This window comes from Lampetra fluviatilis, chromosome 31 (genome assembly GCF_964198595.1).
Source record: "Lampetra fluviatilis chromosome 31, kcLamFluv1.1, whole genome shotgun sequence".
NCBI classification, from domain to species: domain Eukaryota; kingdom Metazoa; phylum Chordata; class Hyperoartia; order Petromyzontiformes; family Petromyzontidae; genus Lampetra; species Lampetra fluviatilis.
Window position 1 is genome coordinate 5,584,878 of NC_136305.1, and position 137,317 is coordinate 5,722,194.

Here is a 137,317-nt window from a genome sequence, read left to right on the forward strand (position 1 = left end):
TGTACTGGCAGTCTATAATGTAGACTGTAGTCTGGTTATTAAGTTCGGTGAGTGTACTAGCAGTCTATAATGTAGACTTTAGAAATGGTTATTAAGCTTTTATAATATATTTTAAAGTTTATTTTTTTTATTCACTTTATTTTTTACATCTACGTGACTTTACCGAAAGAACCAAATAATATGAATTCCTGCAGTCACGAAAGTTTTAAGTACAAATTTTATCCGAATAATTTCAACCGCTGTGATAGCTACAGACTCAGCACAGCCTGGAAGCGTATTATTAAATAATACACAATACATATTGCAATTCCTTATAGAGGGGTCACATGCTAAGCAGCTGATTACTGATCTATTACATAATTGCCATACCCCCCACTTCCGCCTCTGATCTCGAAACTCGATGGGGTTCAACAATGATGACGTCATCCTGCACTATTTAAGACGGGAAGCAGGTGGATGGCTTCACTATTCTGGAAACTCGCCCGAAGATGCTGGATGTAATTACCAGCGAAACGTCGTACAACTCAAATTCTAAATGTTGTGGATTCACTCTTCAAACACACCGGTGGGCTGAAGAAGTAACTAATTTGCGTTTTGTTAACGTGACACATTTTTTACTGATTGGCCGTGTCGGGTGGTGGAGGCTTGCGACACATTTATAATAACGCGATCTAACCCAAAAACCTTTATTATGGATAAATATATGTTGCATTACAAATGATATATGTTCGTGGCGCAATAATTATAGCCCAACCTATAAGACCTGTGGACGTTTTTTTTTATTTGGTGATACTGCTGCCGCTGCAGTTGGCATTGGTGCATAGGCACAATTTCCAAAAACACTCAACACTTTCGACAATAACACTGCCTTGAAATTTTAAATATGTATTCACATCACATTAAAACGTATATAGGAAGGGCCGTTACCCAACACGTTGACTTCTATGTATTTTTGTTGTTATTTGAAAGCCATAAAGTGTTTTCGACCAATGCGTTTAGTTTTCTGTTGACGATTAATTCGACGATTTCCATTTTTTATTTAAAAAAAAATGTTATTACTATCAACGTTTAGGAAGCTATCGTGGTGTAATGGTTAGCGCACTGCACTTGCACATACTGTACACAATAGGTTACATTTGTATTTCCATTACAAATAAAATACAATACACTCTTACACACACACAGTCCTACCTGCAATATATAATTGATAATAATACATATGGGGGACTGCAGTGGTGAGAGCGTATCAAGTACTATGAATTACGATTCATGCAACCCCAGTTGGATTTCTAGCCACGTCTAACATCAGTGGCAAATACTATCAGAACTGATCATGCCCTCTGTCCTCCACAAAACCTGTACTGACCAGCATAGCAAAATATTGTCAAATAACTCACAACGACTGACTTGCGGTGAGGGGGCCTTCATCCATCGGTTAATTGGAAATGGCTGTAATTTATTTTAATTAAACATTGTAATTACATGCAAACGCCTAGATGTCTACAAATACTGTACACGACCTCTTCTGACATCTGGTGTACCCAATAACATGGTTCGAGTTACGTATACTGCATACAATCATTTAATATTACAATTTACTGTATGTACAGACATTTCAGGAACAAATATATTAAAGTGCCCCTTAAGCTTGCAATCCCAGATTTGACCAACCAAAACGGGCTTTGAGAACAATCAACAATGGCAATCATCAGCCCAGCTCCTTTCAGGCTCTCTGTGATACAATACCCTCTGCTCTCAAAATATATCGGTGAATCCCATCCCAGTGAACGCACGGTCTCTCCTTGAGCTTGTGATTGACCTTCACACGGACCAACAACATTCTCACCGTGGCCTGTACTATATTTGGAGCAGGGCATCAGTTTTATTCACCTTGTATGTATGTATGTTGAACTTCTTTCACACCGTACATAGCCAACCGTGCTAATTGGAGGTGCGGCAGAATGGCAAGAAACTAAATACAAAGAAGCAGTTCTAAAGAAATTCGTTTTCAATATTTATTTTAAAAGTGCATAGCTCCAGTGATTTCCTAATATCGGATGAAAGAGCATTCCAGACGGCCGCAGAAGCGCATCTGAAAGCGCATTGTGTGATTACCATCTTTGTTCGATAACTAGCCAAAAGTCGCTGCGAGGATGACTGGAGTTCGAGTGGTGGTTTATGCTCCTTGACAAGATCAGCAAGGTAACATTCCTGCGGAGGGAACTGGTAGGAACGTTGGGTTGCTCGGTCAATGGCCAGGGTCAACGGCGGCGTGGTGTATTCCGCAAATATGGCCGACTGTGAGGGTGGGCACAAGCCGGCGTGAGTAGGTTAAACGTTGAGTTGTATAAGGGCACCACGGGGTGACCAGCCCCTCCCCACCCAGCCCCACCCAGCACCCACCCTCCCCACCCAGCCCCTCCCCACCCAGCCCCTCCCCACCCTCCCCACCCAGCCCCTCCCCACCCTCCCCTCTCCACCCAGCCCGACCCCTCCAATTTTTGGATGCACGACGGACGGCCACAATCATCCCCTGTGGGCTGGTGGAACCAGATGGTTCCTACCAGTATTATGGTTCATTTGTGGCAATCACATTGTGCGTAATGAATGCGACCTTATAATGTAGTCGTTTGGCAACCAGAAGCCTATGCAGCTCGGCGATATTTTTGACGATTGTGGGTTCTCCCACCCATTTCAAGATGTATGGCCAACGTAGAGTAGATCATGTACCCTCTAGGGCAGGGGTCGGCAACCAAAATAACAAGAAGAGCCATTTCTTTCCAATTCGGTACAAAATTCAGTATTTCAAGAGCCGCAATGCATCTGAGTACATACTGTACATACGTACATATCGTCAAGGAGCAGCCCGTAAAGAGCCGCATGCGGCTCCGGAGCCGTAGGTTGCCGACCCCTGCTCTAGGGGGATCTCAATGGTTCTCTCTAGTAAAGACCTCTTCTGCCAGCAGTGGGATAAGCATGAAATTGCAGGGGCTGCACTTTTACTATTACCCTTTAATGAAGGCGGTTAGGAGTGGTGGTGCAGTGATTAACACAATGTACTATGAACCCGGTGAACCGAGTTCTATTCCCGGACACAGTTAATATCAGCTTTAAGTACTGTGCTAAGTAATATGGTTGTCGTCAATAATACTGCCATAACAATAACATTTTTGCACTTACAAGGCGCCTTTCACAATGTCTCAAGATGTCATGCATGAAAGGACAAACATAATAAAGAAAGAACTGGGAGGAAATATGAGCACCAGAGAGGAACAAAGCCGATTAGAAGAACGTTTTTTGTAAAAGAAAAAAAAGAAGACGTGTTGTAGTCAGGACGTGCAGATATCAACACTGTCAGAGAGCCGGATCTTCGTAGGCCCTCTGTGAAGAGGCCTGGGACATTGAACAGAAGTCATCTCTATTTCATTCATTGCACCAGGGCACATGCCGACCATGCATACATCACCCCCTTGCCCCCATTGGTCACAAAAAGTGAAATATGTACAAGTTAAAGTGATTTCCTGCCTAAGTCAGCACTGAGGCAATGCTCATTGTATGTTTGTAGCCCCGAGACAGTTCGTGGAAATTCCAGTCATTTGGTTGATGATGCTATCCATAGGGCAACTGACTTCCACATAACGGTATCAGTTTTACTAATCACAATCTTTTGATTGCGAGCTGCTCATGCTAACCTTGAGGCACCTTGCCGGATAGTAGCAAGAAGTGTATCCCTTACTTTACAAGGCATGTAAACATGCATTTATCAAGTAAAATAACCCCCTACGCTCATGATAATAGGGTCAACTTTTCTCATGCCACTATTGGTGGAAGAGCCTGCATTGAATTGTGCGTGTGAGAATATATTACTGTAAATGCAAATGATACGTTGTTACAATTAGGCTGATGGAGAAAACGATATAGTACAAACGAGATAAAAAAAACACCACAAATTAGATTGTAGAAACGAAGCGAAAAACTAATTGATGAATTAATGTATTTGCGCCTCGTCCAATCGCGACAATTCGTCACATCACAAGAGGAGTGAATCAACACATACTTGGCTTTAAGAAGTATGGCCTACACAAAGAGGCAGAACATTCCAGGACTGCAGATTTTTTCAATTCAAATCGGGCAACACTGTCAAGCAAGAATAACAGTCAATCCACAATTCAAAAGCAACATGCAAAGGGATTAAAGCAAGCAAACAAGCTTTGGTCAGTGCTAATCTTTGTTGGTGACCCTAAGCTGTTGGTGGAAATTCAACATTCCCATGGCAAGAATAATGGTTAACAAATTTAGAATGACCATGAAAAAATCCATTTAGACCCATTACCCTCGATCGCACATATATACAACGTTTGCGAAGATCTTTGGGAATGGAATCAATACAAAAGTAGATGCCAACCAACAATGCTAACAAGCAGTGTTTAGGTAGGATAGGATTTTGTACCATCAACCACATACATACTATCAGATTTTGACTTTTTTTTCTCTCATAGACATTTGAATAGAGACATATAAAAAAGGTAATTTGCAACTGGTGATTTCAAAATTAGAAAAATTCAAGCAAGAGGAGACTGATGCGTATGAGTCGGTAGCACCTAAGTGCTACACAGATAGATTCAATAATTCATTACTATACTGCCATCTCCCGGCCACCTTGCATCCCAGTACTCTGTTGTACAGACATTTGTCACAATGGGGGTCTCACCTGGGTATAAATGAAGAGTATATATGTATTATATAATTACGGTTAGCAATCGGCATGTATAGTGTGGTGAGTGAGCGTGCCATCTGTTCAGCGTGGTAAGGTAGGCCAAACATTCGCTAGAAAGGCTGTCTTGATGCTCCTCTGGTGGAGGCCCTTCTGCCAGCAGTTGTGTGAACAAGCAGTTGCATGGCTGCACATTTACAAATGTGAAATACTATAATTTAATTTTAAATAATGCATGCGACCATTTGTCAAAATATCAATGTTTTTATTTGCGTCAGTGCAGTACTGTATTTCGTAATGTAGGAGACATTTCAGCAAGTATAAAAACGCTACCATTTGCAGAACAATTCTTAAAAAAAAGAATTGCTAAAAATAAAACAACCAATGCAGTAACAGCAGTCTGTTCATTAAATGTTCACATTACACACTGCATTTCCAATTAGCTCTTTCGCTTGAATAAATGTTTTTTCAAGTAAAAAGGGTTTGTAAAAATCAATTGGATGGATAATATATTACACTGTGCTGCCTTTTAACAAATAACCTCACTGAAAAGCTGCGGTCGGTTGTATACAACGTGGTGTGTTTCTCTTGTACTGCAATAAGTAGAAATTTGAAGAAGAAAAATCCCGGAAGGCGTTTTATTCCATGCAACAAACGAATCGTATACTGACACCGAATCGGCCACGTGGGGGTTTCCACCCATACTTTACCACGCTGGTCAGCACGGACTAGTTGAGTAGGGCTCAGGACCGGTTCAGATATCATTCACCACTTGTGATGGCCGGAGCTGGGAATCAAACTCAGGTTATTGGCCATACATTGGCTATATACAGTACAATACTCACCACTGCACAATTGAACATGTAAATTACTGTTTAAAATGTCCTTGTTTTTTTCCAATTTTTAAAAATAAGATGTATTTAATGTATACACTTATATTGGCATTGTTTTATTCATTTAAGTGTCTTATACATTAAAACGGTAAATGCAGTTGCTTGTTCAGGTAACTATGGCTAGTAATAGGTTACGATTCATACACCTATTTAAAAAGTGATCATCAGTAAACATTTTAATGTTTAAAGACCAGCGCCCCAAAACGTTGCACATTATCTACTTTAACTTTCAAGGCCATGATGTTATTGACAAACGTATCCTTTTTTATTCTAGACACTATATCTTAAGTACTGTATAGATACCAAAAAAATAATTGTATATTATAATGAGCATTATTATCACTAATATTCAGCCAAGTATTTTATGAGTCTCAAAACCCATTTTCTGGAGGGTCCCTCCTGCCGATTGTGTTGGGATTTGTGTGTGCCAATCCCATTCATGCTAGTTTGGCGTATCCACTGCTGCACTGCCATCTCCTATCCACCACACAACTCAAGTCTACAACACCTTGCTAACGCCAGGCATTCTCCCATTCATGTCCACGTTACTCATCCAAGGCTCAATCCCTGCTCAGCTAGTCAAGATAAATGTTTGTATGTGTTTGCCATTGCTGTACTGCCATATCCTAGCCACCACACAACTCAAGTCTACAACACCTTGCTAACGCCAAGAATTCCCCCATTCGTGTCCACGTTGCTCGTCAAAGACTCAATCCCTGCTCAGCTGATCAAGATAAATGTTTGCATGTGTGTGCCACTGCTGTACTGCCATCTCCTAGCCACCACACAGCTCAAGTCTACAACACCTTGCTAACGCCAAGAATTCCCCCATTCGTGTCCACGTTGCTCGTCAAAGACTCAATCCCTGCTCAGCTGATCAAGATAAATGTTTGTAATTGTTTGTCACTGCTGTACTGCCATATCCTAGCCACCAGCAGCTCAAGTTTACAACACCTTGCTAACGCCAAGAATTCTCCCATTCATGTCCACGCTACTCATCCAAGACTCAATCCCCGTTTAGCGAATCAAGATGAAAAACATTGCATTTGTTTATTACTGAATTGCAATACTTTTGGCACTCATTCAAAATGCAAGAGACAGCTGTTTCCACCCAGTATCACTGAGTAACTTCGGCGGACAAAGACACCTTGGGGCAATTTGCTGTTAGCGAGCTCCTTACAAAGATCGGTACGGTGCAAGTGTGTGACCGTGGCGTGACCAGAGCCACACCCGGCCGCCTTTGTCTCCCCAGTGTTAGTTTTTTTTTTCCACCGCACCAAGTACTTATTTGAGGCTGAGGCGACCTTAGGGGATTCTCAGAACGAGTTGAGATGTACGTTGAACTTCTTTCGCACCGGACGTAGACCAACCATGCTAATCTTAGGTGTGGTTCACCCACTGTTCGATTGTTTTAGATATTACTGGGAGATCTAAACTCAGGTGAGTTGATTGGGTTGTTCTAACCCATATATAACCTTACACGTGCTTAAGTTGCTGTTTGCTGTTAGCGAGTCGCACCTAATGAAGGCCGGGACGGCAAACAAGAGGGGATAGGGTGGCCAGCACCACGCCCGACCGCCTTTGTCTCCCCAGTGGCGATGTTTACTGCACACCGTGCCAGGTACTCAATTGAGGCTGACCGGTTCAGATAATCGTCGCTGGGTTGTTGGCCGTGAGCGGTAAATCCATTTAGCTGTCAACCCATACGGTTTACCACGTATTCTTGTACAGGGAAAGTGAGTTTTCAGGCCGTTTAAATAGGGAAACAATAAAAACAATGTCTATTTGTTTGTGTTTCTCTCTTGTGATGGGATTTTGTAGAATGAACGTTCAGATTTTTAAAGGGCACGGGGGTGACCAATAAGGTCTGAATTGGTCTGTAATAAAGTAGGGCATTGATCAGGGATTTAAAGGTTTGTAGTGGTGAGTGTACTGGTGAGTGTAGTGGTGGTGAGTGTACTGGTGGTGAGTGTACTAGTGGTGAGTGTACTAGTGGTGAGTGTAGCAGTGGTGAGTGTAGCAGTGATGAGTGTACTAGTGGTGAGTGTACTAGTGGTGAGTGTAGCAGTGGTGAATGTACTAGTGGTGAGTGTATTAGTGGTGAGTGTACTAGTGGTGAGTGTACTAGTGGTGAGTGTAGCAGTGATGAGTGTACTAGTGGTGAGTGTACTAGTGGTGAGTGTAGCAGTGGTGAATGTACTAGTGGTGAGTGTACTAGTGGTGAGTGTACTAGTGGTGAGTGTACTAGTGGTGAGTGTACTAGTGGTGAGTGTTTGTGTTTATCTTGCCATGGGACTTTGTAGAATGAACGTTCAGATTTTTAAAGGGCACGGGGGTGACCAATAAAGTCTGAATTGGTCTGTAATAAAGTAGGGCATTGATCAGGGATTGAAAGGTTTGTAGTGGTGCGTGTACTGGTGAGTGTAGTGGTGGTGAGTGTTTGTGTTTCTCTCTTGTGATGGGACTTTGTAGAATGTACGTTCAGATTTATTACGGGCACGTGGGTGCCCAATAAGATCTGAATTGGTCTGTAATAAGGTAAGGGCACTGATAAGGGATTGATTGATAGGTATGCGGAATCGAACTCAGGATCACCGTGTTCGTAACGCAGCGCGCCCATCAACTACAACAACGACAGCTCCCCCACCACCGCCTCCAACCTCCTCCACACGAGACAAAATGATGATTGTGCCCCGGAAAGTTAACGCCATTGGGCGACCTCTGGCAGGCTGAGGCACCCAATGGTTCTGTCTCTAGCACAGGAAATCCCCTCCCCACCCCTCTCTCTCTCTCTCGCCAGCCACCACCACCACCAGGGGCGAATTGGGGAATGTGTGGCAGGCAGGCAGGAAGGAGGCAGGGCGGGCTGGAGTGGAGGGGGTAAGGGAGAAGGAGGAGTTGGTGGTGGTGGGAGGGGGTGGGAGGAGGAGTTGGTGGTAGTGGTGGGAGGGCTTGGTGGTGGTGGTAGGAGGAGTAGGAGGTCTTGGTGGTGGGAGGAGGAGGGCTTGATGATGGTGGGAGGAGCAGGGGGTGGTGGTGGGAGGAGGAGGAAGGTTTGGTGGTGGTGGGAGGAGGAGGAGGGGTTGGTGGTGGTGGGAGGAGGAGGAGGTCTTGGTGGTGGTGGTGGGAGGAGCAGGAGGTCTTGGTGGTGGTGGTGGGAGGAGCAGGGGGTGGTGGTGGTGGGAGGAGGAAGGTTTGGTGGTGGTGGGAGGGCTTGGTGGTGGTGGGAGGAGGAGGAGGGGTTGGTGGTGGTGGCGGTGGCGAGAGCAGACAGTGAGTGTGGTGGGCGAGCTGGGAGGGAGCGAGCGAGCGAGCAACACTTGTTGTAAGAGAAGCGGGGAGGATGAGGATGGCTTGCCGAGCTTGGTGATGTCGTTGTTGTTGGTAATTTTGTGGCTTTTTAAAGTCTCGGCGATAGTGAGATTTACAAATCTGGTGCGCCTCGGCGCCTGTTTGCGTGTCGCAGTGGGCGAGCTTTGTAACACAAACCGCGCAATCGTGGCAATGCGATCCATTGTAAAGTAGCGGGCAAAGCCACTCGGCACAGGGGTGGTTGTCATTAATTAGAGTAGATCAGGACGAAGAAGAAAACTGCTCGGGACGACGAGGACGATGGTGGTGGTGGTTTGTGACCGGGTCTGCGATGCTGCTGCTGCTGGTGGTGGCGGCGGTGATTTTGGTGAACGCTGTTGGGATTCGAGGAGGAGAATGAGACTGGAGGAGGGGGATGGAATGGCTAAGGGATGTTAAATCTGCTCCCCATCCCTTCCCATCCTTATCCCTCCGTTCTTCTGCTTTTGTTTGTGGAAGAAAAACAACAAGAGTTACAAGCGACACACGCCACGCACACATGATATTAGAGGAGGGCATCAGAAGAAGATTCGAATGTGGAGGTTTCTATGGAGTGAAAGAAGAGGCCGATTTGCAACGAGCGTGTTGTTTGAATTGTACATTGTACCAGCATTCAGCCGGTTTGTTTTAATTATTGGAAGAAAAAGAACCAGCAAATATAAATATTACAATTGTCAACCCTTGACCACTGCTAAACTGGATTGAACACACCACACACACATCACCACACACACCACCACATCACACATCACGAAGATGAACAGCAACATTCATCATCAGCAGATGCAGCAGCAGCAGCAGCTGACTAACTCGACTGCCATCCGAAGCGAAATCCGGAGATTCGAGAGCGTCCACCCCAACATCTACTCCATCTACGACCTCCTGGAGCACATCGAGGACCCTCTGTTGCAGAACCAGATACGTGAGCATGTCATCAGCATCGAGGGTGAGAGAGATCAACACCCACAGAGTGTGGCCATGGATCTGTGTTGAAACTTCTTTTGCACCGTACGTTAACGATGGGGTTGTTTGCATCGATCCGCAGTTACATTTTTACCACCCTCCCCCCCCCCTTGTTTGATATGTTTTAATCACCTCTCTCCAATGTCATTGGTGTAACAAGATCTCCATTGGAACCTCAAGATAAAGATCTTCACCACCATCATCATCATCCTCACCATCATCATCTTGGGGAATGGCAAATGTGGATTTAGAATCGTGTTTTATTTAGCAGCAGTTTTAAAACGTCTGACTCCTGGTCACCAATGGGCATTAGAACATGATTGTACCATTCTACCTGTGTGTGAAAACATTTTAAATTTGATATTCTCTTGTAGGCCGTTACGTTTGGGGGGGGGGGGGGGTGGAAATGTGGCTTTTTGAGTATATAATAACAATTTGTTTCGGCAAAAATCATTCCACACTTTGGGCACTGTACCTGTAAAGGCATTGTTCCATCGCCTGCTGGTGAAACACAAGGACATGATGTGCATATCAAGCCATGCTGTGGTTTTGTCAATGAGAAGAATGCGAATTAGTCATCCCCATGGATAGTGCTTTAACAATTGTGAATGTGGTTTCTGAGTACTGTACCCCACTGTACAACGTTTACAGACAAGTCTATCGATGTATTCTTTTAGTCATTCTGGTTTCGTGCCAACGATACGGTTTTGATTGCTATCATTGCCATCATATTGGGAAGTGTGGTTTCTAAGGACTGGAATTATACTCTTTAACTATTTCCTTAATCAACATCTATTGTGAATATCAGGTAATTTTGTTAATTATTTTCCACCAATCCAGAATAACGTTCATTGCAGGCTAGCATCTTGGGAATTCTGATTTCAAAGGACTGTAAAGTGTGCTACTGTACTGTATTTTATCTCCCACTTTGGACATAATATTATGTATTTCCAACCCATTCTGTGCACGTCAATGAATGGTGATGCTCTTATTTTGTCATTTAATTGCAAGTATAGGACAGAATTCATCTCGGGAAATGTGGTTTCTAAGGACTGAAACTATGTTCTCTTAACTATTTCCTTAAATCTTCTTGGTTCTTTCGGTAAAGTCACGTAGAAGGGAAGTAATAAAATAATACAAATTAAACATAATAAAATAATTCTCACGACATTTCGGCCACAACTCAAGCAGCCGTCCTCAGGTGAAGACCAGGTCTGTCGAGGCGACAGAACCAAGAAGATGAATCCCTGCAGTCACGAAAGCTTGAAATCGATATTTCCTTAAATCTCTGTGCAAATGAAATAATTTTGTTCCTATTTTCTACCAATCCACAATAACGTTTATTGCAGGCTATAACGTCGTGGGAAATCTGGTTTCAAAGGACTCTTATCAGTACTTTACTATTCCTTCCCACTACATTGGGACTGAAGTACATTATGTGCATTTCAAGCCATGCTGGTGTATATGCATCTGAATGATAAGGTTGTGATGATTTCTATAATTCCTGTGCAGATAAAATATTCAACTTGGGATATGATTTCTTAGGCCTGTACCTGTAGTTGACGGATTTTACCATCCTCTACGCGTGTAGATGTAGCGTGGAGTGTATTTAAAGTGATTTTGTTTTGGCGTCTATAAATGATAAGGATGTGAATGGCATTTCCTTGCAGGTTTGTGTGTAAGGAAATGTGGTCTCGAAGGACTGTACTGTACACTCCATTGTCGCCTTTGCACCTTTTGACATAACACGTGCATTTTAAGTTAGTTTTTGTTTATGCTAACGAATGATAACGCTGTGATGTATATCGTTCTCTTCACAGGTGTCGGCATTCATCATTCCAAATGTAGTTCATTGCGGACTGTACCGTACCATTTTTCTACCCACATCGTTGGACCAGAGCTCAATGATTCGTGCAGGGTTAACCAGTCTGCATTTATGTCTATGTTTGAATATATTTAGTAATTTTCTGGCAGGCCATCGTGTTGGCAAGTATTGTTTCTAACGCCTAATTGTACTGTACACTAGTGTTTTCTCCTATCCACCTTTGGGCATATGGTAAGAACATGGAGCTCATGAATTGTGGTTTCTAATTACTGTTGGGAAATGTTGTTTATAAGGATTCTCTCCCTACCTATTCAGTATTAATTCCTTCCCTGTATCCTTGGGCATAAAGATGTGATGTGCATTTTAAGTAATTCTTCCGTTGTTTCCATGAATGATACGGTTATAATTGTGTAATTTGTCTGCAGGTCATGAACATTGAAATGTGGTTTAAAAAAAATTGTTTTTCCACTTCCGCCAAACATCTTCCTCCACCTTTCAATGTCACATGATGTGCCGTTTAAATTATTTTCCATCTCGCTTGTAGGAATTACAAGGTTGTGATTTATTCCTACACTTGTAGGTCATAATTTTGGAAAATGTGGTTTCCAAATTACTATTTTAGTCGTTCCATGTGCGCTAAACATCTTTCTTCGCGTTAAGACGTAAGAATATGATGTTACTTTTACGTGGGCACTTGTCTCAGAGGTCAAGAGTGCGGAGCTTGGCATCACAGAGAGATCCTGGCTCCAATCCAGCCAGCCGGGATGTGATTTAACTGGGTTCTCAAGTGTAGTGAGTTGATGGTCTGAACAAATTATTGGACGAAAAAAAGGTATCGTATTTAATTTGGCTCTGCACTTAATTTGGCTCTGCACTTAATTTGGCGAATTCAAGCTCCTGAGAGTTAAAACTATATTTTTTTGATAATGCGAAAAAACCTTACTCTGTGGGAAAGTGGCTTTCCTCTAACATGTGGACCAGAGGTCCATTGAAGGGCTCTCAGTAGTAGTTCTGTGAAGTCTGTTTCTACGGGTCTGCTTCTACGGGTCAGTCCCTAAAAAAATGAGGGTTACACTTTCATGAGACTTCACAATGGATTCTTCATTATATGATGCAATGCCAGTCGGCAAAATCTCGATAAAATTGGGGACACTACAGGAAAATAGATAATGTTACACTTTTTTTTACAATGACAAGATTATGAGTACGATGTACAAGTCAAAACTATGGTTGGCAGTTACAGTGTCTAAAATTATGTGTTGAATCCACAGCTGAATGTAATTTTGCATTGCAAACAAAATGAAAATGACATGCAAAGGTGCGTCATCGGGTGAACAGTGCTGCGTCTCTGTTGGTTTCATTTAAATCCCAGAGTGCCGTAGTTTCAAATTTCACATCCTATCAGGCTGAAATTTAACAAGTGTGACTGCATGGTGTACACGTACAGTGTTTAAAAAAAATGACAATAGCTCGGCCAATCTGCATGTATATGATTATATCGGTAGAGCTGGTGCGTAGTTTGATAGTGTTGACCATTTACTGTATTCCCTGGATTTTAAGGCAGTTCTTTTTTCTCTGTAGTTTCTAGCAAAAGTTTGCGCTGCGTCTTATAACCCAGGAGGTGTTTGTGTGTGAGAGAGAGAGACCGACCCTATTTGTATACATCTACAGACACTGGGAGAGTTTGAGGTGCGTCTTACTTTCCGGAGAGTTATAATTTAGGAGATTACCGGTATCAGAAATCGTGATACGGTAATAGTTTTGTTGTCGTGAAACACAAGTTCTGGAAACAGCATTTCATAGTGCCAGTACCCCATGCATTTGTGTCATGTCCACAATTACACAGTTGATGAAGGTAGTCCAAAATGTCACGTCCTTATTTGATTAAAAAAACGAATTAAGATAATGTTTAAAGAGCAGTTAGGTAGAATGTTTTCTAAAGCCATTTTTGCGATACAGTAAAGTAGTTCATATTTCCGATCAATGGCTTACTGATGTAAATTTCCGTTTCTGACAAAAAACCCCGAGTACATTTCACCATATCAATGTAACACTTTTTTGAATTTCAACAGCAGGTTCCAGTCTTGAGTACAAATTATATGTTTCAAAAGATGGGGAACATCAGTAGATAGACCTGGGGAAATATGCACAGAACGGAGAGCAAGAGACTGAGAGACAGATGCATGGAGAGACACGGGGGGATACAAGCACATGGGAGGGGGGATACAGACCGCCACTCAGAGACAAGGAAACCGAGACAGAGGCGGACATACATGGACAGGAGAGGAGCAGAGAAACACACATGGCAGGAGTTTGAGTGACATGGAGAGAGACATATATGGGGAGAGACATATCTGCGGAGTAGAGAAATGCACAAGGGCTGTGGTTGAAGGAAGGACGTGGTGACACATAGGACAGAAAGAGACGGAGACGCACACACCATGCATCGGCATGGCAAGAGAGTTGGAGGAGAGAGACAAGAGTGACAGAGATGGACAAACGGGGAGGAGGGAGAGCTACAGTGTTGGGGAAATGTAGACGTGTGGAGAGAGACACATGGGGAAAAGAGAGATGCAGTGATATGGAAATAGAGAAATGTGGAGTCACGTAGAAATAGACTCATGAAGAAACACACTATGTATATGTATGTTGCACTTCTTTCGCACCGTACGTAGCCAACCGTGCTAATCGGAGTTACGGAGGAGAGATCCTGTATAGCCAAAGCCACAAGACTCGTGCGCTAAGAGGGCAGAGAGATACAGAGGCATGGAATGGAGACGCACGGTGATTGAGAGACACCGAGAGGCACACGCGCACAGGAGACAGACGGTGACGTGAAATGTGCAGACAGGAGGAGAGACACAGACGGTGACAATGAAAGAGGGGGGCATAGAAGCAGGACGTGCTGATGCAGACACTCGTTCTTTTACAGTTGCTTACTGTATACACAGGCAGAGATGCAATGGAGCTTGTTGAAAGTGCGCCTTCTTGTGGCTAGTTGCTGGGTCACTGGTCTGGTATGTGTCCCATGTGCTTCGGCGCGATCACTGTGTTTATATCTGACCACCTCAAACTGGTGACACAAATCTCATCACGTTCCTCGGTCAACCACATTGTGACACCAACAACAACGGCGGGTAAATTATATTAGCTTCACGACATCGCTCGCTTGGTGCCCTTTGTGAGTTGTCAAAATTTCGCTTGGCCAGTGAGGTCACGGTGATGGACCCAGGTGTTATGGGTTAACCGACTGAGACGACTCGCAGATGTGACACCAAAGGCACCCCACACCCCACACACACAAAATGTGGCACATTCATTGCAGTAGTAATTGTGTAATTTATTTATCCATGAAAGCCACAAGACTCGTATTTCAGGAGGGTGCTGCTTTGGGATGTTTGGTTAATTCCATTAGTGGCTTTGTGTGGGAGGAAACTAGAGTACACTACTGTAACTGGGAGAGAGAGAGAGAGAAAACAAACCCATGCATGTGAAGGTATAACCCAGAAAGGAGGGTCTGTACAGATTGGTTCACAAAACAGACCCGGGGTCAGTTACAATGAGTTCTACAGCAGTGTTGTTGGCTGAAATTACCATTACAATTACACAATGATTTGCAATTAAATTGCGAACGACACCATTACAATTATAGTTGGTCGCTGATCTGTCGCGAACATGCTTGCTGTACCGTCGTATTCTTTGCTACCTTGAATCGGAAGGGCTTTCAGTGTTTTACAAATCTGCGTGCGATCCACAAACCCTTGCCTTCGATGGCATATCGTGTGCATGTGTAATCAATCGCAGGTTTATACAACATGTCTGCTACTAATGTTGCCGCAATGTGGCGATGCTGCGATATATGATATGATGTAAGATCCGCAATAATTGTATTGTCCGTTCAGCAAATGCCTGTATACCATTATGTCATAAATTTACTTTTTCAAAATATTTTATTTACCCGCAAAGGACTTCTGAGAATATAGAAATTACAGTCATGAAAGTTTACAATAATAAGTAAAGTTCTAAAAAAAGAAAAAGCAATAGGCCATCAAGTGTGTGCCTTATCACTTTTTTTGGATAGATTGATTTTGATGTCCATAATATGTGAACAGATCGTAAAGTTGCCGTGATCAGAGAACCTGCGACAGACTTGTGTTAAGCAAACTGCAGTTGAATAACTTTTAGGCAATCTGTACTTGGAAGTACATAAAAGCACAAACCAAGGCGATAAAAATGTGCCATAGGATTGGAAAGTTGTAGGAAATTGACATCGCGATAATCATCGTGTCGTGACATTTAATATCGTTTTGCTTCATACCGTGAAAAATGATGTCGCAGCAAATCTACTGGCTACTGTATGGTTTCTCGAGTAAGGCCACGGAATCCGCCAGTTGTTGATTGTATCTGCTTAACATTTACTGTGCGAAATGCACAGCTTTTGTGGGTGGAATTTAATTTTTTTGGGGTGCTGTGTTTTCATGCAGATTCGTTTGTCAACAGTCAGGAGTGGACTCTGAGCCGGTCAGTGCAAGAGATTAAAGTGGTAAGCACCAACAACAAAAGGATTTCGCAAAAACATCCAGCTCCTACCCCCTCCTTATAATTCCTGCCATTGTTCGCCTTGTACTGTATCTACAACGATCCTTAATCTCTGTTCATAAATGCTTGCAACCGCTACATCCTATGCTGTGGGTTCTCAAACTGGACCCATGTGAAAGTGCAGAGATCACCATGAAAATATAGGTTACATTTTCGTTTTTTGGGATTTTTTTTGCCCATTTACCACTTTCATTCCAATTTGTGCTATCGGCGTTATGTCATGTGACAAAGTGTCTCTGGCACAGCAGTGCAACCCTCAATGTTAAAGAACGGCCCATGGGAGAGAGATTGATTCTTGAAGATGATATTGCCAAGCGGGAGTGCAGTTATCCACTTTTTTGCACTGGTTCGAGAAACGCGGCCGCCCCGGTAAATACTGTAGGTGTTTTAACCGCAATCTACACACCGTCTACAGTGGGCATTAAAGGTCTCATGAAGAGATGGTTTCTCCCTCGACTGGTATGCAAGAGGTCATAGGTTCGATTCCGACCCTGACAACTACTGTTGTATATTTTGAGTCCGCGTGTTCTCTCTCTCCCCCTGGTCACGTGGATTTTTCTCCGGGTCATCCGGTTTTTCCCCATTCCACATTTAGAAAAATGTGCGTTTAGATTATTTGGCTGCTGCTGTAAATTCCCACGCTGACGAGCTATCATTTGTGGCCAGGTCACCATTGAAAAAGAGCTAATGTATTTAATGGGCTTTACCTGGTATATAAAATGTAGATTTTTTTTGTTATTGATGTGTAGTTGTTACAAATATTACAAACAACTACGCATAAACATAGCCCCTTCTATGAAATTATTGTCATCAATAGTTATTTGTGAAGGATAGTTCCATCATGATAGCCTTGTGCTATGAGGATGTCAGAAATATCAAAAGTAAAAATTATCCTTATACTCAAGATGCATGCGTTAAATGCACTGAATACTGGGTCCGACGAATAATTTTCTATTTATATATCTCTCTGCTCTCATTGGTTTACATAAACCATCCAGCCACTTGAGGCGTTAAATTCACCGCCAAGGCAAAAAAGATTGCATTTTGAAATGAATTCTGACCCCAAAATCAGGAAAATTCATCAACTTCCGAGGGAGGTTAATTGTAGTCTTCTCCTTTTGGTGTTCTCTGGTCTAACACTGGTGAGACAAGGCCATAAAGAAGGCTGTCTCAGATGTAGGCGAATCAGTTTAAAAAACAATGCATATCTTATCACAGCATGTTTGTTTGCATGTTCACCACAAGTACATGTGGTTAATGCAGACTTGATGCCTTGCAAAAGGTATGCATTTGGTGTTCGACCATCCTAACACCTATATTTTGGCCAGAAAGGATGAAACTTATTATTATATTTCATCATTTCATGCCTAATCACTTCACATTTCTGCCAGGGATATGTCAAGTGAGAGTAGAAGTGGTTTTATACTCAGGCAAGCATTAGGCTGTGCTTATTTCCCACTTACTACACTGAGTCATCGGTGAAAGTTCCACATTCCTAAGTGGAGGCAAGTCTATTCATAGCGGTGGCATGTCTTGACTCCAGGATCATTTCGCCAGTGAGGTCCGTCGTAGGGTTTCTAATTGCAGATGACATGAGCAGGTGATGCATTAATTAGAGTATTCGGAAAGCAGAAGTCAATGTTTAATGCAGTGGTGAGTGCCGCTGGGCTGTGACCAGACCTGTTCTCCGAGGGCGCTGCTTGGGTTTTCGTGGTTTGAGAAACCTTAGGCGTGCGGACTGCGTAGGTTTTTCGCGGTTTTGTCCTCTGCAGCTGTCCGATGCGTTTTCGTGATGTACCGCGTGTTGTTCAGCATCCCGTCTGACATTTTTGTCTACATGCTAGGAGCTTCTTCAGTGGCATCAAACTAAACTAAATGATAAAAAAAAAATGATTTGACCAGTTAAGGCCCACTAAGCTGTATAGCTCTTTTTCAGAAGTAACCTGGCCACAAATGATAGCTCAACGAAGTGGCTGATCATGTGGACATTTATCGCAGCCAAATACTCTAAACGCATCTTGTTGATTCTAAATATGGAGGAAAAACCGGAGGAACCGGGGAAAAATTTACACGACCACGGGAAGAACACGCAAACTCCAAATATACAATAGGCATCAGGATCGAACCCATGCACTCCTGCATGCCAAGTGAGTGAGTTAACATTTCACCACCGCAGCATCAGGATTCAACTCCCAGAACGTGGAGCGAAACACCTCAGACATCATGCCGAAAAACGAATAATACAACCTGACGACACATCAGAGTTTACTCCCTATTAGTTCTGGAGCCACAGCATGCCCCTGATTCATGGGGCACAACAGGTGTTTGCTTGTCAAGAGGTAGCCAGGAGGCTTAGAGGATGGAGTGCTGAGCTGACGTTGCTGAGATCCTGAGTTAGTATCCATTGAACAATTCACAAGTTTTGTAAGTTGATAGTGTCTGCCTGTTCACTCTCAATGAATACACACACAAAAAGACCTATCACATTTAAATTGGTTACACACTTTATTTGTCTAAATTTCAGCTTTTAAAACTGAAAATATCGGTTTGTCATGCAACGATCGTTGATCTGGCTGACAGGATGGCAATTTAAATTGTGCCACCTCCTGTGTACCCCAGTGGTCACTTGAAGAGATCTCAGAGGTTGTTCTGTGGTATTCGATTCCAGTGAACATTCTCAAGAGAGGGCCGATGGGATACTTTGTCTCGTGATACACGACTGATAGCATAATCAGGATAACAATGGGTGTACGGTTAATAAACTTGTTGACAAGTCGAAAAATGCTTCCTATTTGACACCCTATAGGAGTGAACGAGGCTGACTTGCCCTTCATCAGGATTTGAACTCGTGACCTCATTATGAACTGTGCTCTAAACGCCAGAGCTGTAGAGATGGGGTGGGTGTTGGAGGAGCAGATGGACCTGATCCCGACCATGGCGATGCCTGTATATTTGGAGTTTGCATGTCCCTCTCCCCGTGGTCGAGTGGATTTTACTCTGTGTCCTCCGGATTTGCCTCTCCCCATTTAAAAACAACACGCATTTGGAGAATTTGACTGCTATACATTTGCACATGTGATGACGATTGCTTGTGTTGCGATCGAAACTTAGTTTTTGTTATTTTTGTTATTTTCTTTGAAACTATCTACGTGACTTTACCCAAATATCCAAGAATATTAAAATAAAATGTGTTTTGTTTTTAGTGTAGATGGGAACAATTTTTGATCCAGGCCTCAGATCCAAGGGGGGGGGGGCCCCCTCAGATCTGAGGGACTTCGGAAAAGGGTTCGGGGGGGGGGGGGGGGTCGAGTCTCAAATGCCGAGGTGACTTCATCTGAAAATTGTCCCCGGGTCCTCCGTAAATCCTTGGGGGTGGCTCTGCCAACTAACCACTGCGCCGCCCAGCGGAGTATGCGCCAAACGTGTAATAACGCGAGGCTCGCCGTGAGCCTTCTGCCCGTCTCCTTTGCTTTCAGGGGATTCTAGGCAACCTGTCGAGTGGGAAGTCTGCGCTGGTGCATCGCTATCTCACGGGCACGTACATACAGGAGGAGTCTCCCGAAGGTAAAATACACATCCAAGCTTGCAGCAGGGGCTGTGGTGTCTGTCTGTGCATATTCTGTCGTTGGATAGTCAAAGGTAAATTGGTAATGGGTGCATCCCTCCTGTTGCTTGTTCACGCCACTGCTGGCAGAAGGACCTCCAGTAGAGGGAGCTCCATTAGGGGACCACTCTCGATGGTGTTTTCTTCTTTCATGCTGGAAAATTGTCTTGTAAGAGGCGGGAGTTTGTATGTATGCTGAACTTTTTATGCACCGTATGTAGCCAACCGTGCTAATCGGAGGTGCAGGGGAAGGACAACAAACTAAACACAAAAAGCAGTTCTAAAGAAATTAGTTTTCAATGTAGATTTAAAAGTACGTAGCTCCAGTGGCTTCCTTAATATCGGAAGGAAGAGCGTTCCAGACGGCCACAAAAGCGCATCTGAAATCACACGATGCGGTAATCGTCTTGGTTCGATGGCTAGCCAAAAGCCGTTGCTTCGAGGATGACCAGAAGTTCGCGTGATGATGGTATTGGTGGTTCATTTGCGGAAAGCACTTTGTGTGTTATGAGTGCGCACTTTTAATCTACACTGCACCACACGCGACCTGCCAATGTACTAACTGCGGAGCATCATATCCTGCCACGTGCAGAAGTGGGGGGGTTTAATAGACTTGCTTCATGTTTTGATTGGCGAGCCGGGAGAACGAACTGGCCACCTTTGGATTGTAAGTCCAGTTGTCCTAACACCGTGGCGATATCTCAGCGGGATGGTTGACAGATTAGCCTAGAAATTAGACATCACAGCAATACACTCCACTCCTCCTGACACGGTTGTCTGGCTTGACCACCTGAATGTAAAATTGTCGTTGTAGCTCTGCAACTACATCATCAGCCATATGAAAGAAGATGCCTAGAAATAGCTTCAGCTGATGTGTGGTGGATTTGTTTGACGCCTCCGTAGAATACTTCGGATTTCACAGCGGTTCACTGGTTAGTGGTCGGTGGCCCGGTAGCCGTTTCCACAATGGCACGTGCCGATGCAACACGAACGCCTTTTGAGGGTTGTCTTTGAGAAAAAAACCTCATCCACAAAGTCTCATTGTCCGTAATGCTTTTTGGGTTAGATCGCTTAAAAAACAAAATTTATTATGGATTATAATGGTTGCGAACGCCTACGTGTTTAAACTGTCAGTGAAGTATTTGGCTTTTGTTGAGAGTAAGGTGGATTTAAGTGGACGATTTATGAAGTTAATCAAACATGCGTTGTAAAATCTGTGACGTGAACCTGGGTTATGTTTAAAACAAATGTGCATGTGGGTTATCATTGCAATTTGCAGGACACCACTCAAATATGCAGTTGTTGTGGTGGGTAAATGGTGGTGGCAGTGAGGTTGGAGGTGGTGGTTAGCAGGCATGTAACAATTAGTGTATTGATCAATGAAGATCTGGTCTCATGTTCCCAATAGGTGTTGTTAAATGTGTTTGTGTAAGAACCCATTACTGTGGTGACCATGCAAATTACGAGCATATCTATAGGCGATTGGAGTAAATGAGACAATATACTTTACAATGAAGCATTCTTAAAATATATATTCGCACACACAGTTTGTGAGTTATTAGGTTTTTATTTTGAAGGAAAACCCTCAATTGTATATTTATGCATTTGTTTGTATGCAGCAAGTGTGCTGGCTGAGATCCGTGGGTTCGTGTTGTTGTCGTCTGTACATCTCGTGTGTGTGTGTGTGTGTTGAGTATTGGTCTCTGTTGGTATGTCTTGTTCTGTGATCATCTCGTGTGTGTGAGCATTGGTCACCGTGTTTCCGTGTTGTGTGTACATCTCGTGTGTGCGTATTGAGTATTGGCCTCCGGGTTTGTGTTCTGTGTACATGTGGTGTGTGTGTGTTGAGCATTGGCCTCCGTGTTTTCATGTTGTTCTGTGTACATCTCGTGTGCGTGTTGAGCATTGGCCTCTGTCCTTTCAGGGGGCCGCTTTAAGAAAGAGATCGCCGTTGAAGGTCTCAGCTACCTCCTCCTAATCAGAGATGAAGGGGGACCTCCAGAGGCACAGGTTAGTAATGTACGGGCGCACGAGTGTTCAAAACGTGCACACACGTTTCACGCGGCTGACCAGCAAGAGCGTTGGCGTCACAGGAAACAAAAACGGTTCTGATTATGAGGATGGTGGTAAACGATATAAAAACTCATTCAATCAATATTTATTTTACGCGCCAATATCGCCCTCAATAAAGTGGGCATCAGTGCACATCAAAACAGAACGGGAATTATACATGGGGCACGAAGCAACAGGGATGAACGATTAAACCGTCACAACCTCAGCGGCTAAAACCGGCTGAGCAGAGTAATGATAAGAAAGACAAAGATAATTTTGTTAACAAAGACAAAGATCCCTCATTTAAAGACTTTTAACAGACTGTTGGGGCAAGTGTTGTAACCGAGCACCGGCGTGGTGGTACATGAGATGGGGTGGGTGGCCAGCACCACCCTCTGCTGCCTTTGCTTGCCCCCCCCCCACACAATGCTGATGTTTACACACCGCACAACGTACTTATTTAAGGCTGAGTTAACTTAGGAGAGGGGCTCCAGGACTGGTTCAGATATTCTCCACCGATATTGGTCCTAAGCGGGAATCGAATGCGGGTTGCCGGGTTCGTAGTGCAGTGTGCTAACCACTGTGCCACCGCTCCCCAACGGAGCTGTAACTATTAGTCTCCCTGTGCCGTCAAACACGCAAGGCGAAAGTCCAGGCGTTTCCACTTTGATCTGTCACGAACAAGTTGTTCCAGGTCTCGTATGTCGTTAAGTGCTTTGGTGTCTGATGTTATTGTACGATGAAGTGTCCCTCTAGGCCAGGGGTCGGCAACCAAAATAACAAGAAGAGCCATTTCTTTCCAATTCGGTACAAAATTCAGTATTTCAAGAGCCGCAATGCATCTGAGTACATACTGTACATACGTACATATCGTCAAGAAGCAGCCCGTAAAGAGCCGCATGCGGCTCCGGAGCCGTAGGTTGCCGACCCCTGCTCTAGGCCAAACCTCCCTTGTGTGTGAACCGCTTGGGTTTCTGGTAGAACTCCTCCTTTGAAATTCCTCTCATCTGCCTTGCAGAGTACTTGAGTCAAGTAGATCCCTCTCTTTGCATGTGTGCTAGAGTAGCTGCTGGTATTCCCTCTGCTGTGAATAACAATAGAAAGTTGCCAACCTGTCACCACCCACCACCCCCCTCGCCCCTGTCGCTCACCAAAGCAAGGTGCAAAACAAGTAAAAGTCAAAGTTATTTCCTGCTCAATTGAGCTTTAAGGCAGTGCTCATCTCCCAACGTCATGGGCCTATTGTGGAAATTCACGTTCCTATGGCGGGGACAAGTCTATCCACAGCTCTCCCACTGTTTACTCTCCACAACGTGGTACTAATTTTATCCACCCCCAGTAGTATGATGGACCGAGTCAACACCCAACCAGGATTTTTAACTCGCAACCTTCTGATTGCGAGCCGCTCGCTCTGCCCCTGAGCAACCTGGCAGGTTCACGGTCTCAACAACACAGCGGGATCCATTTATGGGCCGCACCTTCACCAACCCGTGCTGGCCAGCGTGGTAAAGTATAGTGAAGTAACTCCTATAACTGACATGACATTGTGAGGCCCTTATCCAGCAGTGGATTGACAAAGGGCTGTGCATTATTCACGTTAACGACGAAGATGGCAAGTGTTTTGTTTGCGACTTGTACATCACTGCTAATACGGTCCGTTCATATTTTTGTGCTCGTTAAAAATTGTTTCCCCGTGGCACACCACAGGAAGGGGCGTAGAGCCGAGAATACAATGTGTGGAAAAAGGGAAAGGAATAGAAGAAGGAAGGGATGGCTGGGATGGAAGTCCCCAAAGTAGACAAAGAAGAGGCCACTGCTCAAGATGAGCAGCAGGAAGAAAGGAGGAGCGCCGGGGCAGTGAGGAGAGGAGGGGGAGAGGGAATGACCGGGTCTGAGATGTCGGGGATGGGAGGTTGATCATGAGTGGGGAGGGAAGAGAGGAAGAGGGAACGGAGGAGCAAGGGGATGTGAGCTGCACGGAGCAGAGTGTTTTCACAGGGGGCGGGGAGAGGGGAGGGATTCAGAGTTGGGGGTTGCCACACGCATAAGTCACGTGGTTTACGGGAGGCATTAGCCGATTCAGATTTCTAGATAGACATTGATTATGAGTTGTATGCACCTGTTTACAATAACATTAATAGTAGGTTGTACCACACTTGAACACTGTACACTACATACTTCACGAATCCCAAACTGTTATTTGTTTTTCCCTCGGTCAATGTTCTCGAGTGAGAGGTCACTCATTCACCTTTGCTGCCCCTGTAGTCTGGAACTCCCTTCCCTCAGCCATCAGTGCTATCGACTCCCTGCCCCTGTTCAAGTCCAGGCTCAAGACTTGCCTTTATTCCTCTGCCAATAACTGACCACCTTTTTCTATCAATAAATATGCCAACGGTTTCTGTACAGCGTCTTTGAGATGACGTAGCATTTAGATCAGGGGTCCCCGGGCTACGGACCGGTTCCGGTTCGTGGCCTTTTAGGAACCAGGCCGCACAGCAGGAGGTGAGCGGTGAGTCCGCGCGTGGCCCGCCCCCATTATTTTATTATTTACCACTTCCGTCCGCGCCTCTTTCCCGCACCGCGCACATGTCTCAGTCACAGTTTTGGTAAGCCCACAAGCTCTAACTCCTAGCCAGAATGAGTAAAAAACAAACGTCGCTGGAGAGCTTCTTTGAAAAGGGAGAAAGACGCAATGATGAACCCCCCCCCCCCCGGTCCGTGGAAAAATTGTCTTCCACGAAACCGGTCCCTGGTGCCAAAAAGGTTGGGAACCGCTGATTTAGATGAAGTAGCATTTAGACTATATATAAATGAGCAGTGTATTGTAAAGTTTTAACCAACAGAGGGCATTACAGTCCAATGCACAGACATTTCCCAAACACATTGCATGTATATACTGTGCAGTATTATAGAGCATGGGTATATTTATTAATTTCATAATCAACAAATATTTTTTTGTTGGCCCCAATGTTATCCCAGCTGTGCTTATCGGTGTGGTGTGGTGGAGATAGAATGGACAAATATTGAGAACTCTCACAGAGCAGTACATCACCCCAGGGGTTGAAGAACGGTCCACAGAAGGAGCTGTCACAGAACTACTTCTGATATGTCTAGTAACCTCTTATCCACACTAGGGGGCATCACTCTCCCACCTGCCCTGCTAAAAAGAAAAATGTGTGTCGCATGACAATAAAGTTTTTATTTTTACTTGTATTCGCTCAAATTTTGTTCTATTAAGTGCAAAACTAAATTTAATGATTGGGGTTTTTGTGTGTGGTCAATAGTAAATTGGCTGAGACTGTCCGCTCACTGCACTTGAGAATCTGGTTTGCTCATGGATTTGAACTCAGGTCACTCCTTTTGAGAAAGGATAAATGATTAAACAATACAAATCAGATGTTAAAGATACATTTTTTTTTATTTTTAAAAAATTGAACCGTAGTCCAACTCTTGACAATGAATTTAATTGCCGGTTGAGGGAGGGGTGGGATGAATCATTACCCTCCACGGTGAAGATAGGAAGCCCCCTTAATTATAGCAACATGTTACAATATAGCAATTAAATTAAGAAATTTATTTTCGTGTATGAAGAAAAACGACAATTATTTTACCACCGTTTATGTGTGTGTGTGTGTGCTGAGGTGAAGCAGTGGTACCATGGTTAGTGAAGCTATGCTATGAAGCCGAGTTGGATTCCCAGCCACAGCCAACACCAGTGGAGAGTAATATCTGGACCGGTCATTGCTGTACTGTATTTCTACGCTCCCGCATCTATGTTGCTTGTCTTCACCTCCGATTAGCACCTCCGATGAGCACGGTTGGCTACGTCCGGTGCGAAAGAAGTTAAACATACATAATACATTCACCAACCAGCACTGACCTGCGTGGTGAAGTTTGATGAGCAACCAATTTGCAACCAATCTAATAATACAATTAAAGAATAATAACGTTCAGCCATTTGTCAATCAAATTAATCGATATGTAGCAATCATCGCCCCCCTATTGGCAGACCAGTGCCCCAGGTCACTCTAGCCAATGAGACTATCCTAGTCTTCTTTCAATTCTCACATGGTCAAACAAAAAATGCTGAATTGCAACTAGGGCTTTCGCGACCAATATCCAAAATAGAGGTTTTTTTCCGGTTAGATCGCGTAAATATAAATGTGTCGTTAAACTCGCCACCACCCGACATAGCCACTTAGTAAAGTTTGTCACGTAAACAAAACGTGCCAATTCGCTCCTAGTTCAGCATACCGGCGTGTTCGGAGAGTAAACCCACAATATTTACAATCCAGTACCGTGACGTTTCGCCGGGAATTACAACCAGCCTCATTGGGCGACAGCCAGAGTTGTGGAGAAATCCTCCTGTTTAGGTTTTAAACAGAGGGATAAATGTGGCGTCACTTGTGAGCCAATCATAATTTAAATTGATGAAGCACCCTTAAACAGTCGTTATCAGGGCGCTAATCAGGTGTGGTGCGAGGGGGGTAATGTGTTCATATAAATTACAATGCATATCCATTGAATGCACTCCTGGATGAACGCCTCCCAATGTTGTGTTTGTAACGCGTGCTTGATTTGACGTTATTACGTCACTGTGCTGGTGTCACTGCGGTTTGATGAAGTGGAGGCAGGAAGGTTGGTGGTACTGGTTCAGATATCGCTCGCCACTAATGTTAGCCATGGCTGGGAATCAAACTCGCGTCGCTGGGTTTCCGGTGCAGCGGAAAAAGCAAAATGCTGTCAGCAAGAGGTGTCGTGTTGTAAAAGTGCATTCAAATAGAACTGACTGAAAGCAGCCATGCTTACCATTGGCTTCTCTATAGCCTATAGTGCTGTCAGTCATCATTAGTGCTGGCTGATAACAAATTATGCCAAATTGTTAAATGCATAATAAATTTAGAAATTCACCAATTTCATTATTTAACACTGCCTCAAAAGATAGCTTTGTATTGTTTTTTTAAACGGGTGATTGTGTGCGATTGCCCATGCAGTCCCTTAATAGATTGTTTACGAATTACATTGTTTACGAATTACATTATAATTGAATTTTGCATAAATCAACAAGTCGGGGTCTCACTTCTGCCAGCTAATCACCAATGTAAAATATTACTGAGCAAAAATTCCAAGGGTGGCCTTACTTACGGTTTAATGATAATTATTGATAATTATTTTGGGTGGAGCTTGGGCTAAGCGGTGCGTGCACTCGGCTATGGACCTGACAAACCATTTAAAAATATATATATATTTTCTTAATTTTATTTTCGGCCACGGCTAGCATCAGTGGCGGCGAATGGAATCTGAACCAGTCATGGGCTAATTCCCAGCCGCCTTTTCACCAAACCACATTGACCAGCATCGTGAAGTATGCTCAATCCCCATAACTGACACAGTATGGAGAAGTCTACATCCAGCAGTGGATTGAAAAGTGGTTGCAAGTTATTCGTTATCGTATTGCCTTCGTATTGGCTCGCTAGTGGCACTGTTATTTATTTCTATTGTCAGTATTGTTTTACCATCTTATTTAATACATGTTTACGTTATTGCTATTAAACAACACTATTACAGTTGCTACTACTGATAAAAACAATTACTTCACACTCATTCAATGTTTCCACTCATGACTGTACCACAGACTAAGGTAGCGATAAATAAATAAATATATAGAGCTCGTGCGTAGGTGCCAGGTTGACTATTAACACCGCAGGACAACTTGGAGGCTTTCATCCAGTAGTGGATTAGGGATCTGAACTGAAACTATTAACAAATATTATTTTATTTTACCAGGTAAGGCCCACTGAACTTAATAGCTCTTTTTCAGAAGCGACGCGGCCACAAATTATAGCTCAACGAAGCGACTTGTAACGTGGAAATTTAAAGCAGCCAAGTACTTTAAATGCATGTTGATTCTAAATGTGGAGGGAAAAACCAGAGGACCCGGAGAAACATCCACGCCTCCACGGGGAGAACATGCAAACTCCAAATATACAGGCGTCAGGGTCGGGCTCGAACATACGACCTCCTGCATACCAGGCGAAGTAGTTAACATCTCTCCACCATGGCACCCTTGTCTGATGATGCTGATCATTGATGATGATTAACATAAACAGCACTCGATCCAATAGTTAGCATGTCTGATCTTTCTCTTTGTGCGTGCGTCATCATCATGATTCATAGGCAGAGAGCCTTGTAGGTGTCCACTGGACGTTTCGTCATTTGTTCCCACTTACATCTGTTTGGTGCCAATATGCTCAAGTAGTGCACATCTTTCTGCGTGCGTGCGCGTGTGTTCGTGTGTGTTTATACGTGCGTGTAGTTTGCAGCGTGGATGGACGCAGTGGTGTTTGTGTTCAGCCTCGAGGATGAGATCAGCTTCCAGACGGTCTACAACTACTACTCGCGGCTCTCTGCGTCGCGCAACATGGCCGATATGCCCATCGTGCTCGTTGGGACGCAGGGTGAGCTTGGACCGCTTGCGCAAAACGGAACGGTTAACTGATCGTAGCGCTTCGCTGCAAATGACGAGAAACTCGTGGGGACAGAAAATGTACCAAGTAGTAGGTAAAGGGGTAAATGCTGGCGGAAGGCCCTCCACTCGAGGGAAGATCTAGAGAGGCCCTCTTAAGTGGGTGTTTGATCCAAATACATGAGGTGGTGGTGCTCAGATCTGCTTATAGCCCTGGACGGGTGGCGGATATTCTACATTCCTATGCCTAAAGCTAGTCATTCTATGATTACGTGGTAAAAACGTAACGCGTATGCGCACATACCATTTCATAGGCATGCAAAGGTACGTTCATACAAATATTTTCTCATGCACACTGTAAATGCAATAGTTTGTGAAATAAATGACCGATTCTAAGTTGCACTTAAAAAAAAAAGTCAACTAGCAGCCCCGCACCTCCTCTGGACTTGACCTTCCGTCCGTGCCTCCAGGCAGCAATACTTTTAAAAATGGTCTAGTATGAAGTTGGGGGTGTGTATTTTAATCCAGTCGGTGTGTGCGTGTGGACAGATTCTTATAACTTTGTAATGCAATCTAAATCGTCATTTACGAAATTCCATATCGAATGCGTCTTGTCGTCTTGTCACAATGTGGACATTAAAATATATTTCATATCATCTTTTATATACATAAACTAATTTCGTTAAAAAAGCTTTTCATGTTTAGTTTGTTGTCCTTCCCCCGGTGGTGCGAAAGAAGCTCAACATGCATACATGGAGACTACGGTGCTTACATTGTTGTGCATGCTACATGCGTCGCGATGATACAGATGTTCAAGTTGTCTGTATTATCTCACCGTCGCGTCATCCCCGTCGTCTTGGCGACGACGACGACCTCCACCCCGTCGTCATTTTCGGCGGAGCAGATGCCATCAGCGCCGCGAATCCGCGCGTCATCGACGACGCGCGCGCACGCAAGCTCTCCGGCGACCTCAAGCGCTGCACCTACTACGAGACGTGCGCCACCTACGGACTCAACGTGGAGCGCGTCTTCCAGGACGGTACTTGCCGCGACGCGCCACCACTCGTCCGCAGAGCGGTTGGGCGGGGGGTGGGGCGAGGGGGGAGGGGATGCTCCTTAAACTCAAGTCCTACGGGGGTGTGCGTCGCATTTTGCCGCTCGAATTGCACGCGGTCAGGAAAAGGTCGCAACGTGGTGGGTCACGAGGACTGGAGAGTCCGGTCATCGCTGAATCAGAAGGTTTTTCGTTTGTTTAAGCGAAATTCTTATCCAGTATGGCTCATCCATTTTTTTTGAACAAATAACGATGAATGTATTCAATGTCCTCAAATGCTCTGCAATCACTGTGTTATTTCGACGCTAGTGGAGTATTTGAAATGAATCCTTGCAATACTTCCAAGTTATCAGCTGAATCTGGTAACGATGCCAACTTTTGTGCGACCAAAAAGTGACAACTTGGTGTTGTGAGATTCTCTATTTTGTTTCCTGTTGGAATAGTTGTGCCACTTGCCTGTCATGGTACGTGCATCGTTATGTTTTTTTTTATTTTGTCGAGCTTACAGGTAGTAAACATCACATCCATCACGGCCTTGTCGGACACGATCATGTCCCCAGAAAGCAGCAAATCTACATTTTCGTGTTATCTCCTCTCTGATAAAGCGCAATAACAGGAAGTCTCCGTGGGGGGAAAGTTATAGAAGCGATGAAGCTTAACAATTGCCTTGGCACTAAGTCATTCTACGATCAAGTTTCAAGTTTTTTTTATTTAGCCAGGTAACAACCAAAGAGACCAGGATAGTTTCTGTTACAAGAGGGGACCTGGATTACCAAAATGACAGAAGCGAAACTATTCAAATAAAGGACAACGATGAAGCAAGTAGGAATTAGATCAAAGACAATTGTGTCACGTGAGAAATCGTCACATGCCTACGAATGACTAAAGGAAGAAGTTGTCCGGCATGACAAAATTCCGCCTTTTTGTCTGTTAGATCGTGGGCGAAAGCAGTCGCTGGTGGTATGAGGAAGACGGGAGCCTTTTGTATTGCTTCCAGGCTCGTGCCTACGATGGATCACGGGGGGGCGCTATTAAAGAGAAAGAGGTCTTTCTCCAACCTGCTTTCTAGAATGGGACCCTTTTATACTTCTTTCCCCGGGTGGGAGGGGTGGTTGTCAAATGCGAGCACCCAGATCCGGTCATAATTTTAAAAAGGATCTTTATTTAACTTTAGTTTTGCCTGATGCGCTCGTGTGCAAAAGCGTGTGGATTATTTATTCTCGCTGTGGAATAGAAAAAATGTGGTCCTCCTCCGAGTGCGCTGAAAACATGGCAACACATACATACACTGTGCTGACGATTGTTTTTTTTAAAGGCATTCAGATTACAAGTTATGGTAGCGCAGCCTGCTAAATAATTGCCGCCTTGCAGAGCGGAATCAGTTGCGTAGCCACGACTTGAATTTTCACGGAATATATCCTGAATCGTTGACTGACCCGAAGGTGGCACGTGACTAGTGTTCACAGTGATAACAAGATGTATAAATGGATGTGGTGTGAAATTAAGTCTTGAGTGTGTGCAGGTGGTGCAACTGCACCGTGTTATACGGATTTGGGTGGGGGGGTGCAGGCATCAGGCTATGGAAGAGGTGGGGGGGGGGGCCGGTTTTCAGTTCATTCCTTGCACCATCCCCCACGCCAATTACACTAGGCTACTGGATAAAATATTTATTGATATTTTCAAAAACCTCCATCCATTGAAAACATTGCTGCCACTGTGCCTCTGTCTGACTTTCGTTTTTTTGTAAACGAATTTCTTTAGAACTGCTTTTTGTGTTTAGTTTGTTGCCCTTTCTGCGCACCTCTCGATTAGCATGGTTGGCTACGTACGGTGAGAAGTTCAACATACATAGAGCAGTGTAAATGGGTACACCGCAGTAAGTTCATCGTGTGCGGTGGGTCAAAGTGTGGGTACCATTTTCACTTGCAAAACATCTGACTGGTGTGGAAGAGCATGCTAAAAACACCCTCTAGAGGAGCTGTTCTCGACCCCTTTCTATTGGAGCCCTTCGAGCAGCAGCAGCATTGGCATTGAGCGATTAAATGCAGAGCTGTACCTTTACCTCTTTGCCCTCGCCTCCGTTTAACGGAAAAGGTAATTATGAGTTTTGATGGTGACTGCACACCGACGTGGGCTTCGTGCATCTGTGTGGTTTTGGTGCTGAGCCTCGAAAAAACGACAACGATATTCTACAGGATGACCCTCCACGGGGAGCCTGGTAATTAAGCCGAGCCTCGTTAGAGCGATTAAATCCTGTGCCTGTCACGTTCTGGCTTGTCACCGTTAGCTGGGGTGAGCTGCCAAGCGACCCTTGTGAACTGCGGATAACGCGGAGCGCCGCGGCGGGAAAAATGCCGGCCGAGAGTTTTTTTTCTTCTTCCCCCAATTAAAGCGCTATCCTCCCGACGTCAAGTTCGGTTTCGCAAAATATAAGTGGAAAGCTAATACCTTTATGCACTTTAGTTGTACTTGGCTATTTTTAGAATCTGTATTTTTGCGTAGGGGAAAAAGAAAGAGTTGTTATTATGCAACCCCAGCAATTATATCCATCGGTGGTTTTCCTCGCTTTATGCGGGTTCTGTTTGTGCGATTTTTGCATGTGGGGCTAACCTCCCTCTGATTAGCATGATTGGCTACATACGGTGTGAAAGAAGTTCAACATGTATACATTTCTATCTAAAAGTCATGATATTATGCGGTTTGAATTCACACATGCGGCCTTACCTTGTAAAGTATAGTATATGCAGTCGGTCATTGGGGATGTTGAACCATACTTCGCCATGCTAGTAAGTGCAGGTTGTTGAACGGTGGGATCATAAATAGTTCAGACATCACGAATCACCTCTCCGACATTTAAATACATTAAAATCCGGATTTAAATACACCTGGAGTACAAGTACATATATGTGTGTTTGTGTTTATATCAGAAAATTACAATTTCCTTCTCCGCACCAATGTAATATTAGGATGTGTTGCTAATATCAGAACTGTGCTTGTATAAGGCACACTTATATGCATGTTCTACTGCATCTCAAATATTTATTTACGCACGCATAACAATTTTATTTTGCAGGTGAGGTCGTGAAGCGGTGCCACCTGTAATGGGTTAAAGAGGTTTTAATTAACGTCACTCGATGGGGCTGCTACAGTTCGTGGCATCTGGGAACCTCGCCCTTGATAATTAATGCGTTTTTCATTTAAAATAAAAGTCGTACATTTTACACAAGCGGAATGAATAATTGCGTTGGAGGATTGTGTTCGTATGATTCGGCAGATGGAAGGAAGCAATGGCAAGGTGTGGTGGCGGTGCAGCAAAATCTATTGATGTACTCTGCTTCTTTGCTCCCTTGTCTATGCTCCTTCAATAACCCGACGGTGGCCAGCGTGGCATGTTGTGCTCAAATTTGCCCACACGACACACACAGGGTAGGGATGAGGCCCTCATCCAGCACTGGTTGTACAAAAGGGCTGTACAAACGCAATTATAATATTTTTTTAAAATCTCATCCACCTTCAACAGTTTTCTAACCGTGCAATCGATGCCCAGCTTCATGTTAGCTACGCTTCAGATCTTGTAACACGTCGGTAATCCCTCTGCCAATGTTTCGTCATCGTGTGTGTTACCCGCCGTGATTACGGACCTTTAGTCGGTTTGACAAGTTTGACAGCTTGTCAGGTTTGACAAGTTCTCGTGTGTATGTCTGTGTGTGTGTATGTGTGTGTGTGTAGCCTGACACAAGCGTCGTGGTGACGTCACCGCCACTTAGTGGCGAATGGCGGTTGTTGTTGTTGTGTAGCCAGGGTGTGGGGAGCGGTTAGCGCGCTGCGCTATGAACCCGGCGACCCGAGTTCGATTCCCGCTCATGGCCAACACCCAGTGATGATTATCTGAACTGGTCCTGGGCCTCCCCTAGGTCGACTCGGCCTCAAATTAGTACCTGGTGTAAACATGGGGAGACGAAGGCGGCCGAGCGTGGTGCTGGCCACCCACCCCCTCGTGTGCCGTACCAGCCTTCATCGGTGCTCGCTAACAGCACTTGCCCCTACAGTCTGTGAAGGCTATATGGGGGGGATCTTTGCTTTGTCTTTGCTGCCACAGTGGCGTGATGTTATCTTCCTCACTTGGTATGCAGGAGGTCAGGGGTTCGATCCTGACCCTGACGCCTGGATATTTGGATCTTGCATGTTGTCCCCATGGTCTCGAGGATTATTTTCTCTGGTTCCTTCCACATTTAGATGCATTCATTAAGGGTATTTGGCTGCTATAAATTTCCGAATGATAAGCCACTTCGTTAAGCTGTCATTTGTGGCCAGGTTGCTTCTGCAAAAATAAGCTAATAGCCTTTACCTGGTAAAATAAAATTGTTTAGTTTTATTTGTGTGTTTGTTTTAGTAATTTGCTTACCTTTCCTATACCTTCCATTCCCATCGTGTTTTTGTATCGTTTGTTGTAACGTCCTGACCCCGTGCCCCCACTGAACATCGCAAAAAAGAGCATCACAGCTCATCGGATTCCTCCAGCATTTTAAACATTTTGATTCTGCGTCTGTGTGTGTGTGCGTGCGTGCTCGCCACAGTTGCTCAGAAAGTGGTGGCAATGCGCAAGAAGTCCCAGCTCTCCGTCGGCCCGTGCCGCTCGCTGCCCAGCTCCCCCAGCCACATCCTGGTGCATTCCGCCTCCACCCCCTCCGCTGCCGTTGGCCAGGTGAGGAAACGCGGCCCCCCGCACGGCGATCCCAAGGAGGTCACGTGTCGCCGGAGACTGCTACGCGTTGTTTTCACTTTCGTGCTGTACAGCTCTGGAATTTATGTTCTGGTTATCCTGACTGTAAACATACGCAAACGGAAGGCAAACTGATGACGTGCATGTACATCATCGGAACGGGAAAGGGTTAATGTTGTGTGTGTGTGTGTGTAAATTCTAGGTGGTGGTGGAGGAGGCAGCGTTGCGAGCGAGACTTTGTGCGAAGGCTCCTCATCCATAGACGTGCACGTACATCATCAAAACGGGAAAGGGTTAATGTTGTGTGCGTGTGTGTAAACTCTAGGTGGTTGGTGGTGGTGGAGGTGGTGGAGGCAGCATTGCGAGCGAGACTCTGAGCGAAGGCTCCTCTTCTGTCCCGTCGACGCCCGGCGGAGGGCCTCGTGACGCCTCCAAGTCCCGAGAGGGCCCGGCCCCGCCATTGTCGGCCACTCCGACCCCCGTGCACAAACCCTCGCGCTGGCGGTCAAACATCTTCGCCGTAAGTCACGTGGACGAGCAGCAGCGCGTTTGAGGCTTGTCGTAGTAGACGTTTGTGGCTTGAGCCACTGGTTTTCCTGGTTATTTTTTTTACCTCTTTCTTAACTATGGCCTTTAATTGAGTTGTGTGAATGTATGTTGAACTTCTTTTGCACCGTACATAGCCAGTCGTGCTAGTCGGAGGTTCGGGAGAAGGAGAAAACTTGGTTTTGGTGTGCTATGCTGTTTGCGAGGGGGCACATTTAATTTTTTTTGTTTTTTTTTATAATTGCTATTGACTTGTACAGCATTGTGAGATGCAGTTTTGCATGCACGACGTTATATTCAAATTAATTGTTTTCATTATTATTACTGCAGATGTTTTAATGGTAGATACATGATGTTTGTAACACAGTATCCAGGTTCAAGCACACTTAGCTCCCGAGATGAGGGGATAATTAATTGGTCGTAGGAGGAAACCCACTCTTGCGAGTGGGAAAACTCAAAGCTCTGCACAGGTGGAATGGTAGAATCCATTGTTGTGTAAGGGATCTGCGAGCCACCCTCACGAGCACGCACCATGCAAGACACGACATCTCCGCTCTCACTACAACACTCACCAATCACATGCGCGGGAATGCGCTGGACGGGAGTCGGGGGTTCTAGATTTGAAGTTTTCGTGACTGCAAGGATTCATACTCTTTGGTTTTTTCGGTAAAGTCACGTAGGTAAAAAAAATGAAATAAATTAAATCACGACGTTTCGGGCGCAACACAAAGCGTCCTTCAGGTGGAGACACACTTTAGCGGTTGTGCTTCCGCTAAGTTGTCCCCACCTGAAGAAGGACGCTTGTGTTGCGCCCGAAACGTCGTGATTTAATTTCTTTTAATTTTTACCTACGTGACTTTACCGAAAAAAACTGAGTATGGGGGTCAGGGGTTAAAGGGCAGTGACGTCACCCGGACCAGGCGTGCCCGACGTGAATGTGTATTGGGAGCGAGGGCGGAGATGGAGGGGTTAAAAGGGGCTGTGGGACGTGTGTTCGGGGTCGGTTTTGGAACGAGTCTTGCTGTGCGTTGGAGAAATAAAGAAGTCCTTTAACCATTCTCCGACTCCTCTTCAGTTGTATGCCATTTCCTGCCCACGTCGTAGCACAAGTCTGCAACACCCAGCATTCCCAAGCATTCTCCCTTTCAAATTCTAACCAAGTTATTAACCCTGCTGAACTTTTGGAGATCTGGTGAAATATGGCCAATTCAACGACAGGTGGATGGACAGTTTCTCAAAGTGGCGGAGCATCGTATTGATGATAGAAACGTACGTGCGATATCATTCACCCCGATTTAAAGCTTTCGTGACTGCAGGGATTCATATTCTTGGTTCTTTCGGTAAAGTCACGTAGAAGGGAAATAATACAATAATAAAAATAAAACAATAAAATTCTCACGACGTTTCGATTGCACGGCTGCTTGTGTTGTGGCCGAAACGTCGTGATAATTGTATTTTATTATGTTTTATTTTTATTATTGTATTATTTCCCTTCTACGTGACTTTACCGAAAGAACCAAGAATGTAATTCACCCCATTTGTATGCGCCCTTGGTAAATTATGATGTCGAGTGAAACCCCGAACTCAAGATGTTGAGCTTTTTTGTCTCTTTTTCTCTCTTCTATGCGTTTGAAGTCGCGGAAAGGCAGCGACTCGGACAAGAAAAGTCTGGACGGGAAATCGGACAGCATCGGCAGTGGCCGAGAGATCCCCATTAAACAGGTAAAGGGGGGAGCAGGTAAGGGCACAATGAGGCACGGTTCATTCGATTAATCAAAAAGAGCATAAGAGGTTTTATTCGTCATGCAATATCAACCCCCCCCCCCCCTACTTAAGCTAGGTATAAAAACATTGTACGAACAAGTTTGAAGATAAAATGCACTTAAGGAGAAAGCAATGAGGAAGTAGCAAGTCCCGAATTCCGTTCTAAACACATGGAGATGCGGAGTGCATCGGACCGCAGATGAAAACTCAAGCCAGGCCCGAGGAGCAGATGTTTTAATGATAGATGCACAGCTAACAATTGTAATCGGCTGCTTTTTGCATGCTTGATGCTGATGAGAACTCTAGAATGAGGAACACATGGACTAGGGAACATGCACAAGCTCGATGTTTCATATTGACTTGTGTAAATGAAGTAACTAGCCATCAAACAAAGGTGGTCACTGCATCGCGCGTTTTCAGATGCGCTTCTTTCCGATATTAGGAAGCCACTGGAGCTATGCACGTTTAAATCTTAGATTGAAAACTCATCCCTTGAGAATCGCTTTTTGTGTTCAGTCGTCTTTCACGCACGCCTCCGATCAGCACAGTTGGCTACGTATGGTGCGAAAGAAGTTCAACATCCATAAAAGGGATGATGTCAGGTGGTCAACAAACAGTCGAGTGGCAGCAACATGAGGAAAACGCCCAAGAAAGGATGTGAGCCACGGAGATGGAACGATGAAATCTGCTCGTGTGCGACAGCCGGATGGATTACTGCATCGCAATACCGAGGGATGACAGCAGCTTGGGGAGCTCACGATGATGATGATGGTTAATGAAGGAAAAAGTTATTTTTAAATGAAGAAGAGAGGTCTAGAATGCTGCAGACCAGTGGCGACGTTATCCATGAAGAAACTTCACAGGAGAAATTTGGCAGCAGAGGCCGGCCGATCTAGAAACTTGCCAAGGGGGTACAGTCCTGAAATGTCAGGCTTTATACGTCGAACCCTTATAAAAATTATAATAAGAGAATGTATATTTTTGTTATCGTAAATATAATAAAATACCCACTAATATTTTTGGGGTCTTGAAAGGCGGGCGATCGCGCCTCTCCTCCCTCCCACATAGCATCTGATTAGTCGGGTTGCAGAAAGGAAGAGGAAACCTGTTTCAACTTTCATTGTCCCGTCAGCAGTGTCAGTGGTGGTTGTCAGTGTCGGGGGCCCGCGCTTTTGTCGTGCGGCGTGAATTGGATGTGGAATTGCAAAGACAAAGCCTCTACCACGCCTCTCCAAATCCCCACAGCCTCCTGCAATTTCCATCCTGCCTTACTTTGAAAGCTTTGCGTCGGGCACACGGAGCACTTGACTGATCTCCTGTTATTAATGCATTACAGTATCAGTATAATTACTACTACTATTTTTTGCTCTCGCTTTATATGTCTGACTGGCGCTCTCTCCGACGAGTGATGATCATTATTAATCACCTCGGCACTGCCTTGGGATGCTTTCCTTAGACTAATTGCCCACATTTTGTCAAGATAATGGCGGTCACCGATGGTACAAACTGAGAGGCGAAGAGATCGCGGGATTGGTCGGGGGGGGGGGCGTGTTGCAAGGACGCACGGATGGGTTGAGTGGCACTAGGGCGGGACATTTGATCGAGTCTGTCCGGCACGGAGGGTTCATTGACTTCGACGGGTCACACATTTTCCTTGTCGTTTTTCCTGCTTAAAAGTTTTCACGTGGTATCTTGCCGTGGAGTAACGGTGAAGCCCACCGGGCTTGCAATCCGGATGCCACCGGTTCTATTTGATCCCCTTGCACGGCAGTTGAAACAATGTCCACCCAGCGGTATCAATGGGTGTACACCCACAGTCGATCGGCAGGTTGCGCGTGGTGAGATCAAGTGTGGGTACTCGCGCACCTCTACCAATATGTCTGGGCGGTGTGGGTGAGTCGACCAAAATACCATTTATTGGGACCTATTTAGAGCTCCATCTCGTGGAGACACTTTTGCCAGCAGTGGATTGAGACGGTCATTTGCACGTTCGCACCTGTACCTCGTTTGCACTGTGCTTGGCTCAGTCAAGAGGTTGTAACTGGTAATCCTGCTACTGTGAGTCAAATGGCTTACTCACAGTGCCACTCGTTTAGATAGAATCACGCTGTCTTTTTTCAAGAATTTCTCTGTACGGTAAAATTTTCTTGTCAAGCGCAATACAGTCGGGAGGTATTGAACGCATAAATGCGATTGCATCCTCAACATAACTTGACTCACCCTGTCGCACCACAATGAAACAAACGGGAGGAATTATTTTTGAAAGTTTACTTTCGAACCGGACAAAGCTATTTTTAATTGCCGAATCTACGTATCCTCACATGCCTGTTGTTTTCACTGGGAGTAGCTGATCGGTGTGAGGAATGGAGGAGCTCCATAGATATTAGACAGTCCGTCCGTCATAGACAGTGGAGGAGTTTAAATGTCCTTGACCTGCACCTATACAGGTCTGCACACTTATGTTTTTGTTGCTTTCATTCATTCGCTCAACCTCTTTACCTTCCTGCCCTTGTAAAATATTTTCTCCACCACTGCCCCACCGCCCCCCCCCGTTATCCCTTGTTCCCATAGGGTGTTCTGCTCAAGAGGAGCGGCAAGTCGCTCAATAAGGAGTGGAAAAAGAAATACGTGACTCTGTGTGACAACGGAACGCTCACCTACCACCCAAGCCTGCACGTGAGTTGTCATCCGTTTCGAGATCTGTCGGTCATTGCGCGTGGCTACTTGCGTCCGGGTGGATAGTGGTCGAAGGGGCGGCTGCTATCGACAAAAAGGTTGTCTCCGATTAGGGATTAGCACGGTTGGATACGTACAGTGCGAAAAATTTCAACATACATGCTGCCCATAGACTAACACTACCCATAGACTCAGCACTGCCCATAGACTGAACACTGCCCATAGACTAACACTACCCAGACTCAACACTGCCCATAGACTCAACACTGCACCTCCTATAAGCACGGTTGGCTACATATGTAATATGAGGATATATCCGGCTCACTGACGTATCACAACTCATCATGGGGATTGGCTCTGCCGGTCCTGGTTTACAGCCAATGGGGGGAAGCCTGGGGGCGTGGCCCTGACGTGATGGAAAGATGACAGCTATGAGGATTGGTTCTGCTGGTCTTGGCCACAGCCAATGGGCAGATGAGTCAGGGGCATGGTCCCGGGAGCTGACGAGAGAGCCTGGAAGTTTCCACGGAGGCTAACGAGGATTGGCGGAAACGTACCACGTGACCCGGGTATTAAATAGGGGTGGAGACGAACGACACGTGGTCAGAACGGGAACGAACAGAGGGGGGAGGCCACGCGGGAGCGGGGCTCCGAGTTGCCACGTGGCAGTGTGTCTCTCTCTCTATATCTGTCCCTTCACGCTGCCTAGCAGTAGCGTGGAGTAACTGTAAGATAAGTTGAATAAAAGACGAATTCCAGAAGTCGCCTCAACGAGCTTTATTACACATACATTGCGAAAGAGGTTCAACTTACATACTGCCCATAGACTAACACTACCCCATAGACTCAACACTGCCCATAGACTCAACACTGCCCATAGACTCAACACTGCCCATAGACTCAACACTGCCCATAGACTCAACACTGCCCATAGACTCAACACTGCCCATAGACTCAACACTGCCCATAGACTCAACACTACCCATAGACTGAACACTACCCCATAGACTCAACACTGCCCAGAGACTCAACACTGCACCTCCGATTACCACGGCTGACTACGTATGTTGCGAAAAAGTTCAACATACATACGTACGTCATAGGCGGCTGCGAGGCTGTGCGGCAGGCGGCGGAGGGGAATGCGGCAGATCCTTAGTGGCGCTGAGCTTCTATGCCGCCACGTCTATATGCTTCCCCGCCTTCACCAACCCACACTGCCCAGGGCGGTGAAATACAGCCAGATAATCCCCATGTCTTCTACAGCATGGGGAGGGGAGGGGGGGAGGCCTTATTTGGCATCAATGTGGTGAGGTAGGGTCATGTTATATCCCCCACCACCTGGATGACGTGTGGAGACCCTCATCCAGCAGCAGTGGATTGACAAGAAGGGCTGTACATGTGCTCGGAGATATTGGCTCTGTCCGTTATTCTCAAATTATGATTTATTTACCCAGGAGACCCACGCTGAGTCTGAAGGCCCCTTTTTAGGAGGGTCCTGCATTGGGACGTTTGGCCAGCATTCTAAGCGGCTGGTTCGTGTACTTGTTCTCTCGCGAATCGATTACTGCAATGCCTCGCTGGTTCGTGTTTCAAATAAGGTCCTTGGTTGATGAAAAATTGTTGAGAATGTGGCAGTTGGGGTGCTCACCCGAGAACCCCATTGCGTGACCACATTTCTCCTGTTCTCTTATCATTTACACTGGCTTCCGGTCGTGAAACGAGTAGAGTTTAAGAGCCTTCTACCAGTTTTTAAAGCCTTGCATGGGCTGGCACCACCATATATTCACGAGTTAATTCATCCGTATACCCCCCTCAAGGTCGTTAAGACCTGCAGACTCCGCCCTTTTGTGCGTACCTCGATCCGGGCTGCGTTCTTGGGAAGAAGGGGGCGTTTGCTGTGTCTGCGCCACGGTTGTGGAATTCCCTACCGTTGGAAATTCTTTATTCCGACAATGTGGATACTTTTAAGTCTCGTCTTAAAAACACATCTTCTCGAGTCAGTTCATACTATTCACCTGCTCCGTCTCTCTTGGCCTTTCCTTGTCCTTATTCTAACAAGCGCCTTGCGACATTAGTGGAAGGCGCCATACAAATACATGTAAATTATTATTATTATTAATGTCTGTGTATTTAGCTATGGGAGGAAACCAGAGAATCCAGAGGAAACCCATGCAGATCAGAGGGAGAGCATACAAATACCCCACGCAGAAAAAAGGCACCCGAGATGGGAATCGAACCCAGGTCCTTCTGGCTGCGAGACACAAGTGCCACCACTGTGCCACCCTGCTGCCCCTACTGAATCCAACTGTCCTGTCTGTCTCCCTCTGATATGGTCTCCAAAGTATATCCCCTCCCTGGTGACCTGGAATGTATAAATACCCACGTGTTTCCTCCATTCTTTCTCTATGCCTCCACTAGAAGGTCACACTCTAAAGGATTCGTGGAACTTTTTTTCAGCAACATTTTAATTATCGAGCGTGAAATTGAACGGTTGCAATTGCGTGTGTGTGTGTGTGTCTGTACTCGTGTATGCGTGTGTGTGTCTCTGTACTCGTCTGTGTGTGTGTGCTTGATAGCAGCACTTGCCCCAACAGTCTGGTAAGGCTATGCGGGGGATTTTTGTCTTTGTGTGTCTGTGTACTTGCGTGTGTGTTTCTGTGATGTATGTGTGCTTGTGTTTCTTTGTGTGGCGAGTGAGACAGTGGTTAGTGCACTGCGCTGTCAATTGTTTTAGTGTAGTTTTGTGTTCCCACGTCTGCCCTCGCCACCGACACAACACGCACCGACCAGCGTGGGTTGAGACTGGAGAACACTGGAATGGGCGACCACCATACATCACATGTGTTATAGGTACAGGGCTACATTGCCAGCAGAGAGGGCAGTGTAGCAAAAAGCCATTAAACTGATGTACGCTCCGACGTCTTTGCTCTATGCCTTGACTAAATCCATTCTAATCAGCATGGTGAAGTATGGGCAAACAATCCCTACCATCCACACAGCATTGCGTGTTGATCCACCAGTGGATTGACAGGGCAGGCTCGATGTGAATTAATGAAAAAACACAGTTGTGGTGTTTTCGCTATCACGATGTTCCGTGCACTGCTGGATGCGCGAATCCTTGTGCGTTCGAGTGATCCCCACGCCACATCAAATGCGTTTGAAAGCGTGCCAAATCATTATTCCATCCAGAAACATATTCTGCTGCTGCTGCTGCATTTGGCCATAACTAGAGCTGTCGTGTGAAACTTGTAATTCAGTGCCTTGTACTTGTCTGTCTGTGTTAGAAGTTGGCATAAACCAGCCCAGTTGACCTGATGATAACCACTCGCTAACTGCCTCGCTCGCTAACTAACCCACTGCAGCAATTCCTCTCGTCCCAAATATATCGCCTCTTCATCCCAGAATCAGAATATTTATTTTATACTGGAGGAATCTGATGAGCTGTAAAGCTCTTTTTCACAGATCTCTAGTTGGGGCACAGAGCTACAACAACAAACAATACAAACACAAGGAAGGAGTGCAAAGTGTAGGAATGGTAAACAAATATTTTCAAATAAAATAAACAATGTGATTTAAAGCTTTCGTGACTGCAGGGATTCATATTCTTGGTTCTTTCCGTAAAGTAACGTAAAAGGGAAATAATAAAATAATAAAAATAAACATTTAAATGTTTATTGTGCCAGGTAAAGTCCACTGAGCTTGTTAGCTTATTTTCCAGAAGTAACCTTGCAACAAATGATAGCTCAGCAAAGTGGCTTGTCATGTGGGCATTTGCAGCAGCCAAAAACTGGAGGATCTGTAGAAAATTCCATGCGACTCCGGGGAGAACATGCAGACACCATATATACGGGCGTCAGGGTCTGGATCGAATCCACAACCTCCTGTATACCAGACGAGGTAGTTAACATCTCTCCACCATGGCACCACCGTTGGCGCCTGGGCGGACAGATGGGAGGTGGGTGGGGGGTTTAAGTAACTTGACCATTGTTTTAATTACTGCACAGGGAGATTTAAATTGTAACATCTGGATTACAAGTCCAGTGTGATAACCATTACATCATGGCACCCATCCGCCTGTTTACATATATTGCTGTATACCGTAGCAATACAATTTGGAACTGTATAGCACTGTACGTATGCCACCGCATCTCAGGACCATGTCCAGATAGAGTGGGCCTATTTATTTCGTCCCGCTCTGGTGGACCGCTATTATTTGTTGGCATTTCATTCCCAGTTCATTTGGCTCAAAAGCCTTTGGTGAAGTCGGAATTCCTCTCCATCCATAGATGCGTCGCCTATGCCGTTTGATAGCCTAGCAGTGGAAAATATGACTACTTCGGCATAAATACTAGGTTGAGCAGCACTTGGCATTCGAGATGGCGCCATTTCCACGGAAGCTCGCTGTTCACGAATAACAGTAATTTATATTTTTGTATTATTACGTATATCGTCTCGTGTAAATTCTCTTCAAAACGGTGCCGAATTTGTGACGGGCGCAGTTTTCTCCCCGCAGGTTGGTACAGCAAACCATAGGCGAGCAGGAAGGGCGGTCAGAACAGGCGTTAACAATTTCCCAATGCTCTGTGGTCCTATATTGGGATGTTTGGCCAAACTCTTAAGAACAGACTTTGGTGAACATTCCATTGAAAAAAAACATTGTCAAACATATATGTGGGTTGCCTCTACAATCACAAGTGGTTAAAGTTGACCTTTGGCCACATTTATGACTCATGGCGAGGTTGAATGTGAAAAGTGTCTCCGCTCTAATCGTGCATCAGATGGTTCTCATCGTTTTGTTGTTTAAGTTTTGGTTAAAGAGATAAAGAGGCAAAGGGAGGAAAGCGTTAATGTCACTTGTGTCTTTATTTGTGTTCATTGACCGAGCTGTCTTGTGATTGCCTCTTTTCTGCCGCCCTTAATCAAGGGATTCTGCTCCTGATTACAGCGGTGGCTTGAGCTACATTCAATTAGCCTTTGTAAACATGCTAATTACGGCGTAACGAGTGCTAATTACACCCGGGACAAAGCTAAAGTAGAGCACCCATCCAAACAGATGTGCATTTTTAACCAAATTGTTATTAATTAATTTATGTACTTGCCCTGCCTTTTTTTCCCTGCTAGAATAGTAATTCCGTAGACGGCGTGGGCGAGTGAGTACGTGAGTGTGTGTTATGCGCAGTGGCAGAGCAGCGAGCAACCTGCACTATGAGCACAAATCGCCAAAATTGGTGGCGAGTGATATCTGAATCGGTCCTGGGTATCGATCCTGTGTGTCCCCCCCATCAACCCCCCCATCCTCCCCCCCATCCTCCCCCCCCCCTTCACCAAACCTGCGCTGACAGGCATGGTGAAGTATAAATATAAGGGCGGTGACGTGGCCATATAGCTGTCGCGCGTTCTCCGCTTGTTGGCGGAGGTTCATGCTTCGAAGCCAGCGGCCGCGCTGGTTATTTTTGTTGTATTTAGTCGGTTGTCTTTCCCCTGCACCTCCGGTTAGCACAGTTGGCTCATAATGCAGTCTGTCACCATGGACGATGACCTCTCTTGCATCGGGAGTCAGTAATCCTTCGTCATCTTACGTGGTTGTAGAGTTTGATTACTGTGAGTTCGGTTGCGACTAGCAAGACCAGCGTTTGAACGTACTGCGTGAAAGAAGTTCAACATGCATACGTACGTATTACTCTAGGTGTGCATTAACTGTTAAACTACACGCTGTCTGCTTCGCTCACGGTAGACGTGAATAGAGCCCATGACGTGATTTGCAAGAGTATGATACCGTGTGTAGGTGTCGTCGTCCAAATTTGCAACAACAACAAAAATGTAAACAATTACGTCATCCCTTTACTGTGAAAACTTGACAGGACCCCCCTGGGACAGAGTCATGAGATTCTGGAAGGTTTTCCTGGGTAAATAAGAATATGTTTTCATATATATAATGGTCATAAATGCCCAAAGTTAAAAGTTCTTCGACTGCAGTTCGCTCATCTTGAGCCTGGCATAAGTGTTTCTAATCATTACAATTTATAATGCGTATAACGTGCTGTCAGTTTCACAAGACCAATTAAATGAGTCAATGAACTATGAAAATGATGGTGTCGTATAATTTCCATGCTGTCAACCACTGAAAAAAAAAACATTAAGTAAGTTGTAATTTTGTGGATTTTTTTTGCTATTTGTTTGCGACTTTCATTGTCGAGTTTGAGTTTTTTTTTATTTTAATAAATATTTTGTCAGGAAAGAAAACGCTTTTCTTAAAAAACATAAAACGAGCAGCAATAATCACCAAATATAACAATATTTTGCAATATGCACGATATTATTGCAGGTTCTTATATCGGGTGGGGATGATGCTGCCACAGTGGTGTAATGCTTAGCAGGCTGGACTTGCAATCTAGAGGCCACCGGTTCGATTTGATTTCCAGGTGCGGTGGTGGAAGCAACGTTTGGCACGTTCATTAATCCCCACTTGTCTGTGCAACAAGCAGTATTAAATGGGTGATTGGCAGGTCTTGTGCGGTGGGGTAAAGTGAGGGTATTCCTCCATCGTCAAAAGACGTCTGGCCAGCGTGGAAGGGTAGGCCAAAAATACCTTCTAGAGAGCACTTTTTCTTGAGCTGCCTCTAGTGGGGGGGAGGCCCTTCTGCCAACAGTGGTGTGAGCACAGCAATTGCAGAGCTGCGCATCTACCTTTAAATGATAAGCCACTTCGTTCACGTGACGAGCCACTTCGTTGAGCTATCATTTGTGGCCGGGTCGCTTCTGAAAAAGAAGCAAATAGGCGGTAAGGTAAAAAAATAGTGTAGTTGTATTTCTATATTTTTAAATCCTTTATATTAAGTTCACTTGCTTGCTTGCGCGCTTACGACCGTGCAAATCTTTCGGTCGTTTTTTACCCACTTCCCGTGATCCAGTCGAGCTGACATTTTGCACACAGACTCGTTGTGCGTGACAATTTATTTTCGTGAAAATTTTTTTCCAAAATTTTCCACTTTTTAGGAAAAAAAAAAATTTCATATTTAATTTAAAATACCAATGTGATAAAAATTTAACTCTTACTCAAGAAAAACAGAAATGAATAAAAAATAAAACCAGTTCCACGCATATAAAGGATTTATAGTGAATAACTTTGTTTTTACGGGTTAATTTTTTGTAAGTGATATCTTTACTTTTCCAATACTTTGCACTCCTATGAAGTTTTTGTATTGTTTATTGTAGCCTTCTGACCTGCCTCTAATGGACATCTGTGAAAAAAGAGCTTTATAGCTCATCAGATTCCTCCTACAGTCTAAATAAAGATTATGATTCTGAAATTGTTATTTCGAATAATATATTTGTGGTATCACCCTGTCGCTGCAGTAGCAGCAGCAAACTTATTATTATAACCGTGTTTGTGTTGGCGGACAGGATTACATGCAGAACGTCCACGGCAAAGTGGTGGACCTGCTGGGCACGACGGTGAAGGTGCCGGGAAAGCGCCCGCCGAGGGCCACCGCCCCCGGCATGTCGGCCTCCGCGTCCGTGACGTCGGGCAGCGCGCTGATCGGCGCCGCGGTCGGCTCACCGCTGGTTCCCGGAGCGAGTCCGAAGACCAACGGGCTGAGCAAGGAGCTGAGCGGACTCAACCTCACAGGTGAGTCTGCGTGGCAGTCCTAGTTGTAGTCTTGCTGTAGCCTTGTTCTGCGCCCAGCGGTTGCGATGTCTTCATAAATCCTATATTTAAACCCGGTGGTAAGGCAGCGGTGGTACAGTGGATTGTGCACACTATACTACAAATCCAAAGACCTCGGTGGGCATGGCTAGCAGTATATAGATGTATTGATGACATGGCCAGCCGTGGAAGTGACATGGCTGGTGTATTTGGCTGGTGGTGAGAGCAGTTAACAAGGCTAGCAGTGGGAGTGACATGGCTAGCGGTGAGAGTGTAGGTGACATGCCTAGCAGTGGGAGTGACGTGGCTAGCCGTGAGAGTGTAGGTGACATGCCTAGCAGTGGGAGTGACGTGGCTAGAGTGACATGACTGTTCGCCTTTTGCCGTTCTCTGGTCTGACACTGGTGAGACTAGGCCCTAAAGAAGGCTGTCTCTGGTGTAGACCTATCAGTTTCATGTATTATCAGAGCATGTTTTTGTTTACTTGTTCACCACAAGTACGTGTAGTTAATGCAGATATGATTCCTTGCAAAAGGTTTCTATTTGGTGTTTGAACATCTTAACACCGGTTTTATTGCCAGAAAGGGTAAAACCTTTTATTTTTGTTCATGGCTAGGGTATTTGGCTGGCGGTGAGAGCAGTTGAAAAGGGCTAGCGATGACATGGCTAACGGTGGGAGCGACGTAGCTAACGGTGGGAACGACGAGGCCGGCGGATGCAGCCGATGGAGGGGGGAGCGTGGGTGGCGTGACTTCGCGACGTCAGTGTGACCACAACCCCCGGGGGTCGCTGGCCCCTGCGCGCGCAACCACGGCGCTCCAGAGGTCTCGAGACGGAGCGGCTCTACCGCCGTCGTTGTTGTCGTCTCTGCAGGCCGCGCGCCGCCGCCCCACACGCCGCCGCACGCCCACACTCCCGAGCCGCGGCACCAGCGCTCCTGCTCCGTCTCCGGCGGAGACTCCTGGAACGACGCCGTCATTTTCATCAACTCCAGCCTCGGATCGGGTACGCGATTTCGTTTTTGAGTGGATGTGTGTGTGTGTGTTTTTTTTGTTCATCTTCGTTTGTTTAGATGTTAGCTTTTTGCCACCAATGCTATTTGTAATAAGGGTTGTTGTTTTTTTGGTTAGGTCACGTCAACGTAAATGTGTCGTTAAACCCGCCAACACCAGACACAGCCAATTAGTAAGGTTTGTCACGTAAACAGAACGTGCAAAATGTTGTGGGTTTACTCTCCAACACACCAGTGTGCTGAAGTAGCAACTAATCAGCAACCATGATCAAAAGAAATATCATGAGTGGCATGCTCCTGTAATTGTAAATAATTATCGTTGTGTTAGAATTAAACATCTAATGATTAACTAATTCCCCCCCCCCCACCCTAGTTAACAATTTGATAAATTGCCACAATTCAGGGTTGTGATTTGATTTTAATAATCCGTCTCTCTCTCTCTCATTTTATGTAATTTAGATTTTTTTTTCCATGGAGGTATGTTGAACTTTTTTGCACCGTACATAGCCAACCGTGCTAATTCGGAGGTGTAGTGTTGAGTCTATGGGTAGTCTTAGTCTATGGGAAGTATGTATTTTTAACTTATTTCGCACCGTACGTAGCCAACCTTGCTAATCGTAGGTGCGGGAAATCATTTTTGATTGCATGTGTTGTGAAAATGTCACTTAATTAGCCTACACGTAACATTACCATATATTTTGCATGCAGTTTGCATGAATTCGTACACGATTCACGACACGTTTATCGCAAGTGTAAGGCTCTGTTTTAATTTACAGATGAATGTATCGCTGCGTGCCGAGTGAACGCTGTAATGCGATTAAATATATACGCTGTAATGTTGTAAATTCTCCACGCCATCGTTCGCAGCTTTCATTTCGCAAACCAGCCTAGCAAAGCAACTATGGTTGCCACAATTATTTGCAGAATAGAATAAAAACCCGATAAAACCTATTACACAAGATTAAATAATACTAAGTATGTATGTCGAACTTATTTCGTACCGTACGTAGCCATCCGTATGTAGCCAACCGTGCTGATCAGAGGTGCGGGGAAGCACAACAAACTAAACACAAAAATCAGTTCTAAAGAAGTAACGAACAAGATAACCATGCAAGTAAACAGATGCGCAGACAGAACGTGTTGTCCGCGTATTTGTTTTCTCCTTGCGTTAAACCAACTGTACACTCGTTATTTACGACTCTCCCCTGAATATTTCAGCATAGACATTGAAATCAAATGTCGAAAGGTTTGGTTTTGCTGCGAGTTACTTGCGGTTTCAGACATCGGTAGCTTGTTTTAGGGTTCGGCAAAAAAAAAATCGAGCCAAATTAAAATGGCTGCCGTCTCTACCATCGGCGTTGCCAAGGGACGTGTTATAGTTCCTATTTTTATTACGTTTGAGATTCGTAGTAAATTACACATATTACAGTAATCAGTGGTTTACAGGTACCAGCCTAAACATGACAAAAGCATTAAGCTTTATTCATCATTAATTGCTTTCGATGTCACGGAATCATTTAAACTTTGCACTAATGGGAGCCTCATTAAAACAATTTAACACCAAGAACAATGCCGTGCGCATGGTTTAATGTTATATCGGGGGAATTTTTTTTTTGTTCTGTTACAGATTCCCTCCTACTCGAAGGGAATATCTGTATGTCTTCAGAATCGTTTCATTTATTCTCCCTTTTAAAGTTCATCTTCTGCTGCAGGGCCTAACTAAAAGATTAAAAAACCTATTTTTTTTACTCTGCTCGTTGGATCGTTTTCTGAACATTTTAACCTTGCCGTATTTTTTTTCACGCAGCCCAGAACCGTCGCGAGTGAGCGTTCACAATTACAGCAATTTTTAAAGTGCGCGCAAATTAGCGACTTGGAATTCAGGCGCCTCCGCTGAAGAGTAAAAAATTCGCAAATGTAAAACGAGTCGCCAGAGCCCGGCCCTCTTGATCATCCATGATTGTTACTCGGCGCTACAACGTGAGACGAGAGTTCCCATTACTCGAAGATGAAAGCAGCTCATCCACTGGCCCTCGAGCCTCCTTCCTGTATTATTCATTTGCAAGATAGCGCTTATACAAATTCTTCAGCTGCGGCCGCCGATTTTTTATCGAGTGCAGCGAGTTCGATCTTGATGATTTTTCTACTCTTACGGGTTATTTTTCACAGGCGAAGATGCCTTGTGTGTTGTTTCCTCTGATAAGCCCCCCCCCCCCCCAGACACTGCGACTGCATATCGTCAACAGATATCAACTTAAATACAGCTTGAGACGTGTGTAAAGAATTTTTTATGATAATGTGGACATTGTTCATTTGGTAATGTTTCAACAGCTTTCCACTCGCAAGCCTGTAGGTTGTATTTCAACACCTCCCATCATTTGTCCGTGGTGGTTAAAATGGGTACAGTAAGTCCTCGCTTAATGCGTGGTGTTTACACGATAACCCGCTTGCACTGTAACGCGGTTCTATCGTTGGGGAACACTTTTCGCACAACGCGGAACGGCACCGTTATAACGCGGTTTCTGAGCGGACGATCACGAACTACTTTCTTGAGCTGCGCGGCTGAGCGTGCAGTAATACACTCCGGGGAATGATACAGTGAAGCGGCCTCCGTACCCTCACTTATTTGTCCCGCCGTCTCACTGTGTTAAATGAGGACTTATTGGACAATATTTGGGTGCAAGTAGATAATTAATGCAATGATTAAAGTAGATTCTTAAGCCTGTGGTTCACGCATCTAAATGTGTGCATAAGAAGGGATTGTATCTTTTTCTTTACTTTGTAGTTGAATCTCACACAGCCTGGAGCACAGTAGATAAAAATCATCAATTAATGATTCGAATCACCACCCCAAATCACCACAATTCATTATACAGGATGCTTAAAAATAAATGTTAACACTTATATGGGACTATAGTTTTTAATGGAAAAAGAACAGATGGAACACTGTAACATGATAACAAATATACGTTCTATTCTTGGTTCTTTTGGTAAAGTCACATAGAAGGGAAATAATAAAATAAAAAATATTAAACAATATTTATTGGGAAATAATAAAATAAAATATATAAAACAATAAATATTGTTTTATATTTTTGATTTTATTTTATTATTTCCCTTCTACGTGACTTTACTGAAAGAACCAATAATATGAATCCCTGCAGTTACGAAAGCTTTAAATAAAAATATATGTTAATAGCTTCAAAAAGTCAGTCTCCACTTGTTCGCCATCGTTGTCAACACGTGCCTGGAATCTTCTCCAGGTGGTCTCCAGAGCTCGGAGGCAGCACATTTCTTGTGTGGTGTTGTTGCAAATTCTTAGAAGTGTTAACGTTTTTTTGAAGCACCCTGTATAATGACAGGACAAATCATTCCATGCCTTGTTGAACCTCGACGCTGGTTGTCGTGTCCATAGACTCGCACCTACCATAGGAATGTGGAATTCCCATCACTGGTACAGGTTTTGCAAGCAGAAGACGAGCAACGCCACTTCACAGGCGTTCGTTTTTTAGCGGGATCCACTCCGACCGTTTGTTTTACCTTCGGTTTCCTTTCTCGCTCAGTGAATGGCGTTGGGGAGTCGCTGTGCGCGAGCCCGAGCTTCCCGAGTGTTTTGGGGGGCACCAGGGGTGCCGAGCCCCCCTCTTCTCCGCACGCCGGGCGCAAGAAGCATCGCCGAAAGAAGAGCACCAGCAACATTCGTGCCGACAGCATTTTCACTTCGGCAGACGGTGGGTTCATCCATCCATCAGCAGTGCTCTGTCGTCGTTCCTCATCACTCTGGCTTACCCAGTAAGGACTGCCAGAAATGACTCCTCTTAGGGTAAAGGTAAAGGTGCAGGCCTGCTCTCACCCTAGTAGTGGCGGAATGAGAGGGAGCTCTAGAGGGGCCCCTCTGAGAGGGTATTTTGGCCTACTCTTTCTCGCTGGTCATAAATCTTGGAAGAGGTGGGAGTTACCCACACATTATTTCCCAACCACAGAGTAGTCGATAGACGTAACTGCGGTGAAGCCAATTCTACAACGATGGGGGGGGGATTCAAGAAACTTGGTCCGTTGTTTCGAACCAGCGACCTCTGGATTTCATTTCCAGTGTACAGCATCCCGACTGCTTATTCAAACCACAGCTTATTTGTATCCATCCATGTGAATCGCATAATTTGAACGGTTTTGCCAATGCCGAATTTAGTTTCTCTGTGGCAGTCATTACCCTGCGCCGTGTTCCTCAATCAATCAATCAACCTTTATTTACGTGCCAATATCGCTCTCAATAAAGTAGGCATCGGTGCACATGACAAACGCATCGGGAACGGTAACGCGGGGGGGGGGGCGTACAGCAACCGGAATGAAAGATGAAACCCGTCACGACCTCGGCGGCTAGCACCGACTGAGCAACACAACGTAAATTGCAACAGTGAAAAGTAAAGAGCAACCGACGTAACGAGCTGCTGATAGGGCGGCGGCCCTGATGGTTACTGTGATTGGATGGAACCCATCACGTGCGGCTTATTCTGCTGACTTAAAGCTCATTCGGCGTTTCGTAAATGCAGTTTTTTTCTTTGAAAAACTATTAAGGGGGTGGGGGGGAGGGGTGACCCCTCGCTGGCCAGTGTGCTTTTGAAGTATGGCTACACAACCCCCACGACCAGCTTGGTGTGGGGAGAGAGCGAGGAGGCCCTTGTCCAGCAGCAAAATGACAAATGGGCTGTACAGGTTTCTCCGGCTTTACACGGCGGTAGTGGTAGTAGTAGATGCGTTCCAAAAAAAACAAATGGGCGCAGCAAAGCGAAACTGCACGAGGAGGACAGCTGCCTGCCGAGTAGCGCACACAGCACACAATGTTGTCCCTCGACCGAGCGCATTTAGCCGCATATGCGTGAATTAAAACCGAATATATATTATATATATATAAAAAGCTAATTTTGGGTAGAAATAGGTTTACCGCATGAACGCTAAATCGCACAAACCGAACCCGCACCGAGTGAGGGAAACCTGTACTTGGAAAGCAAGTCCTCGTTTAACGCGGTGGTAGACGCGTCCCTGAAAAGTGCCTCGTGAAGCGAAAACGATTTCCCCATAAATAATGTAACGACAAAGTTCGGCCGAGATACGACGTACGCACGCGTGGTGAGATGGCGGGACAAATAACGAAGGGTCCACCGCTGCTTTACTTTATTACTGTACTGCTCAGTTGCCCAGCTCGGGAAAGTAGTACGTCATCGACCGCTCGGCAACCGCGTGCGTTCCGCGTTGTGTGAAAAGGGTTTCCTTAATCGACGAATCGCGTTGTAGCGAAAATGCGTTACAGTGTGAACACCGCGCGTTAAGCGAGAACTTGTACTGTGTGGCACGCGTTGTCAAACCATCTTTGAGTCTTATCTAATTTCTTTGCTTACCTTACTGTACCTCTTTCTCCCTCTTGTCCGTGTTCGTAATATACGTTTGCGTGGAGGAGAACTTCATCTATTCGCACTGATGCCAGGCGGCTTAATGCTCTTGTGATAGTTGTTAGGCTCATCGTGTGACGTTGCTTACTTACATGCACTTGCACTCGGTGCTGACGCCGTCCATCAATGGTGGAACTGGAAATAGCTCCACAGCGAGCAAGGAAAGTGTGTGCCTCGCCATCTTTACCAGTCCTCTCCATTCTAACACGAATAACAACAAAAACTGAACGCAGCACTTAAAAGGATAAATATATAATCGGTGACGTTTTAGGACCCCTAACCCTAACCCCTAGCCCTAATCCTAACCCTAAATCCTAACCCATAACCCTAATCCTAAAATTAAACCCTAACCCTTAACTCTAACCCTTAACCCCTAACTACACAACTTAACCCAACCCTAAACCCGAACCCCTAACCCTAACCCGAATCCCTAACACCTAACCCTAACCCTAAATTCCTAACCCCTAACTCTAACCCTAACCCCTAACCCTAAACCCTAACCCCGAAACCCCTACCCCTAACTCTAACCCATAACCCCAAAAACCCTAAACCCTTAAACCCTAACCCTAACCCCTAACCCTAAAACTAACCCCAACCCTAACCTGAACCCCTAACGCCCCTTCACAGCACCAAGGAAGGCCATTGCCCAAAACGTTGCCTATTATTGTTTGCTGTGCTTGTGCACCACTGCCAAAGCAGCATCGCCAAGTGATTTGTTTCATATCTATGAAGTCATTACAGCCTGCACGTGCATGATGATTGCTGAGGACATGTCGCGGTCCTAGGCCAGGGTGTCGGCAAGTGGCGGCTCCGAAGCCGCATGCGGCTCTGTAAGGCGTTATTTATTCAGGACCACCATCTCGTATTCGCATTGCATTGCGGCTCTTGAAATATAGAGCTTTTTTTAAATCGAATTTGAAAAAAGTGGCTCCTCTTGTTATATTGGTAGCTAACCCCTGACCATGGGAGTCCAGTTTACCATGGGAGTCCAGTTTACCATGGACGTCCAGTTTACCATGGGAGTCCAGTTTACCATGGGAGTCAAGTTTACCATGGGAGTCAAGTTTACCATGGGAGTCTAATTTACCATGGGAGTCTAATTTACCATGGGAGTCAAGTTTACCATGGGAGTCAAGTTTACCATGGGAGTCAAGTTTACCATTGGAGTCAAGTTTACCATGGGAGTCAAGTTTACCATGGGCAGGGGTCAGCAAACCTATGGCTCCGGAGCCGCATGCAGGTCTTTAAGGACCGCTTCGTTGGACGTTATTTTTTCAAGACCACCATCGTCTCGTATTCACATTGCATTGCGGCTCTTGAAATATAGAGTTTTTTAAACCGAAATCGAAAAAAATGCCTCGTTATTTTGGTTGGCGACCCCTGTCCTAAGCAATCACCATTCAGAGTGCTGATCCAAGTTTAGAGCGATGCGTCGTACGTCCTGTGTGACAAGTGTACACACGAGACCTCGATGCTAATTTGAGTCTGCGCTCTTTAAACATCATGTGTGACACAAAAGACAAAGATCCCCCGCATAGTCTTATAACAGACTGATGGGGCAAGAGCTGCGATGTGTGTCGCAAACGTGCAACACGCGCACTCGCGTACACACACAAGACCTCTATCTCAATTCGAATCGGCACACTGCACCACACGGGGGAACATATATTTACCAACTATCAGGTGCGTGCAACGTGTAACGACCTAATTTGTATTTGAACGGGAAAAAAAATCTGAACTTACAAGAGCATGCCATGGTTGGTTGAGAGAGGACTGGCATTTTGGAAACCGTGTCTTAAACACAAGGGTAACCACGACTACATTTTGTAATATTTACCGAGCATAACATTACATAATAAGCAAATGCTAGTGGACAAAGCAGGACTTGTTCTTTCGTAAGTTCAATGTTTTAATGTATTTAAAGTTTCCAACGTTGTTTTGTTACGTAACAAAACTGAAGTGAAGATAACAGTCATCTCTGTCACGAATTGACGTGCGAATAGATGAGACTTCCCCCCCCCCCCCCGTATATGTTGAAGCTCAACGTAAAGGAACGCCTGCGACACTTTAACGCTTGTTTCTCATTCTCGTCTTCCCTCTTTTTTCTGCTCTCACGGACACAGCCAAACGTAGGGCATGGAAACTGAGCCGCGTGGGTAGTTTGAGAAATTTATACAGCAGCAGCAGCGTGAACTCGGAAGGTAAAGTCCAAGCTGTTGTGTGCTCAGCCCCCGGGGGGGGGGGGTGGTGTAGAGAGACCGAGGAATCTCTGGGGGACATCAGGGGAAGTTGCTAGCGGTGTACGCCCCCCGGCCCCTACCCCCCCCCGCCCCACAAGTCCCTCCCCCTCCCTGCGCCCCCCCCCCCCGTCCCCCACCCCGAGCCTCCGGCACTTAGGTCCCAGATTTCTTTGTTAAATGTAATCCTAGCCCAAATGTTCGTCCAATCGTAACAGACCTTTCGTGGGGTTTTAGATTCATTTTTTAAAAGGAACGCTGCTTATTTAGTTTTGGTGCATGGTTTACGTTAAAAGCTTCCCGTTGGGGTTTAGTTTTAGGGTTGAAGATAGGGTTTTGGGATAGGCGTGTTAGAGGTTATGGTTTTGGATTAAAGTGTGGGTTTAGGGTTAAATTCTAGAGTTATGGTCAGGTTACAGTTCAGGGTTTAGATTAGGTTTTCGGGTTTGTAGTTAAAGTTTGTGTTAATGAGTTGGATCGAGTTTAGGGATGGGGTTTAGTGTTATGGAGTTTTTAATTAAGGCTTGTGTTTAGGGGTTAAGGTTCAGATGTTAGGGTAAGGGTTTAGGGTTAGGTATAAGTGTTGGGTTAATGGTCACAGTTATGGGTTAGGATTAGGCTTCAGAGTTAGGTGTTAGGATGAGTGTTTTATGGATAAGGATTTAGGGTTCGAGTTTAGGCATAGGGTTTCGGGATAGGTGCTATGGTTAGGTATAGGGTTTATGGTTGGGAATTTATGATTAAGGGTTACAGTTAGGGTTTAGAGTCAGGATCAGTGACTATAGTCGCTAAGATAACGTGGCCACGCATCTGCAGGGTCTGCAGTCTCGGCCCTCTGTGGTAGCCATGGCGACCCCTCTGTGCTGATACGAGAGCTGTCGTGTTTATTTTGCTGAAGGCTCTGCATTGTCAATTAGGTGTGTCACAATTCATCCATGAAAATCAGTTCTAGCGATCAAGGCTACGTGTGTTAAATCGTGCGTGTAAGATTTGGTTATTTATATATAGGTCAGCGGTGGGGAACCTACAGCTCGCTGGCCATCTTAAACCTTTCCCGTGCTGCGATGACTGCAAGGGGCAGGGTGGGTGTCCCCTCCGCCAGTTCACCGCTGAATCTTGGAACACGTGAGCAGTCAGCGTTAATTTGACTCAGAGTCGTAGCGCCGTTTTCCACCGCAGAGCACTGTAGTGACACGACCGCACTCCACGATAGCTAGCACCAAACGGTGCCACACGCCCTCCCGCATGGCCTTGTGGAAGCCGTGGTTCCGATAAAGTTATTTTATTTTTCTTCCGGTTCCGTTCCTCAATAAAGTAGGTATACATACGTACGCGAGGTGGAGGGTGGGTTGGTGGGAGGGTGGGCGTAACGTCATCACGCAGATGTCCACGCACTTGCCCGCGCACCAGCCAGCAAAACTTTTTTTGTACAATAGAGTACGATTAACTCTCTTTAAATATAAATACGTAACATTGCAAGCCGACCAACGTCCGGCATGTGCCCTCTCCGTTTGTATTGGCTGCGACCGTCGTCAGACCAAGAGGATTCCTACGAGTTCACGATCGTCTCTCTGCGCGGCGAGACCTGGCACTTTGCCGCGGCCAGCGCCGAGGAGCGCGAGTCGTGGGTGGCGGCGGTCGAGGGGCAGATCCTCGCCTCCCTTCAAGGTTGTGAGAGCTCCAAGTACAAGGTGTGTACGTGTGGGCACGTGTGGGCGCGCAAGTGTACGTGTTGTGTACGTGTGCTGGGGAGCGGTAGCGCAACGGGTTAGCGCGCTGCGCTAATAATACATCGACCCGAGTTGGATTCCCGCCCAACACCAGTGACGATTATCTCAACTGGTCCTGGGCCTCCCCTAGGTCGACTCGGCCTCAAGTGAGTACCTGGTCCGGTGTGTAAACATCGCCACTAAGGAGACAAAGGCGATCGGGCGTGGTGTTGGCCACCTGCCCCCTCGTGTAACGTTACAGCCTTCATAGGTGCTCGCTAACGGCGCTTGCCCCAACAGTTCTTTGAAGGCTATGTGGGGGATATTTGTACGTGTGTGTGCGTGTGTTTCCAGTATATTACCCCAGAGATATGAAGGGGGATACTGAGGTGGTAGCCTCATATATGGAAAAAAAATCCTGGAATATGCCCGATCTCCGTAGATGTTGGAGGCTAAGGGTTGAGCGTGGATTGTGTGCGAAAAAGGGCGGCCTCCATGCATGCCAGGATGTTATAGGCATCTGTGGGGCTGTGGTGGGCAGAAATTCGACAATTTTAATGGTGCAGACCAAGTGATGTTCATTTGTCTCAATGTGGTATTTGAAAGTGCTGTACGCAGATTATACCACGAATTATTAATGTGATTTTGTGTGTGTATCATTGATTTTGTCCACATCACCATGGATAAGGAGCAATGAGATTAGGCCTTGTCCAGGAGTCGGATGGATTGTCGTGTCACAGGATTGCGAGGGATGGTGATTGCGTCGGGTGGTCACGATCCAGCAGTGGATAGAAAATGTTTTATGATTTTGATGATGGTGCCATGTTATGGGCCTAGGTTATTGTAACATATTCTGAAATGTATCATTGAGAGTTCACTGTTTCCATGGGGTCTATTGATGCGAGTGCACAATTTTTATCTTAAAAGAGTAGTCGGGGAAAACATCGCAAGCCATGCTACGTGGCTGGGCCTTGTTTACACTTGAAAAAAACCGTCGAATGATTCTTGTGAAACTTTACAGATGCGGCTCGGGAGCCAGAGTGACGCTACAGCCATCCAGTCCATCCGGAATACGAAGGGGAATGCATTCTGTGCCGACTGCGGCGCACCAAGTACGTGCAGTCCTCTCCCTCTGGTCCTGTTCTCTTGACTCGTGAACAAATCTCGGGCTTAGGGGGGCGGTCATGAGGTCGCACTCATTGCACAACAATGTGCTCGCCACAAATCAACCACACGCAACGCCTCGCTGGTCTCGTCAAGGAGCGTGAACGAGCACGTGAACTTCCGGTCATCCTTACAGCAGCGGCTTTTGGCTGACCGTCGAACGAAGACGGTCACAGCATCGCGCGCTTTCAGATGCGCTTCTGCGGCTGTCTGGACGCTCTTCCTTCCGATATTAGGAAGCCACTGGAGCTATGCACTTTTAAATCTAGATTTAATACTTATTTGTTTAGAACTGATTTGTATAGTTTTGTTGTCCTTCCCACCCCCAGCACCTCCGATTAGCATGTTTTGATGAGTACGGTGCGAAAGAAAGTTTAACATACATTTACATACAGAAAGGCCTCGGTGTCGGCTTCTGATAGGTATCCCCACTGTCGCTTTCCACACTCACACCGTCGCAATTTCCGTCACCGTGGAACTGACCGCCGGCCCGCGCTTGTTTGCGGAACGTTTCGACAGACCCCGACTGGGCGAGCTTGAACCTGGGCGCGCTGATCTGCATCGAGTGCTCGGGGATCCATCGCAACCTGGGCACGCACCTGTCGCGCGTGCGCTCCCTCGACCTGGATGACTGGCCGCTAGAGCTGGTGACGCTGATGAGCGCCATGGGGAACGCGCTCGCCAACCGCGTGTGGGAGGGACTCCTGCCTCCGGGGGCGTGCAAACCCACGGCCGACTCGCCACGGTGAGCATTAGCCTTGGTCCGCTGGTTCGTCGGTTGTCCTCGGGTCGGTCAACTGCCACGGTACGCGGGTGGGTCTGTCGCACTTACCCGGGTTGGTGTGCCGCCGTGTCGCGAGATGTTAACCACCTCGCCTGGTATGCAGGAGGTCGTGGTGTTTGATCCTGACCCTGACGCCTGTATATTTGGAGTTTGCATGTCTCTCCCCGTAGGTCGTGTGGATTTTTCTCCAGGTCCTCCAGTTTTTCCCTCCACATTTAGAATCAATGTACGCTTAGATAATTTTGTGGTCAGGTCTCGTCTACAAAAGAGCTAGATAGCTCGGTGGGCCTTACCTGGTAAAATAAAAAATAGTTAATTAGATAGTTCTCTGACCTCCTGCCCAGTGAGCCTTAGACACTTCACGCGGCTTCAAAGTTAAACATATTAACCGCGCAAATCAGAGGTGCAGGTAGCGAGTGATATGTGAATCTGGTCCTAGTCCGAATAAAATATTACAGCTGAACCAACAGGGCAGATCTTTGAGGTTGCGTGTTTACTGTGCAGCAGCAGCAGCAACAGGAATTGTCAGAGAATAGAAAGCGTTGGCCTGGTGGAATTAACGGCGTTGGATGTGATGACGTCAATGATCTTGAAAATTGCATAATTACCGAATTGCATGTGTACTTGAGACCGACAGCATTTTGACCGCATATTAAAAATGATCGTGTCCTTAAGCTGCACTCGCTCTTATCCAGTGTCTATGGACAAACTTATCCTTGCCATCGGAATGTGGACGTTTTATACTCCCGAATCAGGATCTTTAACATTCGAGATGAGCATGGAGTGCCTCAACACACTTATTTGAGCATCATTGGCCCTAAAAAAAAAATATCTTGTCAAGTGTACACTTTCATTAGTGTAGCCCGTCGGAAAGATCATTACAATAACTGCCAATCACAGTCGTCTAAGATCACAATCAACCGTACATGATATACTCATGCAAATGACACATGCACATCACCTATACATAGTTCATGTACAGTCCTTTGTCAGTCCACTGCTGGATTGGGTTGTGGGGGGGGGGCCTCCCCCACACACCGTGCTGGTTATAGGGATTGCTTGACCATACTTCACCTTGCTGGTCACTGTGGCTCCTTGAAGGAGCAGAGCCAGGACGTTGGGCTATATTACAGTACAAGCATTGGCTTTTGTTTAGCTGCCCCCTTCTGCAGCCTACAAGACCTGCTGTGCATGTTGGTCACTGTGCAGGCTCGGCCCCGCTTGCCTTCTAAGGTCTGACGAGATCGGGAGCATTTGAGCTCATTTTGTGTTCGGCGCTTACTTGTATGTCGTGTGCATAATTATACAGCGGGAGTGGTGGCTCAGTGGTAGGTTCCCGCTGCGCTATGAACCAGACAGCCTTTTTGATCCCCAGGTGGTGGTAAACGTGTGATTTTCAGTGATATTTATGACATGATTACGTCCTTGTTTTTGCGCGCGCGTGCATATGTAAGGGTTCACACATGTATTTGTTGTGTACATATTTTCGCGTCGTCTTGTGTCGTAAAGAATTTTCTATCTTTTATAGTGGCAGATTCTTGCCGAAACGGCGCAAGGTGCTTAAGAGCACAAATAACTTTTACTTGACTATTACAGCTGGGCCAAGTATGATAAACTTCACGGTGTCGGGGGCAGTAGTGCAGTGAGGTCGGCATGGGCTCTGATGCAAGGTATGAATTATCTAGATTATTTGGCTGCTATAAGTTTTCACATGATAAGCCACTCCATTGAGCTATACAGTAAAACCTTGGATTGTGAGCATAATTCGTTCCGGAAACGTGTTTGTAATCCAAAGCACTCGTATATCAGTTGTGATCACGTGACGCTCGGCAGACAAAGCGTATACACACGTACTACTCGTATTGCAAGACCTCGCTCGTTTATCAAATTAATATTTATAAAAAAATGTTGCTCGTCTTGCAAAACACTCGCAGACCAAGTTACTCGCAATCCAAGGTTATACTGTAATTTGTGGCCAGGTCGCTTCTGAAAAATAATCTTCTATCTCAGTGGGCTTTACCTGGTGATAAAATAGATCTAGATATTAATATTTTTGTGATCTGCTTACCTTTTGACTGAAAGCTTTCGTGACTACAGGAATTCATATTCTTGGTTCTTTCGGTAAAGTCACGTAAATAGAAAATAAAATCTATTTACGTGACTTTACCAAAAGAACCAAGAATATTAGCTTACCTTTCTTACTTTCCACTCCTATTGTGTTTTTGTATTGTTGTAACTTTCTGACCCTCGCCCACCCCTACTGGACATCTGTGAAAAAAATCTTCATAGCTCATAGGATTCCTCTAGTATAAATACATATTCTGATTCTGAAATGGGGTTGGTTGGAGGCCGGGGGTGGAGTCGCTCTTTACCATTTCCCACTCTCTCTCTCTTCGTAGCGCGGTGCGCCTGGGGGCCTCTCTGACCCGCTGGGGCCCTGTCCCTGGTGCAATCGCACTGCCTGCGCACTCCACAGCTACTCCACCGATTACGCGTGTGCCAAGGCTAAAGAGCGAGAGAAAGGGAGAGAGGGGGGGGGCTAGAGAAAATTTGTTCGGAGGAATCGCCGAGACGGGGGTGGGAGATGCAGTGCCGGAGGGCAAATTTCGTGTAGCCGGCGTCGGGAGATGAGATTTAATTTTACAAGCGAGTGATTTAATGATGCACTGCCTAATTAATTAGCTGATTAACTTAATGTTAAGTATGTCCAGCAGCAAATCATGATGACTGCCCCCCCCTTCCTCCCCACAGAACAGCCCCTACCCCCCCACACACACCCTTCATCAACCGTGCCAGTGCTTGCCCATGTGCCATTCCATTACTTTACTCACTTTTCCGTATCCTCCAAAAGCTCCCATGGCACTGAATTAGACCACACGGACACACACACAAAAAAGACCAAACACTTTGGCTGCCGCTGTGTGTGTGTGTGTCGGCTAATGGCAGTGACATTTCTAAACGCTTTGCACTTTGCGGTGAGGTCGAGGGTCCGTGGTAAACATGCGCTCAGTAGCACGACGCTAAACCTCGAACATGCTCTGTGCCGAATGACTGTTTTGAGTAAAAGGAGTGTGATTTTCTTGTCCGCGTGCTGTTTTTATTGCAATAAGCACAGGACCGACTTGGTCTCGTGTGTCCCGTCCGTCCGTCCCCCCGTCCCCGTGAAGGGAAAATGGTCGTTAAGTCATCTTGCTGCTGTGCACTTTGAAATCTAGATTGAAAACTCATATCTTTAGAACTGCTTTTTGTGTTTAAAAATGTTTTTGTCCTCCCGTACCTCTGATTTGCACGCTTTGCTACGCTGCAAAAGAAGTTTAACATGCATATATTAACACTGAAAAAAATAAAAGTTTGTTAAACACGTTCCTTCAGAGTGGGCAGGTAGGAACTTGGTTGGACAGCGCATTCGTGCACGACAGAAAGCTCGCGGTCACGTGACGCACTTCAACCAATCCGGGAGTGTACATGTTTGGGAGGGGCTATGCACGACAGACAAATAATCCCTGGTGGGCAGTGTGGAACTCTTGTTCCTACCTGTATAATTGTTTTGATGAACATTAGTGTGCTGCTTATCTCCTGTTTACAGCCCTGAGCCGATAGTGGAAATTCGAAATTCGTTCAGCGGAGGGCGAGAGTCTATCCACAGGACAGCCATTGGTCACTTCCTCAGCAAGTGGTGTCACTTATTTTTATTCACCCCGGAAGGGTGATAGCCTCAATAAACCCCTGTAAACGCCGCAGCTCAAAGCAACTCTCTGTGGACCCTTAGCTGCTCCCCATCATGTGATAAACACTCTGTAATTGACTATAAACGTGTCAATGTATATAAAGGACTGCAGAGCTTGGGCAGTTGTTAGCACCGGCTCACTGCCTTGGCTGCTGCCTTCCCACTTGCCCGTGATTCCTCAGTGATTGTGCAATGCAATTTGCACGAATGACGCTGTATTAAAGTCAACGAGACGTTATTTTTTAACAGTCTCAAAAAGTGCCGGAGAATCTCGTAGTCGTAGATGAACAGTGTTTCACGATCTTCGTCAGAGCCTCGACCCAATAATTTGTAGCCCTTCTGCTACTGCCTCTTGTTTTGCCAGCCTTAATTTTTACTCTGTCTCAGTCATTTAAAAAAAGGTTTGGACAATGCGAAGGTGATATCAGCAGGAAAGGGGGACGCAAAGCAAACTCTCATTATTGGGATTGTCCAAACATCCCAAGCCAGGTAAAAAAAGGTGCCAGTAAAAGTGCAGCCCTGAAATATCTTGCTCCCACCTCTGCTGGCAGAAGGGGGGCCTTCCGCTATTGCGAGCCTTGGGGAGTGTTTGGTTTCATCCACGTTGCCAAACGTGTTGGACGAGGTGGTCGTACCCACACTTTTTAGCCGAGCGCACGCTATGGTGCCGATCGACTGACTGTGGAGCTGGGTGGACTGAGGTGGGCATGGGGATTTGAGAATTTTGCAACGTTGCATCAGCTGCCACGCCGGGAGATGAGAGTCGAGCCGGGAGATGAGAGTCGAGCCGACCCTCGGAATAAAAACCGAGCCATGGAACTGGGTGACACTTCCCCCGGAGCATGTGATCGCCATTGCAGTATTATTATAATTGGCGTCGTTAATCGCAATTAATTACCCCGCATGGTTCTGTCACGCAGGAACGTGAATGCGGTTAGTACGACCGTGCCGGGTTTAACTTTAAGCTGCTGAACGTTAGTTTTGACTTTAATCGGTGCGAAACAGTTGTCGGAAGATGAGCATTACCTGCATTTCGGTTGGGCCTTGCATTTAATTGGGGTGCTAAAGGAAGGAGAGGCAAATGAAGTGGGGTTTTTTTTTTCTCTTTGGGTTAAAAGCAACCATTCGTCGTTTGTTCCTGCGTAATTGTGATTTCGATCAATTGTGTCACTTTAGCAACGCTTATTAGGCAGAGAAATTATAATCGCAATTAAGAGCTACTTCTGCCTTTTTCACCCATCGTCTCTCGATCTGGAATGGCGCGGTGCGATGGTTTGCGGAAACGTTATCACTGGAGCCAGGAATACGACTTTTTAGTGCTTAAAAAATATTGATCGCATTTATACGTCAAGGCTGAAAACATCATAAAATATAAAAACACCGTTTCACGAGGCAGCGCCATTAAAGTGGTAATGCCGCTGTTTGATATTCAATGTCTGAAAATACCTGGCCCTTGCCATAGGAATGTGGAGTTTATACTCTCGGTTCCGCATCATCAACAAGAGATGAGCAAGCACTGCCCGACGCTTCTTTTGAGCGTCAATGCCCCGAACGCGTTTCACCTCTCGCCATTTTCACAGAAATCTGGAGATCTCGCGGTCGTCCACGATTAGAAAATTGCGGGGAACGAAAAGTATCATTTTCTTACGATTATGCATTCACGTTGCCTTACGAAAAACAAAATAACGTTCTAGAAAATACTTCAAAACAGCGCACGGGTCTCTTGCGTTTTTAGCTACGATTGCACAATGTTGTATAGAACAGCGTTTCGAATTTGTAGGACTGAAGGGAATTCGGAGTTTAAATACTCGGCATGAGCGGTGGTTAGACTGCAGTCTTTCTGCAGGCGGAGTGATACATGTCCTTTGTATTATATTACCCAGACGTGGTGGCGCAGTGGTGAGCACACAACACTAAAAACCTCGCGAGACGTACAAAACTCGACAAAGCAAACTTGCTTGTTCAATTGAGTCACAATTCTAAATGGTGACAATGGATCCAATTGTTCGCGAATAAACAAGCCACGTGCCAATAAAGAAATCTCCGCTCCTGCTTTGTCAATCTATAGCGTTAATACCTGGAGGTGGTGCACTAGCGCAGTGGTGAATGGTACCGCACTGTGAACCCAGAGTCGAGAGTTCGACTCCCAGCCACAGCTAACATTGGTGGCGAGTGACATCCGAACCGGGTTTGGCTGGCCTTTCACCATCCCACACTGGCAAACTTGGTGAAGTATGGTCGAACAACCCTCATGGACTGAAATAACATGGTGAGGCCTTAATCCAGCACCGGCTGATTAATTATTATTGATTTTTTTAAATTAGACATTTGATAAGGATTGTTTTTAACAGGGCGTGGTGGGGCAAGTCTGCAATGCTTTGCTCCCAGAGGCGAGGATTTAGTGAATCACATCGAGATTTGTAAAACTCTCAACTCTGCTGAGCTTGGAAGGTGGCTAGGTGGTTGATACAACAAGTAGGTTCATTAGCCTGTGTGTTCAGCCTTTGAGTATTAACCCCTTGCAAGTGTTGGGGGTGGGTCTTTTCCTGGGTACTCCGGTTTGCTCCCATGTGGAACCAAATGTTTATTGTATGTATGTATGTTGAACTTCTTTCTCACCGTACGTAGCCAACCGTGCTAATTGGAGGTGCAGTGTTGAGTCTATGGGTAGTGTTAGTTATGGCCAGTATGTATGCTGAACTTTTTTTGTACCGTACTTATCCAACCGTGCTAATCAAAGGTGTGGAATTGGCTAAATACGCACCTTAATTGCATTCCGTGTAATTTTGCCATTTTTCCTCAAGCCATGTGATTATTCTAGCATATTTTATTTCCTATGAATGCAATTTATTACGTCGAATTTGCATACGCGTCAACCCATACGGTTTACCCGTATTCTTGTGCAGGGAAATTCAGTTTTCAGGTCCATTTGGCGTACAGCTGTTTCAATATGGGCAACAAAAAAATTGTCTGTGTTTCTCCCTTGTGATGGGACATTTTTAGGATGAACGTTGAGATGTATAATGGCGCGGGGTGACCAATAAGGTCTGAATTGGTCTTTAATAAGGTAGGACACTGATACTGGGTTGACATGAATGAATTTGTACATTAATTTAATCTACTCTTAATTGATGTTGGGTCCAATATACTGTACACGGTGATACGTCCCTGTACCCCTCAGTTTTATGTTTTATCCCGATTGTAATCCAATTTTGCTATCGGTGTCATTTGGTAAAATGAATAAACATCTATTTAGAAATCTTGCCGCTAGCATTGCATAACCCCGCCTCAGAGCATGTCCCCTGAAGATGATGTCACAGAACTACATTTGATGTCACCTCGGGGGAGACCCACACCTTTGATATCCAAAGGGTGTTTGTCACGTGTCAATAAAACCATTTTGTGTTCATACTCAACTGGGGATTACGCTCAATGAACCCTTTCCTGTTCCGAGACGTCTGCAAGTTGCAGGGTGGGGGGTCCCGTTCACCGTTTTTTGGTTTGGCCATGTTTGTTTGTTGTAGTACGGAGTTAGAATGATGGCTTTAATCTAAGTTGTCTTGTGGTGGTTGTTGTTGTTTGACTTGCATCCCACTGGGATTTTTGCACAGCGTTGGTGTACGGTGCTTTTTTTCTGGAAGACTTTGCAGTTTTTTCCTGGATGTTTCTGTTTGCGTATAGTCACTTTAAGATGTTTTTTTGTTCATGTTTTTGTTTTTTGTTTGTTGCGGTTGCACCCGATTCAAGAGCCAAATGGCTCACAGGGCTAACCCAAACTAATGAAACTGAACTGCTCGATCTCGGAACACGCAAGCCGTTCAGCATTGGATTTTATTTAGAGAGGCATCACGCTGTTGTATTTAAAGACACTGTACTCACCGCAGAGAGCTGTAGAGACACCACCCCAACTCTACGAAAGCTGGGGCCAAACTGTGCCACGCGCTCTCTCCCGCGTGGCCTTGTGAGAGCCTCGGTACCAATACACTTATTTTATTTACACGTACGTCATCGGAATGGAATCGAAAGATAAACTAACAAAGTACACTCGCATCCTCGGAATGGGAAAGGGTTAATATGATTCGTTTAATTGTGCAGTTGTTGGTGACCAGGCTGAGATCACTAACTCGCTACACTTGAGAACCAAATTTAAACCTGAATTTGATACCCAGGTTATCAGAATTTTCAGTTCTGTGCTCTGACCCCAGAGCCATCTGGCCACCTCCCTTGATCTGTATGTCAGGATTGTATAAATGTATTGACGATTCCATGTTTGGGAGTTACATCTTACTTTGCAAAACGCCTTATAATAGGGAGAATACGATAACTAATCTACATTTCATCAGGCACCTTAAAATGCCGATTTAAAATTTAAAATGAGCTGACGATTTTGTGTACGGACGGTGAACGCTTAAGAGGCCCCGATGATGTTACGAGCGCGGCGTTAATTTGGCATTAATTATTGTCCGTGAAGGCAGCATGCAGTGTTTGTCCCAGGACCTCGTGTAATTAGCAGTTAATCAGCGACAGAACCGCACCTATTAATTTCTACCCCGGGCTAATTTAATTAATCATGGCAGCCCCATCCTCACTTAGCGAGGCACTCATGGGTCATTTGTTTAGCCGGGCTATTATTATTCAAGCATCCATAATACAGGGTTTTTTTAGGGTTAGATCGCGTAAATATATAAATGTGTGATTAAAGCTTTGCTTTGCTCTCCAACGCACCGGTGTGCTGTACTAGTAACGAATTGGCACGTTCTGTTTACGTGACAACCCTTACTAGTTGGCTGTGTCGGGTGGTGGCGGGTTTAACGACACATATTTACGCGATCTAACCCAAAAAAAAGCTGTATTATAGATGATATTGGTCGCGAAAGCCTAATACGTGTTTAACTGATTATTCAAGCGTACACGCACTTAAATCCTATGCACGCTCACACACACACACAGCCAAAGAAACGCACACTGATGCATGTGTCCAAAACAAAGCCACAGCACTTAACGCTGCGTAATTTGTTCGTATACGACCATTTAGCAATGAGTTGTGGCTGACCCTATAACGTCTCGGAAACTCAGCGGGTTTTGAGCCTGGTTATTTATTTTGGTTGGAGACACACCTTTCGACTAACCAGGTATTGTAGGCTTGAGCTGTGTGGTGGCAGCGGCCAGGAGATGGCAGTACAGCAATGGATTCTTAATTTCACCTGTGTGCAGTACAGTATTGTTAGTTTGTTGTCCTTCCCCCACACCTAGGATTAGCGCCGTGTGACTACGTACGTTGCGAAAGAAGTTCAATATACACACGCGCGCATATTAGCCACTTAAGTGCGCGGGTTTTCTCCAGGTATTACAGCTTCCTCGCACAAGCAACTTAGCCACATGGGTTGGGTACTAGAGGGGAATATTTTTTTACCTGGCAAAAACAGTGTTTTATAAATGTGGTTCTATCACTCATTTCTGTCACTGCAAAGGCTGTTTTCCAGTAACAGAAGCGACTGGGTGTGAGTGTTAATGTGCAGTTTGCCCGCCAAGAATTTTGGAGAGTCCTGTTAGTCCCTCAGTGTAATGAAAATGTACCTGGATAGTTGGTTTATCCGATAATCTAGGGAATCATTTACTCCACCGAAATAACCGGTATGATTGCCCGACTAAACAGGTAACACGAACGTAGTTAATAGAAAAAAAGTGTCTAGTCTCTGTCCCCACGCGTGTCGTTGGATGGGAGGTGATGGACGTGCCCTGGCATCATCGTCACCATCGGCTGCGTCACACCGAGTGTGGCTGGTAGGGGGTTCCCGCTTTCGATGTGTAAATGTAGGGGCGGACACTGGTTTTAAAATTGCCCGAGTAATCAACCGCCGAAAAAGGTTGACATTCAGTCGATCAGTTGTAAACACAATCGACAATCGTTACGACTCTACCTTTCCCCTCTCCCCGCCGCAAGTGAATGCAATGCTTCCATCACCAATCATTCTCCCCTTCCTCCTCTTATTCCTCCTCCTCTCCCCACCGCCAGCGAGGAGAAGGAGCAGTGGATACGCGCAAAGTACGAGCACCGCCTGTTCGTGGCGCCGTCCCCCGGTAGCGGCGGCCGTGGCGTCGGCGTCGGCGCGGGAGGAGAGGGCGGCGCGTCGCTGGGCCAGCAGCTGCTGCAGGCCTGCGCTGAAGACGACCTCGCGGCGCTCGTGCTGACGCTGGCCCACGCCGCGCAGGCCGACGTCAACGAGACGTACGGGGACGGCGACGGACGCTGCGCCCTGCACCTCTCCTGCGCCATGGCCAACCCCGTGCTCACTCAGCTGCTTCTCTGGGTACGTCTCTTCTCTATAGGCGCGGGGTGCGCCGCGGTGGCGAGATGTTAACTCCCTCGCCTGGTGTGCAGGAGGTCGTGGGTTTGATCCCCCGACCCCTTGACGCCTGTTGGATATTTTGAGTTTGCGTGTCTCTCTCTCCCCGTGGTCACGTGGGTTTTTCTCCGGTTCCTCCGGTTTTTTTCCTCCATTTTTAATCAATGTTCGTTTAGAGTATTTGGTTACTAAACATTTACACGTGATAAGCCACTTTGTTGAGACTATCATTTGTGGCCGGGCCACTTCATAAAAGCAGCTATATAGCTCAGTGGGCTTTACCTGATAAAATAAATACACATTTTGTTTAGAATGTCTAAATGTAGTATTTTTTTTCTTTTCAAAAATAACATTTATTTAAGGATAACAACAATGTTCCCTCCATTGCTCTTCCTTTCTTTCATATAATGAAAGAGAATCGTTGTGGGAAATTAATTTTTGCACATCCAATGTCGAGCAGTGCGTGTGCCGATACTGCATGGATTGTTGCATCATGGGATTGCAGTTGGAGGAGGCTTTCATCCAGCAGTGGATTGATAATGGCTGATGATTTTACTATGTAACACAGACAGGCAATGGAGGAGTGGTCTTTAAGAGTCCGACGACAATGGGGTAGAAATATTTAATTATACTGTCAGGGCTGATCTTGTAGGTCGCATGTCCACTGTGCAGCACCTGCTGGGCTTAGCAGATGATAGAACACAGGCTGCAAAGGCTCTGTGTGTGCGGTGTGCGATTTAACAGTGGCCGCGCAGCAGGTTGGCACGCCGCAGTGATTTAAAGCGCTGCCCTACGAAACCAGGGACCCGAGTTCGATTCCAGCTCACGGCCAACACCAGTGAAAATTACCTGTCCTGGGCCTTTCCTCGGTCTGTTCATCCTTAAATGAGTACCTGGTGCGGTGTGTGAAACATCGCCACTCGGGAGACAAAGGCGGGCCGGGCATGGTGTTGGCCATCCACCCCTTCGTCTCCTGTGCCAGCCTTCGTAAGTGCTGATCGCTCACAGCGCTTGCCCGAATAGTCTATTAAGGCTATACAGGGGATATTTGTCTTTGTACGTGTGTGTACGTGTGTTTCCAGAATGTTTACTCCGGAGATATGAAGGGGAGGGATTCTTCTGGGGTAGCCTCACATACGAACAAATTACCAAGAATTTGCCCGATCTCATTAGATGTCGGAGGCTAACGGTTGAGCGTGGATTGCGTGCGAACAGGGGCGGGGACCATGCAGCAATTTGACTGTCTTAATGGTGGAGACCACGTGATGTTAACTTGTCTCAATGTGGTATTGAAAATGCTGTACGTAGATTAGACCATGAATTGGAACAGTCTGAGAATCAGTTTTCCCCTTTTTTCTGGCAACAAAACAGGTGTTAAGATGTTAAAACACCAAACTGAAACCTTTTACAAGGAATCACGTCTGCATTACCCACAATGCTTGTGGTCAGAATGCAAAAAGAAACGTACTCTGATAATATATGTATTGTCTTGGAAACTGATTGGTCCACACCAGAGACAGCTTTCTTTTGAGCCTCGTCTCAAAACGGTGTTAGACCAGAGGACGCCAAAAGGCGTACAGCACTATCGGAGTAATGAGAGCTCGGGGTGAGCAGCTACACCATGATTTAGAACATATTCTTGGTTTTTTCGGTAAAGTCACGTAGAAGGGAAATAATAAAATAAAAATGAAAAAAGTGGCGGTTAAAAAAAAATATCTTGCTCTGGTTTTCACACCTGATGGTGATTGCTTGTGTTGCAATCAAAACGTCGTGAGAATTGTATTATTTAATGTTTATTATTTTATTATTTCCCTTCTACGTGACTTTACCGAAAGAACCAAGAATATGAATCCCTGCAGTCACGAAAGCTTTAAATCGAAATGATTTAGAACCGTCTGTTAAGGCTGTAATGCGGTGGGGATGTCCGTCTCTGATTTCACAGTACGGAGCGGACGTGCACGCCCGCGACGCGCACGGTCACTCCGTGCTCGCGTACGCGCGCCGGGGCGGCAGCCAGGAGTGCCTGGACATCCTCACGCAGCACGGCTGCGTCGACGAGCCGCACGTCTCCCCTCCGAGCCGCGAGGGCTCCCTCAACCCCACCCCCAACCTGGCCCGACGCAACAACAACTACAGCAACAACGCCGGCGGTGGCGGCAGCGGCAGCTTGACGTCACAAAACGCCGAGTCGGTCGTGGGCGTTGCGCAGCAGCAGCAGAGGTTCGAGGCTCCGGTGTCGAGCTGGAGTCCCTCGGAGCAGTGTGCAGGAGCCGGCTATGCACCGCACGCCTCCGCGATGCACTCTTCTTCCCAAGCGCACGGCAAGGGAAGGGCATTTGACTTTGTGGCTCTGAGCGGACATGCGAGCGGCAACAGCAGCAATGGGCGAGGCTTTGACCCGGGAAGTAATGGCAGTGGACGAACAAAACTGTGATACTCGGTGTGATAATGTTTTTTTTTTTTTACACTATGTATATTGTAATTGTATTATTATTTTGACCGTGCTTTATTTGCTATTACAAATGTAATTGGTGGGGTTGGGGGGGGTTGGTTTCTGTCTGTGTAAATCAAACTGCTTTGCAAGGTTTTATTGTGGTCTGTTACACAAACGAAGCGGGGCCTGAATGACATCTAAAACAAACGTGTGTTGTTGCTTAGTTTGTTTCCACGGTTGCACCGTCACAGCTCTCTGCGACGCATTTTCACGGCATGTACCGCGCGAGTTGTTCTGCACGGCGTCCGAACGTTTTCGCTGCACGTGGAGGGAAACTTTACCAGGTGAAGTGCCACTGAGCTGCACCGATCTCTTTCAGAAGCAACCTGGCCACAAATGATAGCTCAATGAAACGGCTTACCTTCATGTGGAAATTGATAGCAGCCAAATACTCGAAACGCACGTTGATTCCAAATGTGGAGGGAAAAACTGGAGGACCCAGAGAAGAATCCACATGACCACGGGGAGAACACGCAAACTGGATCTAACCCCCCACGACCTCCTGTAAACTAGGCGAAGCATTTAACATCTCGCCACCGTGCTGTGGAGACCACCTTCAGTTCCTGATGTTGTCCGACGTGTATGGCAGCATGTGTGCTAGCAGCATCTTTCAGAACTCGTTCCTTAAACGTTTCTGCCTGAAGAGGCCTCCAGCACGTGGAGTGAAACGTCGGACGTCATGCCAACCAAAACGGCGGTACAATCCCGAAACACTTTGGAGCACTAAACCAACATATAGTTTGGGAATTATAAAACAAACGAGTTGCGGGGGTGGGGGAAAACGCTAATGTTTTGTGAGGTTGGAAGGGAAGATTGTGAATCTAGAGTAATCTCAAGTGACATGTTTTCTCACACCTGGAAGCCAAATGGCAGTGAAAAATGTTACCTTGGAATATTATTAAACTGATTTTAAAAATATTTTTTCCCCCCAACCTCATCGTGTGAAACGACTTCTAAGTGGTGGGGACTTATATTACAAAATATGACTTTGAGCAAGCCTTTAAATATTGTCAGTATTTTACCATCATTTGAAATTGCACTGTTTAAAAAAAACAAGTTTTTTTATTATACTTTTTTTAGTATTTCCTATGAGCCCGTTGTTATCATTATCACTGTTTTTTGTTTGTATTATATTGTGCACGGTTGTTGCGTTATAACCAGGCTCGTCGTTTTTTTACATTCGGACCCAAAACTACGCTTGTGTACCATTTGTTACTGCTAGATATGTCTCAATTCATAATGAATTGTATCTTGCCATGTGTAAAAAGAATGATGCAATCTCCTCTTACTGTAGCTTACTTGGTCTTTAAAATTATCGCACGATGCAAGTTACTTGCATTCGATCCAGGACGGCAAAGATGGAGCGCACAACACCTGAGGATGTTGTTGTTCTTGGCTGGGCAGCCAAGCACATTCGGGACCAGTGAAACCCCAACATTGTTGTGTGTGTGAATTACCTTGGCTTTTCGCAGCTATCAAATACTACGTAGAACTAATCCACAGTGCTTTGTCAATTCACTGCTGGATGAACGCCTCTCCGCCGTGCCGTGTCGGTCGTTGCAGTTTGACCGGACTTCACGCTGGTCAATGTGGGGTCCGTGAAGACAGAGGCAAAACGACCTGTTCAGATATCGCTTACCAATGATGTTGGCTGTGGCTGAGAATCCAATTCAGCTCGGCAGGCTCGTCGCGCAAATACACCAACCACTGTATCACTGCTTGACCAAAAAATAATACATGCTGCGGTGTAAAAGCAGGCTGCAAGTCGGTGGGAGAAATATCCCCAATTGTCCACTGCTGGCTTGTGTTTGTGATAGAATGGAATGGCAGCCATATGAGGGAATAGCAGGCAAAGGAGGGATCGTACCTGAGAAGGATGACCATCGCAAACGATTATCCTCATGTTATACTCCACCAAGTCGCCATCAGTCGCCTGTGCCAAGTGCTTTGTTGGTTTTACGCAAGCATGGTGTGACTGGTATCTACGTTGTATATCAGCCATGGTCTAGCCACTGCTGGATGAGAGCCTGCCTGTGCCGTTGCCATGATCCATCTTGTGACCTCCCTGCACACGAGCTGATCTCAGAAATCCGTAGCTGCTGTTGTCGTTACCTCGGATGCATTCTTGATGAAGTTCTATCACACTCTGAAGTTCATTTCCATTGGTTGTTATGTTGTAAGAAAATCGGAGATGGTTGTTATGTTCTCCATTGGATGTTCATGCCTTAATCTATCCATTCCAAATATTGGACCGGGTAGAGCATTTCACAGCCGGGTCGGCAGGTCGTGCGTAGCGGCATAAAATGTGCGTACCATTACAGCTTCCCAAAAAATATCTGGCCAGTGTGGAGCAGTAGCCTTCTTCAGGGCTCAACCTCTCCCTGATATGGAGCATTCGCCATTTGTACATAAACTTACTGCGACAGGGAGAATGTCATGTCAGAAAAGACAAACAATTGATTTTGGTTTTCCACTTCATAATCGTCCGGCTCAATTTGCTATTCACGTTTCTTTTATGTAGAGGTGGCCAGGTGGATCGGGAGGTCAACGTCGAGCTGGCATCACTTAGATCCTGGGTCTCGATTCCTGCAGCCCGCCTGTGATTAACACAGGGTTCTCAAGTCTAGTGAGTTCATGGGCTTTGCCGGGCAACAAAGGCTATACACACACACACACACAATACCCCAGTCGTTCAATGGAACATCTATACATTTGCCAGTAATTTATTGTAAGAATTAATTCTCACCCACTTGTCGCTGCAGAAATTGAGTTTCAAACATTTCTCTAACGTCACGACGTATAGAATATTGGAGGTCGTGTGGTCACAGGCATTTGCTGTATATCTTGATTTGAAGCTTTCGTGACTGCAGAAATCCATACTCTTTAGTTTTTTCGGTAAAGTCAAGTAGGTATAAAATAGATTAAATCGCGACGTTTCGGGCGCAACACAAGCGTCCATCATCAGGTGGGAAAGCATGGTCTGCTGCTGAGGCAGACTGTTTTAAAATGTTTGAAATGAGTGTAACCCTTGAGCTACACCCATTTCAAACCTTTTTAAACAGTCTGCCTCGGCAGCAGCAGACCATGCTTTCCCACCTGATGATGGACGCTTGTGTTGCGCCCGAAACGTCGTGATTTATTTTATTTCATACCTACGTGACTTTACCGAAAAAAAATAAAGAGTATATATGCCGTATATATAAACAGGTTTTTTTTTAATTTACAGCGAATATGGTTTGTGTGTTTGGATTCCTTGCTGGGCCAATACTAAATTACATTGCTGTTCCCGGTTTTGGCGGTGGGATTGGGTTTTCTCACAGCGCTTATCTTTGGCCTATTTCTGGCCAAAGCTAGCTGACGGTGGTGGTGGCGGCGTGATATCTGAACCATGCTGGGCGTACTGCGCCATGACCAGCATGGTGAAGTATGGTCAAGCAAATATCATTAATGTAGGGAGGCCTTCATCCAGCTGTGTTGTTGACAAAGGGCTGTGTGATTAATTATTATTGGTGCTAGACAAACATGTTGACCGTGATACACATCCACAATTCCAGACTGATGCTGTGTAATGTGTCCTGCAAATGTATACTCAAGGGCGGAAATGTTGACTTCGTTATTTTTTTATTCCCTCGATAGAGGTTCTGGTAGTTGCTTAGGCGTTTCGTAACCAAAATACAAGACTTAAAATCTTAAATGATATGCAATGTGTAACGTGTAATGTAGTGTCTAAATGTGACTATCTTAAGGCTCCATATCATGTCAAGAACGACGTCTTAGAAAACCGTGATAACAATTGTATGTTATAGGAGAGCATTACAAACCTACCATTGTAACATTACAACTCTTACAGATGCAAAACATTTCACCACTGTCCGATGTCACCCTGCCCACTGTGCTCCCCATCTTGTGACACAACGCTGGGGGAGTGGTGGCGCAGTGGTTTGCACAAAATCAGAATCTTTTATTTATACTGGAGGAATCCGATGAGTTACAAAGCTCTTTTTCACAGCTGTCCAGTAGGGGCACGGGGTCAGGACGTGACAACAAACATTGCACTCTGAACCTGCATTACATTCCCGGCCATGGCTAACATTAGTGGTGAATTGATTTTGATTTCTCAAGTCAGTCTCGGACCCCCCCCCCCCATCCACACCACCCCCTTTGCCCAGGCCGCACGGACCATCGTGGTGAAGTATGGTCAAACTACGCCCATGAGTGACACAGCGTGTGGATGCCTTCATCTATGCAGGGGGGTTAACAAATGCCGATAAATTATCGTAAATTATTATAACACTACAACGTCATACCTGTCAACCCCTCATCAGTGCCCTACCTTATAACAGACCAATTCAGATCGTATTGGTCACCCCCGTGCCCCTAATAATTCTCAACGTTCATCCTACAGTCACATCGCAAGGGAGAAACACAAACACATTGACACAAAATGTTGCCCGTATCGAAACGGCTGTACGCCGTATGGACCTGGAAACTCAATTTCCCGGGACAAGAATACGGGCTAAAACCGTACGGGTTGACAGGTATGCAACATCGTCATGTGCGGGTCGATATCCATTCATATTGTCCAGGCTGATCCATTTATAGATACCCCACCAAAATAGACAAATTCTAGTAAAAAAAACTACGTTTTAATTCAAAGTCTCCACACATCTCCCACCTCACTCTACATGCTCGTTAAATATTTTAACAATCCCCCCGCCGCCCCATCCCGTATCATCCTCTATATAGCCCGTGTGATTTGCTTACATTGCAATCTTGCGTAAGCTGAAGGCATGGGGGGGGGGGGAGTGATTAATGGTGTAGATATCCATTGGGTATCTATAAATGCATCACCCTCTACTGAACGCTGGTTTATTTAAATGGCCTGTCCGTTCTAGAGATTCGGAAACGTAAATGCATTAACAAATAAAATAAAAACCCTCTTCATCTCCCGCTTTAACGGATGAAATAACGACGGTGGAGACAGTTTTATTTGGAGAAGTTGTAAAAATGAGACATTGTAAAATGAAGAACAGTCAAAGGGGTGGGTGGCTGGAGGTGGGGGGGGTGTTATTCCGTGTTCAGTTGTTAACACCAACTCAACGTCTTAAGCCGCTTGTTTCAATAAAAGTGCTTAATGCAATTCATCGGTCAAGTACTTCACAAGCAACGATTCTTGACGCCTCGCCGTGCCCCGGGGGTCGCTGTCGTGGTGCGCACGCATGGACTTGCCGCCTCGAAGGGCGTCCCGTTCGATTTGATCTCCTCGGCGTCCACCGACCATGCCCGCTGCTGTGCGCCCAGCACGGCTAAGTTGGGTAACACGACAGCCACTCGATCGGCAAGTCGCGTTTGTGCGGTGGGGTAAAGTGTGGGTTATGGGGAGCGGTGGAGCGCATTGCGCTTGGAACCCGACGACGCGAGTTCTATTCCATGCGCGCGGCCACGCACAACCAGCGACGATTAATATTCACCGGTTCTGGGCCTCCCCTAGGTCGACTCGGCCTCAAATGAGTACCTGGTGCGGTGTAGAAACATCGCCACTTATGGAGACAAAAGGCGGTCGGGCGTGGTGCTGGCCACCCCATCCCCTCGTGTGCCGTGCCGGCCTTCATAGGGGCTGCTCGCAAAACAGCACTTGCCCCCAAAAGTCTGGTAAGCCTTAGCCAGAGTGGAAGAGTAGGCCAAATTACCCTCTTTAAAAATAGGCGCTCTCGAGTTGTCTATTGAGAGGTCCATCCGCAAGCAAAGTGGCACCAGCAAAAAGCACTTTCACTGCGCCTTTCACCTCTCTGCCGCTCGGTCAAAAAAAATGTTTCGCTGCGAGAAGTTGTCGAGAGATCCTCACCACGTCGGAGGAAACTCGCCGTGTGAAATACTCAACGAAGATTCACGTGATGTAAGTACAGATATCAAATGCAGTGTACAGTACAAGTTATATGTTTTATATACATTTCAGAAACAAGTCGTCGGTATGCCCATGAATCGTGAGCATAACTTTTAAACCCTACCCAACTGCATACATGCCGCGCCGTATATTTCCAATCAACATGTACGTTTGATTATTTAAATATTAAACATTATTTAAATACACTTCTGCGGATTCTTGGTTTGAATACTGATGCTGCTTGTGACGAAATCACGTTTAACACCCTGCTGCTGCTGCTCTATATAAGAACGGGAGACACAGCAGAGCCTCACCATTCTGGCGAATTGCCCGATGATGCTGGATGCAATTACCAGCGAAACGTCGTACTCAAATTGTAAATTGTTGTGGTTTCACGCTTCAACACACCGGTGGGCTAAAGCAGTGAACTATTTGTCTTTTGTCAACGTGACACTTTTTTTTTACTGATTGGTCGTGTCGGGTGGTGGAGGGTTACGACACATTTATAAATAACGCGATCTAAACCCAAAAACGTTGATTATGACGAAATCACGTCTCTGCAATCGCCGTAGTATCGGCAAGTTGCTGGGAGCCCTGAATGTGCTGCTCAAGTTGCTCGTGATCGGAATGTCCTTGTGTTTGGTACTGCGTTAGCTGATGATGCTGCTTATGATCTTCATGCTCCGTTTGCTGCTGCTCCTGCTGCTGCTGTTCCTCTTGTTCCGTGTGCAGATCCAATTGCTGATGCTGCTGATGATGCTGCTGATGTTTTCCACGCTCATTTTGATGCTGCTGCTGCTGATGATGGTGACGCTGCCGATGAAGCTGCTGATGATTATGTTGCTGATGTTCTTCATGCTCCGTTTGCTGATTCGGCTGCTGCTGCCGATGAAGCTGTCGATAATCATGCTGCTGCTGATGTTCTTCATGCTCCGTTTGCTGATTCGGCTGCTGCTGCCGATGCTGCTGCTGATGCTGCTGCTTCTTCTGTCCGCTCTCAGCCTGCAGCTGCTGGTGCTTGTTCTGCTGATGCTGCCCTCGGAGAGCGAAGCGGTGCACGTGCACGGGAATGGGCACCACGATGCGCGGGTTTCTCGACGGCTCGCCGCTCCTCGCGGCGCCGTTGCCGGCCTTGACGCGCTTCCACTTGGCCCTCCTGTTCTGAAACCAGATCTTCACCTGCACCTCGCTCAGACGCAGCGCGTGCGCGATCTGCGAGCGCTCCGTCAGAGACAAGTACTTCTTCGAGTGAAAGTCCTTCTCGAGCTCCAGCAGCTGCTCGCTGGTGAAGGCCGTGCGGCGCCGTCGACACTTGGTGGTGCTGGTGGTGCTGTTGTTGTTGTTGGTGGTGGTGCTGTTGGTGGTGGTGCTGGTCACGGATAGCCCAGCAGCTACCGCCGCCGCCGCTGCTGCTGCTGCCTCCTGCGCGGCCACCAAACTTTGGCCCGTGTCTTGTGGTCTTGCGAGGGCTCCACCCTCCAACGTCGTCGTCGTCGTCTTCCGCTGCTGATGCTCTTTCTCGCTCTTCGCAAACGGCGAAGGGCGGGACGCAGAGACGAGTCCACCGCAGATGGACGTTGGCACGCAGCCGTGGGTCGAGGAGACGTTTCGGCTCAACATTCGAGTTGTGAATGATGATGGTGGTGGTGGCGGTGGTGATTTTAGAACGCACGGTGGAATTGTAGCAGAAGTGGTGTCCGCCCACGAGTCACCGTCGGCATCACGGTCGTCGAAGGCGCCCTTCTCGCGTTCGCCATCCAGACGCGTGCCACACAGCACTGCGAGGCAAGATCCTACGACAGCATCGCGGTTACAAGGAGACAAACACAGACACGTGCGCGGCGCCACGCGAAATGCGACGAGGTGGATGAGAGGGGAGGGTGGCGTCCCCAACCACCCCCCTGCCCCCGTGAGGTCGACGGGGTGGATGTCGAAGCCACGCACGCAAATTGTTGCGATTGTGCCGAGTTGATAGCCAACCGGTGTGTTTTTTTTGGGGGGAGGGGGGGGTTCTGTATCACATTGTGTTCGGTTGTGCGATGTACGACTTTTCGCTGCACCCGTTCTGGGAGCTTCTCACCGACTGAAACCAGATGTTCAGCCACCGGAAGATGCTTCCCCCCCCCAGCAACGTGTGGGGGGGGGGGGCGAAACGTCGGGACATTATGCCGAACGACACGCGGTACGGCCCCAAATCACATCGGAGAGCCATGCACGTGTTTAATGCACACTCGGAATCTTTATTTCGAGTGGAGGAATCCGATGAGCTATGAAGCTCTTTTTCACACATGTCCAGTTCCTCACAGAATGTTTCCTGCGTAGGCTGAAGTAGGTGGTAACGTGACCGGTTACCACAGCCACGGCGACAAGGGTTAGTATACTTGATGTGGTGTTCCGGATTCGTAATTCGTTTCTCAGTCACGGATCCGGAGGGACCCGGCTGGAATTTAAAACCCGAGAAGTGCCACAAAACTGAAGTTGCCCATAAATTAGTTTGTTTCCATTCACGTGCAAAGAATTCGCATTTAAAAGCAAAAAGAAAATGCATTTTTGGATGTGAACACTCATTTCAAAAGTTTGTGGAAAACATACTCGTTGGTACTTTCGGTAAAGTCACTTAGGTAGAAAAAATAATAGATCACGACGTTTCGATCGCAACAACAAGCGACCGTCTTCAGGTTCGACTTTACCGAAAGAACCCAAGAGTATGGATTCCTGCAGTCACGAAAGCTTCAAATCAAGATTTGTGGAAAACCTTTTCAGAGCTACACGAATAGCATAGTGTATAGTTGCATCCTGCCGTCTAGCGATTCCGTTTGCCCGAAGTCTGATTAGACATTGTATTCTCAATTCGAGGTAATGACTTTAAACCCCCCGCCAAACCTCATACGCATTTCACAAGTAGTACTAATCGCATATCTGCATTTCCCATAAATATGCTAAATTCCTCTTGATATGCAAATTATTTTGTCAAGGCGCCCTTCCCCCGTCCATCCCAGCTTAAATAGTCGCTCCAAGCCTGGAGTGTGTCATTCAGACTCTGTCTACTCAACAGACCTGCTCTCCACCTGAGGACGGCTACTTGCGTTGTGGCCGAAACGTCGTGAGAATGATTTTATTATGTTTAATTTTTATTATTTTATTATTTCCATTCTACGTGACTTTACCGAAAGAACCAAGAAGATCGAGATAAAATGATCGCGCACTTGGGATAACTCCGCACGGCACGTGGTCACCCTGTGACCAAGCGAGACGCGTGCAATGTGCCCAATCTCGCTAGCACATCGGGAGCAAGCCCAGCAGGCGTTGATCCTGGACAATGGCTTTGGGTGGGTGGCCACCGTGCGCAATCAGGTTGCCAAGAGAGGCTGCGTGGTGAGCAGTAGGGACTTCTGTGTGTCCCGGGTCTACGCTTCCCGCTTTCACCAACCCGCACTGACCAGCGTGGTGAAGTATTGTTCAATAACCCCTCTCCTCCCAATATGAAGCGCACAGCGTGGGGAGGCCTCCATCCAGCTGTTGATCGATTCAAATCGCTGCACGTTCAGACTTGGCTGGCTTTATATCCTTTCGATCCCAGTACAAAAAGTGCCGCCCCCTTTCCTGTGCCGACCCGATATCACTTGAAGGGTTCTCCGAGCTGGCTCCGCGACATCCGCTTCCGCGGGCCGCTCTCTGCCCTCTGAGAGTTCCAAATTGAATTCGTTCGTTTTTCGTCTCTGAAACGATGCCAATAGCTCAATCGAGGGAATTTTTTTTGTGTAGAAAACGATTAAAAAAAGAGGGAAATTAACAAACGTATCTAACCCCCCACCCCACCCCCCCCCCGTACAATATTTACGCACCTGCGCGTCGCGACGTGTGCCGTGATGCCGGCGGTGGTTGTTGTTGTTGTTGTTGTTGAAGAGGTGACGAGCTCTCTTGCCACTCTCTCGTCTTGGTCGCCCTCTCCTCTCGCCCTTCCCTCTTCTCGCTCGCCGCGGGTTCCTCGCCCGCACCGCCACCACCGCCTCCTCCTCCCTCCCTGCCGCGAGACGCCGCGGGCCGCGCGCCCAAGCCCCGCGCCTCCTGCACGTGGGCGCACCTCGGCGACCCGACCCCGAAGGGCAGAGCCAGACTCTGGTACGACCTGGTCACGCAGGTCACGGACAGGCAGCAGTGCGGTGCGGGCTGACCCAGAGGCAGCTTCAGGGGCATGGTGGGCAGCGGGAAGGGCAGCGGGCAGAGGGCTGGATGCAGCGCGCTGCCCGGGTACGGTTCGGGGACTCCCGAAATAGGAGGGCACGAAGCCAGGGAAGAGGTTCGGCCAAAAGGTGACAGCGGCGATGATGATGATGGTGATGGCGATGGCGATGATGACGACGACGGCATTCGCACGCACGTGGACGCCAACAGAGAGTCGATGCTGAACCTCGCAGTTGCAGTTGCGCGCCCTTGAGCCATCACGTCTTATACCCCCCCCCCCACCCACCCACACACACAGCCGGCGGATTCCTCTAAGTATTGGTCGGCTGCCACACCACCACCTCGTGGAGCGAAGAACTCGCCGCGTGGACCGTCCCCCCGTCCGTACGGCTGCGCGCCCCCCCCACCCCCCCCGATGTTAATGAACACGCGGCAAGCGAGAGAATTGAAATGCAGCGACGTGGTCCGAGGACTACTCCAAAGTGCCGTGAGATTGCAAGACGCGCACCGTTTGTGCTTCGCTGCTTCAGACTCCTCCTTCTCCCCCCCACCTCCTCCCACAACCCCCCGTGCACCCCCCCCCCAGTCCCTTCAGTACCACCACCCCCCCCCCCCCAAGGTTTGCTCATCGAAATGATCATCATCATAATGCAGACACCGCGTGGGGATGGATGCACACACGAGCACACACGCGGGGCGGGGGGAGGGCTTCATATCACCCGGCTGTGGTTTTGGTTGGCGACCCAGGCGGATTTTTGTTGTTTTATTTTTGAATCCGCAACTGGCACACCACGTCCAGTATACTACACCTCGCCTCATATTCTCGGGTCTTCCGGTAAAAGTCACGTAGCAAATAACACGCAAATATTCTCTACGCGACTTTACCAAAGACCCCAAAGAATACGAATTCCTGCTTCAAGTCAAGATTGACACCTCGCCTCCATCGCCGTCGACCAACTACCCGAGACGAAATATTCCAGCGACAGCTTTTAAGCCTTTGCCCACACGCGCAAATTGTCTACGTACAACATCGTGACATGTTGTCGTAGCGTACACGATTCCTCGTGGAGGTCAACGCGCAGCCAGCACCACGGAAAGCACGACCGTCGTCCTGCACTGCGGCAGCTTTTGCGGCAGCAGTTGGCACTCTGTGACATCCGTGGCACACCAGCGGGAAGCGGAGTCAGCGGCGTGAAAAAGGGGGGCAAGACGGGGCGAGGTTGAGCGGCGAAGGGAGATGCCGGGACGGAAGGCTCCCAAGGAAGGCAGACGATGACGGGGCACACGGCTCAGGATGAGCAGCAGCAGCAGCAGCAGGGAGGACTGACGGAGCGACGGGGCAGGAGTGGGGGCAGGAGGGAGGGAGGAGAGGGTAGGGAAGAGACCGGGCCGAGATGGGGGATGATGAAGACGATGATGAGAAAGGGAGGGGAGAGAGAGGAAGGAGCAACCAGAAGTGATGTGCACGGAGCGGAGTGTGTTTTCACAGGGGGTGGGTTTCAGACAACAAAGATCCTCCGTATAGCCTGAACAGACTGTTGGGGCAAGTGCTGTTAGCGAGCACCTGTGAAGGCCGGAACGGCACATGATGGGATGGGTGGCCAGCACCACGCCCGAACGCCTTTGTCTCCCCAGTGGCTATATTTACACACCGCACCAGGTACTCATTTGAGGCTGAGTCGACCTTAAACGAGGCCCAGAACCGGTTCAGATAATCGTCACCGTTGTTGGCCGTGCAGCGGGAATCGAACACGGGTCGCCGGGTTCGTAGCGCTAACCGTTGCGCCACCGCTCAGAGTGGGGGGTGGCCAAACGCACCAGGAGGCCTGGAGCTGATTCAGGGGGATGGAAACGCGTCCACAGGAGTTCGAGAAGTCGCGAGTTTGAGGAGTCGTTTTGAAATACAGGGTGCTTCAAAAAAATGTTAACACGTGTATGGGACTATCGTTTTTAATGGAAAAAGAACGGATGATACACTGTAACATGATAACAGGTGTATGTTAATAGCTTCAAAAAGTCAAAGAGTCTACACTTGTTCGCAGTCAACACGTGCCTGGAATCTTCTCCAGGTGGTCTCCAGAGCCCGGAAGCAGAACATGTATTGTGGTATTGTTGCAAATTCTCGGAAGTGTTCACATTCTTTTGAAGTACCCTGCACTGACGCGCGTCACCATGACAGACGTCTGTGGACCACGAGCTCGCTCCGGTTGCACTCGAGAGGGAAACTCAACACGAAGCAGGCTACACGTGCAGAGCCTTGGCTAATCCACTGCTGGATGAGGGCCTGCCGACTCCATTTAAACCACAGGCTGGGTCAGTTCAGGGGAAGGCAGGGAGCATAGAAGTAGAGCAACAACAGATGACTTTGCCGTGCTCACTTCTCTCGTTCACCACGTGGCAGCAGGCTGTGTGACTCCCTGTTTGTGTCTGGCGGTCACCCCATTCACGCACTCTCCTGCCTCGATCCTGCTCAGCTGCCCATGTTTCATGAGATTGGGTGCAATTTTACCAATTTCACTAGCTGGCCCAAACAAAATGCGATTTAATGTGTCGATGATTATAGCTTACCGTTCAAATGAGTAGTTGTACACGTGCCGTAATGTATCATTGCCAATGTGATATTTTGGTAAAGCCCCTATGATACTGTATCACAACATGGCAACGTCGCTCCCCCCACACTCAACACCGCACCTCCGATTCGCACGGTTGGCAACGTACGGTGCGCACGAAGTTCAACATTCATACACTCACTCACCTCACTCACCCACTCACCCACTCACTCACCCACTCACCCACTCACTCAGCCACTCACTCACCCACTCACTCACCCACTCACTCACCCACTCACGGTTGGCTACGTACGGTGCGAACGAAGTTCAACATCCATACACTCACACACTCACTCACCCACCTCACTCAGCCACTCACTCACCCACTCACTCACCCACTCACTCACTCAGCCACTCACCGTTAGCTACGTACGGTGCGAACGAAGTTCAACATCCATACACTCACCCACTCACTCACCCACTCACTCAGCCACTCACTCAGCCACTCACTCAGCCACTCACTCAGCCACTCACTCACTCACCCACTCACTCACCCACTCACCGTTAGCTACGTACGGTGCGAACGAAGTTCAACATCCACACACTCACCCACTCACTCAGCCACTCACTCACCCACTCACTCACCCACTCACTCAGCCACTCACCGTTAGCTACGTACGGTGCGAACGAAGTTCAACATCCATACACTCACCCACTCACCCACTCACTCAGCCACTCACTCACCCACTCACTCACCCACTCACCCACTCACTCACTCACCCACTCACTCACCCAGCCACTCACCGTTAGCTACGTACGGTGCGCGAACGAAGTTCAACATCCACACACTCACCCACTCACTCACCCACTCACTCACCCACTCACTCACCCACTCACTCACCCACTCACTCACCCACTCACTCAGCCACTCACTCAGCCACTCACTCAGCCACTCACTCAGCCACTCACTCACCCACTCACCGTTAGCTACGTACGGTGCGAACGAAGTTCAACATCCATACACTCACCCACTCACTCAGCCACTCACTCAGCCACTCACTCAGCCACTCACTCAGCCACTCACTCAGCCACTCACTCACCGTTAGCTACGTACGGTGCGAACGAAGTTCAACATCCATACACTCACCCACTCACTCAGCCACTCACTCAGCCACTCACTCACCCACTCACTCACTCAGCCACTCACCGTTAGCTACGTACGGTGCGAACGAAGTTCAACATCCATACACTCACCCACTAACTCAGCCACTCACTCAGCCACTCACCCACTCACGGTTGGCTACGTACGGTGCGAACGAAGTTAAACATACAAACAATGGACGAGTGGAATACCTGGTCTCTGGGCCCGCGAATCATAAGGGGACACGGTTCAGCGGCATGAAACAATTCCTCCGATTTAAAGCTTTCGTGACTGCAGGGATTCATCTTCTTGCTTCTTTCGGTAAAGTCACGTAGAAGGGAAATAATAAAATAATAAAAACATTTACATAATAAAACAATTCTCACGACGTTTCGGCCACAACGCAAACAGCCGTCCTCAGGTGAAAACCAGGTCTGTCGAGGCGACAGCGTCTGAGGACGGCTGCTTGCGTTGTGGCCGAAACGTCGTGAGAATTGTTTGATTAGGTTTTATTTTGTATTATTTTATTACTTCCCTTCTACGTGACTTTACCGAAAGAAGCAATAAGATGAATTCCCCCTTCGTTTCGTCTCTAAATCCAGGTAAAACGGGGACCGATTTTTCAACTCGAAGGATGTTTTCTCGTTTCGCAACGGGCCATCGCGTACGCGAACGGGCTGCTTGCTGCATTATTCTTAGCGCGTGAGCGCCGCGCAGTGGACTGTCAAGGGAATGCACATGCTCGTAAAACTATGACACCGTGCCTCATCGAAGATCCATTGCCCCAAAAAACGTCGCCTTGTGGTTCCTTTTCGGGCAGTGTTATATTAACGAATGTTTTACTTGAGTTTGTGCCTACGTCTTCTTGGTTCTTTCGGTAAAGTCACGTAGAAGGGAAATAATAAAATAATAAAAATACAACTTAATGAAATAATTATCACGTTTCGGCCACAACGCAAGCAGCCGTCCTCAGGTGAAGAACGGGTCTGTCGGAAAGACAGCATCTGAATGACTTCTGAATGACGCTGTCTTTCCGACAGACCTGTTTTTCACCTGAGGACGGCTGCTTGCGTTGTGGCCGAAACGTCGTGATAATTATTTCATTAAGTTTTATTTTTATTATTTTATTATTTCCCTTCTACGTGGCTTTACCGAAAGAACCAAGAAGATGAATCCCTGCAGTCACGAAAGCTTTAAATCGAAATTTGTGCCTACGCACTCATTGCCAAACGCGGTCTCAGAAAATAATGAGCTTAATCATATAAACACCTTGCAGCAACCCTACTGCTGGATGAATGCCTCCCCCCACCCCCCATGCCGCGTTTGGCCACGAGGTTGTTTGACCATACTTCACCATGCTCATCGGTACGGGATGGCAAGACCCCCCACCCCCACATAAAGTTATGAGACTCGGCGAAGCTTTCCTGGGTAAGGCAATCGTAATTATCAGCAAATTTAATTTTGACACGTATTAGGGTTCATCCTAGGCGTGTAAAAGTTTGACTGCAAGAGTAGGAATTGTATGTACTATACGTTGAACTTCTTTCGCACCGTACGTAGCCAACCCTGCTAATCGGAGGTGCAGTGTTGAGTCTATGGGTAGTTGTTGAGTCTATGGGCAGTGTTGAGTCTATGGGCAGTGTTGAGTCTATGGGCAGTGTTGAGTCTATGGGCAGTGTTGAGTCTATGGGCAGTGTTGAGTCTATGGGCAGTGTTGAGTCTATGGGCAGTGTTAGTCTCTGGGCAGTATTGAGTCTATGGGTAGTGTTGAGTCTATGGGAAGTGTTAGTCTCTGGGCAGTATTGAGTCTATGGGCAGTGTTGAGTCTATGGGCAGTGTTGAGTCTATGGGCAGTGTTAGTCTATGGGCAGTGTTGAGTCTATGGGTAGTGATAGTCTATGGGCAGTGTTGAGTCTATGGGCAGTGTTGAGTCTATGGGTAGTGTTAGTCTATGGGCAGTATGTGTGTTGAATTTCTTTCGCACCACCGTACCGAGCCAACAAAAAGCAGTTCTAAAGAAATTAGTTTTCAATCCGGATGATTTAAAAGTTCCATTGGCTTTCTAATATCGGGAGGAAGAGCGTTCTAGATGGCCGCAGGAGCGCATCCTTGCTCGATGGCTATCCAAAAGCCGCTGCTGCGAGGATGCCCGGAGTTCGCGTGATGCTTCTTGACGAGATGAGCATGGCAGTGGTTCATCTGTGGCAAGCTCTTTGTGTGTGGCGAGTGCGACCATGAGCCCTGTAAACTTATAAGAACATATGGGGGTAAAACATTAAAGCCAAAGAATGAACAATTTAAACAAAATTGGAACTTCCAGGTTCTTCCACACCCCATCCATGGACAAGGACGGCAAAATAAAGACCTTAAAACAAAGCTGAGCGCCACAGCAATTTTCTCTTAAATAATGTATTCTTTTAAATATTTTTATTCAAGTTTTCATGAGCGTGATAATGCAACTCCCGACGCCTCGGCAGGGAGGAGTGGCTGAAGGAAGAGAGGCATTATTGCTGCGGCATTACATAAACCCGCTTAAACCCAAATAATAACAGCCACTTGCGATTGGCCAGCGCGCGCACACGCACACACACAGGCGCACATTTGCATGCAAGCAAATCGGGCCCAGAAATGTGTTGTTCCTGCGTGTGCCCGCGCGTACGTGCGTGTTTAAGCCTCCAAATCTGAACTGGGGGAACCCTAATGATCTTCATCTCACGAGATCCACGACACTTCCGAAACGGCCTGCAAATGACATTCGCCTGTCACCGCGGGCGTTATTAGCCGCACTAATCGGGTCCTGGAGGGGCCAGGGTAGGATACTTTCGAGAAGGCAATGCAGTTCATAATTTTAGCGTGCTAGTCCAATTCTCCCACCGCAAAGGGCTTCTCTTTACCTTTGGTCGTCACTTTTTTATTTTTTTTGCCAAATCAGATTGCTTCTATTGGTTGTGTCAACGTATCGAACCACCAAAGGTAATTTGAAAGTCCTATCCAGGCCCTCGGTAAGGGAAAAAACCTTCCCCACCCCCTGCTTTAAATAAAAAAAACAACAACAAATGAACTAAACGCACGTTACAGCAGTTAGATTTTTGGCATTTTGGCAACTTTTGGCAAATGTCACTTTCAATGCGGTGGGCGGTTGGGTGGTGGGGTGGGGGGGGGTATTTGTGAGGGGGCAAAGACATCCCTGGGTGATGCACACAGAGGTTTTATTCAAGGCACGACTTCTATTGCACGGAATGTCTCGGTGCGGACGCCGCTCCGTCTCCAGCCGAGCCATCCTTCTCGTTCGGCTCGACCCACTCTTCCACCTCGGCACCGCCTGGCCGCGCGTCGCGAAGCAGAACTCGCTCGCTCGATCCCGAGCCCGCAGCGTCGTTGTCATCCCTGGACGGGCCGTCGTGCGAGAGGCCCCCGGCTCGGACGTTGGGAGGCGGCTTCAATCGTGGGACAGCTTCCGACGACGCCAGGATCCTCTTGGAGGACTCCACTTCCGGTTCCGCGAGAGCACCGCGGCCGTTGCTCTCTTGCGTGGCGCACCAAGTCAACTTTCTCTTCGGTGCCTTCTTTTTGTTGGCAGATGACGCGGTGCCGCCAACTTCAGCTGGGTGGACTTCTGATCCCATGCCTGGCCTCGCCGAAAGCGAGTGGTGCTGCTGAAGAGCATTGTAAGGTCCGCCATCGGCCGCCGCTTGAACCCCACGGATGTTCTGGATCTTTGTGAACTGCGTCTTTGAGTCTCGGTGAAGACGATAATGCGGTGGGCACTGTTGATGCATCTGGTCACTTGTCACGTATGGTGCGGGCAGCATCTGTAGGCAACTAAAGGAAGCCTGGCTATTGTTTGACGCTTCCGTGGCCCAACTAATGACTTCGTTTTTACCAACACCATCGCCGGCGTCACTCCTGGCGAGGTGACAGCGTTGCATTTCATCGCCTCTCTCCGATCGCGTCTCGTTTCGAACTTCCCTCACTTCTCCGTTTCTTCTGCTCTTGTCCGAGCGCGTCGCGACGTCCGCCGCGTCGGCCACGCCGCTCTGCGCTCCGCGGCCGCCCTGCCGTTCGTCGCGAATCATCGGCGGCGCCGTGCGGTAGCTGGGAGCCGTCGTGTCGCTCGTCGCGTTTGGCAGCGAGCGCGCCTCCGCTCTCGACTGATCACGGGACGGCCCACACCGCATCGCGTTGTGCATCATCGACTGGACCGTGCGATACGGTTTCAGGGCTCCGAAGGAACACAAACGCAAGTCGGGGGCCGGCAGAGAGGACGCGTCAGCAAAATCGCGGGAGCCCGTCGCAGCGAGAAACAAAGGACCCGCGCCGGCATCAGCCATGTATTGAGTCGACACGGGTCCACCGAGGTCGCACGCCGGCACAATGCTGGCGCGACGGGCAAAGTTGGGGTTGGCGTCTCGCGCGTGCGCAGAGGCGGAGACGAAGGAAGGCGCGAGTGCGCCGGGGTGAAGTTTGACGTCGGGGTTCGGCACGTTGCGAACAAAGGCCCGATTCGGCTCTGGGTGGGATCCGCGGAACGAAACCGGATAATTGTCGGTGGGGGCGGTCGGAGTGGGCGGGTGGAGGGCGAGGGTGCAGGGCAACGGTTGCTGACCGAGGGTCACGTTCGGCGCGACGCCCAGCCGCGGCGCCACGTAACCGGCGAGCGCGAACGGCGGCGGTACCCCGGGCCCGCTTACACCAACGAAATTCACGAGGCCCCCGCCGCTCATGAAAAAGCTCGCACCGCCCTGACCGCCGGCCGTCGGGAAGTACGGCGCCGGTTGCGTCAACAGCGGCGTCGCGCGGCAAGCGGCGGCGGCGTCGTCGATGACGAAGATGTCGTGGGTCTTCGAGTCCTGGCCCCCGCGGATGCAAAGCGGCGCGCGCTGGGTCTGATGGCAGCCTCCGTCGGTCGTACCGATCGCCGAAGAGGCAGCGGCGCCGGTGGCGCCGGCGGCGCCGGCGGTGCAGGGCTGCTGCTTCGAGCACGAAGCGGCGGGGTGGTTGTCGCAGCCCGCGGGAGAATTGCTCGGCGCGTCGCCGCACTTCTTGACTTGATTCTGAGGGATCTGCGAGAAGGTCGTCGGCCCGGCGTAAGTAACGCGACGTTGTTGGGGAGATAGTGAAGCTTAATTGTAGCCGACGCACAGCAGCACACCGACGCGTCGAAGCTACGCCATCACATTTCTCACTTACGTTTACGAGTACGTACGGGGAGCGGGAGCGCAGTGGTTGGCACGCTGCGCCACGAACCCGGCGACCCGCGTTCGATTCCCGCTCGCAATTCATAACACCACCAGTGACGATTATCTGAACCGGTCCTGGGTCTCCCCTTAGTCGACTCGGCCTCAAACGAATACCCGATGCAGTGTGTAAAACATCGGCACATGAGAAGACAAAGGTGGCTGTGCGTGGTACTGGCCACCCACCCCCACATGCGCTGTACCGGCCTTCATAGGTGATCTTTTACAGCACTTGCCCCAAAAGTTTATTGAGGCTATACGGTGGATGTTTAGTCCTTTTTGCTCTGTATGTATATTTAGCCAGTGGTCAAAATGTAAATGTAGCATTTGCGGCAGTAAAACACTGCAATAGCCTATGCTCATGGACGTTGCCCCTCCATGGAACGCCGCGGAATAAGAATTGGAATCATTGTGGAATGTGCCGGACAGGACGAGTTTGGTGCTATGAGAATAATTTTTACCGGCACATACCAGCACATGCATGTATGTATGTTGAACTTCTTTAGCACCGTACGTAGGCAACCGTGCTAATCGGGGGTGCAGGCGGAAGGACAACAAACTAAACACAAAAAGCAGTTCTGAAGAAATGGAGTTTTCAATCTAGATTTAAAAGTGCAGAGCTCCATTGGCTTTGTTAAGATCGGAAGGAAGAGCGTTCCAGACGGTGCGAGGCACGCGATGAAAGGAATAAAAAAAGGGTCGTATTGTCGGCTTACCTTCCAGTTGCGAATACGCTTCATCCTGTTTGGCGATTTCTCCATGATGTCTAGGAATTGTTGAGTAAGCTCTGTAGGCGGGAGACACAACTCCACTTGTGACATAGAATTGTTCCCTGAAAAAAAAAGTCTACAAATATTTTTTTGGGCTTAAATCTAGAAGTTCTAAGCATCTAATAATGATAATAATCGACCGTGGGGAGTTTGTCATCCGGCAGTGAATTGATAAGCGCTGCAAACAACTATTATTCATACTTTTTTGCGGTGCGTACAGCGGTGGTGTGGTGGGTTGATGCCACCGCGCTATGAAACTAGCCACCTGAGTTCGATTCCCAGCCACGGCCAACACCAGCGGGGGGCAGAAGGGGGGGGGGCATTCCACATGAATCGACAGTCTAGATTTTATTTTGACGGCTTGTGTTGTGGTTATTGCAAACATGATGCCTTGTATAAAGGTGTCAGTTTTGTACCAGTTTAAAGGGTAAAAACCTACTACTATATTTTGCCAGTGGTAAAGGAGGTCTCAGTGTAAATGCTTACCCCGAGCTCCAAATACTCTGATAGTGCGCTGTTTTTGAGTTGTACGCCTTTTGGCGTCATCTGGTCCAACACCAATGGAGACTAGGCTCTAAGAAAAGCTGTCTCGGGTGTGGACCAATCAACTTCAAGGACAGTGCATATCATTACCATTATCAGAGTTGTTTCTTTTTGTTTGCATTTTGACTGCTTGTGTTGTGGTTATTACAAACATGATGCCTTGTATAAAGGTGTCAGTTTTGTACCAGTTTAAAGGGTAAAAACCTACTACTAGTCTAGATTTTCTTGAACAAAAATAACCGGCGAGCAATATCCACATGCAGGCCTCAGTGCTACGCACACCTTGCCCCACCAAGTAAGGGGGGGGGGGGGGACACGACAGCTGACAATTGGCTAGACCACAAGCAGGGCACCGAAACGGGCGAGATGAGACGTCTGCCCGAAACGCGCTTCGGATTCGGAAGAGGCGTTCAAATGATTAAAACCCCTTGGGCGGGTTTTACCAACGACTCATCGGCGCTCACCGTCCAGCAGCTGCAGCGTGACGGAGGTGTCCACGTAGGCCCACCAGGGCTGCCCGTCGCTCGACATGGGGATCTCCCAGCTGGACCACTTGCAGGCCAGGTGGATGCAGACGCACGCCACCACCGACGGGGCGTACCGCAGGCACAGCGTCGTCAGGTGCAGGCTTCGTTTCCCGCCGCCCCAGTTTTCGCGCGGATTCAGAGCGGCGGGAAGAGAACGGAGGAAAAGTGGAAACGTTACGATATTTCAAAATGTAAACCCCACCGCCAGCCACCCCCCCCCCTCCCTTCTTCACTTTTATCCTGCAAATATTCTGCCCCTGACCATTACCCCGACGGTGGTAGGACAGTGAGCCCAAGTGCTTCAAGTCGAATTTTTTCGATTTAAAGCTTTCGTGACTGCAGGGATTCATCTTCTTGGTTCTTTCGGTAAAGTCACGTGACTTTACCGAAAGAACCAAGAAGATGCTTCAAGTCGGTCCGCTATTTGAGGGCGGGTCCTGGCTCCAGACTGTGACATGATCGTGACCCCCGTTTCCCTCTCGGATGTCTGCGTTGTGTTGCTTGTGCGTACGTGTCAACATGTGATGTGCTGCCCGTGTCAATCGACCAATCCCTGGACACCCTTGAGTCTCACGTGAACTATAGATACATGTTCTTATTTTACAAAACAAACCAGAAGCATAAAACAAATATTTCCACGTGCATGGACACAGAGGTGCACCCTGGGTGGAAAGAGGGGGAGGAGGGGGGCGGGTAAATCGAGCACTCCTTCCCCGCCTCTCACGAAAAAAATCTCATTGTTAAATTTCACATACCATTTTTGAGATTTTATTTTTTCCTTCATCAACAACGAAATAGGTTCCGTCCTTCGTCTAAGCCACAAGTCTAATTGTTGCGTTGTGTCAGCCGCTTTAAACAACTTATCCCTCCTCCAAAATGTCACGTTGCGAAATGAACAACGCAGAGTTTTTAATTCGCAACGCGGCGTTGCCACCACCACCACCACCGGCGCACAGCAGTCGCTCCTCACTCTCGAGGGAGGGGAGGACGACTCAAGAGGCGCGGGGAGGAACCACAGATGGGCGGGAGAGGCAGCAGCCACACGGTGAACCAGCACCAACAATTGCCCGAGTTCTGCAGTCCTCTATATGTGGACATCTGCGAAAAAGAGCTTTGAAGCTTATGCGATTCCTCCGGTATAAATAAATATTCTCATTCCGATATGGAGGTAATATCAGCTAATTCGTGAGTATTTACACGTGGGAGGAAACCGGGGCACCCGGAGAAAAACCCATGCGTGCGAGGGAGCAACGCTCTATCCCGCACAAAATGGAACCAACGGGAGTCCACATTTGCCGTATCGTCGTCTCCTGGCGAGCCAGAGTATGGCACCTCGCCGCCCACGCTAAGGGGGTTTTTCACAGTATCTGTGTGCGATCCACCAACCCTCGTCTCCACAGAGCTGGATTACAGGCCGTGCAAAGTCACCACCGCCTGGTGATAATTTAACGGGAGGAAAACATTTTTGCCACCTCCACATTTTTTTTCATTGCATGCACAGCCCTTTTATTCAAGGCCTCATCTCCAATTCTCAAAATCTGGACCCCTTCTCCCCCCCCCCCATTAAATTTGTGGAAAATCCTATTATCTGCAGGTCACCCTCGCATTAAAGGACCATGTATGTGCGTTCATCTAAACGAGTTGTTTCCATCTCCTGGTGGAAATATGCTTGGATTGGATTCTAACTAGCATCTCTATTTTTCCACGGATAAGTCATTCCAAATGTGGAGGCAAATTCAACCAACTGCCCATACCGATGCGTGGATAAGAGTCGCCCAAAAGTCACCATTCATTGGCAGTGGTCAATCCACTGCTAGATGAAGGCCTCTCCATAGCCGCCACCATTTCCTGCAACCCTGCGATGAAGTATTCCACCACCCGGCAACCGGCACGCGAGTCGATTTCATCGTTCCATCTCCCCGCTGGGCATCTTCTCGGACGCTGCGTTCCACTCCTAGGTTGCCACTGCCTTCATTATTGTTTTGTTTCTCCCCGAAGTGGCCTCCAGGAGGAATGCATGCACTCCTAATATTATCTGATCCCCCTGCTCGTCGAAGAGGAATTACCCAGAAGTGTCAGAAAATGCAGACCTATTATCCGTCAATAAATGCGTCGACATTGACATTGTGGATATACAGCGCACCGTGGATGAGAGCAGGTTCACACACCGTTACATTGACCACAATGGGCCCCACAAATAATTAGTGCGTGTGCCTTCCCCGCACAACTCCCCGGTGTTCATTACAACCACATGAGAAGCAAAAGTGTGCATTTGTACCACGACAAAATGCTTCATCGTTTACCCGTTTTCCACCGGCACATCCCAGCCGTTTAACAAACCGATGAGACGCCGTGACCTCGCGCGAAATGTGAATCTGGCTCGGGGGGTGGCCAAGCAGGTGCCAGGGGCGGGGAGATAATGAAGCCTTCGCTATGCGCGACGTCAAGTCGGCGCGCTGTGAGGACGCTGTGAGGGAGCTGCGAATACGCCGCGTCACAGCGGCGGCACAGCGACGGCACCGTCTACACACGATTTGTTCGTTGTGCGCGATGTCGGCGGAACGGCTCGGCTTCTGCAGTGGAAAAGAGGCATCGGACACAAAGAGCCCAAGCCCGCAGTGGAGCAACGTGCAGAGTAAAAAAATTATAATTTACCAGGCAAGGCCCACTGAGCTATGCAGATATTTTTACAGAAGCGACCTGGCCACAAATGATAGCTCAACGAAGTGGCCAATCGTGTGGAAATGTATCACAGCCAAATACTCTCAACGCGTGATGTTGATGATAAATGCGGAGGGAACAACCGGAGGACCCGGAGAAAGATCCACACGACCACGGAGAGAACATGCAAACTCCAAATATATAGGCGGAAGGGTCAGGATCGAATCCACGATCTTCCGTATACCAGGGGAGGTAGTTAACATCTCGCCACCATGGCACCCCATTGAGAAATGCCTCAAAGGAAGACGAAAAAAATGATTTAAACAGTTTCTTTACGTTGATCTGAATATTAGATTGCAACACTGTTTCTACTGCAGACGCTTTGCACAGATTGCCGAACAAATATCTCGTGAGCTCAGAGGCAAGCGGCAGTGATGTCAGCGAAAGTTCACAGATTTCAGACGGAACCCGGCCAGCCAGAGGTAGAGCCGAAACTCAGCGTGCCAACACGGAAGGGTTGCCGCGATGTTTGCCGACACTCCCGATGTATTGTACCATGTGCGATCCGTATCATCAATTTAGTCAAATATCGTCGTTACGTGATTACTGTTTCGATTTAAAGCTTTCGTGACTGCAGGGATTCATCTTCTTGGTTCTTTTGGTAAAGTCACGTAGAAGGGAAATAATAAAATAATAAAAATACAACATAATAAAATAAAATAATAAAATATTTTATTATGTTTTATTTTTATTACAGTACTTTATTATTTCCCTTCTACGAGACTTAATAAATAATAAAATAATACAAATACAACATAATAAAATAATATAATAACTTATTTTATTATGTTTTATTTTTATTACTTTATTATTTCCCTTCTACGTGACTTTACCGAAAGAACCAAGAAGATGAAGGTCATTACTGTTGGTCATTTAAGTTTCCAAAAATTATTTTATTTCCTGACAAAATATATATTCTTGGGTCTTTCGGTATAACGCAACAATTAACGTGGGTTTAAATAAATACTGCAGCTATTACCAATTAAATGATTTGCAATTTTTTTTTTGTAACTAACAGCGTCTTGGTTATATGACAACGTAAGTCTTGTAGTCGGTGTAGCGGACAGCATGCCTTCGCAGCATTACAGTGTATAAAAGTTGGAATGATTGGAAGGTTTATGATGGATTTATGCCGCGTGAACTGCAGTTAAAGAGGTTTTAAATCACCTTGGCTTGTACCCGGAAGTACAGAAAAAGACAAAAAACCCATTCGGCTAGAACTGGGAAACGCAATTTTACAAAGCTATGACAAAGTGCCGTCACGACCGTCGTCGCACATCGTGAAGAATTTAAAATTGCGTCGTTTCGTGTACGGTTACATCGCGGGAACCCTGCAACCTGCAGAGACTGTCGCTGGTTTTTTAACCACCTGTTGGTAGCCATGAAATAGGAAGTGTGCGCCAAATCCTTGCTGGCTGCAAGGCAAGAAAGTCAAACAAAACAGGAATGAAGTATTCGCGAGCTCGAAACAGTGGGACGTACGCGAGGAAACACAAGTACGGGACTTGTGCCCTCGCAAAAGGAACCAAAAAATTTCTGCGCTCTGTCGGCCAAAAACGCAGCAGCAACAGCAGCCTTCATCTGTAAACCATACGCCTACGTTTCTTCTCCTTCTTGCTAACAGGCTTTCTGCTCGGTATGTAATTGATTCACCATCTCGCGCCTTTCCCCCAGAGATTCGATGAAGCGTCACATTCTGCAACGCGATTTGATGCAAAAAAACAAGCGAGCGTCTTTGCCTCGTATTGTTTGCACTGTTTGGTGCACGATGGCATCAACCGCTCCTCACGGTCCTGCAAAGCATCTCACTCCTGCGCCACGTGCCGAATCCATCCCTCCATCTCCCCGGTGGGTGCCCGTCTCAGCCAGTTCTCTCCTTCGGCTGCGATGCCATCGGCGGTCTGCCGCACATCGGCCATCTAGCGATGTTGCCCTGCTGAAAACGTGCCGCTTCCTTCCATCCGGCAACACCAAACCACTGCTGGATAAAGGCCTCCGCGCTCCACGTTGGTCACGGCGGGGTCCTCGGACCATACTTGACCACACTGGGTAGTGCAATTTGACGACGGAGACTGGTAAGGGCTCCGGTTTGGACGTCGCTAGCCACTGATGTCAGCAATGCCTGGGAATGAAGATTGGCTTCGCCGGTTTGATAGCGCGTTGAGCTAACCACGGCACGCCGCCCACTCCACCCAAACGGAAATTATTTGATATATTTTTTTATTGGGTAATTGTTATGACGTGCGCGACCCCTGCGCAGCAATACAACACTGGGCTTCGTTGCACATTTGAGTGTGTCACTTGCCTTGCGCAGCCACTTCGTTGGGATTGTTTACAAATGACACGGGGGAAAATTACAGGTTCGGTCTTCAGTCCCATAATCGCTCACGGAAACCTATCATTAGTTGGGACACCGCCCCCCCCCCCCCAGTTGATGTGGGGGACACACTTCCCACGGCTGTCACATGCCTCCCGTCATCTCAAGTAAGGCACCTGCCGTGGCCGGCATTATTCTATGGAATATCTCAGATTTTTAGAGCTTTAAAAAAACGCTGGGATAACTAGCGGCGTAATTTTTTTTTTTACTAATTAAAACAGGATAACGTGCCATTGAATAGCGTGTGTGTGTGTGTTAGTTAGATTCAAATGACGGTATTTATGGGTTTTGAAAACTGTCTGCACAATACAGGGGCTGGATATAAGCACACCCCCGGGCCAGCTGTGCGGCTTATATCAGAAGTACCGTGCTTGTGTCAGGAGTTAGGCTTTACCTTCTCCCCCCCCACTAGGGTAATGTAAAAACACGTTGCTTATATTAGAAACGTGCTTATATACAGTGTGCTTATATACAGGTTCCGCTGTATAAGCAAACGCTACCTGAAGGAAATCGGAACGAATGAGATGGCACGGATTGAACAATACAATACAAACGAGACAAAAACAATTGCATCGAACCGTGACGACGAATTGTGACGGATTCATCAATTCGTGGGGGGTGATGGGAGGGACCTGACGAATTCCGTGCCTAAAAATATCTACTAAACTATTTTTATTTTACCAGGTAAGGCCCACTCAGCTATACAGCTCTTTTTCAGAAGCGACCTGGCCACAAATGATAGCTCAAAAAGTGGCTTACCATTGGAAATTTATAGCAGCCAAATACTCTAAACGCATGTTGATTCTCATTGTGGAGGGAAAAGGCGGAGAAAAATGTACGCGACCACGGGGAGAGACACATGCAAACACCAAATATACAACTGGCGTCAGAGTCCGGATCGAACCCACAACTTTCTGCATACCAGGCGAGGGAGTTAACATCTCGCCACCATGGCGCCCCTTGCTATTTCCGTGCCTACAAAAATAACAAGGATCGTAGTTCAATGTCGGTTCTGGAGTAAGTACCTGAACCTTCACTGTGCAATGTACGCTACACATATCTGGTGATGCTGCTGCTGCTGCTGCTGCTGCGATGGCAGTGGTGCACAACCACAGTTAACAAAAAAACTAAAACTCAACACACTCGTCAATAACACTGTTACGCGCTCTTAAAAGTACAAGAATATATAACGGCCGACGTTTCAGGCGACGGCCCTTCTTCATGGCACAACCATTATCCGGCACGAGGATGGAATGCTCACCTCGAACCAGCTGGCTGCACTTCACAACGTGAGTGTGTGGGTGAACCACGGTCACATCGAATCCTAGAGGGGGGAGAGAGGGGGGGGAATAATACAATGAAAATATAATAAAAGATCAGGAGTGAATTTTAAACACCCAGTAATAGTTTAAAAAAAAATATCAGGTGGATGTGTAAAATTTAATTTAAAAAGTCACATCTTAAATTGTTTTAGATAATCAACTGGTAAGCTCCTGCGTGGGTTTTCGCTGCCTGTGCTGTTGTGGGGGCCTGCGATGCGTTTTCTATTTGCACCGCTGTCCAAAGAAGATCCCAGCACACGGGGTGAAAGGGACGTCATGCCAAACGCATCAGAGACCTAATCGGTAAGTTACCGAAATCATGTTGAAAAATATTATTTATTTTACAACAGTTTTGATTTTGTTTTCTCCTCCCGATTGATTGTGAATTGTGCCGTCGGCATTACGTCGCGAGACAAAAAGCATCTCACGGAAAAGTGCAACCGTCTTGTTGGGAACGGCCCACGGAAACGGATACCACAGAGCTACCTCTGAGTTCCTTTCAAGTGAACTCTGTGCAGCACAAAAGGGAGAGGAGGAAGGGAGGGGGGAGTAGCATTTTCTCACACGCCATGCCACTGAGAATAATGTTCAATACGTGAGTGACAGTAATATTTTTTTATTCTCAGAGCTAGAATTTATCCAAATTAAGTGCAGAACCAAATGTACTGCGATTGGGTGTTTTTGTTCATGCAGTCATTGGTGACCGGGCTGAGACCATCGACTCACGACACCAGAGAACCCGGTTAAATCACCTGGACTTGTATACTTTAAAATATCGTCTGATAAAATGTATTACAATCAGCAAAACATTATTGCTGTGGTTTTCCCACTTGATGATGATTGCTTGTGTTGCGATCGAAACGTCGTGATTTAATTTATTTGTATTTATACCTACGTGACTTTACCGAAAGAACCAAAGAGTATAAAATGTATTACATTGGAGTCTGTTCGCGGAGGCTACGTACCTGATGACGCATACATACCCAGTGTTTGCAGAAGCATTGTCTCTAACATTATGAGGTCCTGCGCTTTCTGCAAGTATGCCTGCCGAAAAACACCCACGCCAAAATATACAAACCACGCCAACAACACCATTGCTGAGAGCACTTGTTTGCAAGGTACCAACCATCAAGAATTATTTTAACGTGTGATTTTATCTGGCGTATCATTCACTCAACTTGCATAAAAAAGAATCGCTCCAGTGAGAATGTGTACACCTGCACACGTTTCACACGAAGGCACAGGCAGTTACAGAGAAGCAGGAAGCAAGGCAGCCAGAAGCGGCTCTAACATTTTTAAATCCTTTATATTAAGTTCACTTGCTTGCTTGCGCGCTTACGACCGTGCAAATCTTTCCGTCGTTTTTTAACCCACTTCCCGTGATCCAATCGAGCTGGCATTTTGCACACAGACTCGTTGTGCGTGACAATGAATTTTCTTGAAAATTTTTTTCCATAACTTTACACTTTTTAGGAAAATGGTTTTTATATTTAATTACCAATTGCTTAATGGTGGCAGGCAATCATCTGACCCATAGGTGGCAGCCATCTCAAGCCAGAGGACGAGAGGACTCTAGCCGCCACGCATATAAAGGATTTATAGTGAAAAACTTAGTTTTTACGGGTTAATTTTTTCGTAAGCTCTGCGGTCCTACACCGAGATCTTTGGACAACTCCATTAACCCTTCCCCATTTCCGCTTTGTCATCGGAACGAAACCGGAAGAAAAAATAAAACAACTTTATTTAGTGCCGAGGCTCCCACAAGGCCGTGCAGAGTTTGGCACCAGCTAACGTAGACTGCGGTCGTGTCGCTACTGTTCTCTGCGGCGCTACGCCTCTCTAAATAAAAATAAACGCTGAACCAATTGTGCATTCCGAGATTCAGCGATGAACGGGACCCTCACCATGCAACTTGCGGACGTCTCGGTTACGGGAAAGGGTTCATTAGTGTTTATTCGTACGGCCAACATTGAAAGAGCAAGAACTGATACGAGCAAAGCATCGGCGAGATGTCTGATGAGGGAACTAAGAGAGGGTCAATGGAAGAGGCTACGGGGTAAGAGGAAGCAAACGGATCTGTTGGTGGGACAACGCGAGCGGTTGGAAGGGACTCTCCCGTGACAGGCGTCGAAGATCGGCAACGACGAAACGCGTCCATCAGCGGAGGACATCAACCCTCAGATACGACGATGACGGCTTGGATAACGAGTGGCATTTATATGGCGCTTCTGGGGCATTCTAGCCAGGGGGAGCCCCCCACTGGCAGCTGTCCCCCTTTGTGGCACAAGGTGTAAGCAGCACCAGCAATTCGTCTACATTAAATGGCTATTATTTCCCAATTAAGTAATTTTGTAGTAAATTTATCACACGACAAACTTTTGGAAGTGACGCCGGGGCACGCGTGACCTACTCTCTTCCCGAAGAATGCCACACGGGATCTGCGTCGTGCACACCGAGGCAGTTACGGTTAGAGCGCGCGCAGAATTAACCAGAGCCGCTGCTGGGCTTGAACCACCACGGACCCCTTGCAATGCGTGCCAAAAATCACGGCTACCACCAGGCCGTGTCACCGCCCCACGAATGCCTCTAGCGGGACGGATCGCAAAAAATCGACGCGGCAACTCGGCCGACTGGAAGGGCATTTGGGGCTCATTGCAGAGGTTCTTGGTTTAAACCCCGGCCACCTCAGTTAATACCGCGCACGCATTAACCGTCAAAACACGTGTCGCCTGCATTGGACGCCATGGCACTCGTTAAAGATTCCGTGAACCGATTTTAATAAGAATAGGCCCGTGTGTGTGCTAGCGTCACTGTTCCAAACTCGTCAAATTTGAAAGATTAAACTGCAAAATGCGCAACGTCGCCCCCCCCCCTCCACTACTGGCAGGATAATGCTCACTGGCAGGCAAGTGCTGCGTCACCTCATGCCACACGGGGGGTCTCCAAGGCTGAAAAGTAAAAAAAATACAATTCTACTGGTCATTAGAATAATTAAGATTCGACGCTAATGTGCTTTGAGATGCCGTGGCATTTACAAGCAGCGCGCGATAAGATGCAAATCCTCATTTCTAATGAAAAGAAATCTCAGTGCCAGTCGGCTCCAGGCCAGTCTGCTGCAGCGCGGCAGCACCTCCCCGATGGGACGCTCTACGTTGCCGCCCGTCGGCAAGATTTTTTTTTTTTACACGGAGCCCGATTATGCACGCAGAACATGCCCATGGGAACACATGTGATCGCGTGTGCAAAAATACACCGCAACCGATATATTATGCCAATGTTGCTCCAGCCAGGTGCGGAAACCCAAGGTATGTCAGTGAAATGGCAGCTGCCTGCAAACTCCGCCGAAAATGTATCCCGATTTTGATGACCATCTGGCAGAACGCATGTGATTAATGCTATGTTCATAAATAATGCTGTTACCTAATACACCGGAATGCACCTGAGCTCGATCAGGCCTCAGAAGGCAAGCAGGCTTGCTGGGGCCTGAATAGTAACTTAGATGGGTGACCACCGTGCATTGCCAGGATGTTATATTGTGGCTGCTATGGGCTGTGCTACAATGCGGGCAGCAGAGTGCAGTGCATTAGATGAGTCTGCTCTACAAAGCAGGCCTTTTGATTTAAACAGGCCTTTGGTGGTCAAAGTAGCAAATGAAATCAACCTCGGCAGTTGAGGGCTAGACAGTGCTTGGATGGAAGTCCACCACGCACGCATAGGGTGCAATAGGTATACAAGGAGGACAACAGAGGGCAGTGTGGGAAAATCTGCCGTTGTACTGCACTTTCCATGCTCCCATGTCCACCTATACAACCCGTCTTCACCGACCGGCCCTGACCATGATGGTGAAGGATTTCTTAATCATTGCAACGACCCGAGGGATAGAATGACGCATCTGGGAGACACATCTATGGAGGAGATGGAGCAATGAAATCAGCTCGTGCGTAGGCGCCGGGTGATACATCGTATTGAGCGTTGATAAAAGTGGGCTTGCCCAGGGCACGTCATTTAGAAGGGTCGATGGCCGGCGGTCGACAACAACGATGGAGTGGCAGTCAAAGGAGAGAGCATGCCCGAGAGGACGTGGACCATGGAGATGGAGCCATGAAAATAGCTAGTGTGAGTACATCAGATTAATCGCCGCGTTTAAAGACCCTGAGAGATGGAGGCGGTTTGGGGAGGTCTTCATCTAGCGGTGGATTGCACTATTTTTTTTTACCAGTTTAGGCCCCACTGAGTCGGATTACAGTAGCTCCTTTTCAGAAATGACTTGACCAAAAAAGATAGCTTAACGAAATGGCTTATCACGTGGAAATTTACTTCAGCCAAATACTCTAAACGCACGTCGATTCTAAATGTAGAGGGGAAAAACCAGGGGTGCCCAGAGAAAAAGCCACATGACCACGGGGAGAGAGAACACGCAAACTGCAAATACACAACAGGCGTCATTATGGGGATTAAACCCACAACCTACTGTATACCCGGTGAGGCTGTTAACATCTCGCCAACGTGGTACCCACAAATGCATGTTTCTAAATGTGGAGGGAAAAAACGGAGGACCCGGATAAAAATCCACATGGCCTCGGGGTAAGAGAGAGACACGCAAACTCCAAATATACAACCTGCAACCTCCTGCATTACGGGGCGAGGTAATTAACATCTCGCCATCGCTACTGTGTGGGGTGAAGGGCATACCACGTGTTTCGGGTTCAGCGGAGCCTCGCGGGGAGCCAGGCAGGCCTGCGCCACACGGATCACATGCTCCAACTTTCGAGGCTGGTCTTCCACTTTGGCGGCGAGGAAGATCGCCGACTGCGCCAGCAGCTGAAATGGGAAGGCAGGCGGAACGCTTCGTTGAGCTTTATAGAGTTGCACGTCGCAAGCGCCGAGGAAGCAACAGGCGATCTGGAAGGCTGCGGCCGGGCAGTAAGCCGGTGCGCTACCAACAATTGCCCCCGCTCTGTAGTCATCTTTATATTAAAGTTTTTTTTCCGGCCAATTAATGAGTGTTTATACATGTCGGAGGAAAATCGCAGCACCCAGCGAAAACCCATGTATACGAGGGGGCAAAACTCTACCACACACAGAGGAGATGATTGTTATTAGTTGTACCGCATATTCTCCTGGCAAGCAAGGGTACGGCACCTTTATACCCATTGAAACAAAAAAACGAAAACTACACGTATATATGTTTTACTGATATTAGCCATGCCCAGGAATGGAAATGACGTTCAGAATGCAATGTGCAAACCATTGCCTCCACCAATTTGTACTTCCACAAGCGTGAATGATGTAAGAGTCGTTATGTTATCAGGGTAGGCTTGGAATGCTCTCCTATGTTATGTAATTCTCTGTTATAAAGTGTCTCTAGAAGACAGTCTCCTAAACCTTTGAGATGCAGTCATATTTAGGCAATGCATAACGCTGCTTCTTTAATCATTAAGTATCTTGATACTGGCAAAAGGGGTTCCATAGCCACATTCTTATGAATTTAAATAGCATATCGAATTTAGGTCGCCAGGTTCACAGTGCAGGAGAATGAACCACTGCATATCCGCTTTTCTCCATATTTTTTCTCACGGTTATATCATACTGCTATTAAAAAATGATGCATGCCTCGAGTTTCCTGGCTGGCTGCTGGCTGAGCTACTCTGCACCACCCGCAACTGTAACTCTGTTGCTAGTGGCTGCTGCGGGTCTGTTGCCACCGAAGCTAGCCGGGTAACTGGCTAAACGAGATTATCCGCGTAACAAATAACCATTCAACCGAGTTGAAACGTCGGAAGTAGTAGTTCGAAAGACGTAAAATTAGTATAGTAATAATAAAGACACCAAAGAGGTGGGAGTAAGGAATATCGGAGACTGACCACGGTTAATTTAAAATCCCTCCAACGTTGCAATACATGCTCCTAATAATGTAATTCTTTTGCCGGATTTTTGTGTGGGAAATCCTCCAGAAACATACACGTTTTACTTACGTGTTTGTGAACGTCTTTGAACGAATGGAACATGAAAAATCTGTGCATGTACACAATGGCCGTGTTGATCACCAGCTGGGGCCTGTTCAGTTCGTCAAGGGTGGAACAAGTCAACAACACCACCACGAGTCCTGGCACAACACCGAGTGTGCAATGTACACGAAAACACAATCATAAATGGCATTGACACAAACATACCAAAAAATTTGTAAATAAAAAAAATGTGGCCTTAATTTTTTTTTATATAATTGGTAACGTTTCTGGTAATGACAGCTATTGTTTACAAGGGCTGGAGTCTGCACTTAACACCAATAACGTCACACATTAAAAACGTAATATTATTATTTTATTGCCACTGTTATAGGGGGGGCACAACTGCCAACATAGCACAAGCAAGAACAGCATCGCCAGATAATTTGATTTAAAACATTAAATTGGTCAAACCGGCTTAACGCAGGACCCGCCTAAAAAGTGTTGAGACTCAGTGAGGCTTTCCTGAATATAGCCCGTTATTATATAAAGTACGATAACACTACATCATTATTGTAACTGGACAAACATCCCAATGCAGGAATCTCATGAAAAAGGTTTCTTTGAGGCTCACCAACGCTTTCCTGAAATTAATATACACGCGGTATAAACGATGCCATAGGCAACCGAGGGCAATGCAATTAAATCCGTTGTACTGTACTTCTACCCCCCCCCCACCTTAACTTAATATGCGCCGACCAGTGGAGAAGTAGGCTAAATAACCCCCAAGGATAAGGCTGCTTATAAACGACGAGGACTGAAATTGGCCCAACGTGATGTAGCTGCAGGGGATGCTCGCCTGACATCAAGGCGTGAAACCGATGGGGTTTTTTTCTCCTCCCATTACATTAAAGCCCATTATTGTAAATTTTAAACAAAATTTATCTCTCATTAAAATACACACTCAACATTACACAATTAATTGGCCGCGCATACCAATTAGAAGACCCTTTCTGAAATCGAGTCTCAAGACCCAGGCTGAGCCGTTCCCAGAGAGGGCCTTTAGATATTCCACCCATCGACTGGACGGATGCCTCCAAGTAACTTCCAATGTTAAGATCATAACGCCCCCACCCCCCTTTCATTAACGCAGTATTCCTGCCTTACTTACACCCCCACAAAAATGACAAAAACACACAGGGCAATATATATTCTGCTTTGTCATGCAGGTGGGGGGGGGGGGGGCGATCCATTTACAGATACACAGCGCCCAGGAACATCCAATGCCCCCCTCCCCGCCCGCCTTTGTAACTTTCTTCTAGTGGGCGCCGAGAATCCGAGCCCGGTGGGGGGGGGGCTCACGGGAACGACTGCGCCCCCCCCATCTCCCGGGGCGCATTCGTGGACGCGTTCGAGATTGGGTGGAGGCAGCAGATGTGCGAGCCGGCCCCTTTGGGAGAGAAATTTGTTTTTTAAATCCACCGCTCTTTACGTTGACGGCTCTCTGTGTGTGTGGGCAGGGCGGGGTGGGGGGCAGGGCGGGGTGGGGGGCAGGGCGGGGTGGGGGGGCAGAGCGGGGGGGGGGCAGAGCGGGGGGGGGCACAGGGCGGGGGGGGGGCAGAGCGGGGGGGGGGCACAGGGCGGGGTAGGGGGGGGCAGGGCGGGGTGGGGCAGAGCGGGGTGGGGGGCAGGGCGGGGTGGGGGGGGCAGGGCGGGGTGGGGCAGGGTGGGGGGGCAGGGCGGACTGCCCCCCCCCGTCTCTCTCTCTCCATGTATACAGTGCCGCGTACTGTATCGGCGATCCCTTGCCACGTGAGAGTTGCCAACCACGGCAAGAATATGAGCGCAGTGTCTCCCGAGCGCACGCGAAGCGGAGAAGAAGACGAAACACGAATGTGAGACAGGGTGCGTTGCCTTGGGAGTGCCGTGTGGACATCACACGACAACCACCCAATCGTAATAATGTCCTGCGGTGAGGCTTACACAATCACCCCGGGTACAGCCTCGACTGTTACACGAACCGGTATAAAAAAGATGATCCTCGTGGGAGGAACAGGAGGCCACACATTCCACGTGCGAACGATGCGAGCGAGCGAGCGAGCACGTGGGATGATCACAGCACACAACCCGTGACGATGTAGAGGAGGAAGAAGAAGATGATGATGATGGTGATAACAACACAATTGGATACACGTTGAGGCGCTGGCCCATGTCTTGGACGAGCGTGGCGGCTTGCTGTCGGTACAGGAGCTCGCGTTCTGCGTCAATGCCGGCGAGGCGAGACGGAGTGGAGTCCATCTGCTCGCGCGTGAAGATCCACGGCCTCGCCATGGGCACCCCGCGAGGGACCTCGCGCGGGATGACTCCGAGCGCGGCTGTTCGCGCCGTGATTGGTTGCGGGGCCACCACCCCCCACCCTCAGCACCACCCCCAGCACCACCCCCACCCTCAGCACCACCCCCACCCTCAGCACCACCCCCACCCTCAGCACCACCCCCACCCTCAGCACCACCCCCAGCACCACCCCCACCCTCAGCACCACCCCCAGCACCACCCCCACCCCCAGCACCACCCCCACCCTTGGCACCACCCCCACCCACAGCAGCACCCACCCCCACCCTCAGCACCACCCCCACCACCAGCACCACCCCCCACCACCAGCACCCACCCCCCACCACCAGCACCCACCCTCAGCACCACCCCCACCACCAGCCTCACCACCAGCACCAGCACCACCCCCACCACCAGCACCACCCCAACCACCACCCCCACCACCACCAGTAGCACCACCCCACCACCAGCCTCACCACCAGCACCACCCCACCACCAGCCTCACCACCAGCACCACCCTCACCACCACCACCAGCACCCACCCCCACCACCACCAGTAGCACCACCCCCACCACCACCAGCACCCACCACCACCAGTAGCACCACCCCCACCACCACCAGTAGCACCACCACCACCACCACCAGTAGCACCACCCCCACCACCAGCCTCACCACCAGCACCAGTAGCACCACCACCAGCCTCACCACCAGCCTCACCACCAGCACCACCAGCACCCCCACCAGCACCACCCTCCCCACCAGCCTCACCACCACCACCCGCACCACCAGCACCAGCACCACCCCCACCACCACCCCCACCACCAGCACCACCAGCACCAGCCCCCCCCCCACACCGTCAGCGGCGATGTGACGCTGCCAGCGCACGCCGCCGCCGCCGCCTTGGGTTGAGATGGGGGGGAGGGTCAATCAGTGCGTGAGCGAGTGGTGGATTTTCCCCTGGATCGAATCACAGTGAGTGAGTGTGGATGCTCTGGATCGGATGACAGTGAGTGTGGATTTCCTGGATATAATCACAGTGAGCGAGTGGTGGATTTTTCCCCTGGATCGGATCACAGTAGTCAGTCAGTGATTATTTTCGGGATAGGATCACAGTGAGTGAATGAGTGATGATTTTCCGGCACGGATCATAGTCAGCGAGTGATGATTTTCCGCATGGGATCACAGTGAGTGTGTATTTTCAGGATTGGATCACTTTGAGTGAGGATTTACAGATCGAATCACAATCAGTGAATGAGTGATGATTTTATCGGATCGGATCACAGCCAGTGAGTGAGGATTTCCTGGATCGGATCAAAGTGAGTGAGGGCGTTCTTTATTGGATCACGATGGGCGAGTGATGATTTCCCTGATCGGATCACGATCAGTGAGTGAGTGTGGAATTTCCGGATCCGAATCACAATCAGTCAGTGAGGATTTCCTGCACCCGATCACAATCAGTGAGTAAGTAATGATTTCCCTGATCGGATCACAATCAGTGAGTGAGTGATGATTTCCCGGATCGGATCACAATCAGCGAGTGAGTGATGATTTCCCGGATCGGATCACAGGCAATAAGTGAGGATTTACTGCACCGGATCACAATCAGTGAGTAAGTGATGATTTCCCGGATCGGATCACAGACAATGAGTAAGGATTTTCTGGATCGGATCACAATCAGTGAGTGAGTGATGATTTCCTGGATCGGATCACAATCAGTGAGTGAGTGATGATTTCCTGGGTCGGATCATAATCAGTGAGGGAGTGATGATTTTCTGGATAGGATAGGAATCAGTGAGGGAGTGAGGGTTTCCCGGATCAGATCACAATGTCAACTCACCACTCTCGCTCGTGCGATTCACGGAATCCTCGGCGTTTGTGATATTAATTAAAAGAGCAAATGATGTAAGCGCGTTTGTAGGCAATCGACGAATCAACTACTCGTGTGGCTCCACCTATCTGGCCTCTCCGTGCGGTGTGAATAAGAGGCATTGCCCGAAATGTCGCCTTTTACGTATTTTTTTCTTTTTAAGACCACACTTTAATCACTGACGGATGCGCTGAGTGTTTTTTTTTAGAACAGTACAATACTACTGTTGCATGTAATCTATACATCGAGACGAATAAGATACGCCATGGACTGAGAATAACGTTTACACTCTAAAGTGAAGGTATGCGTACACACGCAAGGATTGATTTCTCACGAATTCGCTTTCCATATCCCCCCCACCCCCCAATCCACCCCTCCCCCCGAATCGCAGGGTGGGTGGGGAGGGGATTTTCCGGAGCTCAGCCTCGGACGGATCAAACTGAAATGAAACGCTGCGAACGCGCAATACGCATGGGCTGATAACAGCATATACGAGAGCTGAAATACACACACTAGGCCTACCACAGACTGGGAATGCACAGAATAGCATATACACATAACATGTACAAAGGGTAAAAGAGACAGACAAGAACGCATTATTGCAGAGACTGCCAATATCATAGACAACAGAAATATGCACATAGTGTACCATAGGCTGAGGATGGCGTATACAATAACATTTCCGCAGTGTAGTATAGACTTCCACTGCGCAGTTTATTGTATAGTGTAACGTGTGTGTGTGTGCTAATCTCCAGTCTGTGACAGCTAGAGGAGATACCGCGTTCAAGGGGACGACTGCTACGAAGATGGAGCGTTGATTTCAGCAAGTGTGTGCCGGGGTGAGATGGATTGAGAGATGGCGACGCTGTGTGGATGCCTTCAATCAGCAGTGGATCAATAATGGCTGATTAACATGATGGTGATTATATCCCAGGACAAAAAGTGCTATTATACAAAGATTAAGAGGAGCAAAACGTCATCAAGAACGTACTTTCAAGTGCGGCTGACTTTCGACAACATAGAAATGTGAAAAATAATTGGAATGTTTAATTGTTCACTGGCGTATCACATGTTCATTGACTTTTGTAATACTGTGACATAGTTCTCATTTCGTGGGTCAATAAAATAGACAAATACAAACATCAACATAGGTAGCGATGGCTCGATGGTTTTCAGAAGTCACGATTAGCCCTGCGACCTCAGTTCGTTTTCCGGCCACGGCTAACATGAGTGGCGAATGAAATATGGGACCTGGCCTGGAGCTCCCATTTCCCCCAACCAACCCATTGTGACCAGCGTGGTGAAGTATGGTCATACCCCCCCCCTTCTCTCCTCCGTGGCTGATACGGCGTAGGGGATGCCTTCATCCAACAGTGGATTTAAAAAGGGCTGTGGATTATTATGTATTAAGCTCTTTGCCACTATTATACGTGCAAGCAATACAGTACTCATTGCCATTATTAAGTACTGTACAATTTAAATTCGTACATACTGTACATTTATATGGGGCTGTAAATTACGACAAAATCGTGAATAACAATCGGACAGTAATAATATACGGCCCCTTATTAATAAGATGAGTTCACATGTTGTTGGCTAATTTTAACCCAAAAGTACTTGATTTCACATTCTAAAAAAAGCCACCGATGATGGATGGCGATTCGTGAATTATTAATTTGGTCCAGCATTCTGGCGTGGAATTGTTGACGTAACAGAATATGGCTGAAGAGAGGACATTGCGATTGCTGAGCCAGTGCTATTGGTTAAATAATCGCAGCACTCCGTTCTTTGTCTACACGCGTAAATGAAGGTGTGCTTTCGCCCACTGTTCTTCACTAATTTTCAGAGTGGGCGGGGGGGTGGAGGGCACTTTCGCCGAAAAGACATCATGAGTGCGAGGAGCCGCCACGCACATTTTCAACTATTGGGGGGTATGACAGCTGCACGATGATGATGATGGGGGTGCTTTCACACGTGTCGTGTATTGCCGCATGTCAGAGGCCGCACTAGAGGCCACCAGGGGCCGCACTAGAGGCCACCAGAGGCCGCTCTAGAGGCCACCAGGGGCCGCACTAGAGGCCACCAAGGGCCGCACTAGAGGCCATCAGGGGCCGCACTAGAGGCCACCAAGGGCCGCTCTAGAGACCACCAGGGGCCGCACTAGAGGCCACCAGGGGCCGCACTAGAGGCCACCAAGGGCCGCTCTAGAGGCCACCAGGGGCCGCACTAGAGGCCACCAGGGGCCGCACTAGAGGCCATCAGGGGCCGCTCTAGAGGCCACCAGGGGCCGCACTAGAGGCCACCAAGGATTGCCAGGTCTTATTGGCAAGATATCAAGAAAGCCCCTTTGGAATACAGATCTCACTGACCAGACTTTACCCCACCACACATTGGGTGGACAGATGCGGGTGCGGGGGGCAGTGGAATTTGATCAACGTGTCCCCATTGTTTAAATGCCGCAACGGGAGATCGAACAGACGGTCTGTCCATGACGAGTCCAGTGTGCTGACTATTGCACCCCTGTGGCACCATCCACTCGTTCTTTCACGGTGCACACTCGAAATTGGACAATTCGTCAATTAGTATTTACGGTTTGTGTAGCAACATTCTTCTATGTTGGCCAATCCGGTTGACTGCTGGTAATTGTGATCAATTAAGTACGCCCACCTCGAGATGCTGCCACACTGAAACGCATATAAATCCACATTATAACGAAAGTTGATTTCTATCCCGGTTATGCAAAACTGGTGCAATGTAATTTAGAACAAAAAATGTTGAATTTTAATTATGGATATGTGGGTACCAGTGGTTAGCGCGCTGTGATACGGAGACCCAAATTATATTCCAGCCACGACGACCATCAGTGAGTGTCGAAGTGATGCCACAACCGGTCCTCCCAGTCCGCCCCCTTCGCCAACCCACACGGACCAGCGTGTGAAAGTATGATCACAAACCACTCATGATCGACATTGCGTGGGGAAGGCGTTCATCCATCGGCGGACTGAGAATAACTGAAATTATTTGTTTTTTTTTTCCCATCCACTCTTTTGAAACTCAATTATTTTTTCATGTTGCTACAACGTGGTGCATTATGCAGCCCATTATGGCAAAACCCCAAAGCTATTTTTTCATTTATTTAGAGAAAAAAACATATTGACCAACTCATGAATGCTGCAAATGTCTCAATACTATATATGCAATGCGCTTAATAATAATGTGAACATTTCGTGGTTTTGCAGATTTCCTTTGGCTAGCTGTATATCTGAATAACCACGGTCGTGTCTGAGACATTCAGGTTTCTACTGCGTCTCTTTACACTCTCGCTCGATAAGAACAAAGGCGCAAGGTCACACAGCGAGTAACAGAAATGTGGATTTGCGTAGGAGGTGGAGGGGTTTGAACACGTGGGTACATTCATACAGTCTATGCAGGGATTAACTTCAGCCAGTGCTATCCGGGGCTGCGCTCCGGAAAAGTAACTCCCCCTTTCCCTCCCCCACCGATATCCGAGATTGCCCTCTCCCCACCACCACCGAATAATATTCCATTAGAATTGAAGCTATTAATCCTTACACGCATTAATACAATATAAACCCTACGTGGCATTCAGTAGTATGCCATAATTGCTGTATAATTATCAGTCACGATCGATCCACTGCTGGATGAAAGCCTCTCCAGCCCATCCCGATTCTTCACAGTCCTGTGACGTCAGCATATTGTTTTCTTCATACAGTGCATATATTGAGCAGACTAAAATATATATCTACGATATTCATGAGATTCATTTCGGCCGAATCTGTCCGGATCAGAAACCCGTAAGTAGTCAAAACAAATCAGCTCCCGGTACATCACATCCAGTATACACACCTTGGCTGTGGCTGCTAGTCACGCGCCTACTCTTGTATACCAGCGACCCGGAAATAGTGAGAAATTAAATCCTGATTATATTGATTAAAAGGCCTCCAAGGCCCGAATTGGACGAAAATGGGGCCACGTTGAAAATATTTACGCGATTGGCCTAATCTGTGAATTCAAAAAAATTGCCACCCCAATTGCTAATCAATTGCTATGAGTATCAATTATGTGTTACATACCCCGAGCTCGCATCCACGACTTCGGGTATTTAACAACCGATTGATTATATTCAGGGGTTAATTTCTCACTTGATGTTTTTTTTTCATCCGGAACGCTGCTGTAAGGTTGGCTTTGAGCTTATATTATTGTACCCTATATATTCCTACAACAGTGCGCACACATTTTCTATAAATAACTAGAAATCCTGCGCATGGAATGACCATTGTTGTCATTGTGGTGCTAAAATAGCTCGGCGTTCAGGATTGTTTCGACTTAAGATTCAAACGCTGATTAAATCACAACGCAGCGACGCCCCTTGATTTGCGCTGTGTGCGCGTGGCGGCGGCGGGTATCCGCAGTAGCGGATGGATATTTGAATAATTCTTAATTAATTAATTCATAGACTTTATATCCCCATGCTATCGCAGATGCTTTACGTTAGTATTTCACGTCCCTTCAAATATCTTGCATCGTCACGATTCAGTGATTCCCATTCGATTCAAAATCGTTTCGTTTTTTTTTAAATCTCGTTTGTTATGTGTTGTCTATTCTGCGTTTGTACATGCCGCCAATTCACTCTGCGTAAATGCAACGTTGTTTGATCGTCACATTTGCATCTAATTTGCATTCGCAATAAATCGTCGATTCTTCGATCTAATTTCCATTCTTCTAATATGCGCGTTGCTATTGTGAGCGGTGCAGACGATTATAGTTCTACAAAGTCGTCCACGCGTGCCTTTTATATTCTTTGCTGTTTGTCTTTATGCACGTGTGTGTGTGTATATATGTCCTGTACATAGGCAACGTTTTTATCATTGCACGTGTACGTGCGCATGTCTGTGAATGTGGGGAGCAGTCGTGTAGTGGTTAGCGCGCTGCGATACGAACCTGGCGACCCGAGTTCGATTGTTGACTATCTGAACCGGTCCGACCGGTATATCCTCCCCGCCACCCACACGCCTCGGTATTTAAACGAGTGCCAGGTACGGTGTGTGAACGTCGCCAATGGGGGAGACAAAGACGTCCGGGCGTGGTTCTAAGCACACTACTTCCTCGTCTTCAAAGACAACAACCACAACAACTTATCCATATTTCGATTTAAAGCTTTCGTGACTGCAGGGATTCATCTTCTTGGTTCTTTCGATAAAGTCACGTAGAAGGGAAGTAATAAAATAATAAAACTAAAACATAATAAAATAAAATAATTCTCACAATAATTCTCATAAAATAATTCTCAATGGCATAGTGTATAATAACAAATAGTATAACATTTATATGCTTAATACAATGTACAAAGTAATATATAGTATCGTAATTGTATAGTAAACATATAGCATTGTGATACACATTAGGGTGGGTAGAATAATACATAGTGTTATATTAAAATGTATAAGGTGGTTTATAGCAAGACAGTATATAATTTAATGTTGGGTTTATCTATGGCAGTACGGTGTATGCTCGTGTGATGTAAGAGAATACAGTTTAGATGGAAGCATATTATATAATTTTTACGACGTAGAATTGTAATGTATTACTAGCTGTTAGTAACTCAGCTTATTGTAGAATATAGTAAATATACTGATGGTGCTATGCAGTTTATACTTTAGTTTTTTATGTAGTTTATACTTTAGTTTTCTACGTGGTTGTTTAGTAACTGCAGCTACATACCATTAACATTCCTTTCCTTTGTTAATGCTACTCCCTGCACCCTCCCTTGGTGCTGCTGATCCTGCATAATGCATGGGCATAATATGACTTTGAAACCCCCCCGCCCACCTCCTACGCATTTCCCATGAATATGCTAAATTCATCTTGATATGCACATTCTTTTGTTAAGGCTCTCTTCTTCTTCCACCTCCAACTCAGCTTATATATAAGCTCCTAGCTTGGCAGTGTCTCATTCTTCACCTGAAGACGGCTGCTTGCGTTGTAGCCGAAACGTCGTGAGAATTATGATAATTGGTTTTTTACCCTTCTATCTGGCAACAAAACTGACACCTTTTTACAAGGAGTCATGTTTGCATAGACCACAATACCTGCAGTCATAATGCAAACAAAAAACATAACTCTGATAATGTGCACTGTCCTTGAAGTTGATTGGTCCACACCCGAGACAGCTTTCCTTAGAGCCTAGTCTCACATGGGTTGGACCAGATGACGCCAAAAGGCCTCTTGGCGTCATCTGGTCCAACCCATGTGAGACTAGGCTCTAAGGAAAGCTGTCTCGGGTGTGGACCAATCAACTTCAAGGACAGTGCACATTGTCAGAGTTATGTTTTTTGTTTGCATTATGACTGCAGGTATTGTGGTCTATGCAAACATGACTCCTTGTAAAAAGGTGTCAGTTTTGTTGCCAGATAGAAGGGTAAAAAACAATTATCATATTTTTACTGGCAAATGAGGTTCCCATAGTGTCGTGAGAATTATTTTATTTTATTATGTTTTATTTTTATTATTTTATTACTTCCCTTCTACGTGACTTTACCGAAAGAACCAAGAAGATTAACTTATCCATAGCCCTAGACTGTTGGGGGCGGGGGGGGCAAAGCTATATTCGCGAGCACCTATTGAAGCCGGGGCATGGTCACTCGTGTACGCGATAAGGGGCCGTCCATAAATGACGTCACGCACCTAGGGGGGGGGGTCAGACATTTGTGACGAGAGGGGGGGGGGGTTGAGAAATGTGATGTCACATCAAAATGCGCAACTTTAAATATAGACAACACGTTCTACTTAATGACATATACTTTTTAATAAATGTTTTCTCCTACAACATCAGAGTGCAGCGCCACATTAAATACGCACTACAATGACAATAGTTTAAAGCTATTTGAAGCATGTGTTTTTTTGGGGGGGGGGGCAGAGCTTTGTGACGTCATATTTGAGGGGGGTTCTGACATTTTGTGACGCCGTGTGACGAGGGGGGGGGGGGGTCAAAAATCGTTCAAAATCGCGTGACGTCATTTATGGACTACCCCAAAGTCGATCTCGGTTAGGATAAGGACCGTGACGAACGTCAGCCAGGGCCGGGAATCGAACTCGGGTCCGTATGGGGGGCACAACGCACTTCGAGGGCTTTCGGTAGACACGCGTGCGGGATATTCCGTGAACGAGAATTTTAACGTCACCATATTTAACAACAACAACAACAGCAGCAGCAACATAAACTCGTATATTATTTCTTTTGGCGAAGTCGTCCTGCCCACCAAGCCCACTTACTTTCACGGCAGTCAAAAAACCGAATCGCGTTAAAACTGCTGACGTTCTCTCATCCGAGCGTTCACCTTTCCTATCTCACCCTGTCATGGCACGCGTGCGACATCGATCCAGACCGGCCTTCATCCAGCAGTGGATTGACCACGGCTTGCTGCTGCTGCTGCTGCTGCCGGTAACGTTCTTAATTTCCACGATATTTCATGACCGATCCGGTTCAATCATCTTGAACGCGAACCGCAAAAATTGTGTCGCATCACAAGGCGCGCACACACACACGCGCACCCACGCACACGCGCACACACACGCACCCACACGCACCCACGCACACGCGCGCGCATCTATATAAAGGAGGCACGCGTGTAAAAAAAAAAAACGAGCACACTCCCACCCGCCCTTGTGCAGATAACCAGAACGATAGGGCGAGCAATTAGGCTCGCGTGGCAGATCCGATAGCAATTAAGCGGGCATCGGAGAGCTTTGCCATACACGAGCGTCACTGGCGACGCGGTGCAGGTGTTGTGCGTGAGTGACTTGATCCGTTGACACGATCTCCAGACCGACAGTATCGTCGTCGTCTTCTTTTGCCGGAAAGAGGAATCATGTCGTCAACTGATGAGCCGACGATAACCCAGCGCCCGGGCAGGGAGAAAGACTGCCACACCGCCTCCATCCCCGTGGAGTCGTGGGGCAAGGAAGGAGGACCCAGCCCTGCAGACTGGTTGAAGACCGCAGTGGCCGGTGGTGGTGGTGGTGCTGGTAGTTCAAAGAAGGGCGGAGATGGTGACATCCACGTGTCCACCACGACCATCACCACCACGACGTCGGGCGGCGGCGATGGGTCGTGGGACGAGGTGGATGGGGAAGCGAAGAGAAGCGACGAGACGTCCAGAGAACTCTGCGACACAGAAGTGTCCGTGATGACGATGGAAAACGCCCAGACGTGGGACCAGAAAGGTGATGTTTGTGTTTTTGAATCTTAGCTGTACGTGTTGTGTGCGTTGTGTGTGTTTTGGTTGGAGTGGTGGCATAGTGGTTAGCGCACTGCGCTACGATCCCCCGGCTGGCGGTCTCTGTGTTCGATTCGCGGCTTCCGCGGCTAAGATGACCAACTCACCAGCGTGGTGAAACGATCTCCACGACCGTGTCGAGGCGCGGAGGTGCCTTGATTCAAGCAGTGGATATCTGCATCTGTTCTGGGCCCTCCCTGGCCTGACTCGGCCTTAAATGAGTCGGTCTGCTTGTCGCGTAATGTAAACAGAAGCGCCGGAGAGACAAAGGCGGTGTCCTGGGCGTGGTACCTGCCACACCATCGTACCGACGTGACGGACTTAATAGGCGCTCGCGAACACAACTCGAAACGACAGTCGAAGGATCTTCGTCAATGTGTGTGCGTGTGCTTTAAAAAAACAAAATTCTCGGTGCAAATACAATGCAACATTTTGGGGTTGAAATAAATTGTACGTGTTGTTCTAACGGTCTTAACAATAGATTTGCTTGGGGTGTACATTTACATAAATATAATCTGGGCCAAGAGAGCTGATATTTAGACCTTTTTCCGTGTACAACGGTTGACATTTCATGAATATTACATTCCTACGCTTGCATAACATCAAACATTGCCAATATTTATTATTCAAATCACATTAGTGTTTTTTTATGTTTATAGTTCGCCTATGAATGCAATTTGTTGTCGTTTGATGTCCATCATATTCAGTTGTAATCTAGAACGTAAACAAATGTATAAACGCACAGGCATAACATAAAAATTATAATCTAATTCATCAATCCACTGCTGGATGAAGGCTTCCCCACGCCGTGTTTGTGATGGGTTTTATTTTTTTAAAACCATTCTTTACAACGATAGTCAGTGGTGGAGGAAGGATTTCGCTCGCGCGCCTGATGTCACCCACGGACGGGAATCGAACTCAGGTGGCCGTGGTGCAATCGTGCAGTGCGCTAGCCACTGTATCCACGGAACCAGCCTCTGACAATGGAAGGTGTTAATTGGGAATTTATTGACTCCGATTATGCGAACAGACTGCTATAGACTGCATCATGCCTGTCATACGGTTTAGCCCGTGTTCTTGTACAGGGAAATTGAGTTTTCAGGTTCGTACGGCGTACACAGCCATTTCAATACGGGCAACATTTTTTTGTCTATTTGTTTGTGTTTCTCCCTTGTGATGGGACTTTGTCGGATGAACGTTGCGATTTGTAAGGGGAACGGGGTGATCAAGAAGGTATGTAATAAGGTAAGGGAACTGATAAGGGGTTGACAGGTATGAGACTGTTCTATGACGAACCAGGATTTGTATAATGCATGCCTCTAGTTTGTTTAATGATCGTACCCAAGTTAACGTTACACTACTCGGTAACCGTTGCCTCCCTTTCTATCGGATCTAGCGTCACACTCCTCTGGAGGCCAATTACTTGGTTCACTGACGATGGGAAATCGTGTACCTGCGAGTGTTTTTATCATGAGACGCGGAGCCGTGTAGTAGAACTCTTAGACAAGCTGTCATGCGAGTGAAACCAATCAAACCTCCCCGCATGTAATTGGCGTGGGCCCAAATACAAAAAAAAATCTGTATTTCTCACAGTTCTGGTTATAACCGTAGACCTCCAGGGCTCATAAACCATACGTGTACCCGGCACACCGCATCAAGTATACTCTTAGTTACGGCTGTGACTGCGGGTCGCGTGCCCGCTCCAATCGGTGCTCACAATACATTAAACGAAGCCCCCCGCACAAACTCGAATATCGCTGCCAAATTGCTGGTTCTGTAGTCCGATAAGAACATTTAGGATGTTAATGATTCGATGGTGCTGCGTTGGTGGCGGTGGCGCACAAAACAAGCACTGTTAACGGTCGACAAAAAAACGAACCACACTCGCGTGCTACGAAGGAGGTCTGTTGCCCAAAACGTCGCCGATTTTCTACACGTGTATTTTTGTTAATTTTAAGGCTGTGTGGTTGTCGAGTGAGCTTGTTCACGTATGCGTGAACTGTTGAACGCAAACATGACGCAGAGCATCCCGTCGCATAGCAACGCGCCTTGAAGTGCACACATCCAATCTGTAAGGACGGTTACTTTGAATTATTAGAGGACAACATTGCATGATTATCGGGCGCCATCGTGTAATGTGCAGTCTCCATCTCTTATACACGCTTGATCTGGCCTCTCGATGGGCCATCGCTTGAAACGCTGCATATTACAGGACATGTTTTTGTCCTTTTAAAGCTGCAGTGATATTGACGAACAAGTGCGTTCCATCGGGATTGCAGTGTGTGATTACACATAATTCCTGGTAGCGTGCGGATAATATAGTGTGCGGCATATTTAGGATTATTAGGATTTATTGATAACAACCCAGAAACTGAGAGATCCAGACCAAGGCACCTTCAGAATTCGTTGCTGTTAATGTCACGGGAACAGGTTTTCAGCCATCGCTATATAAAAGTGCCATTCGAATGTTCAGGGTTTATGGTCATTTCCAAAGCTCAGACGGCCAAAAACTGAGACACTCATAAATATTTGAGGGGTTGATTGTCAATGCCTGATGCCCAGAGGGCCAGACCGAGGCATATTTAGGATTGGTATGGTCAATCTTAAAATGTCCATTGCTAAGGCAGCCAGAATAAGGTTTATTGTTTGTTCTAAATTATAATAGTTTATTCAGGAAAGCCTCACTGAATCGCATGACTCTTTTTTCAGGAGGCTCCTGCCGGGTTTTCGAAGCCAGGTGGAGATGATTGATATTTGTAAGCGTGCAGTATATAAAAAAAAAACAATCTGGTGCGGTTCGGAATGAAAGGATTCCTTGTTAATATCTCAGGCCTGTGAACGGTCGAATACGTTTCCAGCTTCAGTGCTCATTTGAGCGCGAGACGCGGACTTGTTAACTCTGGAGTCACGTGCATAGATCCAGTTTAAATCGAGGCACTCCACTGCCTTGGTAAAGCAACTTTTATTATGTTGCATGCATGATCATACGCGACATTCAAGACGGACAACGCACAACAATCTCTTTTGACTGCATAGCAATACGCATGCGATCCAGGTCGCTCTGGAAGGCCGCTTCTGGTGGTAGTGGCGGTGGTGATGCTGCAGCTGCTGCTGCTGCTGCAGGGATGCAGGGAAGGGAGGCGTGCCGGTGCCGACCGGTTGGGAGGTTGGTGGTGGTGGGGTTGTGTGCGCGTCGTGGACCACAGGGGAATTCGCCTTATAGATGGTGGACGTGTATACAGTGTGTGTGTGTTCATGGCTGTGTGTGTGGGGTGGGTGGATGTGCGTGTAATGAAGGGAGTGTGGGGGAGCGGTGGCGTAGTGGTGGTTAGTGCGCTGCGCTACGAACCCGGTGATCCGAGTTCCATTCACGTTCACTGCCACCATCACCAGGGACGGATATTTGAACCAGTCCTGGGTCTCCCCTATGTCGACTCAGCCTCAAATGAGTACTTCGAGCGGTGTGTAAACATCGCCACTATGGAGACAAAGGCGGCCGGGTGGGGTGATGCCCACCTCCTCGTGTGCCGGGCCCGCCTTCACAGGTGCTCGCTAACAGCACTTGCCTCAACAGTCCGTTTATTGTAAAATAAGTCCACGTGTATGTGTACGTGTGCACACGACTGCTTGAACGCGTGTACACACAACCTCCGTGTTATTTGGTGATGCTGCGTTGGCAGTGGTGCACAAGCACAAATAACAACGGCAGCAACAACATGTTCCATGTGTTGTGAAGAAGAGCCATTGCACGCAACGTCGCCTATTATATTTGCGCTCCAATTTAAGGCCACGGGGTTTTTGACAAATGTGTGTTTTTTTTACATATCTGCATACAACAATGAGGCTGTTTGTCATCGCAAATTTGCATGCATTTTTTACGTGTTTGCGTGCGCACGCAGTGGCATTAGCGCGCGTGTCGCACATCACGTTATTCGTGGACACTAACCCACAACGAATCCCAGTCTTTATTTTATTTGATCGCGTTCGAAGCGCAACGCTTTGCCTCAATCGTCCCCCTGCCTTGTAACGCGTACAGCGGTGGTGCGTAATTCGCTTGCAAGCGTACAGCAAGGGAGGTGGGCAGCGTTGTCTAATTCCCATCGGGAGACAACGCGACTGCTCCAGAGAGATGGCCCCATATGTGATGGCGATGGTTGGGGTGGTGGGGGGGGGGAAGCAGCTGGGCTGGCCTTGTTGCTGTCACTGCCGCCGCCACCGCTGCTGCTAAGAGGGTGGCCATCCGTGTCTGTAGAAAAAAAACCAACTTGCGCATTTAACGTCGCATGGCTCGCTGAGCCGCCAGATTGATTCGAGCGATCTCCCCAAGAAATCCGCCCGTAACGCGCAAAACAAATCCTGCATTCCGAAAAAGAAATACCTCCCCCCCGCCCCAATGCAACATGCAGACGCGCGCTGAACGGCAATGCCTCGTATGGCGTGGTGATGGAGCAATCGTACTGGAGATGCAGAGGTGGGTGGCAATTTAGACATTAGAAAGCCATCTCAGTGACGCGGACAGCTCCTCAAGTGTACATTACACAAAGCCTGCGAAATGTCAACGCTCCCTCCCACTGAAATATAGATGCATTTATATGACGTACATTCATTTTATATATACCCATGGTGCTATGACCATGACCAAATGACGCACAGTGTGCCAAAACTCATCAGATCTCGGAAGCTAATTGAACCGGAGCCCGGATAGTGCTTGGATGGGCGACCACAATGCATACCAGGTGTTACAGGCTGCATAGCTGTGGGGGCAGTGCAGTTAAAAAAATAGATAGTTGCGCTGCACTTCTATGCCCCCGCGTGGTCAAATAACCTCCCACAATCTGTACGGCGTGGGTTGACAAACGGGCTGCAGCATACGTTCACGGCAGGCACATGTGACCTGCCGACCTTCGACCCTTTTGTGGGGGAAAATATCTCCAGCGTTAAGTGCCAAGGGTCGATGAGACGATAACCTATCAGACAGATAGTTGGGGGTGTGGGGGGGAAAGACTGCCACTCCGTCTCCCATAAGTGTCAGAGTTTATCGAGTGTGCAGGCAGAGCAGCCGGTGGTGTTGCTACAAAACGCTCAGGGCCAGAAGTAGATCAGTGGACCTCGGATTCGTGAAAAAAAACCGTAGGGATTTGCCAAATACCAGCTCGATTTCAGTTCCTTACGAGAAAAATGTTAAAATAACCCATCATTATAATCGCATTCCATTCTTGAGTATGATGGCAATATTATCAGGGGATAAATGCCAATGTCGAGGTCTGTTCGCTACGAGAGGGCCTTGGGGAGAGAGTTTGTGTAATTTTGCAATCCCCCCCCTTCTGTTGAAGGAGCCAAAGACGAGAGTGGTCTACTATCCAGTGTGGCCCGTCGTTTTGTTTCGGCATAAATCTAGCCGGTGTGTATTGTACGTTGTGAACCGCGCGATCGGGAGGCGAGCCTCCGTTAATTTGTAGCACAGCTGATGGTTGCGCTTAAGCGAGGGTGATATTTATTTACGGTTAAATGCAATAATAAAGTAAGTGATGGAATGAATAAGCTGCGGTCAGAACGATTGATTGACACGAGGAAGGTTTTCGGATCAAATGCTGACAGGTGGTCAAATACTCCAGCCAATCATCCCTCCCACATTCTACCCCGCCCCTCCCACGCCCGGGTTGGATAAAATATGTACCACATTATGGGTTGGCTGGCTTCTGCCATCGCTAGATTTGAAGCTTTCGTGACTGCAATGATTCATATTCTTGGGTTTTTTCGGTAAAGTCACGTAGGTAAAAAATTAAAATTTTAATTAATAAAAGTAAAATAAAAATAAAATAAAAATCACGACGTTTCGGAGGCAACACAAGCTTCCGTCTTCAGGTGGAACCGTCACAGCACGCTTGCTGTATCAGTGGTGCCTCCGAAACGTCGTGATTTTTATTTTATTTTTATTTTACTTTTATTAATTTTAATTTTTTACCTACGTGACTTTACGGAAAAAACCTAAGAATATTCTGCCATCGCCTCATTGTTCATTTGATTAACACGGTTGTCATTTTTATATTTGAACCATCATAATTTTTAACAGCCATGGTCTACCCACTGCTGGATGAAGTCCTTTCCAAGCCGTTGTCAACTATCACGGTCTCTCGATGCAGCGATTAATCTAGTGTCCTCACACACGAGCTGTTTTCATCTCCATTGTTTACGTCCTCTCTGGGGCGTGCTCTCTCCTTTGACCGCTATTCCATCATTGTTCTCGACCCACTGGCAATCGTCCCTTCTAAATGATGTGGCCTGGCCAAGCCCACTTCATAATTGTTGCACAGCGTTGTGAGAAAGTATCATTATTATTTCATAAACGGGCAATGCGGCATCTTCACCCTGCATTTTCTCTCGATTCACGTCTTCCTCTTCCTGTGTCTCAGTGCAACTCCAATTGTGCATCGGTCCACGCTTCTGTGCCGCGCACTTTGCAACTCTCGCTTCATTGTCTTCGTCAATTGTCCGTGTTTCTCGTCCGTGAATGTCATAGTCAGGTAAGGTGCACGTCTGACGTTGCAAGAAAAGGTGTGAAATGGCACCGACTGGGTGGCTATTTATAGCGATGTGGGGTGCAGTGAAAGATTTTTCCTCAGAGATTCAGCTTATAGTGTGCGAGCGCTCAATTTTTGTCATTGACCCAGACAACAGATTTGTCATTCATTTATGTGCTGTGAAGTAGGGGCATTATGCAAACATCACCAATTATATTTTGTTTTCCTTTGAAAGCCACAGCGTTATTTACGAATGTGTATATAAGTTATTTTCATCTCATCATGAGGAGGCAGAAAACCTGGATTCAAACCCGGGATTTTATCTTCGAGCTCCCTGTTCCGATTCCCCGAACGCTTATTTAATAACATAATAATGAAAATTGTAAAAGAATCATCATTTCAACGTGCGTTGCCTGAATAACTGAGCAGGTAGCGATGCGTCTGTTCAATTCAATCGCATTCTAACACAACGTATGTCTCACCTTGTGCGGGTACGGGGCAATTATTCTTGATTCCTGATTTTCTTTTTTAAGTGAATGGTCGGAGCAAAAGAAACAACACAAATGAGTTGGTACGGATGAGAAAAGACAATGAGATGATACAGATGAGAAAGGGCAATGAGATTGTATGGATGAGAAAGGGCCTGACCAACGTCTATTCCTTGCAGGTTTTTATAGCCAGGCTCACGATCACGGCGGTCTCGTTATTGCAGTCTGTGCCAGAGGTCGCAAACGGGTTTTGATTCCTTACCCGTACCCGGCTGCACCAGGGTCGCAAACGGGTACCCGTACCCGTACCCGGCCGTACCCGTACCCTACCCGTACCCGGCCGGGTACGGGTAGGGTACAGGTATCGGGTACCTGATTGTGACCTCTGGGATGAAGCCATGTTGCAGGCGCGGGTGGGTTGATTCTAGGAACTTGAATTGTGAGAAGAGACAAGACGTTGGGAAATGAGTGACAAACGGTTACTCACCAGTGACTCACGGTCTACCCGTACCCGTACCCGGCCGCACCAGGGTCGCAAATAGGTACCCGTACCCGGCCGGGTACAGGTAGCTGTATCCTACCCGTACCCTACCAGAAATGAGTGACAAACGGTTACTCACCAGTGACTCATGGCCTACCCGTAACCGGCCGCACCAGGGTCGCAAACGGGTACCCGAACCCGTACCCGGCTGGGTACGGGTAGCTGGGTATCGGGTAGGGTACGGGTATCGGGTACCCGGTTGCGACCTCTAGTCTGTGCTGAGCGCGCGTTTCCTTCCCCCAACTTAGGACTTCTGGAGAGCAGCAAGCGGCTGAAACCGCACGAGGCGCAGAGTCTGCGCAAGAAGGCCCTCTGGGTGTCGTGGACCTCCATCGCCGTCACCATCATCCTCTCCATCTTCGCATTCAGTGAGTTTCGCCCGACCGAGCACCGACTGATTTAGCGTGGTTGGTTACGCACGCGGCGCGAAATAAGTTCTACGTATGTGCGTCGTGCAAAGTTTCCCTCTCAAGTGGAACCAGTGCAGCAAAATAATCTGTTGTGCTCTACTTCTATGCTCCTTGCCTTCAGCGAGCCCCCCCCCCCCGTCCCCCACTGAACAGCCTGCGGTTCAAATATCCCCACGACCGGCAAAGGCGTGGGCAGGCCCTCATCCAGCAGTGGATTAGCCAAGGTTCTGCACGTGTAGCCTGCATCGTGTTGAGTTTCCCTCTCGAGTGCAACTGGAGCGAGCTCGTGGTCCACAGACGACGTCTCTCATGGTGACGCGCGTCAGTGCAGGGTGCTTCAAAACAATGTTAACACTTCTGAGAATTTGCAACAATACCACAATACATGTGGCTCTAGAGACCACTTGGAGAAGATTCCAGGCACGTGTTGACTGGTTGTGAACAAGTGTAGACTATTTGACTTTTTGAAGCTATTAACATACACCTGTTATCATGTTAGAGTGTATTATCCGGTTTTTTTCCGTTAAAAAGATAGTCCCGTATAAGTGTTAAAAACATTTTAAGCACCCTATATTTCAAAACGACTCCTTTAACTCGCGACTTCCTCAAACTCCTGTAGACCCGTTTCCATCCCTCTAAATCAGCTCCAGGCCTCCTGATGCGTGTGGCCACCCCCCACTCTGAATCCCGCCCCTCTCCCCACCCCCTGTGAAAACACACTCCGCTCCGTGCACATCACTTGCTAGTTGCTCCCTTCATTCTCTCTCCCTTTCAACATACAGTACATACAAGCGGGCATGCCCATCGTGTGGATTGTGCATGCGCATGTACGGCCCGTTTATCATCCACTGCTGGATCAGAATCTGAATATTTATACTGGAGGAATCCGATGAGCTATAAAGATATTTTTACAGATGTCCTGTAGGGGCGGGTAAGAACGTTAGAACAACAAACAATGCAACAAAAAACTATAGTAGTGCGAAGTAGAAGAAAATAAAACAAATCACCCAAACCCATAGAAATACAACACTAAACCATCCACCATCCGACCAGGCAAACCCCACTGGCGTATTCACTTATTGTTCAAGAAGCGACCTGCCCTACAAATGGCCAGCTCAACAAAGTGGCTTATCACGTGGAAATGTCGAGACTCACCCACGCCGCGCGTGTCGCGGTGGTGGTCTGGCTGGAGATCGGAGCAGCTTCGTGAAGGCAAGCCACGCAGATGTGCTGGGGGCATAGGAGTACGGTGCGGTGATGGATGTTTCTTTTGCTGCGGTTGCCCTCTGCTGCCCAGCACATTCGCCGAGGGCGACAACGCAGCTGTTATGTTTGCGGTTATCAGTTTGATGTTTGGTTAAAGGCACTGATTAATCACGTATGGTTCCATACGTGGGGGGGGGGGGGTTACGTGACGATATATAATAACCTCTCACCCTACCCTCTTGTCTCTCTTTCATCTGCATCACAAACACATGCTCATATACACACACTCATATACATACACAAATACACGTGCACTTACACGCTCATATACACACACACACAAATGAACACTTAATTAACATGCGCGTATACACGTGTATGTGCACTGACACACACTCACACACTCTCACATGCAATCACACACCTACCAACTCGTTCACACATTTATGCAAACGCTCACACGCACACAATCACACACACACATGAACACACTGACACCCAACGTAGCGGTGTCCATGCTGCGCTATAGCCCATCATCATTCGGTTTTGCTGTAAGTATAATTTCTTTTTCACAATTAACACCATTATCGAACTGCAAAACATAACAGTAACGGTGCTTTGCTGACCCACAATGCAGCGTTAGGTTATATCACAATACACTATAAACCACCATGTTAAACTAGAGCTCACATCTATCGTGCAACAATTGATACATTTAGCAATTAAAACGAATTCCCAGGCTAACGAATAGGACACTGCCGCCTCGGTGCATGTAACAGGCAGCGCACTGGACTTGCAATCCGGCCAGTTTGTATCTCCCGGAGCGGCAGGTAAAACAATGGGGACACGTTTCTTGAACCCGACCCAGCCTCTGTCCATCCAGCAGCACAAATGGGTTGCAGCAGTTCGTGTGCGGTGGGGTAAAGTGTGCGGTATTCCCACCTTTCCCAAGATATCTGGTTAGCGTGGAAGAGTAGACCAAAATAATTATAGAGGGGCTCCCTAGAGCCTCCCTCTAGTGGAGGCCCTTCCGCCAGCAGTGGCGTGAGCACAGCAATTGCAGGGCTGCGCCTTATAAAATTGGACTGTGTTAGTTGCACATCTGTTCTCTCATAGAATCCACCGGGTAATCTTAATCCGTTTGCCCCGAGGGTGTGAACGTGGGATGGAGGGAGCTCTTAGTCGGCGACCCACCCTGCCCTTCATCCACGGCCCCTTGGGAGCCAGTGTTTAGTTCAGAATCGGTGTTTTGAATCTCCCGAGCAGACGAACCTCTTCTGGAGATAGCCGCGTCCTGGAACGGCGTCGTTGACCCACGTTGTTTACTCTTCCTCCTCAAAGGCCCCCCCAAATATTCCACGCAACGCATTGGGCGCCGGTGCAACGGCGCAACAAGCGTGATTGACGGACCAAAAAAATAACTCGACAAACGTTAATCGGTAACACCGTTTCAAGAGGAAACTTACAATTCGTGACATTTCGGGCGATGGCCTTTGTTCGTAGCCTTTTGTGTGCTGTGAAGGAGAGGCCCAAGGCCACAATGCTACTTACGGATGTGAGAGGGGTTTTTTTGATGTTGCATTGCATGGGGCTGGCTGATAAACCCACAGTGTTATTATTTTATAGACAACCCGCGGTTGGCTTCATTAAAACAAATGGACAATTCTTCGTTGTATGTATTTATTTTGGACTTCTTTGGCACCGTACATAGCCAACCGTGCTTATCAGAGGTGCAGTGTTGAGTCGATGGGCAGTGTTGAGTCTATGGTGCAGTGTTGAGTCTATGGGTAGTGTTGTTAGTCTATGTGCGGGTCAACAGCGCTTTTTTGTGGGTTTATCGTGCGGTGTTCGTTTCCAGGACACCGCTCGATCGAAGTGTCTGGACGCCAGGAGTTCTCTCGCCGTTCCTTTGTGGTCGTTGTCTGGTGCAGGTGGACGCCACGCTGGACGTGATGTCATCCGTGATCGTGGCCTGGCGCTACAACAACGCAGCGGCCGTGCACTCGGCCTACCGTGAATACGTGTGAGTGCACGCCGTGTGCGCGCGACACCGACCGCGCTATTTTTTTACTTTAAACTTTTGTCCTTAAAAAAAAATATCTCTACCCCCCCCCCCCCCCTCCAATTTTGCCATCGGTGTTGCGTCACGAGACCAAGTATCCATTCGGATCGCTTGCAGAGCAGCAATCAGAGAACTACCCCTGAAATGCCTTCAGAGTGACTATTCTTAACTTTCAATAAAAAAACCCCATACATTTAAAGAGAGCTTAGACATTTCTAAAATCCCAAATGATTACCACGGTGAAAACATTGTCAAGAACTTTTTTTTACTTGGATCACAAGTCAATGGTCATACACATAGGTCCCTGGTTCATTTTGATCAGGATGAGCTATTACTCATCATGGTAATGAATTAAATGTACTCAAGTGATGTGACTGACAGGCCAAATCACAGGGACAAAGTCAGTTTCTTGAACTCTTGACAATTGTTAGAGAGAAACCAAACAGAGTCATGCAATGAACACGTGGGACGGGACACACAGACGGACGGGAGCGGACAGATGGACGGCCAGCTTGCGACGTTACGCATACGAGAAATCCGAGGACGCGTGAAACGGCGACGTTTACACCGGTTGTTCTCTCCGTTTCCCCGACGTGTGCTCGTTTCAGTGCCTGCTGCGTGCTTGGCGGCGTCTTCATGCTCTCCTCCATGTGCATCATCGGGAAGTCTTCGCACGACATTGCTCACAAACTCGTGCCCAAAGTGGTAGGTTTTCGCCCACGGCGAGCCGTTTGAACCGTCGGGACACAATCAACTGGGGCCTGTCGGCAGCGATCGCCGCCCTCTTCCGGCAGATTAATGCCCCGGGTCGCTCTTACAAATTAGACGAGCCTTCTCTCTTAAGTTGTCGCCTGGTTAAAGAAAATGATCTTGAACAAGTGAGGTGGGTGGGAGTATGACCACTCATGATAACAATTTGCAACTCAACCAGCCTATGTTTTGATGGATGTTGAACTTTATATGCACCATACATAGCCGACTGTGCTAATCGGAGGTGCACAGTGGAAAAGAGCCAAAATTCCACAGAACTGCCGAACTTCCACCGAACGTACACAAATCACGCACCGCACGTTGTTGGAGGTCTGCACCGTAGGATAACAATGCGGGTGTAGGTCACCATCGCAGGGGAATAATTAATCGCAGTTTTTGAGCAAGGAAAATGTGACATCTGTGTGCGGTCGATCGCTCAATTAACAAGAACTGCACTGCAAGTTCTGTGGTCACTTTGAAATACATAAATAATGAGCATCCTTTTTCAATCCACTGCTGGATGACGACCTCCCCTCACATATCGGCGGTCACGGGGGGGGGGGGGGGGAACGGGGGGGTGTTGATTAACGGTACGTCGCGACGTTGGTCAGTGCAGGTTAGTGATCGCAGAGGTCAAATATCCGTCGCCAGTGATGTTAGCCGTGGGGCGCCCGCAATCAAAGCAACCGTGCCTATTCGAGTCCGCGGACACTTTTTTGCTTTTGAAAAAGTGGTGACGCTGGGTTTGACGGTGACGATTTGTATCATCATGAGGATGTAACCTCATCTGTGTTGTCCACCCAGGATGCATTTCTGCTGAGCGTGTCGGTGCTGAGCGGAGTTCTCTGCCTCGGCCTGGCCGGGGTAAAGTTCATCCTGGCGAGGGCCCTCACCAGCCGGGCACTCATGACCGATGGTGAGACCTCGAGCACTCTGTCAGGTGGCAAGGTGGCGACAGCAAAGTTCAAAGTTCATTTATTAGGTGTAGCCCTGTGAGCCACTCGGCTCTTGAATCGGGTGCAACCGCAACAAACAAAAAACAAAAACATGAACAAGAAACATCTTAAAGTGACTATGTGCAAACAGAAAATCCAAGAAAAGACAGCAAAATATTGCAGAAAAATCACCGTACACCAACCCTGTGCAAATATCCCAGTGGGATGCAAGTCAAATAACAACAACCACAAGACAACTTAGATTAAGGCCATCAGTCTAACTCTGTACTACAACAAACAAACATGGCCAAACCATTTCGAAAATCACCAAAATAAAGCCATAAAAGCAATGAAACAGTACAGGTCATAGGAACTGTGACCGAATTTTCACAATAAACGACGTAAACAACATGTACCACCAAACTCTGCAGCCATAGCTGGCTGCATGAGTCACTCCAGCGGGTAACAGGCTCTTTGCTCACACCGAGAAGGGCCTGGGCTCGATTCCCGACTGGGACGCAAATTTTGTGTGGAGTTTGTATGTTTCACTCCCCCCCCCCCAACCCGTGCTCCCAAAGGCAAACACACACAACTGGATCTTAATTTTAGAACTTTTATTTAATTTATTATTTTATCTTTAGACGTGACTTAACCGAAAGAACCAAATAATAACACACAACTGGAATTGGTGAACCGTCCAAGTGCTGAAAGGTTACCAGCGAACTACTCAATTGGAATTACACACGGCAACAATGTCACAGCCTTCTCGGGTGAACTAGTTTCATGATAATTAAATATCCTCCGCACCATCACCTGTAGGCCTCAGGCTGCAGTGACCAGCACATGGATCGCACTCCAGGGGTGAATTGTGAATGATTGCGTCGACGGCTCAGGGAGGCCTTCATTGAACGGCGGATTGACCATGGCTGACGGTGATGATGATGATGTTGAATTCACTCTCCCAGACGATGTTCACTCGTTAGCGGAGCATGGCAAACCAACAGGGGGGGCGGTGACGTGGCCAGGCAGTCGCTTGTTTTGCTGCCCTTTGCGGGAGTTGGTGGTTCGTGGACCTGTGGCTGACCTGGTTTAATACTGCGGCTGCAAAAACAACAAAAAACCTGGCCATCCGCCTCGCAGTGGACGTCAAAGATCCCCGTGACGTCATTCAAATAGAGTCGCCCGGTGTCATGGCCCAAATTTAAAGATTGATAAAAGTGCTTAGTGGCTAAAACCACAGAGTATAACGTCGCCTCCTCCCTACTGACTGACTAAACGTGTCCGTAAAGCATAGCGCTCTCAAGAATGCCTCGCGCTTGGAAGAACGGCGCAAACGAAAGACGTCGTAATTGTTTGATTTGCGTTGTATGAAATGAAGTTCATTGCATGATTACTGTCGCGACATCTAACTCGCCTCGTCCTTCCTGTTGTGCCCCACGCGCCAGCCTTCAACTCGTTGGTGGGAGGCATCATGGGCTTCAGCATTCTCTTCAGCGACGAGGTGTTCAAGCACAACCCATCCGTGTGGTACATGGATGGTCTCATCGGCATCCTCATGGGCATCATTATCATGCTCTACGGCGTCAAGTGAGATTTTTTTTTGCAAGATGCATGACTTAACTTCTCGCCGACTAATTTTCCGGGTCGTTGCTGGTGGACTCCAGGAGGTGGGATGTGCGTCGTAGTCGCAGCCATAGCGAGATACATACTGGACGTGGTGTGCCAGGTGCGGATAGATAAATTTTACGGCTTGCAGGGTGAAATGAAGCTTTTTTTTTATACCAGGCACAGATTTGGGGGTGTGTCTTACTTGCGTGAGCGTCTTATAGTCCAGTAAATACGATATATAAATATTAAATGCACATTTGTTCTTGTGTTTTCTTGTTTTCCACAGGCTCCTAGTGGACATGATACCCCGAATGAAACAAACACAGAACTACGAAAGCATGGACTAACATTGTGCTGTGCCAGTGCCCTCCTCTGCATTACACCTTGCTGTGCTCTCTTACTCTATCTCATACCTCTTTTCCACTGCACACCTGAGCCATACCAGGACCGGGTCGAGCCAGCATGGCACGGGTCAGTAGGCACCAGCTTGCTTTTCCACTGCAAAAGCCGAGCCGTGCCGTCGACGTCGCACGCAAACGAACGGGTGGAGTCGCACGTGGATGACGCGGTGATGTCGCGTCCTCGCAGCGCTGAATGCCCCTGGCCCTGGCTGACCGCAAGCCAGTCAAACGCATTGTGAGGCCGGCGTAGGCGAGGTGTTTGGTTTTTAGCTCGGCACGGCAAAGTAGCCAGTGGAGAACGACCTGTGAGTGCCCCCCCCGCCCCCGCACTGGCTCGGCTTGGATGTGCCAGTGGAACAGGGGTATATATATATGTGTTCAACACAATTTGCTTATTATAGTCTGTGGTGATAGAAGGTTCACGTAGTTTAATTGTAAGGGCATAGCTTACCACGTTTTCGGCAAAAGCACAATGCTTTATGATCTCGTAGGGTTGCTGCGTTGCTGGAATTGAGCGTTCAATATAAGCTCCACAATAATCGTATCGTTAGTTTGACTAAATATGGTTGTGCGTGATGATTTAATTTCCTGCAAAATATTTATGAAACATGAAAAGCACAATAATTCAAGTTCAAAATAAACAGGTATTACCCATTACATCAGTGGTTTGCTAAATGTGTTCCAGGGTATTTGATGGATGGCGATTATACAATGTCATCATTTTCTTAGTTCCTTTGAAATTTTTTTTATTTTTCACGTGACTGGCTGCACGTGCGTTTAAAAAGCGTCGTAATGGTTTGCCACGATTATAAGTTTCATGGCAGGTGTACGTTAAGTGAACTTCAGTTAAGCAATTTCTATTCCTACTGGAAGTACAGCAAAGCACACAAACGTTACGCAAAATGTGAAATACAATGAACAACTTATGGCGAACTAATATCTAGATAATCGTCGTATAAAAATGTGCATCATATCGTTTTACAAAAATTACATCGCGGCAACCCTACTTACTAGCAATTTTTTTGTAGTAAAAACACTCAATACCAGCAGATCACATAATGGAAAACTGCGCAATTGTTAAATCCAGCAAGCGGGCGAGGGTTTGTGGAATTAACATTGAGACCATCAGCCTATTGGCCTTCTGGATCTTACTTGACCTCTGCCCCCACATCGCTCTTCGGTGGCATCGGAGGATTGGCCGACGCATTTCGGTGTTGGCGAAAACCGAGCGAACGTTAAATAGGCATGACCGCGACACACGCTCTGTCCAAATTGTGTTCCAAATATGATGCTCGGCATCATGCTCCCACCCTCACCCACGGAATGAAGAAATGTCCGTTCGAAATTCTTGCGTGGCCTCGTTTTTTTTATTAGGGGGGAGGGGGGGGGGACTCACCTTGGTCCACATTTGTGGACGCTGCTGCACTTGGACAAATGTAAGTTAACAGCACACAACGTAATTTCGTTTGTGTGCGGTCATTTGGTGAACGACCCAAGACCATTAACTGGGAGCAATTGGCAACGCAGTTTAATCGTGGGCGGCTGAAACGTGGGTTTGAACTCGGTAGGGCTGGCTTGGCGCTCTGACATCGTATCCACCCGGCCACCAATTGATAAACATTAATTGCGAAGGCATATACGGCTGATGGATTAAACCTTCTGTTCCTCATGGTGATTAAACAAACTCCCTATTTATTTAAGTACTATTGTTCGAGGCTCGTTATCTGCCACCTACGTGTGTGTGTTTGCGTGAAAACATTATGGCATAACGCAGTGCTGGACACGTGAGCACAGAATAATCCAAGCACATTGTCTCAAACAAATATGTTGAAGGCATTAACTGTCGGCATTGTACAAACGCTCGACATTAACACTGTTAACACGCCATTAAATAAACAAATCGTTTGCAGTGTTTACTTTTCAGACTTTTATTAGCTGTACGGGGTCAATACGGGGGGGGGGGGAAATTAACAGCACAACATCGTTACATTGGCTGTATATTACAAAGTTCGCAATTGCATTTAACCAAAATAAGGTCACATTATGTTTAGATTGTCGGAGTAAGGTAATCAACACTGCTGCGTAGGGATTCGCGGTTGTGCTGTGTAGCTTTGCCGATGTGTTTTCAGGTTTATACTGCGCGTTGTTCGAAACGATGTCCGATGCTGTAATCCGCGTGTTAGGGGTCAATCTGTTTGAAGCAATAACCTCTAAAGGACGTACATGGGGGGGGCGTCGCGGTGGCGAGATGTTAACGACCTCGTCTGGTATACCGGAGGTGTGGGTTCGATCCCGACCCTGACGCCTGCTGCTGTATATTTGGAGTTTGCGGTGTCTCTCTCTCCCCGCGGTCGCGTGGATTTTTCTCCGGGTCCTCCGGTTTTTCCCCTCCACATTTAGAATCAACAGCACGCGTTTCGAGTACTATATTTGGCTGCTGTGAATTTCCACGTGACGACGATGAGCCACTTCGTTGAGCTTTCACATGGTGGCCAGGTCGTTTCTGATAAAGAGCTGTGTGGCTCAAGTGGGTAAGATTTAAACATTTTATTTTAGTCTTATTTTAATACACATACGCCGGAACAATCGTGCCGAACTATGCGAGGTACAACCCGAACATTTACCGGTGAGGCAAGGTTAAGTCTGCAGTATTGGATTTGTTTGTAGTGGTCAGGTCAAGGTTTACCGTGAAAGAAATATTCGTGGATTTGCACCGGGAAACAAAAAAAAAGCATGTGCTTTTACTGTGTTGCAATAACAATGTCCATTTACGACACTAAAGTCCAACTTGCTCGTTCAATTTAACTTTTGTTCATAAACTCATTTAGACTATTGCTGCGCCCGTCGTAAAATGAGTCAAGTATTACCAATCGCCACTTCGCACAATGCAGCGCTCACGTTTTGCAGTTATTATTATTAAAAAAAGCGTCAACAATTATTCTTAAAAAATTAAACAAAACCTGTAAATGGTGAACGTTGCGTAATAACTTGCATTAAAAATTCATTTGTATCCGTTGCATAACAAAATCACCGACATATTCACAGTTTTAGCATATTAATATATACACGTATATGTATATGATAGCAATTTTGATGTCATGGGTATAATATCCTGTGTGCGTGAACGTATATGCATTACGTGCTCGTGCATGTGGTTGTGTATACTTTATACTAAGTGGTAATGATTGGTTGGAAAGTACAGTGCAGTATGTGTGTATGTTCCACTCTTAAGCTTTGCCACTGCATTTCTGTTGCCTAATTAAGACGAAGGTGGCACAAAAAAAACCGGTCGCAGGGTTTGCTTGAGTGTAGTTTTTTTTTACTTCACAAAGACGGTGGCAAACATTGCATGGAATCGTTGCAAGGGGCCGTTGATGGTTTCCAACTTTGCGGACGCAATCGACTCTCCTCCAGATCCCGCAGGTGCTGTCCAGCAGACGAACGACCTCGCGACTTCGGATCTGGTCTAACAGTATCCCACCATCCGGTCTTAAGGTCTTCCCGTTGGACAACACATTACAATTTTGTTGTTAACGTACAAAGGTTTAAAAGCCAAACTTGTAATCGATTGTAAATTATCTTTAGTCTGACCAATTATCTGTGGATCCTCTTAGCTGCAGGGGCGAGGCAGGTTTTGTCATCCCCAGAGATTTGATGAATTGTGAATTGGGGTCACGGTTCAATGGAATCATAGATTCGTCTTGTTTTGCCTTGTGTATACCGTCTCATTTGTATTGTCTGTCTCGAATGTTCCAGCTCACTTGATCGGTCTCTAGTCACGTAAATATACACTGGCGTCTCGTCTGCACCAATGATAAAGATTTGATTATTACACACGACGAGAAGCATATTTCACGAACTTAAGATGAATTGCAATGTGCAAGCAATCCGTGATTTGTTCAGTTTTCTGCAGAACTTTGGAGGATACACAGATAAATGATGATGACCATCTCGTGACGGCACCCACTATATTAGTTATGTGATAAAGTTCATGAGCAACAGGTGGTTTGGGTTAGCAGGGCTTAGCCCCCTCTGACCTATTTACCAATTGAGGCTATACAAGTTAGGTTCCGGAGATCTGTTCGGAAGTCGATTTGTTCTTTAGTCTAACTTTACTCCTGTCGATTCCAAAATGTTGTACGGCATGCACACTAAACACGGGGAATGGCTTTAAAAGTTGTATAATCTGTAGATGCCACTGGTTCTTCATGGTCTACAGATGTAGATGCCACCACAACCATCTATTGCGCGGCGGTTGAACTTACGACTCTCGGTCCGAACAGGCAACTGGACATTCGGACAGGTTTGTTCGTAAGTCAAATGTTCATAAATAGAGGAGTCCCGTACATGGCAATGGTTTTGTCCCACTGGAAGACTCACGCTTGCAAACGTGACTCATCCTGGTTTCTGGAGTTCTCGCATGGTTAAACAAAACAAGCTAATTCTAGATTTGAAGCTTTCGTGACTGCAAGGAATCATCTTCTTAGGTTTTTTCGGTAAAGTCACGTAGAAAGTAAAATAAAATAAAAACAAAAATCCCTCGGATGCAGGTTGCCTCCGAAACGTCGTGATTTTTGTTTTTATTTTATTTTACTTTCTACGTGACTTTACCGAAAACAAGCTAAGTTGGAGATATAGCAGTTCACACTTACTACCTATCACACTATTTTAAACAAACGCTGTCTTGCCAATTTCAAAGGAGTTGTGTTTATGTGTAGGCAAATCTCCATGCTCATCGTGGGTCAGGACCCGGAACCGGCTTTTTCATTGCAAATTATTTTGGTGATGCTGTGTTGGCAGTGGTGCACAAATACTTAAAAGAGGCAACTTTTTAAGCAATGGCCCATCTTCATAGCACCACACACGTACAGATGGATAGGCCGGAGAGCTATAGTGGATA

At 47.2% G+C, this 137,317-nt stretch overlaps 4 protein-coding genes across 5 annotated transcripts; 2 read left to right on the top strand and 2 right to left on the bottom strand.

The window, feature by feature from the left end:
* Nucleotides 1-8,864: 8,864 nt before the first annotated feature.
* On the top strand, nucleotides 8,865-74,735 carry LOC144943477 (arf-GAP with GTPase, ANK repeat and PH domain-containing protein 1-like). 2 transcript variants are annotated; one of them, XM_078870946.1, is made up of 19 exons: nucleotides 8,865-9,904; nucleotides 16,231-16,289; nucleotides 19,822-19,909; nucleotides 21,874-21,959; nucleotides 28,318-28,459; nucleotides 29,372-29,506; nucleotides 34,099-34,226; nucleotides 34,570-34,764; nucleotides 36,426-36,512; nucleotides 39,126-39,230; nucleotides 46,635-46,860; nucleotides 47,752-47,883; nucleotides 51,454-51,621; nucleotides 55,461-55,538; nucleotides 57,111-57,265; nucleotides 58,305-58,395; nucleotides 58,967-59,192; nucleotides 68,975-69,269; nucleotides 71,248-74,735. In XM_078870946.1, exons 1-19 carry the CDS (start codon nucleotides 9,715-9,717, stop codon nucleotides 71,737-71,739), a joined length of 3,078 nt encoding a protein of 1,025 aa, XP_078727072.1. In that variant the 5' UTR covers nucleotides 8,865-9,714; the 3' UTR covers nucleotides 71,740-74,735. The 2 variants fall into 2 exon arrangements, with proteins under 2 accessions (XP_078727072.1, XP_078727073.1); XM_078870947.1 differs by lacking the exon at nucleotides 55,461-55,538.
* Nucleotides 74,736-76,930: 2,195 nt separating this feature from the next.
* On the bottom strand, nucleotides 76,931-81,880 carry LOC144943384 (uncharacterized). Its single transcript, XM_078870746.1, has 3 exons — nucleotides 81,529-81,880; nucleotides 78,528-79,476; nucleotides 76,931-77,105 (listed from the first exon to the last, which is right to left on the bottom strand). The coding sequence occupies exons 1-3, from the start codon at nucleotides 81,878-81,880 to the stop codon at nucleotides 76,931-76,933; spliced, it is 1,476 nt and encodes a 491-aa protein (XP_078726872.1).
* A 6,842-nt stretch (nucleotides 81,881-88,722) lies between these two features.
* LOC144943478 (uncharacterized) lies at nucleotides 88,723-107,393 on the bottom strand. The gene is made up of 9 exons (XM_078870948.1): nucleotides 107,192-107,393; nucleotides 105,031-105,112; nucleotides 103,748-103,876; nucleotides 100,039-100,099; nucleotides 98,995-99,057; nucleotides 96,726-96,771; nucleotides 92,573-92,736; nucleotides 91,512-91,582; nucleotides 88,723-90,621 (listed from the first exon to the last, which is right to left on the bottom strand). Exons 1-9 carry the CDS (start codon nucleotides 107,329-107,331, stop codon nucleotides 88,786-88,788), a joined length of 2,592 nt encoding a protein of 863 aa, XP_078727074.1. The 5' UTR covers nucleotides 107,332-107,393; the 3' UTR covers nucleotides 88,723-88,785.
* Nucleotides 107,394-116,839: 9,446 nt separating this feature from the next.
* LOC144943479 (transmembrane protein 163a-like) lies at nucleotides 116,840-134,737 on the top strand. The gene is made up of 8 exons (XM_078870950.1): nucleotides 116,840-117,442; nucleotides 125,294-125,413; nucleotides 127,169-127,212; nucleotides 128,593-128,684; nucleotides 129,332-129,428; nucleotides 130,278-130,389; nucleotides 131,854-131,995; nucleotides 132,303-134,737. Exons 1-8 carry the CDS (start codon nucleotides 117,088-117,090, stop codon nucleotides 132,361-132,363), a joined length of 1,023 nt encoding a protein of 340 aa, XP_078727076.1. The 5' UTR covers nucleotides 116,840-117,087; the 3' UTR covers nucleotides 132,364-134,737.
* The last annotated feature ends 2,580 nt before the right edge of the window (nucleotides 134,738-137,317 follow it).

Coding starts and splice junctions, on each gene's coding strand:
- LOC144943477 (XM_078870946.1), top strand. CDS start 9,715: ATGAACAGCAACATTCATCATCAGCAGATGCAGCAGCAGCAGCAGCTG. Junction 39,231..46,634: donor CCTACCACCCAAGCCTGCAC/GTGAGTTGTCAT, acceptor GTTGGCGGACAG/GATTACATGCAGAACGTCCA. Junction 51,622..55,460: donor CATTTTCACTTCGGCAGACG/GTGGGTTCATCC, acceptor TCACGGACACAG/CCAAACGTAGGGCATGGAAA.
- LOC144943384 (XM_078870746.1), bottom strand. CDS start 81,880: ATGCCCCTGAAGCTGCCTCTGGGTCAGCCCGCACCGCACTGCTGCCTG. Junction 79,477..81,528: donor GCACACGTCGCGACGCGCAG/GTGCGTAAATAT, acceptor ATGCTGTCGTAG/GATCTTGCCTCGCAGTGCTG. Junction 77,106..78,527: donor ACGGAGCATGAAGAACATCA/GCAACATAATCA, acceptor TACCCAACTTAG/CCGTGCTGGGCGCACAGCAG.
- LOC144943478 (XM_078870948.1), bottom strand. CDS start 107,331: ATGGCGAGGCCGTGGATCTTCACGCGCGAGCAGATGGACTCCACTCCG. Junction 103,877..105,030: donor TCAAAGACGTTCACAAACAC/GTAAGTAAAACG, acceptor TTCCCATTTCAG/CTGCTGGCGCAGTCGGCGAT. Junction 92,737..96,725: donor TATTTCATGGCTACCAACAG/GTGGTTAAAAAA, acceptor CGGGAAACGAAG/CCTGCACCTGACGACGCTGT.
- LOC144943479 (XM_078870950.1), top strand. CDS start 117,088: ATGTCGTCAACTGATGAGCCGACGATAACCCAGCGCCCGGGCAGGGAG. Junction 125,414..127,168: donor CCTCTCCATCTTCGCATTCA/GTGAGTTTCGCC, acceptor CACCCAACGTAG/CGGTGTCCATGCTGCGCTAT. Junction 131,996..132,302: donor ATCATGCTCTACGGCGTCAA/GTGAGATTTTTT, acceptor TGTTTTCCACAG/GCTCCTAGTGGACATGATAC.